The 123785-nt window shown below is 30.0% G+C and overlaps 9 protein-coding genes, 1 long non-coding RNA gene and 1 pseudogene across 16 annotated transcripts in view; 3 read left to right on the top strand and 8 right to left on the bottom strand.

Moving 5' to 3' along the window:
• Positions 1-828: 828 nt before the first annotated feature.
• On the bottom strand, positions 829-4263 carry LOC114176945 (annotated as a pseudogene).
• A 3373-nt stretch (positions 4264-7636) lies between these two features.
• Positions 7637-9014, top strand: LOC114174970 (40S ribosomal protein S9-2-like). The gene is made up of 3 exons (XM_028059705.1): positions 7637-7756; positions 7923-8304; positions 8628-9014. The coding sequence occupies exons 1-3, from the start codon at positions 7729-7731 to the stop codon at positions 8809-8811; spliced, it is 594 nt and encodes a 197-aa protein (XP_027915506.1). The 5' UTR covers positions 7637-7728; the 3' UTR covers positions 8812-9014.
• Positions 9015-23027: 14013 nt separating this feature from the next.
• Positions 23028-26010, bottom strand: LOC114179775 (F-box/kelch-repeat protein SKIP11-like). Its single transcript, XM_028066231.1, has 2 exons — positions 25896-26010; positions 23028-24464 (listed from the first exon to the last, which is right to left on the bottom strand). Exon 2 carries the CDS (start codon positions 24387-24389, stop codon positions 23220-23222), a length of 1170 nt encoding a protein of 389 aa, XP_027922032.1. The 5' UTR covers positions 24390-24464; positions 25896-26010; the 3' UTR covers positions 23028-23219.
• Positions 26011-40054: 14044 nt separating this feature from the next.
• Positions 40055-43171, top strand: LOC114177066 (probable serine/threonine-protein kinase PBL3). The gene is made up of 6 exons (XM_028062297.1): positions 40055-40275; positions 41213-41547; positions 41630-41765; positions 41922-42058; positions 42324-42447; positions 42533-43171. Exons 1-6 carry the CDS (start codon positions 40215-40217, stop codon positions 42868-42870), a joined length of 1131 nt encoding a protein of 376 aa, XP_027918098.1. The 5' UTR covers positions 40055-40214; the 3' UTR covers positions 42871-43171.
• Positions 43172-43288: 117 nt separating this feature from the next.
• Positions 43289-45253, bottom strand: LOC114177067 (aldose 1-epimerase-like). Its single transcript, XM_028062298.1, has 5 exons — positions 45002-45253; positions 44851-44900; positions 44315-44438; positions 44128-44226; positions 43289-44013 (listed from the first exon to the last, which is right to left on the bottom strand). Exons 1-5 carry the CDS (start codon positions 45171-45173, stop codon positions 43394-43396), a joined length of 1065 nt encoding a protein of 354 aa, XP_027918099.1. The 5' UTR covers positions 45174-45253; the 3' UTR covers positions 43289-43393.
• Positions 45254-50870: 5617 nt separating this feature from the next.
• On the bottom strand, positions 50871-68055 carry LOC114176099 (ABC transporter A family member 7-like). 2 transcript variants are annotated; one of them, XM_028061026.1, is made up of 18 exons: positions 67875-68055; positions 67374-67767; positions 67203-67288; positions 66549-66690; positions 65806-65925; positions 65606-65733; positions 64713-64871; positions 61835-61997; positions 61634-61759; positions 61436-61519; positions 54551-54906; positions 53539-53739; positions 53214-53323; positions 53039-53123; positions 51875-52003; positions 51679-51784; positions 51444-51532; positions 50871-51197 (listed from the first exon to the last, which is right to left on the bottom strand). In XM_028061026.1, exons 1-18 carry the CDS (start codon positions 67944-67946, stop codon positions 50898-50900), a joined length of 2850 nt encoding a protein of 949 aa, XP_027916827.1. In that variant the 5' UTR covers positions 67947-68055; the 3' UTR covers positions 50871-50897. The 2 variants fall into 2 exon arrangements, with proteins under 2 accessions (XP_027916827.1, XP_027916828.1); XM_028061027.1 differs by lacking the exon at positions 67875-68055 and having other exon boundaries at positions 50898-51197; positions 67367-67456.
• Positions 68056-78223: 10168 nt separating this feature from the next.
• LOC114177104 (protein IQ-DOMAIN 31-like) lies at positions 78224-86543 on the bottom strand. 5 transcript variants are annotated; one of them, XM_028062350.1, is made up of 9 exons: positions 86357-86543; positions 86182-86265; positions 85994-86033; positions 84552-84643; positions 83660-83917; positions 82747-82941; positions 82057-82131; positions 78798-79899; positions 78224-78512 (listed from the first exon to the last, which is right to left on the bottom strand). In XM_028062350.1, exons 4-9 carry the CDS (start codon positions 84633-84635, stop codon positions 78481-78483), a joined length of 1746 nt encoding a protein of 581 aa, XP_027918151.1. In that variant the 5' UTR covers positions 84636-84643; positions 85994-86033; positions 86182-86265; positions 86357-86543; the 3' UTR covers positions 78224-78480. The 5 variants fall into 5 exon arrangements, with proteins under 5 accessions (XP_027918151.1, XP_027918150.1, XP_027918153.1 ...); XM_028062349.1 differs by having other exon boundaries at positions 86182-86364; XM_028062352.1 differs by having other exon boundaries at positions 83660-83914; positions 86182-86364.
• A 20543-nt stretch (positions 86544-107086) lies between these two features.
• On the top strand, positions 107087-109819 carry LOC114176752. Its single transcript, XM_028061893.1, has 6 exons — positions 107087-107262; positions 107416-107524; positions 108337-108712; positions 108902-109379; positions 109469-109524; positions 109597-109819. The coding sequence occupies exons 1-6, from the start codon at positions 107220-107222 to the stop codon at positions 109642-109644; spliced, it is 1110 nt and encodes a 369-aa protein (XP_027917694.1). The 5' UTR covers positions 107087-107219; the 3' UTR covers positions 109645-109819.
• Positions 109820-110492: 673 nt separating this feature from the next.
• Positions 110493-114115, bottom strand: LOC114178828 (ubiquitin-conjugating enzyme E2 2-like). Its single transcript, XM_028064942.1, has 6 exons — positions 113940-114115; positions 113344-113486; positions 113177-113202; positions 112610-112699; positions 112438-112526; positions 110493-110904 (listed from the first exon to the last, which is right to left on the bottom strand). The coding sequence occupies exons 2-6, from the start codon at positions 113466-113468 to the stop codon at positions 110776-110778; spliced, it is 459 nt and encodes a 152-aa protein (XP_027920743.1). The 5' UTR covers positions 113469-113486; positions 113940-114115; the 3' UTR covers positions 110493-110775.
• Positions 114116-118966: 4851 nt separating this feature from the next.
• LOC114178819 lies at positions 118967-121748 on the bottom strand. Of its 2 annotated transcripts, XR_003603387.1 has the most exons (3): positions 121555-121748; positions 120134-120223; positions 118967-119421 (listed from the first exon to the last, which is right to left on the bottom strand). It is a non-coding gene; the product is annotated as an uncharacterized LOC114178819 (long non-coding RNA). The 2 variants fall into 2 exon arrangements; XR_003603386.1 differs by lacking the exon at positions 120134-120223 and having other exon boundaries at positions 121555-121745.
• A 976-nt stretch (positions 121749-122724) lies between these two features.
• The window catches only part of LOC114175851 (probable WRKY transcription factor 61), a 4208-nt gene continuing 3147 nt past the window's right edge, over positions 122725-123785 (bottom strand). Inside the window, exon 6 of the mRNA XM_028060682.1 lies at positions 122725-123785. This exon is cut by the window's right edge and continues 96 nt beyond it. Within this exon, the coding sequence (XP_027916483.1) occupies positions 122907-123785 (879 nt within the window). The 3' untranslated portion in view covers positions 122725-122906.

Here is a 123785-nt window from a genome sequence, read left to right as displayed (position 1 = left end):
TCAAGTTAGTTTCTACAATCATAGATAACTCTCTACTAAAGCAATAGAACAAAAAATACTTTAAATACTTATAGCTTAAAAACACTATCTTTAACCAAAACACATTTTATTCACAAATATATGTATGTGGTACACATTTTATTGTCTGGACGTAGTGTATGTTAGGGGTGAATCTAATTAAGATTTTTTTTTTCCGCAATTTTACATTTTTAATTCATTATATATATAAATTTTTTAATATATTTTAAAATATCAAAATTAGTGTAAATTTCTGTATTTTTGAAGGTATAATAGATGAATAATACTGAAAATTGAAGAAAAAAAAATTCTAAATTTAAGAGTGTTTTAATTATTACAATAAAGTCTTATTTTATATATTTTGTGTGTTTTATCTTAGGAAATGAACAACTATTATTATTACATTATAAATATTAATAAGCGGAACTATTAGAAATCATTTTAACTACATATATGAATTTAATTATCACCAATATTGAATGTGAAAAGAGAAATATTTATTAGACATATAGATAAAAGTTCATTTAATCTAATGCTTTATTTTTTTATTAGGTGTATTTTGGTCTGAATATTCTCAAAACCCATTATTGTCCAATAATGCAAAGTATAATATCATTTCTATGTAAAAAACATGATCTTATGATGATTGACAGTAAACAACTTCTGTTTTATTAGTGGTGTGTCTCTCCAATAATTTTTTTCAAAAAATTTAACCCAATCAATATCAAATACCTGCAAAAAAGTGGCTATTATTGCATTACCACTTCCATTTTCCAAAGAATGTTACTAGATAGATATAATATAAATGAAAAGGAATTATTAGATTTAACTCTTATTTGATGGAAAGATAAGTCATTGTTGTACCATTTGATTATCCATCCAGCCACTAACAAAAAAATTGAGGCACCACACACCGCTCTCAGTAATGATAAACATCATCGAGTTTGATTCAAGAAGTGCTGACAAATATCATGTATATACCAGCCTGGAACTGGTTTCGGGTGTGATCATGCTTCAATTTCAGCTTCAGCCGCAGCTTCCACGGCATTGAAAGTTTGATAAAGGTAATCTAGAGCTTCTTCTAATGCTGATTCCTTTGGATCATCAGCACACAAAAGCTTCTTGTTACAAACATCTGGATTAAAAGTAGTTGATGACATGTATTGCACAAAGCGCAGTATACATTAATGACAAACTTTTTGGTTGGATCTTGAAGATTGATCTTGCAAAGGTAAATAACTTTCACATATTTGACATTCTTCAAGAAGTTCATTTAGACAAGTTGATCCAACTGCTTCAACTTTCTTCACAATGCTGAGTTCTTTATGGGAAGAACTTGAATCTTTAATACCAACATTGCCAACAAATGTAATTCTTCATATTCTTGCAATCTGATAAAAAATATGAAACATATAAAGATAATGTTACATGCTTCTTGAAAGGGCTTAATAGTTTCAATCTTGTTAAGGGCCAAATTCCTCTTCTTGATTCTCTTCCCCTCATAAACAAGGCTTCTGCTATGATATCACAACAAGAACGCAAGAATTCTGATGCCAAACCTTCCAAAACTCTTACATGATTCACAAGAATGATGGACAACCGCTGGATGATCAGGCTGCTTATAAACATCTCACAGGTAGACTTTTTTTTTATCTTACTAATCAAAAACCAGATCCCAATTATTTTGTCCAACCACTTCTCATTATCAAACTGTTGTTCGGATACCTGGCTAAATTAAAGCTACTGCAACTCATTCTTCTTTTATTCCTCATATTTTAAACTGCAACTCAACTTTTTCAAATTCTGATTGAACAGGTTGTGTGGATACTAAGAGATCCACCACAAGATATTTTCATTGGGGAATCTTTAATATCTTGGCATTCAAAGAAGCGAATCACTATCTCGATATTCTCCTCTAATGTTGAATACTGCACCCTAGTTCTACCACCTAAGAAATTCAGTAGCTCGCTTACATTCTTCAAGAACTGCAAGTCTGCAACTTCCTTTTATTGAAATAACTCTATTGTGACAATCAATATGCTCAACACATAACCATCAATTTTACCTTTTATGAGCAAGCTAAATATATTGCAATTGACAACCACATTCTTTGCAAGAAACTTCAACATACGCTTTTACTTCTTCTACCTTGATCTACCAATCAACTCGCGAACATCATAACCAAGCCCCTTGACTTCAGTAATCTTCACAATCTTTTATCCAAGCTGAACATGTCAAGTATCCGTTCTTTAGCTTCTGGGGGCATTGGAGCAGTCACAGCAGTAAGACAAAATGATAAATTAATTTTCTGTTTATCCATATATGTCTCTATATGTTGGAAGTCTACATCAACTAAAAATAAGGTCATTTCATATTATATAAGTGAAGTGCAAACCTCACCTTACAAGTCGATTTTGTGGGGTTGAATTAAGCTTAAAACTCACTTCCACTATATACAGAGATCTGCCTTGTATCCATAGATCGATAACCATTTCTTCAATAAAATTGTGTTTTTACCTTCGTTTAAGCTATGATAAGATCAAAAAAAATCAGTTGACTCAGATTGTGAAACACAGATGAAATAAATACCAGCAGGGGAGTTTCAGAAGAATCAATAATGTGAGTTACAAAAACGCATTGGAGCTCCCCCGCTGTTGGCCTGCTCCACTTGACCTGAAATTTTAGGCCCTTACACTCAAAAGAACGAAATAAGTTTGTTTAATAAACTGAAAATAGTTTATATACAAGGTAATTTGTAAAAATTCTCTAACATTACAGTAGCTTCTCCGAAATTTGATTGTTAAGTTATGCATGAACTAATTTTAGTTTATAGGAAAAACTATCCTCTTTTATAAATGTTTAAGGTGAAGTATAACCAAACAGGACCGTACATTGATATTTTGAAGTGTTTAAATGATGGCAAAACTACTCAGAGCAAGCAGCATACTCATTCATAATGACACCATTGATGGAATCACAGTAACGTTTCAGCCATTGCAGGAACTCCAAGTTGTCCAAGGGTCAGCCTTTAACAAGTCTGCTAACTTCAACATGCTGCCACAGAATCATTAAAGCAACCATTGAATATAAACTGGTGATTCCAACCAGAGTACCTTTTTCTACAACTCTACATACACTCACATGCAAATTTATTATCTAAAACACATTTACCATTAAATCGCGAGGAAAAGTCACACTTTGCTAAAAATAACTTACCCAACCAATCAAACTGAGTTGAGAATGAACACCAGATAAAGCACCATAGTTTTCCTTAACCAAATTTCTAATGCAGCCTAAGTCCAGCCCACATTTGCAGTCTGCCAGTGATTCATGCTTGAGGATACATATTGAGGCCATGCTAAAGGATACATTAATAAAAAAATAGGTGATATGAAATCCACCATCAAATTTATTTATACTTTTCATTTGATTTCTAGGCCTTGATAAAGATAAACACAGTTTTTTCAGTTAAAAAATGTTGATCAATATACTAAAACATTTCCTAAGTATAAGCTATCCCCCTGAATATTTCATTCTCAAATATTTACTAAAAAAAACCATCTTTCAACTCCCAGTATCCCACTTAACATAATCGTCCTGCAGAATTTTGTAATTCTGGATCTTATCATATTCAGACTTTGCATCAAAGTTCACCTACAAATAAACCCACATTAAGAAAATAGTCCGAATTCAAAAGAGCTCAGAAAAGAAAGTTAAATCAAAGTAACGTCGCTACCTTGTGCATTGGAACAACACCGGGAAACGTCATATTCATCATCTGGCATTGTACAGCCCCAGGTGCAGCCTAGCCAAAAGCAAAACAAAATTATAATCTCAAAAAGTAGATTTTGCCCCACAACACAATTCTTCTTAGATTATAAAGAAGAGAGAAATTGAAAAATATATACATGGATGTGACACTAGAATGGTGGAGTTTAGCTATTTAAATTCTTCTTGCTATTCATAACTGTTCCAAAATTCGTTTGAAATGAATACCAAATGTTCACTTGCAGCAGTATACAGAAGTACAATGTAAGGTGCGAGTTTAGCAAGAACATGCAAAGGGGTGCACAGAGTTACCTCCTCGATGCGGTAGGGATTGAGGTGGAGCTGCTGTTGGTCCAAGTTAGAATCTGATTCCTGCCGACAAAGTAGGCACTATCCATTATGCCCATACTCGACGCCATTTCTACAAACACTGTAAGTAGGAGAAGAAGGAAAATCTTAATTGGGTTTCAACGAAGATTCAATAAACTTATTATCTTTTACAGTAATTATCTTGAGTTTGTATTGATACTATTTTTATGAGTAAAAATTATAGATATAGATTTACTTTACACAATTAATGTTTCATTATTAGATAAACATATCACAAATTATTTAACAACAAAAAATAAATATTAGCATGATTGACAAATTTGTTTATTTAGCTATTCAATAATAATAAAATATTGAAAGAGTCAGTGTGTTACATTTTATTTGGTAAATCTGTTTTACATTTAATAAATATAAAATAAAACATCTATCTTTAGAATGATTGATTTGAGATAATTTAAAAAGTTATATAGATTTGATTTAGGTGATTTAAGATGATATAGAGGAAATTTTTTGAAAGAGAGAATATGTGATAAAAGAAGAGTGATAAAATTGTGTGGATTATTGTGTCAGTTAACATTTTATCCTCACTGGAGTATTTTCCATGTGAATATTTGGCCAAATGGACACAACGTTGGTGTGAAAAGGAAAAGAAAAAGAAAAAAACATGTGAAGAAACCTAGTGCAAAAGATCTCCGATTTTTTTTCCCTTCAAATACACTATTTTTTTAAGTTTAAATTATTTTTTGATTATTTTACGACGTGTCAATTTGTAGGTTTTTTTAACTTTTTTTTAATTTTTTTACATATGTCAATTCGCAGTTGTTTCATATTTTAAAATGATTCAATTTAGTCCTAATTTTTGTAAAAATGAAATAAAATTGTCTCTCCTTAACTTAAAACTTGATTTACTTTTTGTATAAAATTTATGTTTATATTTTTACTAAAATTAACATTTTTATTAAAAACAAACCTTTTATTTTTAGTTTTATTATTAAACAAAGTTAAATCCTAGACTTAATTTCAATAATTAATCATTTTTGTCATAATATATAAAGATATCAAATGTATTATATATACTACAAATATATGGAAGATTAAAAATCAAATAATTTGTCACCCATAACTAGGGATGTCAACGGGGTGGGTAGGGTACGTACCCTACCCGCTGGATAAATATTCTCTCCGTACCCGTACCCATATCCGTCGGGTATTCGTTATGCGGGTAGCCGTCTATTTTTTTCATATCCGCGGGTATCCACGGGTACTTACAAAAATATTTTAAAAAATAAATATTTAACCATAATTAGTGCTTGGATCAACAAAGTCATTTTCTCCGATTGATTCTTATAAAAACAAACAAATAAAAAATCACTAACAATTTATATTGTAGTTTATTTTTGAATTAAATATTAAAGAAATTACTAACTTCATCAATGTCCACATCTTGCAACATTGTATAAAGTTTCATATTGTCCAATTTTAATCTAGAAGAGCATGAAAATATAAGAAGTTCATTTTTTTTGAATTAAAGTTTAGCGGGTACGGATATCCACGGGTACGGATACTATGATACTCGTACCCGCCCCGTTAACATGCAGGTATCAAAAATACCCGTATCCGCGGGTAACGGGGATCCATTTTTAATATCTGTTTCTACCTGTTACGGGTTTTATCCGCAGATACCTGCGGGTACGGATTTTTTTGACATCTCTACCCATAACTTTAGGAACTAAATTTCAAGTTCAAAACAAAACCAAAGTTTAAAGTTTCGTATACAATTAATTTAAAATATTTATGTTAATATTTAATAAAATTGTTAATTTTAGTAATAATATAACTATAATATTTATCCAAAAAGTAAATTGAGTCTCAAATTAAAGAGAGACAATATTACTTCATTCTTACAAAAATTGGAACTAAATTGAAACTAAAAACAAATATAGGGACCAAATTGAATTATTTTGATACGTGTCACGGCTGAGAAGTGACATGTGTAAAACAAAAATCACAAATTAACAAGTGGCGTTGACTTTAACATTGTTTGGTCAAACTAAGGATAATGACCAAACTGAATCATTTAAAAAAAACTAAAACCAAAATTGAGACAATAAAAAACTTGAGAACTAATTTGACACTTTTTCACAAATAAAATGATCAAAAGAGTCATTTAATTTTAAAAAAAAAAAAAACAAAACTTCACTTTAGTTCATATACCAAACTTAAAAATTTGATCCCAAGAAAATCAAATTTCCACCGACGAACACGATTATCTTTTTTTCTAAAGAAAATATTTTAAAAAATTAGGTTACAATTTGATTAGTCAAAATTTCACTATATTCACTATTGTGTCTGAAAACTGGTAAGCGGAATTTTAGCTTTATTTTTCAATTTTATTTTAAAAAATAGGGAAAACAAGTGGGAAAATTATTTCATGTTAAAATTTTAAATCTCAACATAAATTTATACTCAATTTTTTTTTGTATATATTTGTTTTTTTTAACATCTTGATTTTAGCAGTTTAAAAATTAATAAAATAGAGTGCTTTTATCATACTATTACAAAAGATAGGACTATAGAAATATATCATTTATATACTTAAACTAAACTAACAAGTTATTACATCAGGTAATTACTGCTAAAACTCTGACTGAAACTTTTCATCAACCTAAAAAATGACTCCTCATCCTTCAGACACCTCTAACAATATTAGCTTTCCTGACTTGTTATCCTGCTTAAACATATCTTTAAAAGAAAAACACATCTAACTCCATATAATGCTTTATCTACATGTAGAAACATCACAAGAACGATAAGAACATATCGTTATGATCACTAATCAATATTGACTCCTACTGATGATTAAAAAGATACATGCAAGCATAAGAGAGGTAAAATGTAACATAAAATAGAAATAGACCAAAAAGAGGGCGAAATTCAACTTATGCGAACGGAGAAACTAATCGGTTCAAATTCAATAAACTAATCGGTTCAAATTCAATAGCTCACCGAGAGGATCAATTCTACGATCTCGGTTCTTCGATCAGACCAACAGAGAGACATAATTCCTAGAGAGACGTCTATAAAAGTGATTTGTACTAAGATTATGTGTCTAAAAGAATGAAACTCTTTTACAACAAAGATTCTATTTATATTAAAATAATTAAGTCTCACTATTTTTAAACCATCACCACTCTTACGATATCATTTTGTAGGGTTTTATCTTTTTCAATTTCAACTTCCAATAAAAGTTTTTTAAATTAAAATTATTATTTTATTAATTTTGCCTTTAAAATAATTATTCTTTTAAATTTAACCATTTTTTTATTTAATTTTTTTTTAATCTTAATCATTTATACATTTTTATCATTATAAACCTAGAAAAAAAAAAGATGAGCATCCTTTATCAATAATATGTTCTTTTTGTCAAAGCAAGAAACAGGACATAATTGTCACGGGCCTTTGCGAACGATGGGTTGTGGAATGGGCCTTGTAGTTCAAGCCCGGCCTTCCTATAACTAGGGTTTTGAGATCACATAAAAGGGAATCTGTTTTTGAACCCTAGCAGCGAAAACCTTGTGCACCGTAAGGTTGAGAAGCAGCAAGAGAGGAGCCATGGTGCACGTTTCCTTCTACAGAAACTGTGAGTATTCTACATTGCACTCAATGCATCTACCTATCTATGTTTTATGCGTTTGTTTATCCGAATTTTCATTCTATTCAATCTCGGTGTGATATATGTGATCTGAGAATGAGGCATCATTTCCAACAGAATTGAATATGTTATTTGCCTGTTTGTAATTGAATAGATGGGAAAACATTCAAGAAGCCTCGTCGTCCATACGAGAAGGAACGTTTGGACGCTGAGTTGAAGCTGGTTGGGGAGTACGGGCTTCGCTGCAAGAGGGAGTTGTGGAGGGTTCAGTACGCCCTCAGCCGTATCCGTAACAATGCCAGGAATCTGTTGACGTTGGATGAGAAGAACCCGCGCCGAATCTTCGAGGGTGAAGCACTTCTCCGAAGAATGTTCCGTTACGGACTTCTTGACGAGACGCAGAACAAGCTCGATTACGTGTTGGCCCTCACCGTCGAGAACTTTCTCGAACGCCGCCTCCAAACCCTCGTCTTCAAGTCTGGCATGGCCAAGTCCATTCACCACGCCAGAGTCCTCATCAGACAGAGGCACATCAGGTCTAATTTCTCACAATGATCAATAAATAGTAGTCATTATTTATTCTGGATCATATGCAATGCTATTGATTTCACTAAGAATTGATTTCGGATAGTGTGTTGTATTGGTATCTTTTGTTGCATAATTACGGCTTGATTATTAAATAGATACTGAACTCGTGTAGTTGCGGACTTGCTCTAGTATTGATATTTTTTGTAATGCTTTCATTGGTTTTACTTTAGTAAATTGTGTAGCTTGATGGAGATCATTTGTCATGTTTACTTTGTTTTTTAATGATAGCTCCTTCTGGGAATGAATGTTGATGTTGTTTGTGATTTGGCAGGGTTGGGAGACAGGTGGTGAACATTCCATCATTCATGGTTAGGGTTGATTCTCAGAAGCACATTGACTTCTCACTCACGAGTCCTCTTGGTGGTGGCCGTCCTGGACGCGTGAAGAGAAAGAACCAAAAGGCTGCTGCTAAAAAGGCCGCTGGTGGAGATGGAGATGAGGAGGATGAAGATTAGGTTATTAATTGATAGCAACCTTTCAAGATCTTGTGCGCAGTTTTTAATTTATGATGTAGACAATTTAGAATTTTGTCATGCCCTGACTCTTATAAATTTTTCCGTACTTGTTTTTTGTTTGAGGTAAAGTTGTGCCTGAGATATGATGATTTTGAACTGTGCTTTCTCAAAGTATTCAAGTTTTGCTGCAATGCTTGTGGTCATCTGGTATTTTCACCCTCGTTATCAAATGCCCTTACATTTGCGATTTAAGGCTAGAAGCAATTTTAAAAAAATGATTTGGTAAGTTGCTCATGGTTTTGGTCTGAATGACAGTACAAAAGTGACCGTAAACATCACTGAAATTAGCAATAATATTTGAGTTGATTTTCTCTTGATTCTTGCTGGGTAGTGCTGCTTATATTAAGGATTTTAAACATTGTTAGTGTGAAGATCTTTTTAGAACAATTGTAATTAGATAATTCAATTGCGCTTTTCTTGGTACAAAACAGGGCAGAGTGTTTGCGAGCAAAAAATAGCAATTTATTTTAAGTGTGGAAAAATGAAGTATCGGCTGCAGGAAATCCATTTATTCAATTCATATTGCGTAAGTAAACACTTAAGATGTTTGTTGTTGTCTCCGACGACTCTTTTGCCTGCCCATAAGTATTATGTGCTAACTCGACCATGCTACTATTATAGATTCTAGATCTCAAAATCGTGCTTAAATGAGTTGCACACCTCGTTTAGTAGCGAATTTTCATTCCCTTATGAAAATCAACTATGTTTAGAACTTTAGTTTGTTTTTTTAGTAGTACTTGACCGACATTGGTGGGAACAACTAATACTGGAATGAAATGATTTAGAATAAAACTAATTTACATTATAGCATCTTTAAAAAAATAGTAATTAGTTATATATGATTTTGTATTATTATGAAGAAAATAAATTAATGTATTTCCTGTAAGCAATTAAAAATGAACGATCATTTAATTGTTATTCATTGGTAAACAGAATGTTCGACGAAATTATAAATTACAATTAGCGATAAATTAGAATTATAACTAATATTATATTGGTTTAAAATTTTTCAATTCTCCATTAGTAATAATATATATGAAATGATATTTTAATTGTTTATTAAAAGCCGATGTTTAATTATATACTATAACATATTTAGTCATACTCTGTTTAGATTGAACTGAACACCGTAACCACATTAAAAACGAGGAGATTAATTACGAAAAATAGATATATCAAATTAATGATCGAATTAAAGTAAAATTGATATGATTTGCTAATTTATAATTTAGTCAAATTAATATACGAATATTTAAGATTGAGAAACTCTTGAAACTAAAATTCACAAACTCTTAAAACTAGAATATAGAGGTGTATATTTGACTTATAGTTCATGGACCAACTCTAGTCCACTTTGAATATAGGAGTGTAAACCTTCAACTCATGATGACTTTACTCTACCCTTCGAGCTAAGTTGATGACTTTACTGTACCCTTCGAACTAAGTTGATCCTTCGATAGAGGTTGAGTTGGGTTGATCATCTGTTTGAGCTGATATGGTTCACCTTTGGTCTGGACTGACTTAGGTTGCCGTTGGGCAAAGTCAACTTGGATTGACCTTTAACCTGGATCGTTAGACTTGGGCTGATTCGCTTCGACTATCACCTGGATTGCTCGACCCGAGACAACTCCTCTAACCTTTGGTTTGGACCAGCTCGATTTGACTTTTGGATTTGGCTGACTTGAGTTAACATTCGGCTTGAGTCGACACAACTCTACCTTATATATGGACTGACTTGACTTGATTCTTTGGCCTACTGGTTGACCCTTGTTGACCCAGACCGACTCAAGTTGATTAGGGTCAACCTTCGATCTAGATAAACTCGCGTAGACCTTCAGTTTGGACTGATTCAAGTTGGGCCGACCTGAGTCAACATTTTGTCTCAAGCCGACTTGGACTGACCTGCAATCTTGACAGGCTTAGATCGACCTGTAGTCCTGACTAACTTGAATCAACCTTCAATTTGGACTAACTTTGATCATTCTTCGTCCTAGGTCAACTTGGGTCACCTTCGACCTAGGCTAACTTGTTTCGGAATTCAACCCTTATCAACTTGGCTTGATTATTAGTCTAGTTCACCCACACACAAATGCATATGTGCTATATATTTTTCATTTTTCATTTTAGATTTTTTTTTCTCATACACATTGTGTGCACACGTGTATATGTGTTATATACTTTTCATTTTAGAATTTTTTTTCTCATTATATCACTATTTATGATCTCACATCCCTAGTGTTTTTCTTTTCTTTCAAACACAACACAACAACTTAACGAATAATACTTACGATTGACTCGTAAATTTGTTGATGTTGTACCATCTCTTAATTTTGTGTTGTGAATTGTAAAACTAGTTACATTTGATTCATTTGTGTTGTAAAATTTTATATTAGAATTCCCTTTGTGAAAAAATAGAAACACATCGCAAAACTAATAAATGTCTATATTTGAGGTGGATTAAGCGATATCATCAAATATTTACTTCTTTTATGGTAAATCTTAAGAATTAGTGTACTGATGAAGAAATCATTTTCCAAAAATGCGTGTTACCAAAGGAGACTCATTTATGAAAAAATAAAAATAAATATACTTCTTAAAGTTAGTCTAGTATTTGACATTGATTAGATGTTTCACACTTAATAAATAAAATAATTTGAAGGCTTCCTAAATAGCATGGTGATATAATGTCTAAAATACTAGGTATTAATCAAAATTTCCATGATACTCTATATTAACCAACTTTTTTATTAGAGATGTCAAAAAAAATATGTACTCGTGAGTATTTGAAGATAAAACTCGCAATCTAAATATTGTAAATAGATACTTGCAGATAACGAGTACAAATATTTTTTGTACTACGGATACCCTATCCGATATACTCTAATATAAATTAAAAAAACAAAAGTTAAAAAAATGGTTAAAATATTAACACATTAATTTTGAATGGGTTATTTTTTATCAATTTGTTTTAAAAAATCTTCATTTCTTTGTTAACTGCCATCCAACACTATTTAAATGAGTTGTTTGTACTTTGTTTGAAATTTATAAATGTTATGCATTGTATTTTTATTTGAATTTATGGTTAAAATATATTATTAAATATTAAATTTTTCTTTTATAAATATCCACAGGTACCCGTAAATATCCGTGGATATTATAAAAATATGTGAGTATCCGCGTAATGAATATCCGCACATATAGGTACAGATACGGGACGATGAATATTTATCCAGCAGATAAGATACAGAGGAGCTACTACCCGTATCTTATCATCATCCCTAACTTTTACCCTAATATAGTGTCCATTTTGTTCGACATCCAAAAGATCAAGGTGTTATAAGATAGGAACCAACATCTAAACATATGTTTTATGATCAATTGTGTGTTCCTCTACTTCTTCAAATTTCTTTCTGCACCCCATCTAACCAGATTTTACACACTAGATTATTTCTGGAAAAAAAAATCATAAGACATTCATCCCATTCCTATTCCGGATAAAAATTTCCGAAAGCGTATGGTAGGGTGTAGGAAGAATTTTGATGAATTACAGGATCAATCATGTTTTATTCCGGTTAAAAAAAATTACTTTTATCGACTTTTGTGAGTTTTTCTGTTCTTTTCCCTTTCTATCCTATTTTTCTATTTTGGTATTTCATATATATATATATATATATATATATATATATATATATATAAATTTTGAATTTATGAATTACACATTGAAATATGAAGTCAAGTAATGAGATTAAAAATTCTCATAATATTTGAAGTTGCAAGAGTTGTTTATTCATGTTTTTCGTATAAAATCTTACTGTTGTTATGCGTTTCTTATAGAACCACGAAAAATGATATCTACAAAAGAACGTTATGTTTTTTTCTCTCCTAATGTCCAGTTGACATCCCAATTGTTTGAAAACGAAAAATCACTGTGTTTGTTTCAGGATAAATACTGTGCACAAAGACGGATTTGAGAATGTTTGTCGTGTTTGGATCAGCTTATATGTGAAGAAATGCAGGCGTTGAATTGCGAAGTGAACACCGTTTGGTCCTTCGCAATATTGAAGAGAAAAGCAGGGAAAGTGAGTTAAATAATATGAATTCACGAAAATGTCCTTCTATTTCAATCAGAGATGTAAACAAAATTCGTTTCGTATCGGTAGATAAAATTCGTTTCGTATCGTTTCAAATTTTATATATTTAATTATTGTTATAAATATAATAAAATTATATATAATTTAATATTGAAATTTTTTTATATATTTTTCTTAAAATAAAGATAGTTTTGAAGTTATATTTTATATGAAACTCATTTTCAATAAATTTTTTTCTAATTTTATTTTTTCACCAAATATTCTCATATTTGATAACGTCTTCTTAAAATAATTTTCAAATAATTAATATGAAACTTCTCTCCTATAATTCAAAATAATTAATATGAAACTTCCACCTATTATTTTTTGAATTTTAAGAAAAAGAAAGATTTTTCTAATTCAAGAATTGAATCCTTCGTATCATGCTTGAAAATAGTTTAAAATAGGTGAAGAAGTAAATTTGCATTGTTTTCATCTTCACGTATGTTTCTTGTTATGACTTAAAAGAAAATGAATCTATTAATTTATTCTTCATCGATATATCTATTTAAAAAAAAGATTAAAAAATAATTTATCAAAATCTAATAAAAAATTATGAGACCTAATTACTATAAAAAAGTCTGTGATAATCATTTCACATATAAAAAATGGGTATGAAAAAACATATAGAACATAACTTTTTCTTTCCATATTCATAAAAAAAAATATACAAAAAAACTCATAACATGAAAAGAAAAAACCAAATATCAAACTAATATTTCTCTATCAAGAGACAAAAGAGAGAGTTACTTTTTTTTTTTTTATCTTAGAGGAAAAATGAGAGCGAAGAGAATGAATTTGTGTCTAACTTTCTAACTTTCTATTCTTTTTTAAAATAAAAAAACAAAAGAAGATATACAAGACTAGTAAATGAATATAATGTGTGAGGGACTTAAAAGGAGACAGAATAAGACAAATATTTCAATAAATTTATTATTTTTTATTATATTTAATTTTTTATTATATTAATTATTAATATTAAATATTATATTTTTTAAAAGAAATAAAAATCAATCCAAAAAATTATAAGAAAATATATTAAAAATATTTAAAAAAAAATTAAAATTTGGGGTATTATGGCGCCCTACAAGCCTTCTCAGCTACGCCACGGGATAAAACTCACAAAGTGTAGGAGATGAATATTGTAAATGGATATTCGCGGATAGCGGGTACACGTATTTTTTATACCCGCATGTTAACAGGGTGGGTATGAGTATCATAGTATCTATGCCCATGGATACCTGTACCGCTATACTTTAATTTAAATTAAAATAAATAAATAAACATGATTAAAACATTAACATATTGATTTTTATTATGTTATTTTTTATCAACTGGTTTTAAAAAAATCTGCATTTTTGCCTAAACTGTTATTCAATACTATTTAAATGAGTTATTTGCACTTTGTTTAAAATTTATGAATGTTATACGCTGTATTTTTATTTAAATCTATGGTTAAAACATGTTATTAAATATTAATTCTTTTTTGTAAATACTCTCCAGTACTTATAATTATCCGTAAATATTAAAAAAATATGTAAATATCCACATAGTAAATATTCACACATATGAGTATTGATATAAAACGAATACTTATCCAACAATAGAGTACGAGGGGTTATTACCGGTACCTACTCACTTCATTTACATCCTTAATCCTAACCCAATGTTCTTACTCCCTCCCAGCCTAAAAACTATGTCCAGATTTTTTACTACTTCCATTGCAACTCTCACGCAACCACCGTAGTGAAGCCACCAGTCAATTCCCGTATACAATCAGTTCTCTATTAAGTTTTAAATAATAACAGTAATATAAACATTTTAAATAATAACAATAATAATAATTTTTATCTTTAACTTTTTTAAATAGCAATTTCATTTTTATTTTAGCATAAATTTCACTACTGACATTTAAATTTATATCACATTTATTTATAAAGATAAAATGATAATTATCTAATTTTGTCTAATAAACAAATTTGTAATCTCTCATGTTCATCACATCTTAAAAAATTGATATATTTTCATCTCAAATCCACTCAAATCACACAATCTTTTTCTTAATTCAATCAATTACATATCCACCTCCAAATCTATTCGAATCCACTCCTTCAAATCCATCCATCAATTCAATAACAACCTTAATGAACCTATTAAGCATAAAAAAAATCTCAATCCAATGATCAATAAATCATTCTAATTCAAAATTTGTAACAATTTTAATTAGTTAGAACTAATAAGGAGATATGAGCTTTTATTCTCCTTAAAACATCTTTATGCTTTCACTTGTGAAAATTAATTTGAAGGAGAGTAAGAAGATGAATTTAAGTGAATTAGAAAATGAAAAGTGTGATACTTTTTTTAAAAAATTTAGGAGTGAAAATAAGTGAATTTAGAGATAAAAAGGATATACGAGTAAAAATGAGTAAATTTAGAGATAAAGTTTCTGAAAGTTTATGAGTGTTTTGAATTATGTAATAGATAAAAATTAAAGTTTTAATAAATTAAAATATAAGATTACAATTTTATATATTATTATTATTATTTATTTTTATTATTAATATTATTATTTATTATTATTAATATACTAATAATAATAATAATTATTATTAAAATTATTTATTATTGTATTTTTTATATTTTATTAATATTATTATTTATTATATATTAATATTATTATTAATGATAAAAAAGTCAAGGATAATAATGTAAAAAACTACTTCCTACCTTCAAATTTTCTCATCTTAAGCGAGATGTTCTGATAGGGAAATTTCATAAATCCATTCCAGATCTTTAAATACGAACACAGTATGTACTTACTCGCAAATTCATCTCCTTAAACTCCTTTTAACAATAGATCATTTATGACAAACGCATCTTAAAGTGTTGCAATTTATTATTATTATTTATATTTAAGAAATATTGAATTTATATCTCATGAGGTTATTTTAAATTGTATTCGTATCTTCTGTAAATTATATCCCATTAGAAAATACCCATACGAACACATAGACAAATTTCAATAACATCTGAAAGTATATTTAATACCCATATCATACAGTCAAAATGATGAATTTGACTTACTTTTGATAAATTTGACTTGTCTAACATGTTTAAATATTATCCTTTAAATTTACATGAAATTTAAGAAATTAATAATTATATTTTTCATATTCAAACATAAATTTTTTATTTCGCAAAGTTTCTAAAGTTAAATGCCAATGATAAAATCAAGAAATTATAATCATCGTGATTTGTAAGACCCTAGAAAATGGCGTTTTAAAAGTGATAGTGGTTTAAAAATAGTGAGATTCGATTATTTTAATATTAAAAGGTTTTAGTATAAATAGAATTGTTATAAACGAGTTTTATTATTTTAAAACACACCATCTCTCTAAAAACCACTTTTCTAGAGTTCTCTGACTTCTCTCTAGAGGTTCTGTCTCTCTGGTCGTCTGATTGAAGAACCGAGACCGTAGGATTGATCCTCTCGGTGAGCTCTTCAAATTGGACCGATCAGTTTCTCCGTTCGCGCAAGTTGAGTTTTCGCTCTTTTTTTTAGTCTTTTTTCTGTTTTCTATTGCATGCAAGTCCTCTTTCGCTTGCATGCGACGTTTTAATCATCAGTATGAGTCTCTGCTGATCAGCGATCATAACGGTATGTCCTGATCGTTCTTGTGATGTTTCTATGTGTAGATAGAGCATCTTGTGGAGTTAGAGGTGTTGACGTTTTTAAGGCGTTAACGTTTATAAAGTTGTCTAAACATGATAACAGGTAAAGGAAGCTAACTGTTTTACTTGAATTTCATCTAGAAATCATTCTGATGACTTTGAATTGGATGATTGATTGTTGTATGAGTGCTTGAATTGCGTAATTGAGTGTATGCTTGGATTGTGCTAGATTTCTTTGCTGTTGCATGTGAGAACAGATTGAGAATCTGGTATTTTCGCCTAAGCGAGCAGCTCTCGCCTGAGCGAAAACACTAGAAACTCATCCCCTGTTTCTGCGCGAGATCTCGCCTAGGCGAGCCAGTCTCGCTTGAGCGAGAGTCACTCTCATCTAAGCGAGACAACTTAGCCTGAGCGAGAATTCGCCCAGAGTTTGGGTTGTTCTCTGTTTTGAGCCTCGCTCAGGCGAGAATGACTCGCCTAAGCGAGAGAGCCTTTTTGCCTAGGCGAGACCTTCTAGCTTGGGCGAGAACCCCTGCAGTTGAGTGTTATTTCTTTGTTTCTAATGGATGAAGCTATGTTTGAATGTTAAAATATGAACTTAGTTATGATATGCATGAATTGTTATGACTGGTAATATGTGTGGTGAAATTGCATGAAGTTGGAATATGAGAAGAAGTGGTTGAACTAGGATTTCAAGGGAAATTCTAAGAGGAATGTTTTAGTGTATGTAAGGACATAAGGACTCAATTTTGGTTGGTATCCTGACGCTTCTAGTAACCATTAAGACTCATGTAGAGTATGATGGATTACGTCGGGGGGAGTAGCAGGAGGTCCTGGTCTATGGACCCGATCCGCCATAGAGGTGATGGGACTTACCTTGGGAGTGGTTGGGTGATAACCCCTTGTGTCCAAACTCTGCAGAGTTTGGGAACCGTCGCAGGTGCAAGCCACCAAGAGATCCGATGTCGCTTACATAATCCAGATATTGAGTCTAGAGTCATGTAAATGTGTTGTGGTGGTCTATATGATTATGGTGATAATGAGAAAGATTGCATGGTTTCTGTTTATAATTGAACTGCATGATTCCTTAATCAGATTAGCTTACCCTTGCTTTTTGTGTTCCTGTCTTGTGTTGTATGTTTCCTTTTGCGATGATCACCTATTCGGTGGGAGCAGATATGGTTGCAGTGTCAAAGGCACTTCCGGAGGATGAAGAGCCATCGTGTTAGTGTTGAAGAGGAGGTTTCCAGTGGAAGCTTTAGCAGTGATCGGTAGTACAAAGTTTATTAGTTTAGTTTAAGTGTATAAGTGATATATTTTTATAGTCATACCTTTTGTAAGACTGTATTAATATATTGGGTACACTGGATTATCTGTTTTGGAACTATGATGAAACTCCCTATTTTTATTAGTTTTAAGCTGCTGAAATTGGGATGTTACATTTATGGTATCAGAGCAGTTCGTCCTTAGGATGACCTGAGGGTTGTGGGTTTGTCATATCTTTTCTGTGTTGGAGTTCGAGTTTAGTAGAGTTTGTCTTTGAAACCGAAAGTATTAAGAACAAAAAACATCTTGATAAAGTAATGAGGGTGCACACTCATGACTAGATCAAAGATTATTTTCCTTTCTTAATTTTACTGGTTTGAGAAAATAAGAGAGATAGATAAAAGTTTTGGCTATCAATAGATGTTAGAGTTTTGCTGTTTGTGTCCATGTTTGTTTTGTTGCACCTCTGTGGTTTGCGTTTAGTGTTTATAGTGATAGAGGAATGCAGATTCAACGTCAACTTGACCTGCTTTTGAGATAACTTTTTGTCTCAAGAATATAGGTTTGTTGTATGAAGTAGATCGATGAGCGAGGAAAGTTAAGCTTTGGATTAGTAGACTATATAAAGAGGTTAAATTTTAGCATCAATGTTTAGACTAAGGAAGCTTCAAGGGCAGGCTCACGAGATCAAATATCACAAGTTTAGACTTTTACTTGTTTTGTTTTCTTTTGTTTATGAAGAAAAAAAGAAAGTTGAACAAAAATTTATTATTTTGTGCTCTCATTTTTGTATGCTTTCTTCTATTATTGAAGAGAAAAGTAATTCTTTTTTTCTTAATTGATAGTGAAATATTAGTTTAATAATTAATATTATTTTTTATCTCACGAGCATTTGGTATATTCATTTTTATAAATATCGAAGAAAAAACAATGCACTAAGTGTTTTTTAATAACTGGTTTTTAATTGTGACTTGATTATCATATATTTTTCTTTTATTAATTACATATCACAATTTTTATTTAGATTATGATAAATTATCTTTTAGTATTTTTTTTTTAAAACATAAGTATATTGATGAAGAAATAAAAGAATAAATTAATTATTTAAAAGTGATAAAATGGAAACTACTGTGAGAAAGAAAATAGAAAAAATCAATCTTTGACAAAAATAGGAAGTCAATTACATCTACTTGATTGATTTTTTAATCTGTCTCGTCTTATTTTAACTCTTCTTGTTTCTACAATCAGAAAGATGAAAATTATCAAAATAAGACTGTAAAATAAAACGGAAGATGAATTTTTTTGCTGACGATATAATTATTTACATTAAAAATAAAATATAACTAAAAAGTTTAGTATTGATTCAATTATTATGAAGTTAAATAATCTTACGGATCCATAATTAAATATATAAATTAAATATATAAATTTTAAATATATTTTGATACCCCTTAAATATCGAGCAAATTTCGCCACTGCCATCATGACATCTTGTTATATACTTTGTGAAAATTTCGAGTTCCAATGTTTCTTTTTCTTTCTCTATAACTAATATTTTCATTTATCTTTAATTTTGTCCCATATGTGACCCCATGAAGTGGACCTATTTCTTTTTAACAGTGTTTTGTCTGGTAGCTAATCTAAATCACTTACATAGCTCTTTTTCTGAAGAGGAAAATGATTTCTTCACAACTATTATATTTTTTATATATTTAAAGGTTAAATATATATATATATATATATATATATATATATATATATATGTCTCTGGATTTTTAACACAAAATTAAAGTTCATTTTTATATAAAATTTTAATATATATTTTTATCTTAAATTTTAAAAATAAATAAATAAAACTCTTTTAATTTAATTACATTAAAATTTTTGACGTGTAATTTTTCTATACTAACATAATATAAATTATTTATATTATTTAACATATTTTTATTTGATATTAAAACAATAACATATCAAATCGTTTAAACAGCTAAATGTTAACATAAAAAATATTTGTCATATAAAAAATATTTAATATAATTATATTATAATAACTATACTCATTTATTTGTTAAATTTAAAGATCTAAATGAATTAAAATTTCGTTTTGAAATAATTTTTTTTTCCAAAAATCTGATAATAATTAATAATCTTGTGATAACATTAAAGATAGTACATCAACAAAGTAAAATAATTAATTAGATAATTAAATATTTTATTATAATAATAAACCAGTAAAATTAAACTAATATAATTATATCAGTCTAAACAAATATTATCAAGTCAATAAAATTTTAGTAATATATATCTGTGCCCGATGTGGACCTTATACCCAAGACTTATTATACCTTGACCAGCCAAGATGGCTATTTCTGTGTGCCATGTGGGCCTTACAGTGGTGTAACTGTAGTACTAATACCAATGTGTTTTTCAAATTCTATGCTTATTCCTATAACACATTCTCCAAGAGTAACGACCTAAAATCATAAATTGAATATATAATACACCCATTTACATTTATTATTTTATTTAATAGTTATATTATCATAAAAAATGGATTGACAAATTGTGTTTTTGGTATAAAAAAAACATATTTTTTAAAAATAACTGCTAAGCCAACTCAGTCTATTAAACACTATCAGATAAGCAAGAACTACACCTGCAGGACAGGTGTCCTGTACAAACCATGAAAATACCGGGATCTTTATAGAGAGAGTACCAAACTTTTTTATATTTATATAATTTTGAATGTATTTATTTTAAATTTAATATATTTAATATATTTAGTATTTTTAAATTTTTTTATATATTTATATTTTAAAAAAATATTTTGTTTATATTCATTTTTTATTTTACTTTTTAAATATTTTTTTAAAATTAAAAAGATTGTTTTATTAATTTTTTAAGTGAATATTTATTTAGTTTAATTATTTTTTTCAAATTGACTGATTTTTTTAAATATAATTATAATAAATGAAAAATAATTACAGTACAATTATAAAAATTATTTATATTTAATTTTATAATTATAAAAATGACAATAACAATTTTATTATTTTTTATTATTATGAAAAAATTAAGTACAATGTTTTTATTTGTTTATATAAAATTTATTTTGGTTTAATTATCATTTTAGTTAAAAATATTAAATTGGTCTTGTAAATTTTTTTAGTTTTAGTTTGACATTAATTTTTAAAATTGATATAATTTAGTTTTTTTTGTTAAATTTTTTAAAAATATTAATGTTTCTTTTTTCAAAATTAAAATTGTGAATAAGAATAATTTACTTTATTGATGTAATTAATTTTAATATTAAATTTAATAAAAAGATTTTGATCTTCTTAAAAAATATCTAATAAAAAAATTAAATTATATCAATTCTTAAAATATTAGAACCAAATTAAAATTAAAAAAATATCAAGAATTCCAAATGATGTTGGTTGAAGATGTGTCCTTGCATGAAAATCAATAGACCCACGACATCTGATCATGTCAGAGGATAATTCATAACCACCATGGTGAGAGGAAAAATTAAACTAGAAACTAAAGTTTCTGAAAAAAACTGCTTTATTTCAAATGGTCATATAAAAAATATTGTTTTTCTCTCATACATGCACATATTTATTTGTCAGCACAAACCTTCCAAACAAGTTATAAAGATGGCAATTGGTATGAATCAGCACCAGCCACTGAAAAAAATAAAAGAAGATTGAAAAAGTTTTGTAATTTCTAATGTTAATACAAATTGATTAGCAGTGTAATTCCATGCATTGTCATGTGTTTGGTTTATTGACTACAGATACATAGCATGTTATTTAATCTTTTTAAGAAAGCTTGCAAAAAAATCTTTCAAACTGACTACTAATATAAGTTCTAAAAACATATAGTCGCTTGTATAGAAGTTATAACTACACATGCAATTTTTTAAATTACATAAACAATCTCAATCTGATTTCCTTAAAAACAGCTTCCTTAATCTGCCACTAAATTTTACAACTTTGGAATCCCTGGATTACACCCTATACATTGACAGATTATGGAAAAGAAATAAAATGTTTTTGAAATTACTTAACACCTTCAAACAACACCCCATTCACATAAATGTAAATCGTGCATTAAATTCCAATAAAAAGTACCAACAAGTACAGAGAAAGAAAGTAAAGTTTCACAAGATTTTTAAAAGGAAGATTCAAAGTTAATAAACTAAAATAATATTCTCTAAAATTATTGTCTTCAAGTGGATGTGTTTGTGAATTTAATTCAAGTGGATACTGTATAAAAAATCCATGTATGTTAATGGCACACCCTAATATGGAATATATTAGATTTGACATTTAGTAAATTAGATCAATATATATCCCCAAATGAAGGTAATTAATAACAAGACCTTCAAAAGCTTACGGTGAGACATAAGAGAAAACTAAGAACTAGCCCAATTACTTTTTCCACTGTGAAGATCCTCGTACGATAATTCAATAATTCAATCATTCAAGCAAGAACGAAGTTCAAATCCTGAAATTCATTCAGCAGAAGCTAAAAAGTCTGACCTATTAGTCTGTAACCTTTAATTTCCTGGTATTTTATCGTTAATCGGATTGAACCTTGAAATTCCTCAGTTGAATAGACTATTTAGCTGAAGTAGAACAAAATTGATTATTGACAAACAGAATGATACAGCGGTTTGAGTGAGCAACTAACACTGTTATCTAACACACAAGGACGTGAAATTACTTTTACAAAGAGTGTTTTTTGTTGAACAGTGAGCAAACAGTGAAATAATGACAGAGTGTAAGGTTTGGAAAGATAAAAAAAAATGTAATTAGAGATAAAATAAATCAATTCATGAGTCCTCATTCCTCACTAGGATTTTAAGTTTGATCATTTATATGGTACCAAAGTTTCTATGATCAAGTAGTTAGTAAAAGGTTAAAATTTTGTGCAAAGTTGTGCATTGTCCTTGCTTCAGGCTCAAAGAACCCTTAAGTGAGAGTCTAGGGCATGATTTCACCGAAAAGATTAACCATTGGGAGAGTGCGTTCATAGATAGATAGATTAGAAGAGAAAATGATTAAGAAAACAACATGAAATGGAGACCAATTACAATTACATTTACCAGGATCAGCATCTGAGCTGCATGATATAACATTTCAAAGTGCTGTAATGGTCATTTAAAAGGAAAAGACTGACACCAACTATAAAATACCAACTTTAGAAGAACATAAATAAACATCTACTAAAAAGTCTATGATTTTAAATAAGCAAGAACATGAAAAGAAAAGACCCTCAGCATCCCATGACTGCGCAGTTGCTGACAAAACTCCCTATGTGTCTTCTGCCAAGGATGTTCCACTGCAGTGGATATTCACCTGGGATCCAAGAATTGATTTCAGTCACACCTGCACTCTCAGCCGTAAGTCCACCAATAACCATTAGTCGATTCCCACATGCCCGAAATCCTATTCCCCATCCATGCACAGAGGATGTTCTCTCAGGAAGATCTCCAATGGTTACCCATTTGTTACTCCCTTTCTCATATCTCCTTACTATATGCTGGTTACAATCTGCAGAAAACAACACATTGTTTACAACTGCAACCAAAGGAGGAGCTCCTATATTGACTTCTCCACCTCGCGGAGGAAACATGTCCGGTATTTCACGCCATGTTTTCCTCTCCAGATCATACTCCTCACCGCTGGTTAACTCAGTTTTGTTGTCTTCTGCAATCCCACCAATCACATAAAATTTCCCATCCATGAATACACCAGAAGTCATCCTCCTTTTTCTATGCATGTTTGGGAGAGTCTCCCACTTTCTGGTGTCTGAGTTATAAAGCTCAGCTACGTTCAACACATTACCCACTGGGTCAACACCACCAGCCACTATGGCTATTCCTCCAATGCTTGCAGATGCAAACAAGCATCTGGGAATGTTCATTTCTACAGCAATTGACCAGGTGTTGGTCAAAAGGCTATATCCATAAACCACTGGAGCCGATACATCCCTTCCGAAAACAAGAAGATCAGTACCAACACCCAAAGACTCCTTGTCCGAACACATAAAGCAATCGTTACGAGGCATTTTTGGCAACTTCATCCACCGCTCACGGTTTGGATCATATGCCTCCCATTGGTGGAGATTGCAAGAGAAGTAAATCCAATGCTCTACCACACCCATTTCCCGCCTCAGCCGATACAGTTCTCCACTCCGAATCAGAGTTCGAAAACTACTGTTCAATGCAGCAACTAAACCATAATCAGACCTTGACAGTTTTAGGAGAACATTGATAGAGAGATCCTTGTACAGTTCTCCAATACGTGGGGTCTTGTCAGGAATCTCAGTTTCATGGTTTTGTTCATTCTCTTGGCCACCCTCCTCTTTGGGATCATTTGAAGGTTTGAACAACTTTCTTGGCGCATCTCCTTCCTGGGAACCCTTTTTGTTTGAGACATCCATGGAGGTTAAAGTATCACAAGCCCCTTTGTTCTCCTCTTCACTTGAGTTTGTCTTGTCCTTTGAAGCAGATGAACCCTTCAAAACACACAAAATTTAAAGTGAAATAGTCCTTGGTCAGTTCAATAACATCCATTTTGGAACAAAATTCTTACTACCACCACATGCCACAGTACCATAAAATATAGAAGTGCTCTTAACAAACATGCAAACAAACGCCTTATATCAAAGGTAAAACCACAGGCAACACATTAATCATTCTTAATAGTCATTGTTACGCTTGAATAATGTTTTTGCAATTCCGAATCACATTTCTGAATTCTGACACACAAAACAATTGTCCGTGAATAAAAATACTTTCTAACTCTCGAACCGACCAACCTAAATTAGAGTTTATTTTACGCAGATCAATACAGCATCGAGAGTAAAGTCAGACCCAAACGCTTCCAGAATTTAGTGCGGATATTAAATACACAGCCATGAACACCGCCACTAACCATAATCACATCCCTAACAAAAAAAAATCAACACAAACATCCAAAAAATTAAAATTGAGATGTTTTCGTGATTGGATCATGACGTATCAAGAGGGGAAAAAATGGACAATTCTGAGAATTGAGAATTGATCAGAAAAACAAAATTCAACAACAAAAAAACTGTATATACATCCATGTTAGAAGACTCCGCCAATCCATTTCATAAAAACCCTTTTCTAAAACCAATCCCTCGTTTAAACACAATTTTCTACAATCGCTCCTAATTTACATGAGAACAAATGATATTTTATCAGTCAAGATTGTTCACTCGTTTAACGTTCTTTTCCCGAATGAAAAACATGTTACCCAATTTTTGTATGATAATATAAATAATAATAAAATTATTATTATTATTATATAAATAAATTTTATAATTTTATTGTAAAGGATTTTATTTATTTTATAGGTACTTTTATAATTAAACAATAATTAAATTTTAAAAAATGGTTAAATTAAAAAAAAGTTAAAGAAATAATTTCTTAAACAGTACAATTGGAAAAAAAATTATTTAAATCTAAAAGATAAAATTGAAAAATAAATTTGAACTCAAAAATAAAAATCCTTTGTCTATATAAATATAAATAAAATTTACTTTGATATTAATTTTTTTTACTCTTACTTTACATTACCTTTCATTATTTTTTTTTATTAAAAAAGTTTATTTTTATTAAAACTATTTTACCGTAAAAGATTGTATTTCCTTGTTTCAAATAACTTTTTCTTTCCTTCTATAATCATTTCATTTCATCCATTTGTCAAATTATTGTTTTTTTTTTTTGTCAAAAAAATATTTTCTCTTTATATTGGTAGCAACCCCATTCATCCCTTTACCACGCTTTCTCTACAATTGACATAAAAGATAAGAAAAATTATATTTTTACAAAATTAACAAGCATGCATGCAAGAAAAACTCCAAAAGAAAAAAAAAAAAAAAACAAACAGAAACCAAGAAAGAGTTGAAAGAAAAACTTACAAGTTTAGCACAAGAAGCTATAAAACTAAACTCCCTATAACTTGTGGGGTTTACCACTGTCACTCTCTAAATACCTATGAAGTTATTGCTTCTTCACCATTCACACTGAGAGAATAAGAGTCTGTGTTGTACAGAGATGTCCCTGATACTTTATTTATAGTCAAAAAATATGAATAAAGTAATAAAAATATTATAGATAATAACATAGAAAAATTGTGGGGCCTACTGTGACGGACTCAGAGTAGTGTGCAATTCCCATTCACTTTCAGTGGAGAACCCAAACAACTAACACTCATTGCTGCACGTGTTCGATGCACAGTGGCTGTGCTATTTCTTTCATACCTGTGTTTTAGTTTTAGTATTTTTCTTTTTTTTTTCACTCCCTCGTAATACTTTTTTTTTCCAACTCAGCAACTTCTTTATGATTAAACAGTTCCTTGTCTTTGCCTTCACTCGTTTATTAAAGAACATATTTATTCCTATTTATTATCTAGTTTCAAAACATTAATAAATATTTGAGAGTAACCGGGATGCTTGAATGTGGAAGTTACTTCATTATTATAATAATGGATAACGTTTATAAGTAATAAATGCAAGTTATTCTTTTAATACATATAATTCAATTTCTTTGACAGTATGTATTTATTGACCCGTATAACTTTAACTTTTGAAGAAATCAAGGAAGGTCCCTTGAACTATCACCCTAAAATTTAGTAGAGATTTATTTTTAGATTTCAAAAGAAATTTTTGATTAAGATTAGTTGAGATTTAATAAGTATATATATTCTCAAAATTATACTCTAAAAAAGGTAAAAAGAGATATTTATCTCATAAAAAATTATGATGAAGTTTTATGTGTATGAGTTCTTTAACTTGTGAAAGCAATTTAAGTTGACTTATATTTATTTTTTCTCTCATGAATATGAGTTGAAAAATTTATTTAACTAACATTATAAAATTTTATGTTTTTTTTTTGTTTCATTTGTTTTAATAAATTGTCGTTTTTTTAATGTCTATGACTTTTTTATAGATATTAATTTTAGTAATAACTAAATCAGTAATTTATAACTGTTAAAAATATCATATTTGACTAGAAAAAAAATATGAGATTGGAACAAAAACAAAATATAAAACAAAAGAAAATTGAAACAGTGTTAAAGTACCTAAGGGTATAATATAATATATGAGAGACTATTGTTTAAATTTCATCTAAGAGATGTCCTAAATTAAAAAAAAAATTGAAAATGGAATTAATTAAAAAATAATAATTTAAGACTTTACATATGAAAATTATATATCAGGTACTATTTATATTTTGATGATTAAAGATATTTCACACAGTCATTTATATTTTTGAAAAAAATTATTTCCTATCTATCAGTTACCGGTTTAGAACAAAATATTAATTTTAAGATTAAAATATTTCGTTAGTCATCGTTTTTACCAAAATCTCAATTTGGTCCTCATATTTTTATTAGTCTCAATTAAGTCCATATTTTTGTAAATTAGTAACAATTAGGTCTTTTCCGTTTAATATGAAACAAACACAGTTAATTGTTACTTATTTACAAAGATGTGAACCTAATTGAGACTGATAAAAATATGAGAACTAAATTGAGATTTTGGTAAAGAATGAGGACAACCTAATTTTAATTATATATCAATTAATATCTTGGTAAATACAAAAATAGATAATATTATTTTCTACATAATTAGGAGTGATGGTTATTAGATTAAAAATTTGAGTGATAAATAAGTAATTAATTTAATTTTGATGTTATAAATATATAATTAATAGTTTTTATTCACTTATTTAATATTTAGTATTAAAAAAATTAAAAGATTAATATATATATATATATATATATATATATATATATATATATATATATATATATATATATATATATATATATATATATATATAGAAAATCAAACTTCTCCGTAAATATTTTTACCAGAGAATAATAAAAATACAAAAGATGAGCTTCTCCAAAAAAATTAAAGTAGATTATGTTTCATAATTTTTTTTTTTAATTTATACGTAAATAAATTTTAACATAAAAAATTTCTTTTCTTTTTCTCCTAAAAATTCTTACAGAAAAAATTGTTTAAACATATTCTAACTTCTTTTAATAAATTTTTAAGTTTTAGTTTGCTACATAACTTAAAAAACGGTTTATTATTATTTGGTAAAATATTTCTTCTTCATTTTATAGCATTTCAGGGACTCATTTACTAATTTTTTGAAATAATATTTTTCTTTTTGCATATAATACTAAACATTTCCTAGCTAATATCCAAATTTAATAATTTTAAAAAAATATTGAATTAAAATAAAGGTAGACTTAATTATCTTTTAAGTTTATAATAAAATTAAAAACTTTCAATCATGGTCAATTTTTCTAGTATATTGAGTATTCAACAAATTTAATTATTTTAAATGAGTTTTTACGGTTAAAAAATTAAATCTATTAAATACTCAATATACAATATACTTCAAAAATTTATCAGAGATTTAGTTGATATGAAACTTTTCAAATTTATTAAGAACTTAAAACATAGTTAAGATAAAAAGATATAATTTAATTATCTAAAAATATAAAATATATATTTCTTATATTTTCATTAGAGGTGAGATGATTAACTTCAAATAAATTATATTATAAATATATGATTAATAGTATTTAATGTTTGTATGTAAGGAAAACAAAATATATGTTTTACATAAGAATGGCAATAAATATGTGACTTTTTTAAAAAAAATTATTAAAATGACATGTTTTTCTTCAATATATAAATTATTTTAAATAATAATAATAATAATAATAATAATAATAATAATAACTTTAAGGATAGATTAACAACTAATAATGATATTTGTTTGAAAGATGATATTTTGAAAATATAAAAAGGACATATGTGTATTTGTATTTTTTTCAGTAAGAGTGTAACGTAGGTATACTAGTTTATATATAAATAATTACTTATGTACATCGAACTATTATTAATGTTTAATTAATATAGAAACCACCAAATTATTAAAAACATTAAAACATTTATCCAAGTTTTAGGTTAATAATTATATACATTAAATTGAATTAATTATTTTAAAATATTTGTATAAAATAACGTACATTATGTGTGGATACATGTACCTACAAATATATATATATATATATATATATATATATATATATATATATATATATATATATATATATATATATATATATATATAATTATTAAACACGTTTCACTAAAGACTAATACATCACACGCTGAAAACTCCATTAATGGAAGTTAACATCATTATACATGACGCGTTGAAAACTCTATTAATAAAAGCTTTGACATCAGTTTTTGTTCTTTTATATGCTACCATAGTTTCTTTTATTTATCATAAACAATTTTGATACAAAAAAAATTCTTCAACTTTTTATTACTTGAAAATATTATTAATCTGATTATAATATTAGGGAAACAAAACATATTTTAATTTATTATTATGTAATGTACTTTTATACTTAATATTGAGAGATTCAAGACTATAATTAGAAACATACGACCCATAAACAAGGTTACGGTATCTTGATCATAATTAGGCCTCACAAAAGAGAAAAAAACAACCATTAAAAACGCTCTATCTAAATATAGGTAAGGTAGTTGGTAATTTTTACGATCTGCATTTAGTAAATTAATTGAAACTGAAAATTTATTTAAATGTTAAAGTATCTTTACAGAAACCTAATTGACCGATCTATTAAAGATAGATGGTTGAAACCAGAACAATTACAATAACATTTTTAGATCACTACTTTCAAAAGCATAATACTTAATAATTAAGGATTTTTTTTTTATAATCTATCAAATATCTTCTTACTTAATACTATGAGAATTTGATATTCATGTCGTAAAATAATAAGAATAAAAAAAAGTCAAGTTGTCACTACAAGAAAATTTTTAAATAGTGATCGATTTTAATAATAAATAATGATTAGTAACTATAGTATCCAATTTAGATATTAATTTACAAAATCAAAAGTTATTAGTTACTAAAATAGTCATTATTATGAATAAAAAATTATAATTAGTCACAAAATTGGTCTTTAAAATTAATTACCTTAGTTTTGACTATCAAAGGATATTGGTCACTAAAAGTTAGTTATTTAGGTTTTAACTACTAAAATAACTTAATTTTTAAATTGGTCTCTAATTAATTAGTGACTAATTTAGTAACCAATTATAATTTTTTATTTATAGTAGTAATTATTTTAGTAACCAATAATTTTTAATTTTGTGAATGAATATCTAAATTGGTTACTACAATTACTAACTATTTTTTTTTTAAATTAGTTTCTAATTAAGGATTTTATTGTAATATACTTAAGATGAACCAATGACTTATGTACGTGGATCTGTCTGTTTCAGTTTTTTATTTTTTATTTTTTTAATGAATTTAAGATAAAGATAACATTGTATTCGTTTATCCTTTAGAACCCAAACAATATGGCTATGTTTAAATTTGTTTGTTGGGAGCATGTGAGTGGAGGTGGTAATTGGTGTGATTACTTGTCATACTATTATTGTAATGGGGCAATTGACCAAAAAATTGTTTCATATAGAATCAAAATAAAAATATCGAGTGATAAAATACAAAGATTTATAAATATCAAATTTTAAGATTTTAAATTAAAAATGATATTAATTTTTTAAATAAAACATAATTAATTCTTTTAATTTATTTTAATAAAAAAGTTCAAAATGTACCTCTAAAAAGTGCAATTTAAAATTAATTATGTTTATATATTAGAAGTTTCACATAATTAGAGATAAAATATACATGTAGATGCAAACCTTATTTTATATATCAGTTTTGTAAGATTGGGTTAGACTTAAAATTTACATAATATTAAAACTATATGAATTAGAATTTGTCCTAACAAAATTTTATATTTGTTAGATTTATTGTTCCACTCGTTATAAAACTATAAAAGAAGTATTGAAAATTCTGCATCAATTAAATATAAAACCATTTTAATATATATATATATATATATAAAAGGTCTATTTTTAATTCAGGATTTTGGGCCCAACCTTAGTTAAAAGGGGTTCAACTTAGTCACATGTTCCTTATTCATAAAACTTTTCAGTTTCTTCATTCTAGCTTTTTCTCTCTCAGTTTCCTTTTTTTCTCTCAAACTCACCCCTTTCCAGCCACTATTCCACATATTTTTTTTTCAATTCTAACTCAGTTTCTACCACTTCTTGAAGCAGAGACTGAAACTGGAACTTTTGCGGAGTTCTGATCGAAACGAACTGAACATTCCCTTTCTCCTGATAAGTCAACCCCAACTTCGCACTCTTTCATTTTTCGCCTCTGAAGTTTCATCTCTATCTGAGCTCGATCAAGGTCTCATGTTTTCTTCCCCTATGTTCTTGCATGTCAGCTTCTTAGATTCTATTTGGGTTTTCCAGTGCTTTCCACTTGGGGCTTTCTTCCCCTCGTGTTAGCGCCATTCAAGGTAAGGGAAGCTAAGACTTTACTATTTTTTTAAGTGTCTTGCATGTTTTTGGTCTTGAATCATGTTTAAAATGTTGGTTTGATGTTCGTGGTTGTGTTTTTTTAGTTTTGTTGGTTGGGATTTTTGGTTTTTGCATGTTGAAACCAGTGAAAACATGCTATTCTAGCTTAAGCAATAATTTTTAACTTAAGCGAGATCAGTTTAGCTTATGCAATATGCAATATTTTCTAGCTTAAGCGAGATCAGTCTAGCTTAAACGAGAATTCTCAGCTTAAGCGAGAATAGTAGAACTTCACTTTGCTCTCTATTCGAATTTTAGTTTAAACGAGAATTTTTAGCTTAAGCGAGTCAGTCTAGATTAAGCGAGCAGTCTAACTTAAGTGAGAATTGCCGCAAAATGTTAATTCCTTTTCTAACTTGTGATTGACTGAGTTAATGTTATAAATATGATGTATGAACCTATGCATGAATGATGTGGCATTTTTTTGACATGTACTTGATGTGTGTAGCATGGGATGATAATTATTTTAAGATAACATGTGGAATGTTGATGATGAAAGAGTTTCAAGGAAAATTCTTGGTGATGAGGTGGTTAGTGTATGCCTTAATACATGAGATGTCTAGACAAAGGAAGATATTTTGAATTCTGATAATCGTTCGCACCCATATAAAGTAGAATAAATTATATGGTGAGAGTGATAAGAGATTCTAGTCTTGGGACATGTTTGGGCCCAAACAACAACAAATCTTAACCAACATTGTTGGGGGAGCCAAAATAATACGTTCAAAATTTATATATTTAATTATTGTCACTAATATAATAAAAATGAATACATAATTTAATATAATCATAACTAAAAAAGAAATAAGACTACAAATGAATATACGGAAGAGTTGAATTTGTATACCTATTTAAAAAAAAAGACTAAAAAATAATTTTTCATAATGTATTAAAAAACTGAAAGACGTAAATACCAAGAGAAAATTCAATGATAATCAAACCACACTTAAGATCCAGTTATAAAAAACACACACTACAATATTTTTTTCTTTTATGTTCATAAAACAAAAAATTAATATACAAGCTCATTAAATAAATTAATATACAATTATTAAACTAATATTTCACTATCATGTGATACAAGGGAGAATTACCTTCTCCTTTATTTTTTCGAGAATGGAAGACAACAACTTATGTACGAGAGCAAAAATAGTAGATCTTTTTCTCTTCAGAAACAAAAGAAAATAGCTGAGAATGGGAGATGATAACAATTCATGAGAAACTCAAGTCATATAATGAACCACGGTTAAAACCCGGTTATAAAAAAACACACAGTAACATATTTTTACTTCTATATTCATAAAATAAAAATTAATATAAAAGAGACTTATTAAATAAATTATTAAAGTAAGATGAAAGAATTACCTCATTTTTTTCCTTCTCGTGAATGAAAGAGAACGAAGAGAAATAAGAGCAAAAAAATAGATATTTTTCTCTTAAAAAACAAAAGGAAAAATTTGAGAATAAGAAATGAAAACGATTTATAAGAAGCTCAAACCATAATGAACAATAATAATAAAAACATCTTGATAAATCTTTTTATTCTTTATTCTTTATTATGTTTGATTTTATATTTTATTATTTATTAACATTAATTATTATATTTATAAAAGAAATAAAATATTTAATTTAGTCATCATTAATTTATAATATATTATCTAATATCTATAATATATCATCTAATATCTACAATATAAAAAAATTTAAAATACCTAAAATTTAAAAAAAAAATTCAAATTTTTGGGGGGGCCATGGCCCCTCCTGCCACCACAAACATCTGCCACTGGGCCCAAGGCATAATGGGATTAACCTTGTGTGTGGTTAGGTGATAACCTCTTGTATCTAGACTCTGTAGAGTTTAGAAACCAACATAGGTGCATACTTCTTTTAGAATTCTATATCAAGTGCATAATTCGGATAATCGAGTGGAGAGTCAATTAATTGTTTAGATGAAGATAAGCATGTGAATTATTTTTTGGTTGTATGTTGCTTGTGTATCATACTTGTTTATTTAACTGTTAAAAATTATTTTCACTAGCTTACCTTTCTATATGTGTTTTGTATCTTGTTTGGCTTTTCTTTTTGCGATAATCACCATTATTGGTGGGAGCAGATGATGAGGCACCTGTTGATCTGGACTCGGGACTCGGTGTAGGGAGATATTGCTGTTTATCTTAGTCATTATAGCTAGTTTCCTTCTTTGAGCACCCTTTTATAAGAATTTCTTGTGTTTTGTTTTAGTATTCTATTTTGAGTAGTCTTTGAAAATCCCTAATGTAAAGTTCGGATGATTGTAATGGTGATTCTTTTGTACTCTCTATCTAGTGTTACTCAAAATATCAAATCGTTTTTTTTCAATAACTTTCGTCTATTAAATAGAATATTACAAATATATATATATATATATATATATATATATATATATATATATATATATATATATATATATATATATATATAAATGGAAACTAGAGATTTCAAACACACTTTTCCAAACCCACATCTTTAGTTTTGTGAAACCAATTATTTTATTTCACCAGGAATACAAAAGTCATAATATATACTTTTATTTAAATAAATATAATAAAATAAAAAATTTATGATGTCCCATCTTAAAAATGGCTCCACATAGAATTGTTGCATTGTGCTCTCCAAAAGGAACCGTCATCATAAAAACCTTTAATATTCTCAAATACCTTATGATTTCACATAAAATATTATGATGAAAAAACTGATATCTACGTGGAATCTTTTGTTGACTAACACTTACAAATACATTAATAACTGAATAAATATATTGAGAGTGCACAAAGTGTTTTTTTTTTTCAAATTCGAAATCAGCCGTTAGTTAAATATATTAACAGGCAATAATATTATAATTTGATTATGAACAAAATTAGTATACATTGTGTACAGACTCATAATTTTCATCTTTCAAATACAATTCATTTGATACATAAATAAATAAAAAAAGACATGGAAAAAAATGAGCACGCATAACTATATAAAATAATAAATTTATTTATAAAAAAATAAAAAAATTATAGAGCTACAAAATTAAGACAATATAAAATAGGAATTTATGGATTTGTATTTAATATGGAAAGTAACATCATCTCTGTATATGCATGTATTTTGAACTGCCATGTGGTTTTAATTTTCATAATCTTTTATTTAATAAGGTATTAACAATATAAGAAAAATAAATATTTGATTGAAAGTTAATAAAAATGTAAATTTCATTAATGTGAACTTTAGAACTAAAAAAATGAATACAATTTAATATGACTTTAGAGGAGAAAAATGTATTTAACTGATAAGATTATATATTTTTAATTTGAAATTATAGTAAATTATAACTATTTTAAGACTTACATATACTTTTAGGCTTTATTATGTTTAATAAAGTCTCTTTAAAAGTTTTATAGCTTGTTTGTCCCTCAATTTTTCGAAAGTAAACATTTTTAATCTATTGATAAAATATTTTTCAAATTTACATAAAATATTAAATTCTTCATAATAATAACAATGTTAGTTATATATTTACGTAAAACATTAACAATCTTATAAATTATAATTTTTAATATTATTATCAAGTAATTTTTTTTAATATTTTGTGTTAACATTTAAATAATATATTATGCTAAACAAAAATTATTTAATTTTGAAAATTTTAAAAATTAAATACTTTATTAAAATTTTATAACACCCAAAAGATAAAATTTGGTCGTCAATTTAAATAATAGCATAATGTAAAAAATGCATACGATTTCTCATATAAATATATATATATATATATATATATATATATATATATATAATTTTATAAAAATAATATTTAAAAAAATTGTTTAAAAAATAAGTCACTTAGTTATTTTGGAATGAAAGTAAAGTGTTCAATTAATTATTTTATTAAATAAATAAATATATTATTTATTATTTATTCTAAGTATAACATTATCATAAATTACAAAATGATATACACTCTTCATAAATTTTGATAAAAATATGAATCTTACAAAGCACATCACTCTTAAATCGAAATTAAAAATAAAAAATAAAAATGGTGTAAAATGATGAAACTATTTAAAATAGAATAGAATAAGATATCATTTAAAAAATATTTAAAAAACAGTACTTAAATTAAAAGTATTATGAAAAATTCAACAAACTGTAATTTTTTAAATAAAAATGTGAGTTATGGCAGTATTATGAAAAAAATCTAAATAATTTTAAGTACAAATTTTAATTTGAAATTTAAAGTACAATAAACTATAATTTTTCACTCTTTTTTAAGTTTTTTTTGTTCGTAACCACCTTCTGCATTGTGACTATTCATCTTATAGTAATTCCTTCACAATAAAGCAATAAAGTTTCACACAATATTTGATTTAGCGTCAATAGGACATTTAATTGATTTCACAATTAACTGAAAATTTTACGTTAATAAGAAGCAAATAATATTTGTTTTTTGGTCGAAGAATTGATTCCAACTTTTTCATAGGGTGGAAATTAGGGTCTGGCCCGTCAGACCGATTCGCAGGTCTGCAAAAAAAAATGCAGGACAGGTCAGGTAGTGAGCTCGCAGTGGCCCGATTCCATAAGCCTGTAGCCTGCGTGGACCGGCCCGCAAGCCCGCATAAAAGAAATTATACTTGCGTATATTAATTACTTTTTTATGGACTCTTGCATTAACGTTTCAATTATTGTATAACTGAACAAAACAAGTATTATGTATATTTTAATGTGCTAAAATTTAAAGAATACACTGTGTATGTCATAGTATGAATATGATGAAAATGTTGAATTATCAATTTATCATCCAATTCTCCAAAGTCTTCACTTAATTTTGTGAACTTCTTAAAGTTTTCCAATTTTTAAACATTGAAAGTTTTATCATAAAAATTAAAAAAATTAAAAAAAAAACGGGCCAGCCCATAGGTCCGCGGGCCAAGTGTGGAACGAAACGAACCAGTAATTGTAGCCCGCAAAAATTGTGCGGGACAAAACGGGTCAGCCGGCAATATACAGACCTTATGCGGGCCGAATCTAAATGGACCGGGCCGGCCACATTGCCACCGCTATTTCTCAACATGTTACCAAAGACACACTTAACCTGTCATTCATGTTCTTGAACTCACTCGAGATCACTCTCAAGTTTTTAATTTCTTCCTCTCTTTTAATGAATTGAATGTCACAAGACAATTTTATTTATGGGATTGAAGTTTGGTACAGACATTGTGTGATTGGTTTGGGTTTTAGAATTTTGAATATTTATTTCATGATAAAGTTAATGTTTGGTGCATGAGTTAGAGGGAGCGGTGACATCGAGTATATTATACCAATATATTTATAAAGTGTCACATTTGGACATTATCTGACCTGCATTTCACCATCATTTAGTGTGGAGATATATGGTTTTCAAATTTTTCCTAAACTAATGTATTTGAATTATAGTTTTCACTTTCTGTCACTCTCTATCTATGAATATATTTCTCATATTTTCAACTTATGTGAACAATAAAATTTAAAATAGAAAGAAGAAGCAAAAAATATCTAAAAAAAATAAATGCAATGAAAAAAGTAAGAATTACATATAAATGAGGGTTAAACCCAATAAATAAAATGAAGAAATATAAGTCAGTTGAATTAAGGGATAAAAAAGAGAGTTAAATTGAAACTCGGGATAGTTTATAAAAAGCACTAAATTCTTTCGATAGGAGAAGTAAATGTAGACGTCAAATAAACATTACATCTAATTAGAAACAATTTCAGAGACGATTTTTTCTATACACAAAACTAATTCATAATAAAAATTATTTTAGTTACCATTAAATATTTATTATAATAATTTTTATTAATAATAAAAATTATTTTAATTATTAATAAATTTTAATTTATAAATTGATATTTAAATTAGTTATTATATAATAATTAATTACTTTTTATCATTAAAATTACTCATTATTTAAAAAAAAAAAATTGCAATGGAACATTATAAATTAGTACCATTAATGTTTGAAGTAAGCTACATATCATCGGTGTCATTTCTCAAATCTAAATTTATTAGACATTTTACTCTTTTAAATTTTAAAAAGAGTTATAAGATTACTAAATTTTATGGAATGAGCAAAATACTGAGTGAGGAATAATACACTAATTTGCAGATCTTGCCAAGTTGGAGTTCCACCATAGCCACCACGAATCCAAGGCCGAGAAGTCATGGAAGATGATCGCAAGATCCTTGCAATTCATACTGGGTTGCAATGTGGAGTTGAGGATCACCGATACAATTTGTATTCTTTAGTTTATGTAGAATTCTTAAGTTGTAGAATTCTTTTGTTTACATACAATTTCATAGAGTAAGTCTTTTGGGATAATATTTGTTGTACAAATTAAGTTAATAAAATTGTTTTTCCTATAAATTGTATATTGGTATGTGTAGGTAAATAAATTAAGAACGGAGAAAAACTGAAAAATAAAAATAAATTAAAGAAAATGTTCACTTGATATCATCGCAACATTAAATTCTTTGCTTTTTTAATTCAGAAATCTACTAAGATTTAAATTTTCTGATCCACAACAATTTGTTGGTCCACAAGAGGACTTAAAATTTAAGTATGTTGGTCAACAATTAACATCACTCAAAACACAGTGACAACAACTTTTTACCATTTTGAATGTTCCCGAAATCAAGGATTCCATTATCGGTAAGTATAACATTCCTTAGATGATTGACAACGAAACCTCACATCATATGACAAAAAAATTATTTTGTTTGATAAATGTGAAAAAGATTACAATGACACCAGTGTGATTGTCGAATCGGAAGGATGTCATTCCTATGAAGGAGGGTGGTGTGATTTGGAGAGTGGTTTAAAGCTCGAGAATGTTCTATTTGTGTCTCAATTAACTTATAACTTAATTTCTATATCAAAATTAATTGATGCTTTCAATTGTATAGTTCAATTTACTAATGCATTATGTGTAATACAAGATTGTCAAGATATGGAGTTGATTTTTTTTTATTTATCAGCCAGAACACATATATTAATAGGAGGTAATTAAGTTACCTCAACACATAAACAATAAAAATTAAAAAAAAAAAAACTATGACTTTTTTTCATCATTTTTCACATAGCATAGTATCTCACAATCATCACAAAAGAAAAGACACAAAAATTACAAATAAAAGGCATATCCTTCGTGACTTTGCCTTGAATACAAAGCTTAAAAAATTTTGAGGTAGTATCTGCACAGAGTAAAAAGACATGGAGTTGATTTAAGCTTCTGAACGGATGTTGAGGTAGTATCTTCACATGGAGTTGTTATGGTGATGCAAGAAAAGAGTATATGGAGACAAATATGGGAAAGAAATGAGAAACAAAATTTCATTGACAAAATATAAAGTTTATCAACTTAACAACATGCATGAGGTACTTTTTTCCAACAGACATCGAAATTTTGTTCCGGTAGAAAAAGAACCTAAAACATTTTACAAAGGTACACAACTAGTAGATAATATTGTTATCATTATGGTTATTTATTTTATTATGAAATATATTATTAGTCTATTTATGGACATTATTTGATGGACATAATTATGAACATTATTTTATTATTAATTAGAAAATATATTTTTAACCTATATCTATGGATATAATGATCGATATTATTTGAGTTTTTAAGAATGATATTTTTGTCTTTATTTAGTTCATTGTATATGTATATATATTGGTGGCCTATGAATATAAAGTAGATGAATTTTCTTGTTCTAAAATTTATGATGGTATGAAAATTATGATCAGAGCTTATTTTCACGAAATTTGTTATTTGTTGAATTTATTGTTTAATTTGTTTTCGAATTCGTTATTGAACCACTTATTAATGTCTAGTACAATACATAAAATGTTATTCTTTGGTGCAAAGAGTATTTTAAAAGTTTCACATCAACTATGCAATATATATTACTTAAATTTTTATTTATTTTCAGCTTAAATACAATAAGCACCAATTAATAAATCAAATTATCCATGTATGCTACATAAAGAAGGGTAGGAGTTGAATCCTGAACTCGTTGAAATGGAGAAGACCATTTGAGACAAATTTATTCGTGGCTTTTAGCGTCCCAGAAGAGATTAGACCTTGAGAGAGAGAGAGAGTTATTTAAGGATTGAAAAAAGTAATTTAAAAAAAGTAACGATATAAACATTTAATTACTATTTACTATACTTTTTTTCTTCCTTCTTTGTCTTTGCTTGTGTTAAATAGACTTATTAATATTTTCCGAGATAAGGGTGCCTAAACAGACAAATAACTGTCCCTCTATTTATGCTGAGATTCCACCATTTGACCTTTGCAATGACTTCAAATTACCAAAAAAGTCATAGAGACACTGTTAGTTACCAAAAACTAGCGAGGGCATTTATAGAATAAACTAGTTCGATTGTGGAGGATGTTTGTCCTGGTGGCAACCTATGAAAATAACATGTTTGTCCTTAGTTATCTGTCTCCAAACGTTTATATATACGTAAAACTAAGACAACTCAACACTATAATCTGGTTCTCTTGTTTTTCGTGTTCTTCTCTGGAAACACGTACGGGAGAAGAACAAGATGCAAAAGAGAACCACGTGAAACAAAGCATTTGGAGATTGGCGTAGATATCACGTTGCATGTTGAATCGTCCTTTATTCTTTCTTGGGTTTTTAGAAAGGGCTAATTGTTTCCTCTGATGGGAAATTTCTGTGCTCGCTGCAAGAATGATGGCAATTTGAATCCCCACACATGTTCTGGTAGCATTTTCCATAATTAATTTCTATTAATTGTCACTGTTTCGGGAGCGTATGTAGGGGTGTGTTTTCTTTTGGTTTTCTCGTATAACTCCTTAATGGATATTTGAAGAAAAAGAAAATGGTTGTGGATTTGATAATTTGTTTTGTTATTATTCATCGTGATCATGCACGAATATATATATTTTTTTAAACATGACGCTTCCCGTGAAATAGAACATAAATGTAATTAGATTGCACAGCCATCGGAATTGTTTTATTCTACTTGACCAGCTCCTCTTTATTTGGTTTCTCATGCTTAAGAGATTTGGCTCAATTTATAGAGTCATAATGGATTCTCATGAATTGAATCCTCATCTTCTTTGTTTTTCTAGACAATAACGAATGTTAAAGGAAACCATCGAAGAACTAAGAATATTTCGTGACCAATCTGGGGTCCTTTATTAATCATACCACATAGCTCTATGAAAATGGTCATCCAAAGCATATATAGTTGCATGAAATAATCCCAGTTGATAGTAAATGTTCTTTATTATAGAAAGTATATAGGTTGGGCTAACTAACGAAACAATCTCCTTCTCCCCGTTTGTTTTATGCTTGCAAACTTTCTTTGGAGACTCTTGGGAACATGTGAAGAGATTTTTTTATTTTTTATTTATAAATACTCTTAAAAAGAAATAAAATTAACCTAAGTATTCTATAAACTAAGCCAAATTTTGAAGAAGCTAATAGAAAAATAACTTTCATAAACTAACCTACACATAAATTAAGTCTAGTTTATAAACCATATGTGATTTTATTTTATTTTTCTTCTAGAAAGCAACCCTAATTAATTATGCATCTCATGTCATAAATTTTGTGCAGATGTTTCTTTTTTTCTGTTACAAAAGAAAAATGTTGTCTTTTCACTGAGATGAAAATAATTTTTTAAATGTTACAGAAGTTCCCAGTAGAGGCACCCAGTTGTTCGTTCATTCAAATCCAAACGGGTATGGACACGTTGAGGGAGGGAAACCTGAGATTCTTCCTACTCCAAGATCTGTAGGGGACATACTTTCATCCCCACATTTAAAACCCTTCACATTATGTGATCTTAAGAAGGCCACAAGAAATTTTGAGCCTTATAATCTTATTGGAGAAGGAGGATTTGGAAATGTTTACAAGGGGAGGATTAATGAAACTAAATCCTTCGGGGGTACAATTTCTGGATCTGGAACAGATGTAGCTGTTAAGAGGCTTAAGCCTGATGGCTTTCAAGGGCACAAGGAGTGGCTGGTAGGTTTCTTCCACAGGCCTTTAACCCTACTCCTTTTGTTTTATATGGATCAAAGTTCATAATAGTTCTCTTTCTTTGCAGTCTGAAGTCAATCATCTTGGCCAACTTCACCACCAGAATCTCGTCAAACTTATTGGATACTGCGTGGAAGGAGAGAACCGACTTCTAGTGTATGAGTACATGCCCAACGGAAGCTTGGAAGATCATATATTTCGCAGTATGTTTATGCCCTTGTTAGATTAGGTTTCAGAAACTAAAACACTTCCAACTTGTTTGTGCTATGATTTAACATTAATCAAGAAATCCAAACGTTTCTTTGAACTGTGCCACTGCTGTGTTGCAATTTGATCAACCATGGAACTGTAAATTGCAGAGGGCAGAAAACCACTTCCCTGGGCTACAAGAATCAAGATTGCTACGGGTGCTGCTCGAGGTCTTTCCTTCCTACATGACTCTAAGCAACAAATTATCTACCGTGATTTCAAGGCTTCTAACATTTTGATAGATTCAGTACGTTGGTTAAACTTGCATTGCACATTTTGGGAAAAATGCTTGCAAATACTGTATGGTGGTGCCTTCATTTAGCCATCTTTATTTCCTATCAGTTCTATTGTTTTCCCTCTTACTTTTTTTTTTTTCTGAGATTTTTAAATAGAATGTGTTCCTAAATTTAACACACTCGTCCAATTTGAAATACTGATTCGAAGTACATTTATAACTTCAGTGTTCTCGTAGTCAATCATTTTAACTTTAAAACGTTTTCATACAAATTCAGGAATTTAATGCAAAACTGTCAGACTTTGGATTGGCCAAAGCAGGGCCCACTGGTGATCATTCTTATGTCTCCACTCAAGTTCTGGGCACTCACGGCTATGCTGCTCCTGAATACATTGCTACAGGTTTGTGTTTTTTCTTAAATGCTTTTTTAATTTTAGATTTTGTGATTGAGATATCTTAGGAACAATGCGTTTTTTGTTTGATCAGGTCGGTTGACATCAAGGTGTGATGTGTATAGCTTTGGGGTTGTGCTATTGGAAATATTATCAGGACGGCATGCTATTGATAACACAAAATCTGGAGTGGAGCGTAATCTGGTAGAATGGGCAAGACCCTATTTGGGTGATAGGAGGAAGTTGTTCCGGATTATGGATACCAGATTAGAAGGGCAATACCCGCAGAAGGCAGCTTATACAGTTGCAATAATTGCGTTACAGTGTATTTCTGATGCCAAGAGTAGGCCACAAATGTCCGAGGTTTTGTCTGCTTTAGAACACCTTCCATCCACTAGACGTTCAGCTAGCCCCACACAAACCCATACATAGTTCTCTTTCAGACACCAAATAGAGAGTTTTCAAATCCCAAAGAGAGAAAATAAGTTGGTATGTTATCTCTTCCTCCCCTTTCATGGGTACTGTTTGTTAATTAGGTCCCGTGAGTGGGTTAGTGACGGATAGCTACATAACCCTTATTCTCGATCAGGGGAATCACTTTGCTCTTTCCATCATATATGACACCATTCTTCTTGCAACACATGTAAATGTTTTTTGGTTTATTTTCTAAGATATTTCTCATATTTCAACATAAAATGACATAGGAAAAAATTCCGTATCACATTCCACCCTCAAAGACCATCATATCCTAACATAAAAATATAAAGGGAAGCGAATGAAACTTAAACCTTAGGCAACAATTCTTGAAATCTATTCAAATTTAAATAAATAGGAAGCAAACTCAAGAGAATAACTAAAGAAGATATAAATTCATTATTCGCTCAAGGTAAGTACATGTACTGCATTCCACCCTAGCTAGTTTGTAAAGCTATTTGTAATTCTGAAATCCACTTAGCTAGCTAGCTGTGAATCTGTAAAGCATGATGTGCTCGTAAGTCTCCCCAGGCTTCACAATCTGTGTTGGAAAATAAGGGTGATTCACAGAATCCGGGAAACCCTGTGTCTCCAAGGCAATGGCAGCAAACTTGTGGTATATGGCCCCATGCTTGCCTTTGGTACCATTCAACTGGCCACTAGTATAGAACTGCATACCGAGTTGGTTTGACCACAGCTCCATGTTCCTCCCAGAGACAGGGTCTCTCACTACCGCAGCCTTGCTTAACTGCTTTTGGAAGCTTTTGTCCAGCACATAGTTCATATCATATAGATCCGGAAGCTCACGAATGTGGGTTACAACTTTTTTTGGTTCAAGGAAATCATACGGGGTGCCCTTTACAGATCTGGTTTCGCCGGTGGGAATGAGAACCTTGTCCACGGGTGTGATGTATGAACCAAAGATCTGAACATTGTGAGAAAGAATGTCACCACTGTTGTGTCCCCCAAGGTTCCAGTAAGTATGCTGCGCAAGATTCACTGGTGTGGCTTTATCCACTGACTTCGCAATCATTTTCACAGCCAGTTGGTGTGCTCCTATTAGCTTGTAAGTCACTTGGACTTTAAGTTTTCCAGGAAACCCTAGCAAATTTAACCCAAAATATCTTTACAATGTGCCTAATTTTCTTAAGAATTTGTAAGTTTCAAAAACGTTATCCTATGAAGCCAAGCCAAATGACATAGTCTAGTTAGTACCTTGTTCGTTTTCGTGACTGTGATAGCTAAATGTTACATGACTGTGTTTCTTGTGGGATTCCACTGACCATATAACGTCACTGAAGCCTCTTGTGCCACCTGATTCATAAGAATAAATGGTTCGGTAGACAATTAAGTGAAAAATGATCAGAAAGTTGAAATCGAAAGTATTAACATTGATATATACCGTGAAGTGTGTTCCCGTGATCATTTGCGGGTAAGTGGTAGGTTTTGCCATCCAAAGTGAATTTAGCTCCTCCAATCCTATTGGCCACTCGTCCAATCAGAGCCCCGAAATAAGTTGTGTCATTCTACAACAAATTTTAAGATCATAAGTTTGAGAAATCTCACTGCAATATACAATATTTTCTAATGATAGTCCTAATAAACAAACAACAAAATCATTATACATTGAGTGTACTTTATGAAGAGTTAATATCAATATTTCAATAGGAGATAAAATACAATAACGCGAAATGTAGATACCGCCCAACTTAATTTTTGTAATCAGATCTTAAATCGGAAAAAGTATTGGATTGATCAGACACTAGAGAACAAATCAATAAATAAACCAAAAGCTTCAACCAAAAACAAAGAGCAAGGAAAAGGGACAAAATCATTATAGTTTCTTAACTTGAGTATCTCTTAACTGAGAATCAGACATTTCTTGTTTTTTGTTTTTCTTCTTTTTCAATTAGCCAACTGAACCAGAATTAATCCTACCTTGTAAGAATCAATGGAATCATAGCCAAGAACAATATCAGCTAGTTTCCCTACAAAGAAAGTCACAAGTTACATGCTTGTCTGATTGGGTAACATAGAAAGAAATCAATAATCAATAAGTAAAGAATGTTGGGGAGAAGACAATACAAACCGTGTTTATCAGGTGTTACGACAGACAGAATTGTAGCACCATAATTTGTGAAATTCAGCTTGAAATTTCCTCTCTTCAATTCATAGAACCCAATTTTCTTATGATTGCCATGAGCCTGAACAAGGAACAGAAGCCCCAAGAGAAAACATAACACCAACAACACCTTAGTCATGGTTCAGTGGATCTAATGCTTTTCTGTAAATTATGATCCTACCTCAGGATTTATATATGGAGGGAGCCAAACAAATAAAAAGTTTCAATTAAAAGAAAACATAAAAGAGAAGATAAGTATAAATTTCCATCTAAGGTATTAATTAAATAACTTTAAATTTGCATTAATTAGGATACATTATAAATGAGTAGTTCCGTTTCTCGAAAACATTGTCTTAGTGCTCACGGAATTTCCGATCACTTGATTTTAGAAAAAGTCAATCAAACTCATGATTAGAATAACTAGTTATTAAATTAATTTAGTTAACAATATTAAAATTATTCTAATTTTGTGTTTTTAAAATGCCTTTAATATAAATTTGATGAGACATATAATTTTTTTCCAAATATTAATACTTTTAATATGTTTATTTAGTAACATGCATATTTATTGATGGTAATAAACAAATATTTAAGATGTTTTCTTTAATCTTTATAAGGTTAGAATTTGAAAGAGTTAAATACATTAACATATTTTAAAAAAGGACCTTGTACAGTATTAAAAGGTATCTTAGAAACTAAAAAATGTTAAAAAAGATGGAAAAGAACATTCCTTTTATGCTTATTTAAAAAATTATAAGACAGAAGAGAATAAATAAAATAGTTACAGCATTAAATTATACAAATGGGAAAGTAAAAAGTGTAAGGAAAAAGAATTATACATAAATGAATATATGTAATTGATTATTATAATTTAGAATTAATTAAGTTTGAAATTGAGTACTTGTTGGTTGTTGGTTTCTTAAGTACTTCAAATTTATATATTTTATGATTATTTTTTTTATCGACTAATTTTTTTATTAATTAGATGATGCGGTTGTTATTATATATATATATATATATATATATATATATATATATATATATATATATATATATATATATATATATATATATATATATATATTGTCACCTTCTTACTTATCTCCAATTCTTAAAAAAATGAGAAGTTTTGTAATTAATATAAATAATTATTAGTATATTTAGAATATAATTATTAGAAGAAATAGTTTAATAATTATATTCTAATAATATTTTAAATAATTATATTTTATTTAATACTTGAATCCTTGAATAATGATTAATTTTAGTGACAATAAATAGTTAATTACTACTAATTTAGATATCAATTTATAAATTAAAAATTATTGATAAATAAAATAGTTTTGAAAAATTATAATTGGTAACTAAATAGTTTTATTATGAATTGATTACTAAAAAAATCCTTGAATAATGACCGATTTAGTGATAAAAATAATTAATTACTATGGTGGCTAATTTAGATATCAATTTATATTATAAACTAAAATAGTTTATATATATATATATATATAAATTGGTCTCTAAATTAGTAATTAAAATAGCTTCTATTATGAATTAGTCTTTAATTTGGTCACTAACATTAGTTATCAAGATTTTATCTAGAGAATGAATTGGTCTCTAATTAAGAAATTAATCTCTAAATTGGTCTATCCACACCTTTTGTCATTAAAATTGGTATTATGTAAGAGTTTTCTTGTAATGCATCATTAGTTGAGATAAATATAGTTAATTATTACCCATTAAGATTAAATGTATAAATTGTATATTAAATATTTTTAATGCAAAACTTAAAACATAATTATTATTTAAGTGAATCATATTAGTTTATTATTATTGTTAATTTATTATTCGTAGTAACCATCCTTAATTTCTAAAACTTAACATTTTAGAAATTGAAATTTATGCTTTAAATATGAAAGTAATCATCTTTATGTATAATTGAAATCTATTTTATTTTAAGAATATTTTTTTAACGTAAAATCTTTTTAACTAGTCTTGAGCGAAACTTTATTAGTATTATTGTGTAAGTGTAACATTACATAACATTCTTTTTTTTTCCTACTTTTCTTTCTTTTTCTTAAAATAAAGAAATACAAAAATGTAAAATGCTTATAATATAATTAATGTACGTTTGTTATTTATTATTAATAATACATTATTTTGTAAATATATGTGATTATTGTAACACTCCGGATTAGTAAACTACTCTTCTAATTTGAAGTATTTTAAATTTCACATTAAGTCCAATAACTAAATAACTAAATAGTAGATGGCTATGTATTAAAATATGCCACATAAGTTCCGTAATAACTTTTCTTAAACATAAATATATTCTAGATTTGGAGGAAATCGGTAATACATAAAAGAAACTATACATAAGCAACTCATATATATCTATATTATTCCTGAACTATTTTACTATTGAGGATTTTTACTTGCACTTTTTTCTCTTTATGTATAATATACGATCATTGCAGATGGATAATCTCTTTATGTATAACATATAATCATTGCAGATGGATAAACTGCAAAAAAAAAAAACAAGGATAAGCAAGAGTTATTAAAATTATAATAATAGTTCATCATTATGACAATAACAAAAGATCATACATATAATTGTTTTCACATATCAAATTTATAACACAAATCAAGAAAATGCTACAACTATAAAGATTCTCACGGTGTTCCCTCGATATGTACACGTAGACTCACAATTCTACGTGAAAAAGGGTTTCCCTTGACTCTAATGAGTATTTTTATCCTCTGTCCAAATAAAAAACAATACCAATTTAGTCAAAATGATTCATTAGATGTTAGAGATATATTTGGTTTTTATATTATAATTTTTTGTTATAATTTTCTATTATGTTATTATTTTCTGTTGCTTGTATTTTGTCTTTATATACAAGCATAATTCACTTATGTAATTAACTCATTCTCATATTTTCAATAAAGTATCTCTCTTCCAACCCTCCCTTAACTGATGATATTAGATGAAATATACCTTCCACATCTTTCGCCCTTTGCCACTTTACCTCTGATGAGTTTTGTTTCTCCTCACCCTATATTTCTGCATCTTGAAAAAAAAAGAAATGATGTATTTATTCTTTTATATCTCTTTCTTGTTAATAACAATTATCAACCATATGAAAATCTGATTGTACAATTTTTCAGCAATGGAAATTTGTTTGTACAATTTTCTAATCTGATTATATTGCATGTCTGTACAAGGTTCTCCAATTTCTCAAGGTTTTCTCCAATTTCTTAAGGTTCTCCATTCTCAATCTCTTAGGGATCTCTATCTCTCAATGATCTCCATCTGACTATGTTCCAAACTTGTTACTTTTAAGTTTGACTTTCATAATTTTCATGCCCACCTGGAGAGGGGTGTTAGAGATACTTTTGATATCTTTCCGTTATTATCTTCTGTTGCTTGTATTTTCTCTTTATATACAAGCATAATTCACTCATGTAACTAACACATTCTCATATTTTTAATAAAGTATTTCGGATGTCACTGTCTAGATCCAACCCAAAATTCACAACTAAGAGAATTCAACAACTTAAAACACAGATCGATGGATTCAAAACATGCAATACACCAACATTCAATTCACATATTGATAAACAATTAATTCATACCTAAACAATAAATAATTGCAAGAAAATTTTATTGTTACTAATATTTTTGTGCAATATTAATTTGAGAGTTAAATGTTATCTTTGGATAAACAATTTATTGTACATTTATTTTATTGATTACAAATTATTTTATTTCTAAAATCAAATTTATTACAATTGACTCTTAAGTATCTCTCTTCTACCTATACATACCCCTTTTTGCATGGGAAATACACACAACAAAAAAGTATAGTTCATATAAAATTGTTCTCTCTTCTTCTCTATATTATCTTTTAAAACAATGGTTGTTGTATCTTGGACGATCTGACTGGTTGTTGTATCTTGAGAGAGAAATGCACAAAAAATTGTTTTGCCCTATGCACCCAAGGGCTTTTATATCTAAGAACAACGCTCCGCCCTTAACCCAAACTATTTCTATTACTTTCTTCAATTATAATTGTATGATATTTTTCTTTTATTTGTTTGACTGAATCTTTTATATATATATATATATATATATATATATATATATTAATAATTTTATTTTTTATTTTTTATTGCTTAATTTTATATTTTATTATTTATTAACATTATAATTTATAATATATATATATATATATATAATTTAATTTTCATAAATAAAATATATTGCATATAATTTAAAAAAAAAAAATGGGGGAGGGGGGCATGCCCTCCTACGGATCAACTAAGATCCGCCTTGATGCCACAAATATGATGTGCAACCAATGGGCAATGGATTATTAGATAAACTTCATCATTTATAACATCTTTCTCACACTTTATAAGAAAAAAGAATGATCAAATATGCAAACTCATTGGAAATAACCTTCCTTTTTAGTAGTTGATCACGCATTTGAATGTTGTTATACAAGACTTTTTAGACAAATACAATTATTCTTTTACGATGTTTTAACTTCCAACAAGAGAAACTTTACGATTACTTTTCAATTATAAATCATCTAACCAAGACTCCTCCTACGACAAACATACTCTTTTCTTAGGAATCAACCACCATCCATTAAAACACGATCCGTGATAAGCTAATTTTAGAGATAATTAAAGTTTTATAACATAAATGGTGTAATCATAATATTAATGTGTAAATAATGATTATTCATTAGCTTGCAATATTATTAAAGCAAATAAACACCCTTACGTGGATTCAGGAGATCATTTTAGAAAATGGAAAAAAACAAGAAATAGAATAATGAAACGTGAAGTTGTTTATATTAAAACAATATGAGAGTAGAAATGAATACAAAGGGAAGATAAATTTCTTCGTTATTTAATTATTTTTATTATTAAAAATTATAATAATTAAATATTTCTTCTAATTCATATTTTTTGTTTTTTTTTCTCTTTTAAAAATGATGATTATCTTCACATTTTTTTTTCAAATAAATTTCTTATATAATAAATATTTTGTATTTTTTGAGTCAAATCAATTCCAATTTTTTCATGTTTCATCAATTTCATAGTGTAAATACAAGCAAAGCATTAATAAGACAGACAGTTGACAGAAATTTAAGAATGTTTTATAGATGGATTTAGATATTTCACACAGTCGTTAAAATAAAAAAGCAATTCATGATTTAGGATTTTTTTTTTAAACAATAAATAATTTAAATGAATTCTTGTATAAATGATTAAGCGAGCTTTATATTTACTTCGCATCAGAAGGAAACTATTATCTTATCAACATCGGTATCAAGATGAAGCATAGATATGAATATTTTATACGTTCGGGTTTTTAGAATTATTATATCTTTATATTATTTAGTATGTTTTCAAAAAATATTTACAAAGTTCTTAATATTTTAATATTAGACGAGTTAAATTTCATAAGAAAATAATTATATTACCTTCACAAACTAACTATACATATACAATCGCGTGTGTGCGCGTGTGTGCATGTGTGTGTTAAGTTAAATTAAAACTTTTGATGACGTAACTATTTGAAATTATAAGCTTAAATAATTAAAATTAAGTTTTTTTTCTAATGATTCATTGAAATTAAAATATGTTGGTCCAAATTTAATTTTTTTCCCTAAGCCTAATTCTTTAAGCAAATTTTCATTTTATTGAACAATTTAGGAAGATAGAAAAAAAAAATGTTCATCCACAGCTATACAGTTTCGAGGCTTGATGCTATAAAACTTACCGATATACAGTAGCAATTTGTTCATTTATTTGGTTCTGAGCAGTTTATTGTGTATGATAATTATGATAAGGTATCAAATGCCTGAGCCTCACGTGCTACCTTAATGAATACATCTTCCAATGTGGTGTCAACTAAACCCCATGCACAAACACTGAACTTTCTCTTTGCAACATCAACAGCTTGGAACACATCTGATATTCTTACATCCTCTTTTGGCAGCTCAAACTTCTGAGTACCCGACAGATGGTATATCTTGTTGGCATTTGGGGTGAGTTTCTGCACCATGTTCTCCACATCTTTTTCATGCTCTGAAGATGTTGTCACTGTCAACACGTAGGTTCCTCCATACCTTGCTTTAAGCTATAAGAAACCAACAGAAATAGCTAGTGTTATAAGAAAAATAAAAGTCTACATAAATCTGCATTTTCTACTTTGCAGTTAGAGAATAAGCAGTTACATTCAAAGCTGCCTCCATGAATCATGTAACGACAAATGAAAGTAAAATGCCTTGTGCAGTCTATGGGTTTTCTATAAATTGCATAGATTTAACAGATTTATTTGAAAAAAAAAAATTGACACAGCTAATCATTTGAGCAACAATGTTACCTCTTTTGCATTTCCTACACACTGCAAGCTGCCATTGACAAAAATGCCCAATCGATCACATAAGGCCTCTGCCTCTTCCATGGAATGTGCTGAGGACATGAAACCAATATTTGTCAATATATATGAAGAGAGATCATTTTATTGTGAGACATAAACAAGTTGAGCATTCTATATCATGTATACACCAAGGAGAGTAATGTGATATAAAATCAAAATCCTAAGAGTGAGAGAATACTGGTGAGAATGATTGCACGGTTCTGTTTTGCATGCTTGACGACATTCCATAAGCTTTTTCTTGAGGCAGGGTCTAATCCGGAACTTGGTTCATCCATGTAAACAACCTTAACAAATTTTGCACATACAGAATTAACGAAACATGACTTGAATCTTCAAAGAAAAATTATCAGAATGAATTGAAATCTAAAACATACTTTGGGATCCCCAATCAATGAAATTGCAACACTAAGCCTCCTCTTCATCCCTCCACTGTACTTTCCAACTTGTTTATCAGCAACTCCTCCGTGAAAAAGGTTTAAACCCTTCAAAGAGTCCTCTACTGCCTGCAGAAATAGATTGGTAGCTAAATTTACTAAAGTCTTTTGTTTAGACAAAGAGAAAGCTATTAGGTTTTTGTTTAAATTTAGAAAGTTAAGATTGAGATATTGTTAGTATTTGATTTTTTGTTATATTTTTGTTTTATATTCAGATTTTTTTCTAGGAATAAAAGATGGTTTAAGCTCCTTTACATAATACATCCTTTACCCTTCTAAAATATATTTTCTAACCATAAAAACAAAACAAATTGGTATAAGAGCTATCTTGCTAGGGATTTGCAAGATTGAGTGAGTCTATCCATAATTCTTAAACCTAAACACAAGCCTGATATTCTTAGAAGAAATCATAAAGGTTCATCAATTCCAATTCCACTTTCATTATTTGACACTAAATACTAACAATGGAAGCCCATCTTGATGCTTGCGATCTATGGGAAGTTGTTGAAGGTGTGTATGAAGCTCCAATCATATGAGATAATTCAACGATTGGTCAAATCAAAATTCAGAAAGAGAGGAAGGGAGAAAAAAAGGTCAAAAGCAAGAACAACCTTGTTTGCTGCAGGATCATCCACTATGTTGATCAGAAAAATGTCGCTCAAAATATCCAATTAGAATTGAGAGTTTTTGAAGCACAAGTACCATAGAAATGAAAAGATGAAAGGATTACAAGTGTTGAACTAGATCCAAGAATTTGAGATGCAAATAATGAAGGAATCATAAACAAATAAGAAATACTCCGACAATAGAAATGTTGGAAAAATTCAACAGGGGAATTATCAAGCATTACTCTAGAATAGTTGTTGAATGCACCACATGCACAAGAGTGGCGCAACTAAATACCCTTAAGTCCTAAATAATAATAATAATAATAAGTTATTGTTATAACAGCATAATTTCTCTCAAACTAAATTACTCGCGCTGAGCAACTAAGACTTTTAAGTCTGCCATAAAAAAGTTGGTGCTCTCTAATAATTGACATGTCCTAAATAATAATAATAATAATCTTATTAATAAGACATGATTTCTCTGAAATTAACTTACTTGCGTCAGGACTGAGCCTCTAAGATTTTTTAGTCTGCCATAAAAAAGTAGGTGCTCTCTACCTGTCAAGCTGTCCCACAGCAAGCTACAGTATAGAGAAAAAAATAAGTTAAATTTTTTTACTTGTTAGAAGTTTGATTTTAGAGAAAAAAAAATAGAGGAATTTTCAACTTACTCATGTTGTGGACATACACCCATGGTAGTATATATTCCACCCATTTGAGTTCTTATGTCCAAGCCTTGAACAAATGCCCTACCAGAGGTTGGTTTTGTGAGACCAATCATCTATAAACACAGAAAAGCTAATTACATTTATGACTTCAAGAGAAAAATAATGAATTTAGCCCATTAGAGGTCTATTCGTAGGGTAGTTTTAAACTTGTTTTGTTTTCTTGTGTACACATCGTAAGGTAGTTTTAAACTTGTTTTCAATTCGCAAAGTAGTTTTGGGAATGCAAGCAAATTCTAATGTACATATCGGTTGGACAATTATAACTCACCATATTGATAAAAGAGGTCTTCCCAGCTCCATTGGGACCGAGCATACCAAAGCATTCCCCATGAGGCACAGAAAGGAACAACCCTCTTACTGCAAATTTATCTGGATTTCCATCCCTCCCTGGATAGACTTTTCTTAGATCGTCACATAAAATTGCATGATTAATAGTTGGTTCAAGTAGCAGCTCCTCCACCTTCTCCTTCTGAAAAGGAAGAAAGCAATTAACACCTTATGCATGCAACTCAGTCTCAACATATTGAGTACATCAGTACAACCAAACTTGTAACACATACATGAGTTCTTTAAGATAAAATACAAGCTTTTATTTTGTGTGCATAATATCATTATTTTGTGTACATCAGTTACTTTTAAGAGACAAATGAAATCTTTATTTTGTGTGCATAATAGTATTATCATGGTTTAAATATAGTGTCACATGCCTTGTTATTAGTCTCAACATTTGTTTCCATATTTAATTTAATTAGGATTACAAGTCTTCCATTAGTGTAAATAGAACTAGAAATTTTTTCTTTTATATAACATCAATCTCATTGAAACACGCATGGTGGGTCATATCATATTAAGTTATTAATTTTACCATATTCAGTCTCTATTCTGGAGTTATGAAATATTTTGTGGAGTTATGGAAAGATATTATTGAGTGATGAGATATTATCAACATTGTAGTTTTAATTATGACAATAAAGATATTGGAGATATTGAATTATTATTCTAGGGAGATAGAGCTCTATATATATATATATATAGACTCTCTTGTAATGGTTTACTATCAATTGAATTGAATCAATTTTCTTCTCTTAAGTGTTCAAGTATTTTCAACCTTGTGCAACATGATACTACTTGTTGCTGAGGTGGCACAATTACATCAATTTCTAAAAAACTAACATATGAAAGACAGCTCTTGATAGACCTTAGTTTACTCATTTTAATAATCCAGATGAACTCATAATATAAGTACATTACAAATTTATTTAATAGGAAATAATATTCACCTCTTGGATGACATCAGGTTTCTCCATTTGAGAGAATTCTTTTGACACCTCCATTTGGGTGTCAAGCTTTTGGAAAGGAGACTTTTTCTGAAATCCTTTCAATAAGAAAAGAGGACATTTTCTACTTCCTGATGACAAAACTTGATCAATGTAGAAGGCAGCAAAAAGTATCACAATCCACTCAGCAAACATGATAATTAAGACCTCTTTCATGCCATTAGTGCTTTCACTCAGACTATGCCACTTCATACCATCAGTCCCCCTTCTATTCCCTTGAATGGAAAATTGTGCTAACTCATATAACCCTCGGTATAAAGCAAACCCAGGATACAACTCCATAAGAATTATCCACCCTCCTGAAGAAACAACATAGAAAATTGTTAGGCTAGAATATTAGAAACTTACAGCAAAGGATATCAAAATTCTAAAATGATATCAAAGGATATTCATATAATTGTTGTTGAGTTGAGTCTATCAAACCAATTGTTATCAATCCATCACCAAACCACCCCGAAAAGTCTAGTCTTCTAAACTTGATAGTCTGTATGTCTAGTCCTGAGTGTGTTGGAGATTCAAAATTTACTACTGATATAGTAAAAATATTAAAGGACAACCCATGTTTCAATAGCCAGCTTGAGGATTGAGTTAGATTAAAACCCAAACTCTAAATAAATGTTGTAAATAACATTTTATTAGGATAAAAGTATCTTCAAGATCTTCGTTTTAACATAAAGGATTTTAACATTTTCCTATTTATTTTACCATATTTTGTTTCTTAATTTTAGAAAGATTGATTATTACAGTAGAGAAGCTAAAAATGTAATTTAAATGATTGTTACAGTAAAATCATTTTCTTGTTTTCCTATGTAGTTTGAGTTGGTAGTAGAGCTTCTGCGTGCAAACAAAGAAACAACCATATGACTTTGTTGTCAAATAAAGATGATCACAACACTAGATCATCTTGATAAAGGAGCCACCACCAGTAACTGGAACATGTAACCCACAAACTAATTTTGAGGACACCCACTCACCAACTCTGCCACTAATAGAGTTGTCAGATATCCCTGAGTTTGTTTCTGAGGGACTGTGACTACCATTTGCCTTCATTTTGAGTAGATATAAGTTTTTCGGTTATCTTGCCAAAGAAGTTGCCTTTTTTAATCAGGTCTATAACATTGTTTCTTTTTATAATGTCTAAAGTAAAATTCATCCTTTGGGGTCTTAAAGTTGTTCCAAAAGTAGTGGATCCTAAATGGTTTGTTGGCTTTCACTGAGGACATATTACATTAAGAGGATTTTCAAGGGGTGGTTAAGGTTAGACCACATCAATGGTGGAGAACCGAGGTCAAATGAATCTAATTTTTTTGGAAGTTAGGATAATGAAGACTCATTGATTATGACTTGAATGTGGCATCCGATGATTTTTTAGATAAGTTGAAATTGTATGTTGTCTTCCTCTGGTAAAGAGATATATGAGACTTTCTCATTGAAGAAGGATTTTGTTGTCTGCTATGACATTGAGAATAGTCTTTAATACGAAATAAAGTTCTCTCTCCACATGGAAACATCACAAAATTGTGAAGATGTGTAAAGGAGATGTCATTATAGATGCTAAAGTTGTGGAATCATGATGAATCTTCAAATTCCTACATGGTCCTTAACTACCTGTTGGGTTTAGAATAAAATTAAATGAATTAGTCGTTGGAGTCTTAATAACAATTAATGAGTTAGCTATTGTGGGTAGTAAATGTACTAGCCGTTGTGGGAAGTTAGCGTATTAGCCGTTGTGAGTACAACAAACATAAAAATGAGTCTATAAATTGTATTGTTCATTGTATGAAAAACAACAATAACAAGAGGTGAATAAAGTTTTTTCACAAGTGAGGTTTATTGTCTACAAAGTGGTATCAAGAGCCAGTTAGCTTGAATGTCTGAGTGAAAAAAAGAGAGAGCTAAGTGTTTGAGAAAAAGAAGAGAGTGAGATGACCAGTCTTACAAATAGTGTATCCCTGCCAAAGTTGACAAAGGTTGTCAACTATGACAATTGGAATCTCAAAATAAAGGCTCTTAGCTCCCAAGAAAATTGAGAGGTGGTTGAAGATGGTTTCGACAAACCAGCCAACACTACAAATTGGTCAAATGCGTAGTTGAAGGTGCTGAAAGAAGCATGTGTGAAGGACAGGGCAACTTTGTACATTTTGTACCATGTTGTGGACGAGTCCAGCTTTGAGAAGATTGCAAGTGCTAAATCTTCAAAGAAGCGTGGGATATATTCATGAAGGCGCATAAGGGGATGACCGAGTGCGACTCCAAACACTTAGGGACGAATTAGAGAGCATGAAGATGAAAGAGACAGAAGGAGTAGCCGAGTACATAACTCGAGTTGAAACCGTGACGAACCAACTTGCTAGAAACGGAGAGACGTTGTCCGCTAGTCGAGTTGTGGAGAAGATTATGAGGTCATTGATAGAAGATTTTGACGGTGTGCACGACTGAAGAGTCCAAGAACCTATCAACGCTTACGGTTGAAGAGGTTGTTGGATCCCTTGAGGCACATGAGCAACAGAAAAAGAAGGCAGAGCCACTTGATCAACTACTCCAAATGAAGGAGAGGCTTAGAACACTCAAGGTATAGGAAGATAACGAGGAGGTAGAGGAAGTGATCCTGGTGGTAGAAGCGGAAGACAAGAAGAAGAGAAAGAACAAAATTGGCGTAGAAGAGGACGAGGACCATAGGGAGGTCGATCAAGCAACTCAATTGTTTAGTGCTACAAGTGTGGCAAGTATGACCATTATGCAAAGGATTATTACTCAGACAAGTGTTTCACGTGTGAAAAGGTCGGACATTTTTCCAAAGATTGTCAGTATGAGAGTGGAAAATAAGAGACAATAAACCTCACAGAAGAAGTTAAAGAAGAAGCGACATTGTTGATGATGGCGTATAGCTCGGGGGTCGACCACAAGCAAAGTGGACAACTCGGCAAGAAGACCGATTAGCATAGAGAATTTAGCAAGAAGGCTGAGTATAGTTGATCACTCGACCAAACAGTCACGTAACATGGATAGGTCGACAAGACAACTGAGTAGGTTGCATAGGCTAGTGAGACATGCAGATAACCCGGAGAGGCTGGTGGAGCGTGTAGATACCCCTGATAACATGGTGGAGCATGAGGCCAGCTCAATGTGGCGCCTACATAGCTCGGTTAAGTCGATGGAGCAAGTGGAGTACTCAGATAGCTTGGTGGATCATGTGAAAAACTCAAGTAGCTCGAAATTTGAAGAAGAGCTTGTAATCCAAAGGTTAGAGATTACAAAAGGTGAGTTGCAACAAAGAGTTGAAGAGGAGGTTAGAGGTAATGCAATTTTACAAACAAGCTTAGAGAGAAGGAAGCAGACTTTGCAAAAGTGGCGCTTGGAACTTGAACAAGATGTTACAAGTTTGAAAAAACAGTTGCAAGTAGAGATGGATCTGAGAGCTGCACTAAAGGTGTAAGATGAGAAGCGACGACTTGCAATGGATGAGGAAATATATGTGATTGAGCGCAACAATATGTGAAAATCTTCTGATCCCTCAAAAGGAGGTCAGCCTATTGACAAAAATCTGGTTAAGAACGAATTGGCTCCTAGGATAGTAAGGAACCCAATGAGTAACAAGTTGGCCAAAGAAAAGAACAAGTTGGCCAAAGAGAGGAACAAGTCGAGCAAAGAGAAGATCAAGTCGAGTACGAAGAGAGTAGAGAACAAGCAGATTACAGTAAAGAGGAGTCGTCCATGAAGAGAGCAAAGAACTTAGCTATTCATGAAAGGGTCAAGCACAATGTGAGAAGGATTATTGCACGTGGAAAGTTGGGATGGAGAACAGAGGAACCGAGATGAAAGATAAGAGAAGCATTTAAGTTTACAGGAGAGTTTTGTTGGATTTAGAATAAACATAAATGAAGTAGTTGTTGGGGTCTTAATAGCAGTTAATGAGTTAGCCATTATAAGTAGTTAATGTACTAACCGTTGTGGGAAGTTAGTGTACTAGCCGTTTACAGTCGTTGTGAGTACAATAGACAGAAAAATGAGTCTATAAATTGTATTGTTCATTGTATGAAAAACAATAACAAGAGGTGAATGAAGTTTTTTCACAAGTGAGGTTTATTGTCTACATAACCCAATTAGGGTACAAATCTTTCAAAGAGAGAAGTTGTCACAACCATCAAAAGTCCTTTTATTGTAAGGGGAGAAGAAACCCAAGGGGCTATTATGCTTGATGGAGGAATCTCCAGCATAGGTTTTGCCATGACAACAAGGATAGGGATCCTCAAGAAATCAAACGTTGGAGAGGATTTCTTAGAAAAAGGCAGTCGTGGAGAGAATATAGTCCGTACTATAAAAGATTTGAGCACACTGAGAAAACATGCTTCAAACTCCACAGGAGAGCTTTTGCACGCATGAGAGACAACATAGGAACCTCATAGAAATGGGCAAGCCATACTACCTAAAAACATAAAGAAACAAATAAACCCATTGCTCCACCTTAACTAAATCTTGATATGAAAGCCTACAAGGAGGAACTTGATTGTCTTAGAACAATTATTGAAATAATGAATAAGCCTTCTCTATCATGTACCTAATTCACGAAGAAACATGAGTTCATTCAATATTGTTAGCCCTCTTGATTCAAGAGCTACAAACTACAAACCACATGACTCCATTTCCAATGCTCTTCAACTCATACATGCCAAAACGACTAGAGAATAACTTATTACAATTGTGAATGGCAATAGAATACCCATATGTAGATAAGAGAATATAATTTCAGAACCATCTATTGTAGTAAATGAGGTTTTATATGTTCCACAAGTAGCCAATAATCTTATCTCATTTAAAAACTTACAAAAGATTTTAACCACTCAGTAATATTTTTCTCCACTCATCATAAAAGACTTGGACATACCTTCTCAATTTTTTGTTCCCTTAATTGTTTACCAAAGAATCCGTTGAATCTTTCGAATGTGATATTTGTTAATTGTCAAATTGGCATTAGTAATAATAAAAGTAATCCCCCATTTAACTTAATTTTACTCTTGTGTTTGGGGACCTCTCTTGGAATTTATCTATAAAAAGAAACTGATTTATTACATTTATTGAGATTGTGCCCATGTCACATGAACCTATATTGTGATAAGGTTTGGGTGTGAGCATCTTGCTAATGGTCAAGGGGTTAATTTTTGGCTGGATAAATGGTTGGCTATTCCTGTAGTTGACTGGTTGGGACTCACAGTTATTCATTTAATCAAGTAGTTGGAGGCTAAGGTAGCAAACTTTATTTCAAATAGATCATGATCTATACCTAATGCTACTAGTTCCAAAATTTTCGCTCTAACTACTACAATCTATGATTTAGTGTTACCTAAGTTTGATATTGAGGTTTCATTTCGATGGAATAATTTTTCTGGAGCACAAGTTTGAAGAAAATTATTCCTCCATCAATCACATGATTAGCCACAATATGATTATGTTTCTTGTCATCTTTGCGGTGTTGATGTTCAAACAACAAAAAAACTGTTTTTGAATGCACCTTTGCAAAAAAGTCTCTTGGCTTGGCTTAGCACATCTTTCTAGAGCCACATTCTAGCTAATTCTATACCTCTTCTATTCTTTGTTTCTTGCAAAGATTCTAGAGAAATCAAGCCAAGACTGTTATATAGGCTTCTTTATTTGGTGTTATGAAAGTTATATGGACAACTAGGAACAAGATCTGTTTTGATAATCTTAACTATCCTATATCAGAATTAAACACAAGATTTATGTTGAGGTCAATCAGACTGGAAATTGGTATATTGGTTTATGAAATCTAAGGTGCAAGAGCATTATTCATAAAAGTTTTGGAGCATACACACATCCTAGGAAGGTTGCATCCTGTGTTCCTTTTTTTTTTCCTTCCTCCTCATTCTCATTGATTTACATGTAATAATGGGGCAGCTAAAAGTTCTACTAGTGTATCTAGGGTAGGGGGTACTATTAGAAATCATCATGCTTTAGTTGTCGGTTGTTTCTCTTAATGGTGTTCATAATGTTCTATATGTAGAGGCGGTGGCTGTGATTCTGGCTTTGGAATTGCAATTTTCAAAGGACGAACAAAACTTTGGATTGAGAGTGACTCTCTACTTGTTATTCAAACTTAGTCCAATACTTCTATTATTCTTCATGATCTTTATTTACAAAATTGACTAGGGAGATTAGGTTTGCACCCACTTACATATTATAATTTGGTCACATTTTTAGTCCAAGCGGGATCTTCTTCAACACACCATCTCAAGTTGAGGACTATCTTGAGCATGAGACTAGAAATTTGGGGTGGTCTAGTAGTAACCCGATAGTGAGTGCACAATGGACCCAACACACCTTACTAGGTTAAGCTCAAATACCTACCCCATAAAATTGGCTTATATTTGTGTCCACTTTTATGCTATTATTTAACCAAATCTCTAGTTGATATGGAATCTCCAACATATGTAATGGATGATTGAATTGTTTTGTAAATAGAATAATGTGTGTTTATTTTTCACTTATTTTTAGAGAGGGTAATCAATGTACTGATAAACTTGCAAAGTTTGACACTAGATCTCAAGGTTAGAATCGGTGGGATAGTGTCCCCAACTTTATTTGTCTTGAGTTTTTCAAGGATGGATTTGATTTACATTTCTATAGGGTTAGGGGTGTTGCATATGAATGGTGTTGTTTATGGTGCCAACATAGTTGGGATGACAAATAACTAAGCGATGCCTTAGAATCCTCATTTCTAATAAGAAAAAAATTGCCAATAAGAACATAAAATTATGTATGAAAACCAATAGAATAACCCAAAATGGATATGATCACCGACCATTAACTTACTTGGAAATGATGTATTTTGAACAAAGAATCGGAAAAGAAAGCCACCTAATAACCCGGTTCCAAAGACACCTATATATGCAGTTACTGCAATTATCAAGAACACAAATTACTCATTAATAATTAGATCTAAGAAAAGAAAATAGTAATACACCCATTTTTATGAATTACATAAACTGATAAAAGTAGTTATCATGAAACCTGTTGCAGTCTTGACATTTGAAAACATGGTAGCCACCAAAAATGCTAGCGCAATTTGTAAGTTTATATAGATAAAATAAAATACAAATTGGATGCTGTAGTCATTGACTGTGAAGATTTTTAATCCTGAGAATAAAGTCAAAAGCATTAAAGAAAATGGGAAAATCTGAAGAGGAATAAAGTCAATAGTTATATTCTTACCTAAGAGTGAGCCAAATATCACAAAGCACAACATGTAAATTACTGATATGACAAGAAAATAACCATATGAAATCATCCAGTATGGCCTATCACCAAGACCATGCATTTTCATCATGATTCGTAATTTTTGTTGCTTCTCATATACTAATGATGTCAAAATAACCTGCACAAACATAAAGAGCTTATTAAATTTAACATTTAAATGTATTATAGAAGGAAAGATCTAGGGCTACAGATAAGAAACTTTCAACATAAAGCATGTATCTTTTACCAGGTTTGATGTAAAGGTATTAAAGCAAAGAAAAGGAATTACATATGTTTTATATTGATATGGGAAAGGCATATGATTAATTACTACGAGAAATACTGCAGAAAGGCTCTAAGGTGATTGCATTATTTATATTCAAACCATACAAGACATATACAATGGGGGTAACTATTGGTGTAAGAACACTAGAAAGCAAAACTAAGGGATTTTCCTATAAGGATAAAGATCACATCAAGCATTAGCCTTGAATCCAGTTTAATTTAGTTTCGGACGTAATTATTGGGGTCATACATAAAATTATCCGTAATTATATGCATTTTGTGGATAACATAATTTCGATTGAGGTTTTAATTAAAAAGATTAACTTCGAACTTGCTCAGAAGGTAAGCTTTGGAATCAAAGAGTTCTTGATTGAGTCTCAGTAAGACGAACCATATGTATTTCAATTTAAGAAAAAACCATAATTATAAAACTTGAGTTTTAACTCATAAAAGTGTACGTGTTTACGATCTCACACACCTTATCCAAGTTAACCCAATCACATAATCATTTTGAGCGGACTCAATGGACTTGATGTAACCTCACGCGAGCATGGCCAAACTTGTGAGCTCATGACTAAGTTAGCAAATTCAGCTGGTTTTTCTGGTTTAATTGAAAATGACATCACTTTGTGTCACTTTGCTTGCGAAAATAAGAGAAAGGAGAAGACCCATAATTAAGATTCTCTGCAATGCCCTTTTTTCGTTGTATCTCTTTGTTGCTACTCAAAGAAGTTGGTGATGAAGATATTGTTTATTCATGATGCCCATCTATCCGTTCACTTCTATGTTTATCGTGAATGTTCTAACATGTGTTTTGTGTAGCTGAAAAATAAGTTAGGTTACATAGCATTTATAGTTGGTACAACAATAGACGGTCTAGTAAACCTATGAACGAGTTAGCAATTTGTATGATTTGGTGATTTGAATTGAATTTAAATAAGTTGTAAATAATAAAATGTTTTCCAGATAAACAAATATAATGATATGTTGTCATAATGATTAGAATATATATTTTTCCTTGAACACAATTAAAGGTGTGGAAGGAACAACCTCTAAGAATACATGAGCAACTGGAACAAAAAACTTTACAAACCCTCATGAACAATGGAAGCACACCCATGATTTCTTGGACTATGATTTTGCGAAGAGGTTTGGATGGAAGGATAATGAGACTGAATTGTCAACAATTGAGGTAGCTTGGGGAAGAAGCTTAAAGGTGCATGGTATGTGGAAGCATTTTAAATAGGGAATGCAGGCTGAACATTTTACCTACGATTTGAAGATATTGAGTTCCGCACGAATAATATGGTGTTTGGATTTAACTTGCTTAAAAGCATCAAGAATGCATTTTTGAACTATGATGCACTTGCCATGTAGGAAGATGCTTAAACTCCGACCCAAGACACCAAATAAATGTCAATTGATGGAATCTAAAAAGTTACAATCTGAAGATTTTGTGGGAGGGCAACTGCTGATGTTGGAACTAGTAAACTGTAGGGACAAACCAATTCAGTGCTTTTTGTTCACAAAAAGGTATTGATTGTATGAGCAATGAGCATCAATGGAGATAATCAGATGTAGGAATCCTCTTTTGTTGAGTAGTTTTTCGAAGGAATTTTAAAACTCTCGGATTTTACAGAAATTATCTTCCTCTTACCATCCTTCATGAGCCCTTGTATAAGAAAAAACCACCACTGCATATTCCCAATCTCCCAATGAATTTTGTTGTAGATTCACTTCACATAATATTAGTAGCAAGGAAAGTGGTGAGAGTTCATAAACGTCATTTACATCATATTTTTCAAGGTCCAATAGGGAATTTCATATGGGCGAGTGGGCCTGTTTCAAGTTTCCAGCAAGAAGCTTGCATAAACTTGCTCCGAGTACCGATAGAATTTCAGAAAACATAGGTACAACTGCCTACTTGCAGCATCCTAAAAAGTCTCTAACCCACTCAACATTTAATATTACAAGCATCCTCCCACTGATTGCCAACCAACCTAGTACTATATTTCCTGAAAAGATCTCAACAAAACATGCAAAGGAAGAAGGGTCATTTCATCACAATAATTTTGGTTCAGTGGCACAGTGTACCTAATGAGGAGGCGACATGGGTTCTTCTATTCAATTTTCAACAGTCATCCCCACTGTTTGAAATGCAAGACCCTTGAGGGCAAGGTCTTCTTTTCGGGAGAGGTATTGATATGTAAATATAAATGAGATGTTAGTTAGTCAGCTAGTTAGATAGGATTTTAAAGCTATTGGGTACCAGCCTATAAATAAGGTAGTATTGTTATATTTTATACAGACTAAATATAAAATGAGATTGAGTGATAATAACATAAGTGTAGTGCACGATTCTTGGTCTTTGTTCCTCTCATCTTTCCTCCCTCAATTTGGTTCTCTTTCCGCACCTAAATTCTATATCATATTTCAAAAGTCAAAGTTAACCAACAGCAACTATTTATGCAATAAATGATGGTATCATCCTCTCATTGCTCTTAACTTTTCTTAGTTGTTATAGACAACTCAATTCATAGCTCATGTGTATAGATATATATTCACTTACAGGAAAAAGTTGCAAGATGACCCATGTAAAGAACAGAGAGCCCACGATAGAAGATATGTCAAGCCTAAAAATGGTCTCAGGTTTTGGCATTTCCTTTACAAACTCAAAAATTATTTTGGTTCCGGGTCCAAGCAGAAACTGCAGGTAGGAATTGGAAATCTGCATGCATATATTGTCAGATTCCTATTATAACCTGTCAAAGACCAAATACTACTAAAATAAGAAATGAAAAAATGTGTATTTCTGGAAATTACCATCATAACATAAGATCAATAATATTTACTGACAAAATTAACCTTGAAATTTTCAATACAAATACAGCCAGCGCATCATGAACATAGTTCCACTTCTTCTATTCAAATCATGCATTTTAAAAAAAAATGTAACGGTTAACCAAGTTTTTCTTCTTTAGGAGTATGTAGTTCCTTGGTGCAAATGTATTCCATCAATAATGAATTATGAATCAATGTGTTTTTTATGTTAAAACTAATACTATTGTTCAAAAGCCAACATAGTTGCAGTCACTGTAGGTGATACTGTCTTGAAAAGTACTACCTATAAAGGAGTTGACGCGAAATGTTGAGTGAAGCCACAATGAAACTGTCTCCTAGCAGGCAGAGGTGCAACACTGACTAGAGACGTGGCCTAAGTAATGCCGTATAATGTATTATGGGAAAACCTCACTTAAACTAATGTTGCAGTGTTGAGTTAAACTTTAAGTTCAAATTCTAAGACCTATGATAAAGAAAAATTTAAGATCATTACAAGCTAGCAAGTAGCACGTTCTTTTTATTTTATAAGCTCAGATTGATCTATCTGTTCATTCATTATATTGAATCAATGGTTAGGATAACTGCAAAGAGGATGAAACAATTAAAACGAGTTATATATACCAGATTTACAGAGCGAGGAATCCGCAACAATGCATTGGCACTAATTCCTGTGTCTTCTTGATAGTAGGTTGAGTTGTACCATATACCAACATTATATCTATTACCATTTGAATTTAGAAAATCAAAAGCTGCCAAAATAATAAAAATAAGTATTGTCTTCCACAAATTGCATGAATTGAAACATAGTGATAGTTAAGTACCTGAAACTATCTCATTGATTTGTCCCTCTGAGTTACCTCTTTGATAACCTTTGTATAGCTCACTGTTGATCTCAGTAGAACTATTACGCCATAAATTTTTAGCCAGAGCACATTTAATCTCTAGATTCAGGGAAAACAAATTCAATTAGTAAATATACTCTACATGTCAGATGCAGGCCCTAGTCAAGTCTAGAGAGAAATAAGATTGTGTATATAAAGTACCAGTTTACTCCATGAAAAAATATTCAAATAATTTCTGGGTGCATTTATTTGGCAAAACTGATCATAAGATTATTACCATTGAGCAACTGTTTCAAATGCATCATGAAGGTTGCACTTATTGTTTTATACTGAACTTTACACATTTTTATTACATTCATTTGATGGTTCCCCAAGCTTTTCCAAAAACATGGAAGAACATTTAGGTTCAAGCAAATAGCTACATGAATAAAATAGCAATCAAAACACTACCCCTCACCCCTCCAAAAAAAGAGGTACAAAAGTTTTGAAATATTCTCTAACAATCTGTCATTTACAACGATTCATCATCAAGCATACACCAACTAGCAAAACCATATGAACATATGATACCTACATCTACACAGTCCTTGGGAACCACCAAGAGTGACACAATGGATTACAAATTGACATTACAAAATAGCCATGAGGCGTGAACAGCGATGCCTAATGGTTCAATTTCCTGTTAACACAAGGTACATTGATAATACAAGGACGTTCCATACCATTGTTTGCTCCTGTCAGCGAGGGAAAGGAGAATCCAGAGTTCTCTGTTCCTGTGCAGTTTGTTTGTAAATAATAAATGGGGAGTTTCGAAGAGAAAGCAGGTTCAATAAAATTGTTCCTTCCAGGTTTTGATTCAGATCCCTATATCAACATCATTTTGACAACAGCAAACATCACACAAAAAAAAAAAAAAACACTTGCAAAAGCAGGAAAACTGAAATGTCACACTAAAATTAAGAATATATAATACGCAATACATACCCGAACAGTTTACTCTGCCATTCAATCACAAAATAAATTTGTTTGTAGATTTCTAATCACTTAACGATGTAAAAGCTCTTATAGGTATTCAGTGTAAAACCTTCCACACTAACCGTAGATGTCTGTAAATCTCTAAAACTAAAAAAAAAAAAAAAAAAAAAACATAAAAAAGTAATGTGTAAACAGTACACACTTCACCAATTGTGATATCATCGATCAATCACAAACGCCACACGTGGAAACTTTGCTGATTTTTCAACAATTATCTTAAACGTCACTTCTTCTAGCATCTTTTCTTATTAATAGACAGTGTAAAAGTCTTTGTATTCTTCGACGCATTGGAATTATTAAACTAAACTGAACAAAAAGACAATAACATACAACAAACTCACCAGTACATTCACGGCCAAACCAGCAAGGAAATTACTACCAAAATCACTTATACTCAGGGCACTCCGAAACATGTTCTCAGATACGCCTGTAAAAAAATGAACAAACACGTCACGAAAGAAAATCAGCAACAGAGCGAGAAACACAATGTGAACGGATCCATTACACCATACTCAGCGCAAAGGAGTGATTCTCTCCGGTGAAGAGCAGAGAAAGAGGACACGAGTCGGTTCTCCTGCACGATGCATCGGGCAAATCGAAAAAGGGAAGAAAACCGGTTCGCACAGCCCGGTTCGGGGGAGCAGGAAGTTGCAAGAGCGGTGGCCATTCGACGGGGTTGGGAATGGCGCACATGGCGGCTTGAAAGAAATCGGAATACTGGACCCCGCACCGCTTCTCTGACTCAGGGCACTGAGAGATTTTGGTTCTGTTGTCGGCACACACGCAGCCGCATTTGAATTTGCTTTTATTCAATTGCGTGTCGAATAAGAGTTGGAGCAGGAAAAGCAACAAGCATAGCACCACCGGGACCAGAATCAGCCGAAGGTTGGTTTTCACATTCCGTTTCTTGGAAATATGAGAAAATCAAACATCAACATAATTTCATGCGATAGAGTAATCATAGAAAGAAAGAAAGAAAGAGAGAGAGAAAAAGGGAAAGCGAGTAGTGGAACCTGAAAGGTAATGTTCTTGAGAAGAAGCGCGTTTGCTTGAGTGGAGAAGCTAGCAGAAGCAGAATTTGCCATAAGTTTGGTGTGTGAAGAGCGTAGACTGAATAATGGAAGCGTGTTTGTTGGTGGTGCTGTTTGATTTCACGACAGTGTCTGTCTTTGTGGGAGGGAAATACGAGAATGATATTATGACGTTACATATATACAGTGAATTCTTGGTAATATCTCGCTCGCTCAATCGTCGAGGTTCACCTTTTTAATTTTTTATTTAATTAAATACGGTTTTTCTTCTAACAGTAAATTTTAACTAAATTTATATTATAGATTTTGATTTTTTACTAAAAGATATTAATTAAATGAGATTTTATATTCAAGATATTAAGGGAATAACTGAAAGTGGTTTAAAGTATATTATTGTTAATTAAATCTTCACAATAGAGAAAAATTATTGTAATTAAATAAATTGATACTATCAATTAATTATAATCTGATAAATGAAGTACCGAAAGGTTTATTTATTTTATAACAACTATCTTAACGTTAGAAAATTAATTAATCAACACCTAACAACATTAAGATTAAAAGTGCATCTATGTTAAACTTGATTAAATAGGATAGTAAGGGGACGGTGGAGATGATTTTTGCTATTTCATACATATCTTCATAGAAAAAATACATATCATCCTCATATCAAAATCTAACGGATATATTCTCATATTCATACTTATACTTGTTTTTTTATTGTTTTAATGTTAATTAATTAAATTTTATAAAAAAATAAAAAATTACGATAAAGACAACATAATATATCATATATTTAATATTAAGAAAAGGAGTTGTTTTTTATATAAAATACTTAGAAAAAATTATAATTGCATAAATTTCAAATTAGAATACCAAATAAAATCTCATGAAAATCAAAGCATTTATTAAATTTGCAAATATTAATAAATCCTAGTTGATAAATTTTAAAAATATTTTTGAAAAAATATAAAAGGAAAATAAATATTCAAATTAAAATATATTTTAAATGTCTGTTTACTTCAATTTTTTAAATTCTAATGAATCTCTTTTTTATACTCTCATAAAAAATTATAATACAACACTTGATCAAAATCACGCGAAGAACAAATATTAAACTAATAATAATAAAAATTTAACATAAATCTTGTATATTTTGAAATTCAATATATGTTGGATGGTGATACAAAAAACATTCATGATAATTACATTAAATTTTTATATTATAATAAATAAAATTTATTTATTCAATTATAGTGACAAAATTATAGCATAATTATAATGAGTTAGGAAATAAAAAAATTATATAAAATAAATTTAAATAGTATTCTACATGATAAAAATAAACAAATAAAAATATTAAAAAAATTATCAAATGTGTGTCTTAAAAACAATTTGAGAGATTATTGAATTAAATTGTACGAAGGTAAACAAATATATAATTAAGGGTATTATAAGATGAAAAATACCTTAGAGATCTAAGAAAACTTTTCAAATATCAATACAGTCAATGGTTGAGAAATAACACAAAATTGTTTTAACGAAACAAAAAAACAAAAAGGGTTCTTAAAATGAAACAAAAATAAATAATAATATATGTTATCTAGTAAAGGAAATGTTTATGTTATTAAACACTTAAATTGAGAGTTTTAAATATATATATTATGAATATTTTAATAATTTAAGCCGGGACGGGGATATGGCGGAGACAAATATTATGGCGGGTATAGGGACACAAATGAGATAGATATGTACATCCTTATACCCATCCCCAAACCCAATCGAAAATTCGGAAATTCTTCGTACCTATACTCATACCTAGTTAATGTTGAGATTTCCCGTCAAAACATTAACGGATTCAGACAATACCCACGAAAACAAGTTTATTTATCATCTCTACCGTAACTACCATGTTGTTCATATTTTACATAAATCATGTTTACCTTTTTAGAACTTAGAAGAAAACAAAAAAAAAAAAATATATATATATATATATATATATATATATTGTTTTTGGATTATTTTGTAATAGAGTGAATTTATATTTTATTGCTGAAAATATTTTGTTTACGTCTCTATTATACTAAAGTAATAGATGATATAATTTTAAAAAATATAAAAAATAGGTAGTTTTGTAAGAATGATTAAACATATCAAAAGTAAACAATGAATAGCCTTGTATGTCAAATATAATGCAATCAATTTTACTTAATTATTTTCTTATGTTTATCTATATGTATTTATATATATATATATATATATATATATATATATATATATATATATATATATATATATATATATATGTGTGTGTGTGTGTGTGATCTTTAAATATAGCTCATTTTATAGTAAGCATTAATTACAAAATGTTATTTATTACTTTAAATTGCTTTAAATAAAATAATAATATTTGATAGTATTATGTTATTAAATATATTTTATAAATTATTAACCCTCACCCAAAATGAATTTTATCACACTCTATTGTCGCTGTAAAAGAGAAGACCAAACCAAGAAATGAAAAAGAAAAAGTATTAAAAAAATAATTAAAATATCTAATAGTTAAGAGTTAAGTCTCAACACGGCATTGCTGACATTTATAAGTCAGTGTATTCATCTTTGAAGCACCAAATATTTACTTATCATTTTTTATTATTATCTAATAAAAGATAAATATAATTAAAATTATTATATAAATTACATTACATCGTATTAAAAATAAGGATGATAGTGAAGTGTACAAATGTATATGTTTTAATATCTCATCTTGTTCAAAGTAAAAATTTTTTTTTATTTTTTATATTTTATGAGTATTAAAGTTTCATCTCATTTTCATCCCGTTGAATTATATATATATAATTTTTTACAAAAATAAATAAATATTAAAAATATGATATTATTGAATATTTAATGTTAAAATAATACATACTTTTCTTTCTCTGGTATCAAATACTAAATAATAAGTTTACTTAATTTAAAATATCAAATATTACTCATTCTTATATATTAATGTAATAATTTTTCATCAAAAGTCTGAAATAAATTATATTAATTTCCAATTAAAATAAAAAAAATCTGCAGCTGTCAAATTGTTTTCTTACTGGCCAAGAAACTTTCCTCTAAACCCAAAAAAGAAAGTTCCCTCAATAGGGAAACAACTAATCTGCAATTAAATGCAAAGATGTAAATCACAAATAAAACAGAAGAATTAATTATAGTTGCAACTTTTGCCATATGAAGTGATTTTATTCCCACTCAAAATATATCCAAACAAAGGAAAAATTTATAAAATGCCCCATTGAGATCAAAGGATTTTCTTACAAAATGAATTAAAAAAATAATAATAGTACTGATAGAATATATTCTAACCTAAATTTGTATTCAATTACTTCATTCGGCTTCAAAAATAGAATATTGCATCTTTTGACAACAGAATAGCACATTACGTAATACACTTTTTTAAATAACTTGTTGGAAGCTATAACAATATTTATTAAGGAGAAATAAAAAAAAAATGCTGATTATGTTAGTAGTACTACAATCTTGGTTCTGTGCGGTTTTAATTTAAGTTCGAAATAATTAAGTTTCTATTTAGCAAATCTAAAATCTTACGTTACCATGTTTTCACATAAATTCAATTAATAAATTTATCTTCTACTTTAAATTTAGCAGGCATCAAATTTTACTCATAAAATTAAATTTTCTTCTTCTTCAAACGTGGTCGGACAGACTTTTAAATCTTTAAATAAGATTTACCTTTTAATGTTAGTACGTCAATTAAAAGAATTAATTAAAGATAAGGTAACACTTAATTCACCAGCAAAAATCACTTTTTTATAACGATTTTTATATCGGTTATAATTTACTCAGTATATTAAATAACGCGGTAGCAGAGTTATAATTATATTAAAACTTTACCTGTATAGAAAGCGATAACCAGTATAGACACAATTGTCTTTCTATTTGAAACTCTTGCTTATGGATTTAGATATACAAGTAATTCTTTAATCCATCTATAATCAACAAATTATATGGAAGACCATGTTGAATAATAGTTACTAAAATACAGTTATTTACAAATTTTTGGTCAATTTCCTTATACTTTAATTTCCCGACATGATCAATAAGGTGGAGAGGGAATGAAGTGTCACGCGCATGGGCCTCTTTACCCCAATTTTTTTTAAAAAAAAGTTTGCTTGCATTTTGGACTGGATTGTTAAGTTAAGAGTGAGATTTTTTTTTTTTTATGTTCGGGCTTGTGAACCAACCTGGCTCACCATGGGTTTGACCCAGGTGAGCCGAGTTCTTAGTGGGTTAGGTCCATTTTTGGTCGTACTGAAATTTGTAAATCTTTTTAGTCTAACTCAACTCAAACCTGCGGTGGACCGAGTTGGTTCACGGGTTTTAATCTATTTTGACAACTCTAATTACAACCTATACAATTACATATGCCTCCTGAAGTCACAAACAGGACCACAAACATCCTCTTATTTTATATGTTAAGGGAATATTTTTGAAGTTCTCTTTGGCAATGGTATGATATGTGTATCAGTAATACAACTTTTGTTGATTTAAGTAAAATTTTATTTGTTTTATCAAGTTTGAATATATTCAATACGTTATTCTAACATTATTTATTTTCAATGCTTAATGTATATACATCGTAGATACACTTAGAGGAAGAATGATCACATATATGGATTTATTGACTCTATTACTATTCAAAGTTGTCAAGGTCGCTCAAAATGTTGTCAAGGTCGCTCAAAACCAAAGCATGCTCGCCTAAGCTAAAGCCACTGCCGCCATTTTCGCCTAAGCGACGCAGGACCTCGCTTAAGCAAGCGATCGTGCAGTGGAGACCCTCTCTTGCCGCCATTCTCGCCCAAGCGAGATCAGATGCTGCCAATCTCGCCTAAGCGAGATCCTTTCTTCAGCTCGAAGTACTCTTGCTCGCCTAAGCGAGATGTTGGCTTCAACACGTCTCGCCGAAGCGGGTAGTTATAAGTGTGGATATTATGTGATAAGGCACATGCATAGAATCATATTCGCAAACATTATTGACTCATGAGATCTGGTAACATATACAATTGATAACTCATCTTAAGTATTGTACACTAAAAGTTTGTTGACTCAAATTATTAATTGTGTAGATTTTCAATGACACATCTCCAATGAAGCAGGGATTCTCAGAGGAAGTTCGTGAGCAGTGAGTTTCATTTCTTTTGAGTACTTATAGAAAAAGATGATAGGTATTTTATGAGTTTGCATGTAAATATTAGATGTATAGCTATATTAGGTTTGGATTGTATGATATTATTAGGACTTTGAATAAAAAATCTATGTTGGAATATTTTGGCTACTTTGATTATATATATGCATATTTTCTATGTGAATAGTGTGGAAACAAACAGATCTGTAATAAAAGAAACTTCACATTTTATGTCAGTGAAGGCACAACTAATAAAGAAAGTATCACTTTTTATACTAGTTGTATCCTTACCTAATATAAAAAGGGACACTTTTTATACTAGTTATATCCTTAACTGATATAAAAAATCACTTTTATTATAGACTTTTCTCTTTTTAAGTGGACTTTTAATACCAATTTAAAATCGACATAGAATGTGAACTTTTTATATTAATCTCTAGAATCAACATAGAAAGTGAAAACTTTTTAAGTGAAAATTTTTTTAGTGGCGATTTTCATACACCAGTGCAAATTAATTCTGATACAAATGACTAATGTTAAATACAAATATTATTCTAAATATTAATTTTTAGTTTCGTAGTTGTTAAGAAGAGACTAAAAGACTAAATATACTTTCAAGGACTTAAAATACTATTTAATTTACTCATATTTTTTCCCTTTTTTGTCATTGGACTAATATTTCAAGGAAGCTTAGAAGGAAGTCTAATAATTTGAAAAAAAAAATACCACAAAAGTTGCAACATGGACATACATTTATTATGTTTGTTTGTCCCTTCCTCGTGAAGAATTATTTATGTCTACGGTAAATTTATGCAACACCTCCCTCAAACTCATGAAGAGTTTATTTCTATGGCTCACTTTATGCAACACGTCCTTCAAACTCATTAAACTCCTCCTTTATCTTATTTCATTTCTTTGTCTTTTTCCCTCACATCTTATTTATGTTTATGCTCTCTTTAATTCAATTCAAATTTTTCTTTACAATTCTCACTATTTTGATTTGTTTGAGCCTTGTATATAAAATGTATGGTCTTAATATTTTATCCTATCACATATTTTGAAAGAAAACTATTATTAAATTAGGTTCTTAAATTTATTTTAATTGATTTTTGTTCACTCAATAAAGGTTAAAGATGAAAACATGTAACTTAAATCAATATATATAATATATATGGACCATACAACATCACTCAAGCCTCCTCTAGCCACATGATATTTATAATAAAGTTAAATAATTTCAGAGGTCCCTATTTTTGTAGCGAAATCATAAGTAGGTCCCTCCATTTTTATTTGACTCAATTGAGTCCCTATTGTTGAAAATTCGTTGCAATCAGTTCCTTTTCGTTAGTTGTACAGTAACGGTGTTAATTATGTGCCATGTGTCAGCACATGTTTATTTTTATTTTTATTTTTTAAAAAAAAATTTAATAAATTTTTATAAAAATAAAATAAAAATTGCCACGTGTCAATCTGACATTGTGTCACATGGCAGAGACAATGTGATGTGGCAATGGCAGTGTCACGTGTCACTATTGGATGTGAAAACTCTCAATGTAGTTCTTGTATTTATCATTTTGTCTCAATTTGGTCCCAATTTTTTTAAAACTAAATCAATTTCATCCCTATATCAAATTTAATTTTTATATAAATTTTACAATGATATTTTTATTATAGTTGATATTTTTAACAAAATTGAGTTTATTTAAATGTATATTTTGCACTAATATTTAAATAAACTCAATTTTGTTAAAAATATCAATTATAATAAAAATATCATTGTAAAATTTATATAAAAATTAAATTTGATATAGGGATGAAATTGATTTAGTTTTTAAAAAATTGGGACCAAATTGAGACAAAATAACAAATATAGGGACTACATTGAGACTTTTCACATCCAATAGTGACACTGCTACTGCTACGTCACATTGTCTCTGCCACGTGGCACAATGTCAGATTGACACGTGGCAATTTTTTTTTTTAATTAAAAATTATAAAAAAATTAAAAATTATAAAAAAAACGCGTGCTGACACGTGGCACATAATTAACACCGTTACTATACAACTAACCAAGAGGAACTGATTGCAACGAATTTTAAAGAATAGGGACTCAATTGAGTCAAATGAAAATGGGGGGACCTACTTGAGATTTCACTACAAAAATGGAAACATCTAGAATGATTTAATGATGGTGGTCTTGTAGTTAATATCAAAGTCAATCTTGGACAAATGGGATGATGTGATTTCAACCTGAGAACAATTATATGAGAAGGTTGAATTTGAAAGTATTAATATATATATATATATATATATATATATATATATATATATATATATATATATATATATATATATATATATATATATATATATATATATATATATATATATATATATATATATATATATATCATGTCTTTTGTAATAAATCTTATGTGATAACATTTATAAGAAATGGCACGTATCAATTGAAAAGTTTTAAATTTATGAGAAGAGACCACAAAAATTTATTAGGAACTCAATTGAGAATTCTCAAATTTATCATGGACTTAAAATATAATTAAGCCATTATTTAAATGTATAAAAAATATTAGTCAACTTAAAATATTTAAATAATTTATACAATTCAAGGTCGAGAGAGTTTAGAGTGTAAAATAAGGTTGAGTGAGAAAATTTTCAAATTTCACCTATTTTGAATGTATTTGAATTTTTATTAATTTAACTAATTGAAATACTATAAAAAAAATATTGTATTTTAAATGTTTTTATAATTTCTCTATACAAACAGAATATTTTATTAAAAAATTAAATTCTTCAAAAAAAAATAATATTTTTATTAAAATACTCTATTAGTCTATATGAGACATGTTATATTAGCAAAATAAATATGATAATTAATATTATTCATAGAACTAGAGTAAAAGATAAGTCTTACTAATATTAATTTTTAATTTTAAGATATTTAGGAAGTGATTAAGAAGTGACATACACTTAAAAAAAACTATTCAACTTTAAACAATTATTATTATGCATCTCAAAATCTTTCAAATCTTAGGCTTCTACAAAATTCTTATTTTTAAATTGTCAAACTTATTTTAGCTCACAGCTTTTATATAAAATAATGATTTAAGAAGAAAATAGATAATAATGTACATTTTTCTAATAAAAGATTGAAAAAACTCCGTTCTCAAAAATGTTTGAAAATAAAAGTTGGACACAATTTAAACTAAAAATATCAAAAGTGGGATAATAAGAATATTAATTTTAAAATGTTCAATTTTAAAGTTATTATCATTAGAAATTATCTATATAATTAATAAACTTTTAATTTTAAAATAAGTTGTCAATAAAGTTAACAAATACTAATAGATCCTCAATTTTAATTTATCTATAAAATAACAATAAAACGATTTATGTTTATACACTTAATAAATGTGGATTTGAAATAAATTATTATCTGTAATATGAAAGTTATAGTAAATCATTATCATATGTGGTTTACCGTACACTACATTGATAACTTTAAACTAATTCACGGTATATTTTTATCATACACCTTGACGATAATTAAAAAAATAAAAACTTTCAAATGAAATAAAACCTGGAGAAGAACTATCTAGCATACAAGCCAAATCATATAAAGATGTTAAATAATCAGGAGAAAGTTTCTAATATAATAAATATAATTTGAAAAGAGAGAAGATAGTAATTTTTAGAATAAATTATTCACGATGTAATATAATAAGGAGGTTATCATCATTGAGTAAGAACTCAATTTTCATATTTATAAATAAGGTTTTAATGTTGATGGCTAAGACTTTATAAAAAAGAACTCCCGAATTAATTGGACAAATCAATTTGGAAGCTTGAAAGCTTATTTTGCTTAGTTATTGTAAAAATGTTGTTTACTTAGTTGAATTTTGTAAATGATGATAATTATTGTTTCATCTTATCCTTATATTATTTACATTTTTCATATTTACCATTATCAATTTTATTCCATTAATATCTGTTCTATCACTCAAAGTTACCATTCATATTATATATCACTTGTCTTGTCTATATATACATATTCTTTAAACATGTGTAATATTATATTATTAGATGATAATATAATATTATTAAGTTAATATATAAAATAAAATTATATTTATTAAAAATAAAGTAAAATATGTAAAAAAAGATGAAAAAATAATTATCAATAAATAAAAAAAAAATAATGGTCAATTTTCAAAAGTTTAATAAATAATTATATTTTAAAAAATAAAATTAGTATTTTAAATGTGGACACAAAAAAATCTCTTTATCTCTTTATATATTGTTATATATTCATATTTATCATCATCCTTATTTTTAAGCTTCAATATCTTGTCTTTCTATCACTCAAAGTGTGTCAAGTAGCGTCGGAACCTACATAGTATAATTTATCCAAACTCATCTTCCACCTCAACACAGCCAATATAGTCCCTTCTACAGCAATGAAAACCTCCTCTAATAACGCAACCAACATAAGAAAAAAATAGATTTGAAGAAATGCAAACAGATCTATAACCCCAATTCAGAAAGAAATGTTATTTGAAGTGCAAAAGATTGTTTCTGATTTGCTAACACAAATTAAAAGCGAAAGAAAAATGTCAGTGTAGTAAATATAACTAAGCTATATACCTATATTAATCTATTGACGGGTAATTATGGTACATTTTACATCCATCCTAATCTTCGCTTTGTCCATATAGTTAATAGATCCTTAATTTTGAAGTAAATTATACTGAAACATGTGAAAATCTTGTGAATATAGCATTATAAAATGAATGCAAAGGATGCAATTCAATGCCCAATCCTCGGCTTAACAAGGGAAACTTCCATTTCCCCCCACTCATCTATCGTTTCTATTTCGAACATCAAGCGCTTGACAAGAAAGCGAGTACAAAAACCTTTTCAATATTTTGTCATCCTAGGTTGGTGAGAAATCAACATAACAGAAGAATATGCTTTTATGATAGACGATGGGATGTTCAAATCCTAAAGAAACACATTGGAAAAAATACCTCGCAGGAGCATACTCTGGTTACCAGACCACACTTCAGGCCGGAACAGAAAAGTTCTGGTAACACCAAACACGTGTGCTAAATGAGAATTGGACATTCCAGAAATCATGCCGAAAACATAATTAACATTAGGTATAGTTGCATCATGCAAAACTAGAAACCTATAATGTACAAATCACCTTCAAAGCCCAAAATGCAGCAAGTGAAGAAATAATCTGAATTCAAGCACACCTATAGTCCTATGATTCAACAATTTTCATCAAAGATACACATAAACCACACGAGTTTCGGCATCCTCATGTTCCACTCCAGAACATCGGTTTTCCAAAAATTACCTCCTCCACTCTGCTTGAATTACCTTTCCTGCAAGGCGAACAGACACATTGATTATTACGATCCGTTCATAGTAAAAAGACATACCAGAATTTGACTCTGACTCAGATTGAAATTAGACTTCACATTTGCTAGGTTGTTTAATTGTTACCGTTTCGGAATTTGCAATCTAGACATGTTTGACATTAAGCTAATCTGGCAACTTAGCTAATAGAGTAATTTGAAATAGGTGAAATTATTTATCAATGAATGTAAAGCATTATAAATTTTTCGGGTGAATTTTGCAAACCACTATATGAAAAAACTATCACATACCATTCCCATCTCTAGAAGATGATGATACAGTTCTGTCACTTCTGTTGCCCCCTTTGCCACCTGAGTGAACTGGTCTATGTGTCCTAGGTGAATGCGAACTAATTTTGCTGTTAGTTGATGATGGCAAAGAATGGCGCCGGGTCTGGTTGTTTCTTTCACTTCCATCTTGTCCAAATCTCGGGGATCCTTGTGCCCTTAACTTTGCCTTTGCAGATTCAGTTGCTGCCATGTAACTTGGCAAAGTTGGACTATTCTGTATTCCATTATCTGCACGTTCCTGCTTTGCTACATTAGACCCTTTTCTGTTCGGTTTCTGGTTTTCACTGCCTATTGGATCTTCCTTGTGACTCAAATCTCCATTTGTCAAGTGAGAATTTTCATCTTTATATATAAGCTCTGGCAAATCTATGGGCTCATTTTTTAATTCATCGGAAATATTTTTATCTTTAGTTGTAATTTCAGTCAACGGCTTCGATTCCACAGTCACTTGATTACTGGTTGGTGTGTCAAGCATTTCATTACTAGCTGAAAGTCTTGGAGTAGTTTCTATATCTAGCACACTGGAAACAGTTAATGCTGCTTCCTTCTTGACCTTCTCATTAAAACTAACGACCTCTTGTTCTGAAACAGAAAGGGATGAGGTAACTGTGGCCTTTTCCAAATGTTCCTTTGGCATCTCAGTTTCAACTTCTGAAGGAACAGCATTCTCAACAACAGGACTATGAACCTTTCTCAAGTTACGTTTAACCTTTTCAAGCTCATTTTGTGGATTTTCCTGCACGGGATCTGAGGTTTGACTTGGAATTTTCCTTGTGTTTCTTTTAGGTTTTTCAAATTCAGGATTTGCTAGCACTGGTACTGAATCAAAATTCGAAGTAGGAAGCTTCCTGTTCGTACGTTTTGACTTACTCGTTTGAGTATCTCCAACTGAAATACTGCCATGCTTTCTTTGAGCCTTACTATCCTGAATTTTCTTGGGTTGGGGAACTGGTTTCCAAAATTGAGATGCTGACCAGCGCTCCAACCAACTTAGGACTGAATTTGGATCACCCGGAACATATTGCAAACGCAATGCCATTATTGTAGTTGACGAAGTAAAAAGCTGGAACAACAAACATTATCACATGCCCAAGTTAACTGATCATAAAAGACAAATAATAACAGAACTATAGAATTATATGCCCTAGATTATTGACATAGAAATAAAAATTAAAAAAAAAAAAAAACTATATACACCCACAAATTTTAGTGTTAAGATAGGCAAGATAAGCATACAAGATATATTAAGGTACCCTTTGTCACTTTAAAGACAAGTTCACCGTATAGAAAATTTAACCAAACAAAAGTATAGACACAACGAACATCCCGCTCAAACCCAGACAGAAGAAATACAGTCTCAACATTTTAAGATGGTTAATCATAGATTCTTGGTATGAATTCCTCCACCTACACATACATCCCAGGTGAATCAAAGCCTATTATTCCTGTGAACAACTAATTGATTAAAAAAGTAGCAGTAAATAAACTGCTGACCCTACTATTAAGATGAAAATTGAGCATGCACACACTTTAGCAACAACTAATTGATTTTACAATCTCATCATTGATTTAATTTATTTAAATTGGAGTCTCTAAAATTTTCAGCCTAACTTTACATATGTTAGCAATTCCAATCTATAAGTATAAGAAAACGTCTTTGTCGTTTGTTATTTCTAAAAGATGGACTTTAAACTTAACCCAATCTCACAACACACGCTCTTATGCTGAAAATATCAAATGTGGGAATAGAGAAGGGCCTGATAAACCAAACAAAACTCACTAAAATAAACTTTGATAGCATATAAACAAGTGAATCTTAAGCCTAATTTAACCTCAAAACTGACTTGTAAGGTGAGGTGTGCACTCACTTCTACACTATAATTTGATCATATCACTAATCAATGTAGAATATCCAAGAGATGTAACAAACTAACATTTCTTGGTATACCTAACGACAACAAATTTCATAAAGATAGTAACTTTGAAAGTATGAGCTCCAGCCTCTACATTCACGCAAAAAGTTCCACTTACTTTAAACAATGGTAAGTCAACAACAAAAACAAAATTTTGTGAACAGCCGGAGAGTATTAGAAGGATTACTTGTAATTTGTGTGGTGTAGACACTAGTATACATATGTGTATAATAAAGAGCATATGTTAATAAGGAACAAAATCAATGATTAATAATGAGAAATATTTTTAGACATTTCCCCATTTGATGTAATCACATCTTATCATATTTTTCTATTTAATGTAACCAAATTATCTATAACAAGGGGAATGGGGAACAGCAGACCATACATAACCAATTTTACGCCCAATTTCATGTTGAAGGTGATGATGCTCAAACGGATAGGGTACACAATCGTTTATAGTTGTAATCACTTCAGTATCTATCGTAACTAACTGCATTCAGTTATACTGAGTTGTCAGTTACTTAGATTAGTTGTAGTCTCTAGTCAGTATAGATTTCTGAGAACCTGAGAAACCACGAACGAAAATATACATCTTTGGTCCATACTATAAATCCTGTTGTTCATTCAGGACTCAGTTGCAGATGTTACATAATCATCTTACATAAAAAACTAGTTATGTATTAATTGAACAATGTATATTATTACCTGACGAAACCAATAGCATTAGTGTGGCAAAAAATCAATCTTTTGGAATTGGTAACTATTTAGAGAAATTAATGGAGTGTTTTACTGTCTCTCTCACAATGTTGTTTTCTCACTACAGAGATTCAACTTTTTACAATTAAAAAAAATAAATACACCGTAATTAACCAATTTACAAGGAAATACTAATTAACTTAGTTAATAGCATTAAATTTGTCCTACATCTATAAGTTCTTTCTAAACCTACCCTTAATATTAATGAGACATGCTTTCATTTTTTTTTAAATATTTGTATACTCTCATCATATATATTTATTGCTCTTGTTGCATGTGAAGAGACAAAATAAAGTTGTCAAAGTACATAAAAGGCAAATTAGACTCCCAAAAAACCTTATTGAACTTGGACATAATTAAGGGTATTTTGAAAGAAAAATTATGTATGATGCATTTTAGATTGGTTCTCATAAAAAGGACTGAGCAAAATCTCTATTTTAATTCTTATTAGAAGGACCAGACGGAGCATACTATAGTACATTCTGGAATGAAACTTACACAGAATAAGTAGCCAAAGAAGGAACTTAACATGAACATAGAGTAATTACCTTAAGAATGAATGCATTTGCTGACAGCTTTGCAATTTTCGTGGATATAGCAATTGGCTTGACAAATTTGCCATCCTAAAGGTACAAGACATCGAGAAGGAAAACTATTAGCAGTAGTTAGAAATATAACACAGGTAATCTTCCCCCACCTTCTCTCATCCCTGACTTGTGAACACTCAAAAACGCGAAGTTATCAAATAACAGCTAGCCAATAACCAAATTCACTACTGAATAACCAAAAGAAACTCGTTACCAAATTCACAAATTGTTCAATACAGATTGTTGACGCATAGCAATATTTCATGATGTAAAAACTAGTCAATAAAAGTTGAAGACAATCTTAACAGCCTGTATAATGCACCAACTTCTTCTGATTATGACAAAAAAGTAGTGGATGAAAATGACCATATTTTTTTGTAGGAATGAATAATTCAGAATAAACCTATTGCTTCGTCAAGTAAGTGTTCGTATTTAATAGAACCATTTAGCTCTAATATGACCAAGATATCCGGTAAAGTATAAATTCAGATGCATATCGGCACCCCACCCCCAATAAACCAAAAGAATACTCTGACCAAGACAACACACACATTCGTCACTTGCATACTTTTCCCCACAAAGAAAGTTTAATCAGAAGAACAATATGAGTAACTAACAACTATTTACTGAATTCAATTTTCGAAAAATTACCAGAGGGTTGCATTTCTCATGGATTTCAGATCCAACATTAGACTGCCTAACTCTTCCTCCACGAGCAAGTGCTTGGAACTTGACAATACCATACATAGAGCATAATGTAACAACAGCTTGTCTCCTAACCAAGTGCCCACGAATGAGTGCTTGCAGCCTTATTATGCCTTTCAGGGCCCTAAATGCTCTCCGAGCCTTCATGAAAGAACTCCCATTAGTTAAGTAACAATAACAAATATCACAACTTATAACAGTCACACTATCGAAACTTGACAAAGATAGTTCTGATAGGTCAAGAAATTGTCTGTATGCCATCCTCTCATAGACCTATTTATCAAATTATAAGTGAAGCATTGAATAACTCAAGAAAGCAAAAGATTTTACTGATGAAGTACGCTTTCTATAAAGAGTGTCATAGCAGGAGGAACCGCCAAATCAGGCAGAGTTTATCTTCACTAAGAAAACAATTTCCCAAGTAACGATAAAATCAAAGATATTACGAGCTTTATTTTAGAGAGAGTTATTGGAATTGCAACATGGACTAGACAGCTTCTCTTGACAACTAAACTGACAGTCTTAGATAATATCTATAAAAGGTCTCAAATTGGAAAAGAAATATCTGAAGGGGGGAAGATAAATTACAAACCCCCATAGACTATAACTCTAAATATCACACTAAGCGTCAAGGATGAGTTCTAATAATAATAAACAACTAAACCTCTTAATTTCTTGGTCCACCAAAGACTCCAAGTCAGATGTAAAGATAATTTACAATAATAGCAGAAAATCAATTCCACTCAATTACTATTCTTTTGCAGTATAGATTAAAACATAGTTTTCATATTCACAGTTCAGTTTTGCTTTCAGATAACTTTAATCAGTAACGCATTCTATAGAACAGTTAATTGCATACCAAATAACCCCTGAAAGCAGCTTGTGCCTTTGTTGCTGCTTCCTCCAGCCTCGTTTTCTCTGGATCCAGTGCATCCTCTTCATTAGTAGATCCTACTAAGTCTATTTCTTGATTGTCAGGTAAAATATTATCTGCTTCTTTGTTTTCCATCTCCTGGACTTCATCGTGATTGGGAATAGTATCGGAGGTTGGTTCTAAGGACAAACCCGTTTCCGGCACCTTGGAGGTAACTATTACTCCTTTTTTATTAACAAGCTTCTAAATGGAATTATAGTAAACCAAGTCAGGCATTTCATTGCAGAAGAAAGTCCATATTACATACTATCACTGTTGTTGAGAAAAATAAGTTTAAGATATACTTTCAACAATATAACAGAATCTATAATCCTAGCAATATATGACTAATCGTAGGTTGTTTGCAAATTCTGCTAAGTGTTAAAGGTCAGCACAGTGCAAAAGTAGCAGAAAAAGTTAAGTCCTGCAACAACAACACCAAACTAGAATGTATTATTTAAGGAGAACAAAATTTGGGTTCTCTACTTCCTGTTTTCATTCTCTCTGTCCATGACAACGTTTGATTAACAGTACCGATCACTTGCATCAAAATTTATTGGAAAAAGAGCGCTAGCAACGAGCTCTCTAGGACATCTAACTTCTTATTTAATGGCCTCGCACATGATTTTGTAGTTTTCAATGAATTTTATCGAATAAAAAGTGTAAAAGAGAGTGTTAGAGTGTCTTGCATTTTTCTTGAAGGAAAATATATTTGGCTATTTATGTCATGAGAAAAATTATGTAATTTGACAGAATATTTCTGAATGTATTAGTGAAATATGAATGTGGATAAACAATGAACAGAGTGATGAGGTTGCCTTAACTATCACAATATTACCTCTCTGCTTTTTGAAATATTTGATTTGGATGACTTTTTCCCAAACAGTACGGTTTTGATCCATTTTCCTGGTGACTTACCCATCCTGGGACCTGTAAAAGAAGGTTAAATGATCTCTCAATTGATCTCCATGATTGTTGCTTCATATTAGTAAATTTGAAAGTATGTAATTATCCTGAAATCATGCAGGATGCCTGATTGGCTGCTTAACTAGATCACCAAATTCAATTAACTTAGTGCAACTTAAATAAACTACAGTGAACTCATCAGTTCCTTTGTTTAGCCAAGCATATAGGTCGATAAATCTTAAAACTGTTATGCCCTCCATTTGGTACGCGAAAGTATTCAGAAAAAAAAGAAGTAAGATAAAATGTTATGATTTTCAGAAATAACTTTTTTAAAGAAGTCACGAAAGGAAATTACATTAAATTTATAGTGATATTCAAATAATACCTAAAGAAACATGTCAATGATAATATAGAAGTTAATAGACCTTTGAACAATAATAACAGACCTTCTACGTATAAAAGCATATCTGGCGACGGGTTCTCAATAAATTTAATTATGCAAAGAAAATAACTTATATAATAATAACTTTTTTCCCTTTCCGCATTATTTTTAGCTGAAACATACAGCAGCCTTTTCTTCCATTCGGATGTTAGTCTCTGAATAACTACCTTTCCTTATCAATAAAGAAAAATCATCAATGAATATGTAATCAACAACAGAAAAACAAAACTTCCCAAATAAAAATCAAGTATTATCAACAACTTGGGATGACATAATTACTGACCAATCAACTATCCACAGTAAATAGTCATAGATATCATGCACAATTAGTACCATCTTTTAAACTGATGCAATAATACACCACTAAAAAATGGTATCATGTCCATATCCCTTTTAATATGATGCACCGTCACTCTTTGACTTTTTCCCAACCCCCACCGCTAAACCTCGACTAAAGAACAAAAAGCGCTATAAGCCACCGACAATCATAACGCACGGGAAGGAAATGATGAAAAAAAAATACAATGCAAACAACGTTTGATCTCTCGAGCTCGAAGCTCCTGCCTGCTGAGATTCGATTGAGCACTACAAATCTAAAAAATTACAAATCAACAGTAATCAATCAATCAATCAATAACATAAAAGCACAGAACAGAATAAGATATTAACACAGAAAAAAAAGGTAACTTCAAATGAAAAATTGAATTCACCAAAACCAAGAATTGAACATATTTCACTTGAAATGCCGCAAAACTGAAAATGTATTAACGGACAGGAAAAAAGGTAATTGGAAATGCACTAATACAGAAACCCTAGAATACCCAAGATCTGCTATGGGTAAGAACTAGGAGGCACGGAACAGTGCTCGGTCCTTGAATCAGTGTCTGAAATTGGTGCCAACAAGCTAGAATGAGGCTAGATCTGAAGATTACCTGACCAATGTGGAACCTTTTCACTTCAAATCTACCATTCCTGTTACCCACACAACCAAACAATGAGAATGCAAAATTAAAACAATAATTTATTTCCCCATTTGTTTAGTTTACTATTCTAGAGCAAGAGGATAAATATATACAGAGCAGTGCACAAGAGAAGAGAAAGACACAAGAAGTTTGTGTACCATGGAAAAGATAGAGAGAGAAGATTGATCTAAAGCTGCGTAAATTTTGTGGTTGCTTTGTTTGATGCCGCTGCTCTCTGAGAACTGTGCTAGCTGGATGAGTGAAATTTGAAATAACAAAAAATGTCTGAAAGAAACTGAAATGAAATGCCTGGATAAATCGTAGGGAAATCACCACGTGTCATTCATGCACAGTCTAGAGCCATCGTCGTAACCGTCGGATTCAAATACTTGGTTAGTTTTGAATCGTTGACCACAGAGAATGGTTTAATCCAAGGGTGCAAATGAGAGGTTGCGCTGCACTCGAGGACACGCTAAGAAAAAAGAAGTTGCTGTGATTTAATAGAAGGTTGTTTCTTCTGGGAGTGCCAGTGCAGTTACTTCAAAACGAAGTGTTCCAGTTTCTTTAATCTTTATTCCGAAGCATTAGAAAATTACTATTAGGCCCCTGTGTCTCTAACTGTGCTTCACGCGTTGAGACGCGTCTGGTAGAGATGAACCGTTGGTGGAAATAGATGGAGGGTAGAGATGAAAGCGCGTGGCTTGTGATGAGGGTAGTTCGCGTGGTGCAAGGTTTGGAAGCCACGGTGGCAAGAACAGTGTGGGAGATTGCGTGGAGCATGCGACAAAGAGAGAGTGAGGGTAGTGTAGTGAAGTTAACAGCCCCACCTTATCACTCCCCGTAATAAACGCACCATATTCATGCCGTTTTTGTATTTATGGGGCATAGGTGATTTTCTTACGTAAAATTTATATTTTGTCTGTGTACAATGAAAACAACAACTTAAAACTTATCATTACAATTTCAACAACTATAATTATTTAGCATTAGTTTATATATATTTAAATATTTCGCTATTATCATATCATGACTAAAAGAAGTTGATAATGACTAAATTTTTGGCCAAACTAATTTCATGACTTTTAGTTAGTTTATTTTTGTTTCTCTAAACTTTCTTGTAATTCATGTAATTTTTTTCTATAATTATAATTCTTTTCTGTTGTATTTTACTCATTTTAGATTTATGACATAAATTTAATTTGGATGTGATGAATATTTGATTTTCTTTTTATATGGGAGAGTTGCTCTCAATATAGAACAATCACCCCACTTAGTTTTCTAATAAATTTTAAACATTCATAATGCCGTGTTCTTTTATTCTTCTGTTTTTATGTAACCATTTTTTACTTTATTTTTTATTCTATGGTTTTCTTTTCCGTTTTAAGTTTAATGGTAATTCATGATAAAAAAATATATCTTGTTCAGATTCTCTTAAGAATTATATATATATATATATATATATATATATATATATATATATATTAAAAAAATATAAAATAGTTTTAAAAAAAATAATAAATATATAATTGTTATTATGTAAATCCAAATTAAAACTATATTATTAAAGTTGTCAACATAAAAAATATAATTTATTATCATCATAAAAGTACTACTATAAGAAAATTCTTAAATAATGACTATTTTTATTAACAAAAAATATGTTAATTTTCTAATTAGAGACAAAGTATTTCGGTAGCTAAAATCTTGGTAACTAATGTTAGTAACCAATTTAAAAATCAATTGTTTTGATAATCAAAACCTTGATAGTTCATGTTAGTGAACAATTTAGAGACAATTCATAATAAATACTATTTTACTTAGAGACCAATTATAATTTTTGGAACTATTTTAGTTGTCAATAATTTTTAGTTTTTAAATTGATCACTATATAGTGACTAAATATTTGTTGTCACAAAAATCGGTTATTATTCAAATATTTTCTTGTAGTTTACTACGATTTTATAAAGTAGAAACTTCATTGATAAATATTGATATAGTATCTTAAAGTATCGGATACGGATACATGTCAAACACGAATACGTGACCTAAGTTGAAGTATCGATACATCATCTATGATTACATAGATTTAGAAGCATAAAATAATTTTGACCTAATGGACTAACTTAAATAATACTTACTTAAATAAACTCTCAGTTAAATAATACTTATCCAATGAAGTTACACTCTCAGTTAGCCTGTTCCGAGTTGAATTAAATGAGTTAATTCAAATTTACTTAAATAAAAAGTCAATACGATTGTTTTTTGGATTTACCTTTTTTATAGAAAATAAAAACTACCCCAAATTGACTTAAATAAAAAACCAATAGGATTTTTTTTGGGATTGACTATTTTTATAAATAATAATTATAATTATAATTTAAATCAAATAAATATAATAATAAAAACAGTTTTATCAATTATAAGGTATATAATAAAAACTATATATTCAAAAGTCATTTTAATGTTATTTTATAATAAAAATTATAGCTGTCAAAACGGGTAACCCGGCCCGACCCGGCTTGACCCACCATGGGTTGATGATTTAGTGAACCAATCTAACCCGACTCACTTTTTAGCGAGTCAAAAAAATTCATGTTCGGCCGGCCCATCACGGGTTGACGGGTTAAACGGGTTGGCTCACGGGTTCACTTAATTAAAAAAAATACAATTATTTTTATTTTTTTTCAATCAAAACTAAATGGTAATTCTAATTAAAATCTAAATAAACTTTAATACAATTCAAATATAAACCAAAACAAAAAAAAATACAAATTATTTATGTGTTGGATAAAAAAAACAACCTAACATGACCCAAATGTAAAACTCAACTTAATAAAAAAAATAAAAAACACTTGTGTGACCCATTTATCTGCGGGTTGGCTCACCAACCCGGCTCACCACGGGTTCAACTCGAGTGAGCCGGGTTCTACATGAGCCGGGTCAAAAATCAACCCGTATTAAAATTTGTAAAAAAATTTCAATCCGACCTAAATCCGTGATGAGCCGGATTGGCTCGCGCGCAGATTCCAACCCATTTTTACAGCTCTAATAAAAGTAGATTTACTTGGACATTTCATCAATAAAAGAATATTAGTTTGGTAATTTTAAGCTAACATTTTTTCAATCGTTTTATCACAATATCTTTTCAATTTATTTTACATTTGTCTGGTTAGTTAAATATTTAAATGACATGTCATAGGAAAATTTAAAATCAAGCCATCTTTTTCATCATAATTATTTGTGTAAAACTGCAGGTTTAATTTATAGGTTAAATATAATTTTATTTTTTAAAATTTTTATGTTTATATTTAGAATTTTAAATTATTGAGAAGTGAATTTTATATCTAATTTAAAATAAAGTTTGTAAAATAAAGTTTACACTATATTTATATATTATAAAATTATTTTATCTTAATAATAACGTAAGACTTTCGACATAAATTACTCTTCGAACATAAATTACTTTTACTTCTAAAATTTACTAATGAATGGAAGAAGTTTATCGAATAATAACATGAAGTATGACTAATGTAAACATTGTACAATACAAGTAACTGTAGTTGTGTGTGTTGATGATTTGGTGAGGGAATTATGGGACCGCAGGAGAGGGGGAGTGGATAACAGAAAACGAAAACACATGTATTTGCACACAAAATTTTACGCCGTTTTTTTTTTTTTTGTTTTTTTAGAGAATTTAGAAGATAAAGTGAGTGGATTTAAAGTTAAATTTTGTGAAAATTAGTGAATGATTTGAATGATGTAATAGATTAAATAAAAATTATAATAAATAAAAATTAAAAATTATTAAAATATCCTCTATAATAAAATTATATAAAATAATTCTTAAATTAATTAAAAATATTATATTTTAAAAACTATTATTTAATAAATTTTAATAAAAATAAATTATATTAAATTATTATTATTATTTTTTAATAATTACTATCACTTAAAATTGTTATTAATATTATTACTATTAATTGTTATATATATTATTTAATATATCAATATTATATATAAATATTATTATTAATAATTAATTATTATTAGTATTATTATCATATATATATATATATATATATATATATATATATATATATATATATATATATATATATATATATATATGGGTAAGAAGTATATTGTTGGCTTTGAATATAATGAAGTAATATGGGTAAAATTTTGATTGATTCTCTCAAATCTTCTTTGTACTGGAGGAATGAATATTTTACCTTATCTCATAATTTCATTTGTGTTAATTTTTCAATACGAACACAAATTTTTTTAATAATTTATCCTTGTAATTTGGTGCATCGAAAGGATTTCCTGATGCGAACATACCTTTAATATTGTTAGGTGACCGATACTTCATTTATTCATTAATAAAATTTAGAAATAAAAGCAAATTAAGATTTGAGATAAAAATAAAATTAAAATTTTACATGAAAATTTATGATTAGAAACATTAAGTCTTAATTTATTATTTTTTTCTTTTAACCTTTTTTGTTTTAGACGACAACAAAGTGCATGTTTACCAAATCAATAGATATTGCAAAAGTTAAAAAGAAGGTATAATTCTAAAATCTGAAAAATAAAAATTGTTGAGTCGTAAAAGATGTAACCACTCTTTAAAATTTATATATTAAATTCTTATTCAACAATGCAATGGTAAAATAATTTATAATTAATAAATAATAACATTTTAATGATTTATCAAGAGAGGTGAAAATAATTACCTGGAAATAAACTGCTGAAATAAAAAAAAAATACATAAAACAAATTACAATGTACCCTTCATATTTACTCATTGTATCCGATACCTCTTTCTTTTTAACATTATTTTTGCCTTCATTCTAATGTCGGTGTTAAGTAGTACGAAAGATCACTAAAGCACTATGCAACACATAAAAAAAAGAAAAAAACTAGAATGTTTTATGAAAATGTTAATTTAACTTTGTAATAAACCAGCACGATTTTGCATATTTTGAGCAAATCCAGAGAATATCATATTTTAGGCTAGGAATTTTCGATTCATGCAACAGGTTTTAACAACTAAGGAAGAAGCAAATCCAAAATGTGTGAATATAATTTGTTCATAAATACACTGTCTCGTTCTCAAGTCAAATTTATTATTTGTGTCGCTTCGCTCCTCGTAAACACAACACATGGTGATTCAACACATAACTACCAAGCTATGTATTAATTAAAATTAATATACTTATTATTATTATTATTATTATATATTATTTGTCATTAAATCAAATGCATCTTCGTACAAACACATAAAAATATTAAATTTAATAAATTCACCGCAATAATTATAACTATTTACGTTCTCATTACTTGGTTAATTAATCATTAACTAACATATTTCCATTCTCAATTGTATAAAAGGTATTACAAAAAATATATATGGTTTTGGTGGTGCTCTCCTGATATTGACAATTTATTTTTTTACTGTGAGACCCACTTTTATTTCATGAGTTAAGTGATAAAGTTCGAGTCAGCCTACCAATTTTATATTCTTTTTCAAAAAATCTTCTCAGTTTTTTCCACTCAACTATTCTCTCTTTTTTTCTCACTGGCTCAAAAATTAGTTTTCACTCTTACTCTTCTTGGAATAGAAGCTCAATTAGGACACTTCAAGATTTCCCTTCGAGCTAGCCAAATGCTCCCTTCATCTCCTTAAGTTGTTTTAGGTCTTAGTGCTTTCCCACTAAGGACTTTCTCCTCCTCAAGTTTAGCTTTCAGTCATGGTAAGGGAAGCTAGGGATTTTCACGTTTTCAAACTATATTTCTTGTTTTTAGTTATGTTTTGTGTTTGTAATGCTTGGATGATGGTGTGATAATATAATGTATGTAGTTTTTGGCTAGATTTCTAATGTTGCATGCAGGAGCAGGAGAGGAACTGCTATTCTCGCTCAGATTAGAATCCTCTAGCCTAAGCGAGAATAGCAGAGAACTCTCAATTGTTACATGAGTTGTCGCTCAAGCGATAACAGTCTCGCTTATGTACACCGAATTTGATTATAAGTTACAAAAATCAATTCTTATTACAATAGGTACATCCACTGGATGAGAAAAAAAAGATTGATCAATAAATTTTAAAAAATTGCACCAAAAGTAATACGCAACTCCCCACTTATTTGTTCTTTGTGCCCCACTTATTTGCCTATCTTGTTTGGCCTATTTTTTTCTTCAAGTCAGCCACCTAGTGCAAGAATGAATGGTTGATTTTTGTAACATATAATCTAATTAGTGGTACATAAGAAGTACATCCCTTTGGATGATAAAAAAACAAGAATGATTAGTAAATTTTAAAAAATGGTACGAAAAGTAACAAGCAACTCCCCACATATTTGTTATTTGTTCATTGTGTCCCACTTAAATTAAGATCTTATTTGACTTATTTTATTTTTTACGCAGCCACCTTGAGAAAAAATAAGGATTGTTTTTGTTACTTGTAACCACTTTCTAGATACATAAGAGGTACATTTATTGGATGACAAAAAAAGATTGATCAGTAAATTTTAAAAAAAAATGTACGAAAAGTAATACGCAAATCCCCATTTATTTTCTCTTTGTACCCCACTTATTTGCTTATATGGTTTGACCCATTTTTTTCTTAAAGACAGCACCTACTGTAAGCAAAAAGAGTTGATTTTTGTAATTAATAATCAAATTCGTTGTACATAAGAAGTATATCCCTTTGGATGATAAAAAGAAGATTGATCAGTAAATTTTAAAAAATTTTACGAAAAGTAACAAGCAACTCCCCACCTATTTATTGATTGTGCCCCACTTAGATTGAGATCTTATTTGACTTATTTTATTTTTTAGCCAGCCACCTTGAGCAAAAAATAAGGGTTGTTTTTGTTACTTGTAACAAAATTCGTGATACGTAAGAGATACATCAATTGGACGACAAATAAAGATTGATCAGTAAATTTTTAAAATTTTTAGGAAAAGTAACAAACAACTCCCCACATATTTGTTCATTGTGCCCCACTTAGATTCAGATCTTATATGACTTGTTTTATTTTCTATGTAGCCACCTTGAACAAAAATTAAGAGTTGTTTTTGTTACTTGTAAACAAATTAGTGATACATAAGAGGTACATGTACATGCATTGGATGACAAAAAAAGATTGATCAGTAAATTTTAAAAAATTATACAAAAAGTAATAAGCAACTCTCCACATATTTGTTCATTATACCCCACTTAGATTGAGATCTTATTTGACTTATTTTATTTTCTAGGCAACCACCTTGTGCAAAAAATAAGGCTTGTTTTTGTTACTTGTAACCAAATGTGATACATAAGAGGTACATCCATTCATGACAAAAACATATTGATCAATAAATTTAAAAAAATTGTACAAAAAGCAATAAGCAACTCCCCACATATTTGTTAATTGTGCCCTACTTAGATTGAGATCTTATATGACTTATTTTATTTTCTAGCCAACCACCTTGAAGAAAAAAATAAGGGTATTTTTTGTTACTTGTAAACAAATTCGTGATACATAAGAGGTACATCCATTGGATGGCAATAAAAGATTCATCAGTAAATTTTAAAACAATTTACCAAAAGTTACAAGCAACTCCCCACATATTTGTTCATTGTGCCCCATTTAGATTGAGATCTTATTTGACTTATTTTATTTTCTAGGATGCCACCTTGAGCAAAAAATAAGGGTTGTTTTTGTTACATGTAACCAAATTCGTGATCCATTCATGAGAAAAAACATATTGATCAATAAATTTAAAAAAATTGTACAAAAAGCAATAAGCAACTCCCCACATATTTGTTAATTATGCCCTACTTAGATTGAGATCTTATATGACTTATTTTATTTTCTAGGCAACCACCTTGAAGAAAAAAATAAGGGTTTTTGTTTTTTTACTTGTAAACAAATTCGTGATACATAAGAGGTACATCCATTGGATGACAATAAAAGATTCATCGGTAAATTTTAAAAAAATTTACGAAAAGTTACAAGCAACTCCCCACATATTTGTTCATTGTGCCCCATTTAGATTGAGATCTTATTTGACTCATTTTATTTTCTAGGATGCTACCTTGAGCAAAAAATAAGGGTTGTTTTTGTTACATGTAACCAAATTTGTGATACATAAGAAATATAACCATTGGATGATAAAAAAAGATTGATCAGTAAATTTAAAAAAAAATGGTACGAAAAGTAAGAAGCAACTCCCCACATATTTGTTCATTGTGCCCCACTTAGATTGAGATCTTATTTGACATATTTTATTTTCTAGGCGGCCAGCTTGAGAAATAAAATAAGGATTGTTTTTGGTACTTGTAACCAAATTCGTGATACATAAGAGGTACATCCATTGGATGAGAAAAAAAGATTGATTAGTAAATCTAAAAAAAAATTACAAAAAGTAACAAGCAACTCCCCACATATTAGTTCATTGTGCCTCACTTAGATTCAAATTTTATATGACTTATTTTATTTTCTAGGCAGCCACCTTGAGCAAAAAATAAGTGTTGTTTTTGTTACTTGTAACGAAATTCGTGATACATAAGAGGTAAATCTGTTGGATGACAAAAAAGATTGATCAGTAAATTTTATAAAATTGTACAAAAAGTAACAAGCAACTCCCCATATATTTGTTCATTGTGCTCTACTTAGATTCAGATCTTATTTGACTTATTTTATTTTCTAGGCAGCCACCTTGTGTAAAAAATAAGGTATGTTTTTGTTACTTGTAACCAAATTCGTGATACATAAGTTGGATGACAAAAAAATATTGATCAGTAAATTTTATAAAATTGTACAAAAAGTAACAAGCAACTCCCCATATATTTGTTCACTGTGCCCCACTTAGATTGAGATCTTATTTGACTTATTTTATTTTTTAGGCAGCCACCTTGACAAAAAAATAAGGGTTGTTTTTGTTACTTGTAACCAAATTCGTGATACATAAGAGGAACATCCATTGAATGAATAAAAAAGATTGATCACTGAATTTAAAAGAATTGTTCGAAGAGTAACAAGAAATTCCCCACATATTATTTCATTGTGCCCCATTTACATTGAGATCTTATTTGACTTATTTTATTTTCTAGGATCCCTCCCACCTTGAGCAAAAAATAAGGGTTGTTTTTGTTATTTGTAATCAAATCCGTGATACATTAGATGTAGATTTGGATGACAAAAAATGATTGATCGGTAAATTGTAAAAAATTGTACAAAAAGAAAGAAACAACTCACCACATATTTTGTTCATTGTGTCCCACTTAGATTGAGATCTTATTTGACTTATTTCATTTTCTAGGCAGCCACCTTGAGAAAAAAATAAGGGTTATTTTTGTTACTTGTAACCAAATTCATTTGGATGATAAAAAAGATTGATCAGTAAATTTTAAAAAATTGTACGAGAAGTAATAAGCAATTCCCACATATTTGTTCATTGTGCCCCATTTAGATTGAGATCTTATTTGACTTATTTTATTTTCTAGGATGCCACCTTGAGAAAAAAATAAGGGTTGTTTTTGTTACTTGTAATCAAATTCGGGATATAGATCCATTAGATGACAAAAAATGATTGATCGGTAAATTTTAAAAAATGGTACAAAAAGAAAGAAGCAAACCAACACATATTTGTTCATTGTGCCCCACTTAGATTGAGATCTTATTTTACTTATTTTATTTTCTAGGCAGTCACCTTGAGAAAAAAATAGGGGTTATTTTTGTTACTTGTCGCCAAATTTGTGATACATAAGAGGTACAACCATTGCATGACAAAAAAAAGATTGATCAGTAAATTTTAAAAAATTCTACGAAAAGTAACAAGCAACTCTCCACAAATTTGTTCATTGTGTCCCACGAAGATTGAGATCTTATTTGACTTATTTTATTTTCTAGGCAGCCACCTTGAGCAAAAAATAAGGATAGTTTTTGTTACTTGTAACCAAATTCGTGATACATAAGATGTACATCCATTGAATGACAAAAAAAGATTAAATCAATACATGTTAAAAAATTATCCGAAAAGTAACAAGCAACTCCGCACATATTTGTTCATTGTGCCCCACTTAGATTCAGATCTGATATGACTTAATTTATTTTCTAGGCAGCCACCTTGAAAAAAAACAAGGGTTGTTTTTGTTACTTGTAACCAAATTCGTGATACATAAGAGGTACATTCATTGGATGACAAAAAAAAGATTGATCACTAAATTTAGAAGAATTGTATGAAGAGTAACAAGAAATTCCATACATATTTGTGCATTGTGCCCCACTTAGATTGAAATCTTATATGACTTATTTTATTTTCTAGGCAGCCACGTTGAGGAAAAAATAAGGATTGTTTTTGTTACTTTAACCAAATTTGTGATACATAAGAGGTAGATCCATTGGATAACAAAAAAATATTGATTAGTAAATTTTAAAAAATTGTACAAAAAGAAAGAAGCAACTCACCATATATTTGTTCATTGTGTCCCACTTAGATTATGATCTTATTTGACTTATTTTTTTTCTAGGCAGCCACATTGAGAAACAAATAAGGGTTTTTTTGTTACTCGTAACCAAATTCGTGATACATAAGAGGTACATGTACATGCATTGGATGACAAAAAAAGATTGATCAGTAGATTTTATTGTACGAAAAGTAACCATCAACTCCCCACATATTTGTTCATCATGCCCCACTTAGATTGAGATCTTATTTTACTTATTTTATTTTCTAGGCAGCAACGTTGAGCAAAAAATAAGGATTGTTTTTGTTACTTTTAACCAAATTCGTGATTCATAAGAGGTACATCCATTGAATGACAAAAGAAGATTGATCATTAAATTTTTAAAAATTGTACGAAAAGTAACAAGTAATTCCCCACATATTTGTTCATTGTGTCCCACTTAGATTGAGATCTTATTTGACTTATTTTATTTTCTAGGCAGCTTGAGCAAAACAATAAGGATTATTTTTGTTACTAACCAAATTCGTGATACTTAAGAGGTACATCCATTGGATGACAAAAAAAGATTGATCACTAAATTTTAAAAAATTGTACGAAAATTAATAAGAAATTCCCCACATATTTCTTTAGTTTGCCCCACGTAGATTGAGATCTTATTTGACTTATTTTATTTTCTAGGATGCCACCTTGAGCAAAATAATAAGGATTATTTTTGTTACTTGTAACCAAATTCATGATACATGTACATCCATTGGATGACAAAAAAGATTGATCAGTGAATTTTTAAAAATTCTACGAAAAGTAACAAGCAACTCTCCCCAAATTTGTTCATTGTGTCCCACATAGATTGACATCTTATTTGACTTATTTTATTTTCTAGGCAGACACCTTGAGCAAAAAATAAGGATAGTTTTTGTTACTTGTAACCAAATTCGTGATACATAAGTGGTACATCCATTGGATGACAAAAAAAGATTAAATCAATATATGTTAAAAAATTATACGAAAAGTAACAAGCAATTCCCCACATATTTGTTGATTGTGCTCCACTTAGATTGAAATCTTGTTTAACTTATTTTATTTTCTAAGCAGCAACCTTGAGCAAAAAAACAAGGATTATTTTTGTTACTTGTAACCAAATTCGTGATACATAAGAGATACATCCCTTGGATGACAAAAAAAAGATTGATCACTAAGTTTAGAAGAATTGTGTGAAGTGTAACAAGAAATTCCATACATATTTGTGCATTGTGCCCCACTTAGATTGAAATCTTATATAACTTATTTTATTTTCTAGGCAGCCATGTTGAGGAAAAAATAAGGATTGTTTTTGTTACTTTAACCAAATTCGTGATACATAAGAGGTAGATCCATTGGATGACAAAAAATATTGATTAGTAAATTTTAAAAAATTGTACAAAAAGAAAGAAGCAACTCACCACATATTTGTTCATTGTGTCCCACTTATATTGTGATCTTATTTGACTTTTTTTTTTTTAGGCAGCCACATTGAGAAAAAAATAAGGGTTTTTTGTTACTCGTAACCAAATTCGTGATACATAAGAGGTACATGTACATGCACTAGATGACAAAAAAAGATTGATCAGTAAATTTTATTGTACGAAAAGTAACCATCAACTTCCCACATATTTGTTCATTGTGCCCCACTTAGATTGAGATCTTATTTTACTTATTTTATTTTCTAGGCAGCCACGTTGAGCAAAAAATAAGGATTGTTTTTGTTACTTTTAACCAAATTCGTGATACATAAGAGGTACATCCATTGTAATTCCCCACATATTTGTTCATTGTGTCCCATTTAGATTGAGATCTTATTTTATTTATTTTATTTTCTAGGCAGCCACCTTGAGAAAAAAAATAAGGGATGTTTCCAAATCCGTGATATATGAGAGGTGCATCCATTGGATGACAAAAAATGATTGATTAGTAAATTTTAAAAAATTGTACGAAAAGTAACAAGCAACTCCGCACATTTTTTTCATTGTGCCTCACTTAGAATGAAATTTTATATGACTTATTTTACTTTTAGGCAGCCACCTTGAGCAAAAAATAAGGGTTTTTTTGTTACTTGTAACCAAATTCGTAATACATAAGAGGTAGATCCATTGGATGACAAAAAAAGATTGATCAGTAAATTTTAAAGAATTGTACAAAAAAAAGAAGCAACTCACCACATATTTGTTCATTGTGTGTCCCACTGTTGGGTATTGGGCTCCCTTCCTATGTGGAGAAAAGGCCCAAAATTTGAGAAGCCCATGTCTCACTTAAACCTAGTGGAGAGGAGGCTATAAAATAAAGAGAGAGGCAGAACAATAGAGTCAGAACACACTGAAAGCCCTAACACATAGAGGGAGAGGTAGAGGGAAAATTTTGTTCACGTTTTTCACAGAGCTGTCACAGTAGAATCGACGGTGCGGATTCGTTCACCGTTGGATCGGGCTGAAATTTTTACAACAGGTTCGGGACTCATTGATCTTCATTCTGACCGGTCGGATCTTTGATACGAGGTCTGAGTTGGGAGATATTAATTTCACACTGCAGCAGTGATTTTTAGAGGTTTTCCTCTCTTGTTCTTCTCTATTTGAAAGCTTTGTTGCTTTGTTATTTGGTTGGGTGTTGGCACTAATTTGTGCTATTGATTGAGACTCTTTTGTACTCTTGTTGATCATAGTGAAGCTATTTCTTTGGTCTGGACGACTCGTGGTTTTTACCCTTGATTTGAGGGGTTTTCCACGTTAAAAATCTTGGTGCCTTTATTTGCGCTTTTGGTGATTTATTATTGCTGCTCTTTGATTATTGCTCCTCATATATTCTTGCAAGTTAAGGGAAATTATATCCGCTGCATTCTCTGGTATATTGTTTGTTGTTGTTTTCCCCATCAGAGTGTGAGTCTAAGTCCCACATTGACCAGAAATGAGAAAGTAGAGCACTATATAAGAATAAAGACCCATAAACCCATTGCCTTAAGGTTTTGGGTTGAGAGTGGTGTCAGTGTCTTATGTGGTTAGGCTCAGATCTCATTGGTGTTGTTCTCCCCAGTGAAACCCCCTCCTTGTAAAACCTGACAAGTGGTATCAGAGTCGATGGTTAAAATCGGTTCAGACGAGTGCAGTAAGGTCCCTGTATCGAAAGTCTTCCTGGGTCTTCCTGGCAAAGAGTTCCAGGTAAGCGTGTCCCGTTAAGATGAACGGCGGTACGAGAAGGGGTACTCGTGGTTGGGAATGCTTCCGCTGGAGGGGGAGTGTACCAATGTGGTTGAAGGGACTCACCCTTGAGGGGGAGAATGTTAGGAATCCAAGTGTGAGTCTAAGTCCCACATTGACCAGAATTGAGAAAGTAGAGCACCATATAAGGATCAAGGCCCATAAACCCATTGCCTTAAGGTTTTGGGTCGAGAGTGGTGTCAGTGTCTTATGTGGTTAGGCTCAGATCTCATTGGTGTTGTTCTCCCCAGTGAAACCCCCTCCTTTATAAACCTAACACCCACTTAGATTGCGATCGTATTTGACTTATTTTTTTTCTAGGCAATCACATTGAGAAACAAATAAGGGTTTTTTTTTTTTACTTGTAACCAAATTCGTGATAAGAGGTACATGTACATGCATTGGATGACAAAAAAAGATTGATCAATAAATTTTATTGTACGAAAAGTAACCATCAACTCTCCAAATATTTGTTCATTGAGTCCCACTTAGATTGAGATCTTATGCTACTTATTTTATTTTCTAGGCAGCCACGTTGAGCAAAAATAAGGATTGTTTTTGTTACTTTTAACCAGATTTGTGATACATAAGAGGTACATCCATTGGATAACGAAAAAAGATTGATCAGTAAATTTTAAAAAATTATACGAAAAGTAACAAGTAATTCCCCACATATTTGTTCATTGTGCCCCACTTAGATTCAGATCTTATTTCACTTATTTTATTTTCTAGACAGCCACCTTGAGCAAAAAAATAAGGATTATTTTTGTTACTTTTAATCAAATTCGTGATACATAAGTGGTACATCCATTGGATGACAAAAAAAGATAGATCAGTAATTTTAAAAAAATTGTACGAAAAGTAACAAGCAACTCCCCACATATTTGTTCATTGTGCCCCATTTAAATTGAGATCTTAAATGACTTATTTTATCTTGCTAGGCAGCCACCTTGAGCAAAAAATAATGATTATTTTTGTTACTTGTAACCAAATTCGAGATATAGAAGAGGTACATCCATTGGATGACAAAAAAAGATTGATCAGTAAATTTTAAAAAATTCTATGAAAAGTAACAAGCAACTATTCGCAAATTTGTTCATTGTGTCCCACTTAGATGAGATCTTATTTGACTTATTTTATTTTCTAGGCAGCCACCTTGAGCAAAAAATAAGGGTTTCACGAACCAGATAGGCAAATAAGTAGGACATAATAAACAAATAAGTGGAAAGGTGCGTATTAGTTTTCGTACAATTTTTAAAAATTTATTATTCAATCTTTTTTTTATCATCCAGTGGGATGTACCTTCTATGTACGCAAAATTTGATTATAAGTTACAATAATCAACCCTTACTTCTTTGACTTGGTGGCTGACTTGAAAAGAAAAATAGTCCAAATCAGACAGATAAATAAGTGGGGCATAATAAACAAATAAGTGGGGAGCTATGTATTACTTTTCGTACAATTTTATAAAACTTATTAATCAATCTTTTTTCTATGATCCAACAATGGTATGTACCTCTTATGTACCCCGAATTTGATTATAAGTTAATAAATCAACTCTTATTACTTGCTCTAGGGGGTTGGTTTGAAAAAAAAAAAGGTCAAACCAAATAGAAAAATAAGTGGGGAATACTAAATAAATAAGTGAGAGGTGCGTATTACTTGTCATACAATTTTTTAAAATTTATTAATCAATCTTTTTTTTTTATCATCCAATGGGATGTACCTATAATGTACCCCGAATTGGATTATAAGTTACAAAGATAAACCCTTATTGTTTGCACTAGGTGACTGCGTTTAAATAAGAATAGTCCATACGAGATAGGCAAATCAGTGGGAGCATAATAATTAAATAAGTGGAGAGCTGCGTATTACTTTCCATACAATTTTTTAAAATTTATTAATTAATTTTTTTATAATATAATGGGATGTTCCTCTTATGTACATTGTAAGTTATAAAAATTAACCCTTATTACTTGCACTAGGTGGCTGCCTTGAAAAAAAAAAGACCAAAAGCAAACCAGTGGAGAGTTGTGTATTACTTTTCATAAACTTTTTTAAAATTTATTAATCAATCTTTTTTTATCATCCAATGAGATGTGCCTCTTATGTACCCCAAATTTGATTATAAATTACAAAAATGAACCCTTATTGCTTGCACTAGATGGTTGACATGAAGAAAAAAATATGCCAAACTAGATAGGCAAATAAGTGAGGTACAAAGAACAAATAAATGGGTAGCTGCGTATTAATTTTTGTACAAGTTTTTAAAATTTATTAATCAACCTTTCTTTTATCATCCAAAGAGATGCACTTCACATGTATCACAAATTTGATTATAAGTTACAAAAATCATCCCTTATTATCTGCACTAGGTGACTGACTTGAAAAAAAAGAGGTCAAACTAGATAGGCAAATAAGTGGAAAGCAGCGTATCAGTTTTCATACAATTTTTTTAAATTTACTAATCAATTTTTTTTTATCATCCAATGGGATGTACCCTTATGTACCCCAAATTTTATTATAAGTTACAAAAATAAATCCTTATTATTTGCACTAGGTGGATGGCTTCAGGAAAAAAATAGGCTAAACCAGGTACACAAATAAGTGGGGCACAAAGAACAATTAAGTGTTGAGTTTCGTATTACTTTACGTACATTTTTTTATAATTTTAAAATTTACTAATCAATTTTTTTATCATCCAACGGGATGTACCGTTATGTAACACAAATTTTATTATAAGTTACAAAAATCAACCCTTATTGCTTGCACTAAGAGACTGAATATAATAAAAAATAGGCCAAACCAGATAGGCAAATAAAGTGGTGCACAAAGAATAAATAAGTGTGGAGCTGCATATTACGTTACGTATAATTTTTAAAAATCTACTAATCAATTTGTTTTTATCATCCAATGAGATGTATGTACACTGAATTTGATTATAAGTTACAAAAATCAACTCTTATTGAATTCACTAGGCTGACTAGAAAAAAATAGGCCAAACCAGATAAACAAATAAGTAGGACATAATAAACAAATAAATAAGTGGAGAGATACGTATTACTTCTTGTACAATTTTTAAAAATTTATTATTCAATCTTATTTTATCATCCAATGGGATGTACCTTCTATATACCTATATACGCCAAATTTGATTATAAGTTACAAAAATCAACCTTTATTGCTTTTGGCTGGCTTGTAAAGAAAAATATTCCAAACCAAATAGGCAAATAAGTGGGACATAATAAATAAATAAGTGAGGAGCTGCGTACTACTTTTCGTAAAATTTTTTAAACTTTATTAATCAATCTTTTTTTTTATTATCGAATGGGATGTACCCGAATTTGATTATAAGTTAATAAAATCAACCCTTGTTAGTTGCACTAGGTGGTTGGCTTGAAAAACAAAATAGGCCAAAAAAAGATAAGTAATTAAGTGGGGCATGATACACTAGAGTTGCCTGTTACTTTTCGTACAATTTTTAAAAACTTATTAATCAATCTTTATTTCAATGAGATGTACCCCTTATGTACTCCGAATTTTATTATAAGTTACAAATATCAATGCTTATTGCTTTCAGTAAATGGATGGCTTGAAAAAAAGAATATAGTCCAACCCATATAGGCAAATAAGTGGGGCATAATAAACAAATAAGTGGGGAGTAATGTTATACTCTCATTAAAAGATTTTGTAATCGTTTTTTTATCATCTAATGGGATGTACTCGAATTTGATTATAAGTTAATAAAATCAACTTTTATTACTTGCAGAAGGTGACTGGCTTGAACAAAAAAAGGCCAAACCAGATAGACAAATTAGTGGAGAATGATAAATAAATAAATAAGTGGAGAGCTGCGTATTACTTTTTGTACAATTTTTAAAAATTTATTAATCAATCTTTTTGTTTATCATCCGATGGGATGTAACTCTTATGTACCCTAAATTTTCTTATAAGTTACAAAAATCAACTCTGGTTGTTTTTACTAGGTGGCTAGCTTGAAGAAAGAAATAGGCCAAACCAAATAGACAAATAAGTGGGACACAAAGAACAAAAAGTGGGTATCTGCTTAATAAATTTTCGTACAATTTTTTAAAATTTATTGATCAATATTTTTTTGTTATCATCCAAAGGGATGCACTTCTTATGTACAAAAAAATTGATTATAAGTTACAAAAATCATCCCTTATTACTTGCACTAGGTGACTGGCTTGAAGAAAAAAACTAGGACAAACCAGATGAGCAAATAAGTGGGGCATAATATACAAATAAGTGGGAAGTAACATATCACTTTTCGTATTATTTTTGAATATTTACTAATAAATCTTATTTTATCATGCAATTACATGTACCCCGAATTTTATTATAAGTTACAAAAATCAACATTTATTGCTTGAACTAGGTGGTTGACTTGAAGAAAAAAATAGGCCAGACTAGATAGGCAAATAAGTGGGACACAAAGAACAAATAAGTGGGGAGCTGCATATTATTTTACTTACAATTTTTCAAAATTTACTGATCAATCTTTTTTTATCATTCAATTAATGTACCTCTTATGTAGCCTGAATTTATTATATGTTACAAAAATCAACCCTTATTAGGTGACTGGCTTAAAAAAAATATTCCAAACAAGATAGGCCAAATTAGTGGGACATAATAAACAATTAAGTGAGGAGTTGCGTATTCCTTTTCGTACAATTTTTAAAAATTTATTAATCAATTTTTTTTAACATCCAATAGCTCTTATGTACCCCGACCTTGATTATAAGTTAAAAAAAGTCAACCCTTATTGGTTGTTGGTTTCAAGAAAAAAATAGGTCAAACTAGATAGACAAATAAATGGGGCAAAAAGAACAAAAAGTGGGGATCTGCTTAATACTTTTTGTACAATTTTTAAAAATTTATTGATCAATCTTTTTGTTATCATCAAATGGATGCACTTCTTATATACCACAAATTTGATTATTAGTTACAAAAATTATCCCTTATTACTTGTAGTATTTGTCTGGCTTGAAGAAAAAAATAGGCCAAACCAGATAGGAAAATTAGTGGGTATAATAAACAAATAAGTGGGGAGCTAGGTAATACTTTTCGTACAATTTTTTAAACTTTATTAATCAATCTTTTTTTATCATCCAATGGGATGTACCTCTTATGTACCCCGAATTTGATTATAAGTTACAAAAATTAACCACCAGGTGGCTGGCTTGAAAAAAAAAAGGCCAAACCAGATAGGCAAATAAGTGAGACACAAAGAAATAATAATTGTGGAGTTGCGTATTACTTTTCGTACAATTTTTTAAAATTTACTAATCAATCTTTATTTTATCATCCAATGGGATGTCCATCTTATGTACCCTGAATTTTATTATGTTACAAAAATCAACCCTTATTGCTTAAACTAGGTGGCTGACTTGAAAAAAAAGATAAGTCAAACCAGATAAGCAATTAAGTAGGCACACAAAACAAATAAGTAGGGAGCTGCATATTATGTTACTTGCACTAAGTAGTTGACTTGAAGAAAACAATAGGCCAAACTACATAGGCAAATAAATGGGGCACAAAGAATAAATAAGTGGGGAGCTTTGTATTATTTTTCGTACAATTCTTTTAAATTTACTAATCAATCTTGTTTGATCATTCGATTGGTTTGTCCTACTTATGTATCCCGAATTTGTTTATAAGTTACAAAAATTCATCCTTATTGTTTGTTTGCAGTAGGTGCCTGACTTGAAAAAAAAAATATGCCAAACCGAGTAGGCAAATAAGTGGGACACAAAGAAGAAATAATTGTGGAGCTGCGTATTACTTTTTGTTCAATTTTTTAAAATTTACTAATCAATCTTTGTTTTATATCATCCAATCAAATGTACCTCTTATATACCCCGAATTTTATTATAAGTTACAAAGATCAACCCTTATTACTTGCACTGGTGGTTGGCTTGAAAAAAATAATAGGCCAAACTAGATAGGCAAATAAGTGTGGCATAATAAAAAATAAATGGGGAGCTATGTATTACTTTGTATAATTTTTTAAAATTTATTAATTAATCTTTTTTCTATCATATGTACCTCTTATATATCCCGAATTTGATTATAAGTTAATAAAATTAACTCTTATTACTTGCACTAAGTGGTTGGTTTGAAAAACAAATAAGTGGGGAATAAAAAATAAATAAGTGGAGAACTGCGTATTACTTTTTTTACAATTTTTAAAAATTTATTAATCAATCTTTTTTTTATTATGATCTATGTACCTCAAACTTTATTATAAGCTACAAAAATTAACTTTTATTGTTTGTATTAGGTGGTTGGTTTGAAAAAAAAAAAATAGGCCACACCAGAAAGACAAATAAGTGGGACACAAAATATAAAAAGTGCTGCATATTACTTTAGATACAATTTTTAAAATTTTTTAGAATTAATGGAAATATAAAATTGTACTCATTATTAATATATATTAATATAAAATAACATAATAAAGTTTGCAAACACAACTTATTTTCTCTACTTATATATAATTACGTTGTTCAATATTTTCTAAAAATGTGATTTAAAAAATATTACAAGAAAGTATTTATATTTATATTATATAGTATAGAGTAATTTTTTCAATCAAACCATTAAAGTATAACTTTATATTATCATGATTATTTATTTTAATTTTGGTTAAAAAAATGAACAATAATAATAAAATATCAAATATATACATACATAATATACATCAAATAATTTAAAATTAATATAAAATATTTTACATATTATCTAGGTAATATGATTTTAATCCGACCACAAAATTTTAAAATAAATCTGATATACATGATGTACACAAAACATTAACGGCTTTAAAATATTTAAAATGTAACGAGAATAAATGCTTGGTAGTTACATTTGCCTCCACTTACGATCTATAATAATATATAAAAGATTTCTCTTTTTGTGTATACTTTTCAAAATACCGATTTTACCTTTTAAATATAATAATTTATTAAATTTTTAAAAATTGACCGTTACTTTTACAAACATTTTATAAAATCAGATGTCTCTACTTCTTCTTTTTTTTTTATTTATCAATAATTATTCTTTTATTTATTTTTATATATTTCACTTTATTTTTAATAAATATAATTTTAATATATATTAACTTAATAATATTACAAATATAATTTTATTTTAATATAATTTTAATAAATATAAATATAATTTCACCTACTAATATAATATCATCCCGACATCTGCGTTTAGGGTGCCTGTGTTACGCTGGTCGGAAAAGGGGACCTGTTGAGCAGTTTCTTTAACATCCCAAACGGAATAAAGAATAAAGAGAGCGGTCTTTTTTTAAAATTTGAAATTCAAAACAAAACATTACGAACTGACATGGGAGTTGTTCCACCCAACCAGAAGCATTGTATCTTTTCCCGCTCATTGTCACTTTTATAAACCAATTTTCTACTTTTTTATATTTAAAACATCAGAAACCACCACCACTCAGTGTTGTTTCTCAATTCTGAAGCAGAAGATGGAAATGGAAGAACCCCTGAAGGAACAGCCCCTCTCTGTTGGTACTCTCTCTCTCTCCTTCTCACCCAATTCCGTGAATTTACTTTTTTATTTTTTTTATTTCTGCATGTTTTTGTGTGGAGTGACAGTGATAATAGCAATAGTTACGTGAAATTTAGTTATGACAATTGAATTGTATGGTGGTTCTGTTTCAGGGAATTCTGCGAGATCTAAACTACAGAGGTATCCACTACGATCGTCCTCTAAATTCAAAGAAAGCAAACCGGACCCACCTGATGCCACCAGTTCTTCTGCGTCTAAAAGGTGTTTTTCTCATGTCTTGCTGTTATCATGTTAGATTACGTCATTAGGTATTTTCTTGATTGAGAGACAATTTCATTTACTTATTCTTGTCTTAAAATAATTTTCAATTTCGATCTTGCTAATGTTGCTTCTCATATGGATGACATTCTCTGCACCAATAACGAATATGGAACATGTGATTCGGTGTTTTTTCTGGGCTTTACCTGGTTGTTTGGTCTATATTGTACTTATTTTGGCATTACTCATGTTTTAGGATAAAAGAACTTCAGTAGTCTCTATTTTTATTATTTGCACATGTTGGTTTTTCTGATTTTTAAAGTTTGTCGCTTTAAAACATGAGTTTAGTCTTTGCAGCTTTTACAGGGACTAACACTGAAGTTCTCTTCACTCATAAGGCCAAATTATTAGTTCTTTTTGTGTGTGTGTGTGTGGAAAAGTTGCTAATTATATACTTTGCAAGTTTAGGCCTTAACTTTCTGTAATGGAGAGCTTTATGTTCCGCTTTGTTTTTAATCTATCTAGGTTGTGTTTGGGAATTGGGACAATGGTAGGAAATCACGTGGCAGTTGGAAATCCCACGTTCACACAAAAAAAAAAAATGTAAAGAAAGTAATAAATTAATTTTCTTAATATTTTGTATCGTAGTTGGTATGCAATTTAAATTCCCAGAATTTCTTTCTTCCAACTTCTGATATTATTACAGTTCTTACTCGCTTCGCTGTTTGACCTCTCTTCTCAAGGCAACATGATAACTGGCTTTTGTATGAACTGTGAAATTTGAATTTATTGTAAAAAAAAACTTTCATTTTCAGAGGGTTAAGTACTCCAAGTGTTAGCAGAAGTGTGGTTGGTCTTAGTTTCTCCGGAAAGGACAAGTCTACTGGTGCTAAACCACCAAGGAGATTCTCTGTTCCTGTCAAAGCCTCTCCCTCTCCAAACCCAAAGTTGATTGGCAACATTACCCCAATCTCAGAGACCAGAAAAATTAGGTATGGTAATGATGACCAAGGGCCTCAAAGCAGAAGTCAAACACCCGCATCTGACATTTCCAAAACACATGGTCGAATGAAGTTCAATCTCATTTCTTCCTCTTCATATTGGTTAAACCAGATCAAGCTCTCTGAATCTGCTGCTAAGCACTCAGTTTCACTTGGATTCTTCAAACTTGCTTGGGAAGCAAGATGTGAGGTAACAATGTATATCAGTAGATATTGGCAGTTGTTTTTCTTAATCTTCTTCACTTGTTTTTGTCTGCCATATTATCTTTACGGATTGCAATTTGCAACAGAAAACAGTATCTTTTCCTTGTTCTTTTATCAATTATAATTGAACCCTTTTCCGTTTCATGATTCCTTGGTTCAACGGCAACAACCGTAGCCGTTCCCAAAGATGCAAGACGAGCTAAAATCTTATGTGCAAAGACATCGGCTTGCTGAACTCGAAGAAGTGAAAGAACTGCTTCAAAGTTATCACATTGCAGAAAATACAGAGCAGAGCCAAGTTTCTGAAAGCATATCGCAGGTGCTAGAGGAGGGAACTCGATCCTCTGATGAAGAAGTACACTGCTGTTCATCATCCATCATGGATACTGTAAAAGTGAAACCCGAACCATTGGAAACCGAATCCACTCCACTTACTCCTGTTAAAACAGAGTCACCAAAAAAGGAAACTGGCCAAAAGAATAACCTCGGATCCACGTTGCGAGAAGATCTCAAAAAGAACTCTGCAAATTCAAGACCTGCTTCTGACAAGGGAAGTTCTGGTTTGGTTAAAAAATCAAAGAATCCAACTAAGCAACAGACTAAGAAGGGAAGGAGTGAGGTCAAGAACCAACGAAAAAAATCTGTTATTAAAGGCAAGAATGCAACAATGTTTATCTTTCAACACTGATGATATTTTTTTCGTTCAGTTAGTCTGACATTTCATCATCATTTTCTTTCGCAGTTCCAATCAGCCCTACAGGTTCTGAAGACAATGCACAGGGAAACAAAGAAAATATGGTAACTTAATAAATATAATTTTGACAAAGTTGTGGGTTATATGACTAAACATTTTACTTATTTCACGTGTAGGACGTTCGGTCACCTGATGAGGTCAGTTTGTTGACAGAAGTCTCGTAAACAAGACTGCAGATCTTAATTTAATTCTCAAACTTTGCTTATAGTGCTTTATGTTTGCTCAGTTTGTCTCTATAGGAAAACAGGTGAAAATTGTTTTGTCACCGTTTTGTGCTTCGTTTCTTGATGTGTTATCAAACCAAACTGTATTGAATATTCTGGCTTGTCTTGTCTAGAAGTGCTGTTATATATATAATTATAATATATATTTCTGACGTAATTAGCATGTTTAAAATCATTATTTCTTAAATGATTGTACGGATTTCAAAAATGTTTTAATAATGTCTTGTGAATATATGTTAAATGATACATAATGTTTAAATTGGAATATAATGTTTAAATTTGGAATATGATACCAAAATATATGGTACAATAATATCGTCCAAAATGAGAAATCTTTTACCTAGATTCATTTTAACCAAATTTGGAAGAAAATTCGTGTTTTCCGACATGTTCTTGAGACTGAGGCTTGCTGACATTTTCTGTTTTCTCAAATAATTAAAGTGTGGGTTTGAACATAAATTATGTTAACGTGATTTTTATTACAAAATAATTTAGATTACTATAGATTGTCAAACATGTAGTACAATTATTATTATTATTATTATTATTATAATTATAATTATAATTATTATAATATATACAATTAAGCGCAAATTTAATTTATCATAAATGTATTACAAGACAGTGTAATTGCTAAATAGTTATTTTTAGATTGTCTATTTTTATTTTAAGGTTATATTCAGATCTAATAAAGTCTAACAAAGTTATTTTCACACCTAGAACTGTGATTTACCTACGTCGACTTCGCTGTCACAACAGAAGGCTGAAACCAAGATCAACATGCAATGTGAAAAGGAATTGAACCTAGTTTAAATAAAGCCTTGGTCAGAAAAGCTACAACTTATACATTGAGCCGTGTTAGACAATAATCAAATTCAAATTGACAGGATTTTATAATACATGAACTGACATTAACAATGCATAGACTAGGACTGATTAAACATAAAATAATCCTAACATTCAAAAACAGTAAGGAATACGACATGAAAGTTGGCACAGTGATTCTTGTAGGTAGCAGTGCAACCTGATTCATGTCTTCAAAAGCCCACAAACATATCACAGGTGGTCAGCTTAGTCAGCTGTCCAACTTTGCTCCACAATTTCTCTAACTCGTCTATTGTACTCGCGCTTGTTCGCACTGAACGTTCGAGCTGCTTCTGAATTTGCAGGAGAATTTGGGTTGGGGTCACAAAGTAGTGACTGCCACAGAGTAATAAATACTTTTCAGAAAGTAATTGTAACATGTTAACAACTATATAGCAAACATGTCAAAGACTAGTACCTTGAAGTTAGCAATTTAGACATGCACAATTACTTCTAAAAGACCCTGGACTCTCAGATATCACAGCAACGTTATATCAGAATGGCAAACAATAATGTGAAACAATATCTTATCCATAACAAATGGTGTGCACTCTTACAACAAGAGAAGAAAATACTGATACCGTCGTCTGTTAAAACCCATAAAAAGAAAAAAAAATGAAATAAATGTTATAAGAAAATGAAATCTGAACAGAAAAGGTAAAGTAATCTCCTCACAAAGGTTTCCCCATCACAGAGTTGTCCCTTTCCCAACTGAGCTAAAACGCCGTTTTCAGACAATAATCAGTTAATTAGTGATCCATATTCTACTCCCCTACCCACACACTGTTCAACTAACTGCCCAACTGATCAAGTTACTAACTCTAGCAACTTTGCTTTACTTTTAACTCTAATTAGTTGGCATTGCTGACCTATTATTTGTTTCCTATTATTGCAGAGGTAGCACACGATTTACCGGGAAGCACACTTACCAGGTTCAATTCCCATTGTCCAATGAGTTCCAATACTCACATGTAGCACATCCTTAACTCATGCCTAGGACCTCCATGTTAAAAGAAATGAACCCCCCTCACCAAAAAAAAAATACATGCTTCTATCTTAGATGTGTTCTTCCGTGGTTTATATTAGCAAAAGATTCCATTATGACAAGTCCACAAAGAGAAATCCTTCTAAATACAATAACCATCAAGAGAGGGAAGTATGGGGGAAGAGGAATTGAAAATACATTATATCTGAACCACAATGCAGCCCCTTAACAGATCGACCTAAAAAGAATTCTTACAAGCCCCTTGCTCCCACAAGGAAACTAGGAAAACGAACCTGTTCTATTAAAATATTTCACAAATTTAAAGGCTTACAATTCTGGAACTACACTACAATTTACAGTAACGAGGTCAAACATTTAGCAGGGATACGAAAGGCTGACAGACAATATAAGAATCATTAAAATTGAGAGCTAGTAGATAAAAAAAAAAGTGCCTTGAAATCTTTAAAGAGAATAATAAAATGAATAGTCTTTTAAAAAAATCATGTTCCTGAATTGCATATTCCAATTTACGTTGTTGCAAATGTAAAATTAATGATGTAAAAGGGAAAGCCAAGTTAACATTGTTGCAAGTGAATCAAGGAATGAATCAGCAAACAGAAAAGGACATTTAAAACGAAAGGTAATGCCTTGAAGCAGAAATCACTTCTTAGACAGAAAGACACAAGTAATTTAAAAGGCCACATGATCTTGCATTAATTTGTGCAAAATGTTGGTGTGGTCATGCATAGGTCAAGGCAAACAAAACCAGACCTCAAGTTTGGAACTAATTGTGCAAATATAAGTGTTTGCCATCTTCTTATTGTAATATACTAACAATGAAAAAAAAAATGTAGAATTGTTGACTATATTATACAAGATAATACCTGGATAGAAGTGAGTATTGCAGCTACATCGTATATAGGACTCCATTGATTTTGTAATATATCCAAACAAATACTTCCATCAGCATAAACTTATCACAGAAGAAAAACGACATTATTAGCAAGATAGGTAATTTATGTATAAGAAGATTAATCATTTCCACCTTAAACTTACTGTTTGGATGAAACATTCGGGAGACAAATCGTACAGTTGGTGGCTTGTTAGGATAATCCTCAGTAAACTGGAGAGTCAACTTAAACGTGCCTAAATAATTCAAAACGTGAAGACATTGCTGTGATAGGGCTAAGAGAAAAAAAATGTGATTTCCATGTATGTGAATAAAATTTACTTACTATGAGCATCCAATTTCATTTAATATTCTAACAAAATATCCCTCTCTAGTAAATGTAAATGCAATCTCTAACATTAACGTAACAAGAACAAAAGTCTTATTCCTCTGAGTCATCACCTGACAGAAACATAAACCAATATAAAAAGAAACAATATAAAACTAACGTATAACAATATAATAAACAGAAATTAAAATTAGTACCGCCAATCAGAAACCAAAAAGAAACAATGGTAGCAACGAAATTGTTCCAAGATAGAAGCCATGGTATAAGCAAGCTCATCTAAGATAACCTAACCAGTAGCGTTGCATGCAATGTAAAAGATGGCTAAATAACAGAGATGACACATGCATAAAATTTTTTCTAAGATATACTAAGAAGACAGACTCACCTCCATCCCACGGAGTATCATCAGGACTGCAATCCAAAGCAGACAAGAAAGCAGAAATTGCTTATCCATCCATACTTTAACAAAGTGGGGAGGAAAATAAAACCAAACGAAGTGACTATAATATATAAGTAAACAGCACAGTGCATCTTCTATCCAATTCAACTCACCCAAATATGACAGCATTCCACAGCATTATATTGTTATCCTGAGGGGCACCACTGATTCCTGCAGGTGGGTCCTGTTGCAGCCTCTTGAAATCTCTCATGAGCCTCTTCCTAGCCGGAGTCGACATTGCTACCACCAAGAAAAACTAACAGCCACAAGAGAGAAAACATGAAAGACTTCAATTCTCTTTTCAACAACAACAAAAATAAAGACAAAACCCAGTTCACCACTATATGCATAAAAACACAATTAAATATATATAATTCGAGAGTACAACTCGCAAAAATTTTGACAACCACATATGGCAACGACTCGCGCCAAATACATAAACATCAAATAAATTTTAACTAGTCTCTTACTAAAGCTTCATCATCCAAAACATAACAACAAACCCCAAAATTAGAAAAAGAAAAGAAAAAAAGAGTAGGAATTTCCAAGGAACATTGAAGGGGGCTTTGATGCAGATCCACCCTGTGTACCAGTCATCTACCGTTTAGGCCATAACAAACGCAAATTCAAACTAACAAAATGAATAAAAAGAATGATAAAAAAGCGAAGTAATTGAAAGTGAAGGTAAAATGAGAAGAAATTGAGTCACCGAAGTGTGTGAGTCTGAATGATGGCGAGTAAGAAAAGCAAGAGCAATGAAAGATGGAGGGTTGTGGGATCCAAAGTGGTGGCGGCAGAGAAAAAGCTATTGCTTCAATCTCACGACATTGATTGCAAGAGCTTAGAAGCGTGCCTTAACTGTGTCTGTCTCTGATCAACCTTCTCTCCATCCCGTTTATAATACGAAAATTATATTTTCATTTTCATTTTTTTACTCACATTTTTTTTTTCTAAAATGATTTAGTACGTGAAATTAATTAGTTTTAATAAAAAAATAATGATATATTAATTGATAATTTATATTAAATTATATAAAAATAAAAATAAAAAGTAAGAGTCATAATATTATTATTTTTATGATATTAATATTTTAATCAAAAATTTCGTCTACAAGAATTTTAAATTGAAAAAAAAAAACATTTAAACACATTCAGATTTTACTTTTTACAAATAATAAACAACAACTCTTATTTCACCTTAATTATTACTTAATCTCGATAGGTATTATCATTAACTTGATATTGATAATTAACGAAATAAACTACATTGTTGATATTGAATGTTATGCCTCATTAACGCGTGTTTAAAATACTAAAACCATGAGAAATAAAAGCTTCAAAAATAAAAAATAAATAAATAAAAAGCAGACAACCCTTACATGTAAAATGTTAGCTAAGCATATGTAAAGAAGAGAAATAAAAGGTTACCCAACATCCATTTCTAGGAATCATCTTTGAATCAAATCATATCATTTATGTATTGATACCTACCTTTATGTATAAATAGAAAAACATTCAAATTAAATTAGAATATTAATTAAGATATTATATAATTTTCAAAATATATTAAAATATAAATTATTTAATTATCTTCTATGTTAGCGAAAATTGATATGAATAATTATTACAGTATAAAAGTTTAATTTGTTTGATGAAAATACTCATTGCGTAATAACAATAGCAACAGTATGATGTTTAATAAAAATTCCACTAAAGATATTTTTTTAATTATCAACTATCATGATAAGTATAGGATTAACTCTCTAAGTTATCCTCATAAATTCCAGTCTTTTAAATAAATAAACACTACTATTTGATTCAAAACTCAATCATATATTTCTTAAAACATATAAATTATTTATTGTTAAAAAAATTATACATAAAATATACACTGTAAGAAAATTTATAATTAATCATCAATTTTAATGATACAAAATATTTTTAAAGATAAATTTCCTAATTAAAAAATAATCTTTTTTTAATAGTTAATTTTAATAATTAATTTAATTATCAATTTATAATAAAAATTATTTAGTCACCAATTTAAAAATTAATTATAATTTTTATTAATAATAAAAAATATAATAATTATTAATAAATTTTCATTTATAAATTAGTTAATATATTAATTATATATATATATATATATATATATATATATATATATATATATATATATATATATATATATATATATATATATATATATATATATATATATATATATATATATATATATATATTGTACCATAAAAACGTCCCTGTTGCGTTCCTTAATTTGGCTCTGTGTGGACGACAAAACATAAATCTTAATCAACATATTATCAGTTTCTCAATTATTTATCCAAATAAACAATGATTGATTGAGAGAGAAACCTAGATGTGTGGCACTGCTACAATACTATATCTATATATAAACAATACTCTTCAAATATCACCCTACATGTAAAATAATTAATTTATTATATCATACAACTTTTTCGGTTTAAGTAATATTTTTAAATTTTATATTGTTGTTTATTTCAAAATTTCATGTCGAAAATAGTTCAGTAAATTAATCCTAGTCACCTAAATTTAATTCACAAAATCTTTTGCTAGAACCCACCTCTTATATAAATCAGTGTTAAATAGTAATCTATATTATGGGGTTTAAAGAGCTTACTTTTTTATTTAATTTAATTTTATGGTATAAACACAGGAAAAGAGTTTACAAGAAAGAATAAATTATAATTTTAACTTATCTAAACAAACTCCATAGAATAACTTTAAAATAGCTTAAGACTTCGACATAAAAAAAATATTATTTGTTTTTTTATTCATAAGAACTTATTTGATAAGCACTTATCAAACAGTTAAAAATCATCTTTAAAAGTCGTTTAAAGTTTTCCAGATATTCTATACAAAAATTAAAACAATCAGTTGTAGTTAAAATAAATTTAAAACATGCTTAAAATAAATTATTTTACTTTTTCAAAAACTCAACTATTTTACTTACGGGGATTGTTTTTATCATTGTAAACAAAAATAAATAATTTCTTATTTAAATGTTATATTGGTTGTTTTGATAAATTTACTTTACCGTTTTCGTCTTTAAAAGTTGTTTTTTTATCATTTTTGAATTCTCTACAATAACATTGTAATATTTTCATTCTTACAATGAAGATCTTAATTATTACTAGTAAAAGATAGGATAGCTACAATGTCATATTATCGCTTAATTATATAATTACAAAGACGGGTGCTAACACACTAAAATTACCTAAAAAATATATTTACATTTAATATTTTGATTTCATAAAATAAATAATTACAATTTAGAAATTGTCCTTGATTATAATTAAAGAAAAATTGCACGAATTTAAATATAAATATATTTTTCAAATAATAACATTAAATAAGATTTTGATAAAAAAGAGTTATTTACAAATATTAATTTTTTATTGAATTCAAAGACATGAAATTTGTATATTGTATAAAAAGAATTTTATAGAGCTTTCAATAATTGCATATCCAATATAAAACCAAGTTATAGAACTTTCAAAATTGAAGGTATTATACAAACTCAAGTACTAGAGTTTCAAATTTATATGCACAATGGCTACCTATGATCAATACCAAAAGTTAGATGAAATATTTCAAAGGGACAACTTGGATAACCACCTAACCGAAGTTCATTGAACTTTCTTACTAATACAAAATATCAAAAGTTGAAGCACAAGCTCAACTCAATTGAACTAAACAAAGAAACATTAAAAACAGTAAATTAAATACAAGGCTCAAAACAAACATTTTTATCATTCATTGGATAAAAATATAATATTACCAGATTACAAGGGACAACTTCGTGTAGTCATCCAAAACTTTGAAAGATAGACAAAAACTGTCAAATACATTTAAAATGCACGCCAAACTAATACTTACAAAATGAATAAGTATGAAATAAGATTATATTTTAGAATCATTCCACTTTGATCCGCATCAAAAGATAACTGAAAAATTCATCAACAGTTTGGACAACAAAAGCCAACTCAAAATTATCTTATGTGAACAAAGAAAGTCAAAGTGCACTTTGACAATAATTTTTATAACGGGACAGCTAAAAATATACCCATATGGAATTTGGGCAGTGCACTAAAAAAATCAAAGTACAATTTAATAATTCCAGATGGGACAACTCAAAATATACCCTTATGAAACGTCCACTGTGAACCAAATAATAAAATTGTTATGCGCCAATTTCATTCGGTGTGTATGTCCAACTCAAGTTATAGGGTCCTAAAATTGAAGCCTCAGCTCAAATTCTATGGACGACTAAAACAATAGATGTGTATGAACACATATTTCAAATTGTGCTCCCTCAGTCTCAGTATAGTCTCAGTATAGTTGCACACCCAATATTCCAATTGTAATCTCCTAATATCATTCTGTCTTAGGGAATTGTCACAAATAGAATAAAACATTCATCTCACAATTCAAATACAAACACATGAAATTTGTATTCTAAATAAGAAGAATTTTATAGAAATTTTAAAAAACTTGGAGGTCCAATATCAAACCAAGTTATAGAACTTTCAAAATTGGAAGCACTATGCCAAATCAAGTACTAGAGTTTCAAAATTATATGCAACACTTACCCGTGATCAATACCAAAAGTTGGATAACACATTTTAAAGGGGCAACTTGGATAACCACCAAACCGAGATTCATTAGACTTTCTGACCAATACAAGATATCAAAAGTTCAAACACAAGCTCAACTCAATTGAACTAAACAAAGAAACATTAAAATCAGTAAATTCAATACAAAACTCAAAACCAACCTTTTATCCTTCATCGAATAAAAATATCATATTACCATATTATAAGGGACAACTTCATGTAGTCATCCAAAACTTTGAAAGATAGACAAAAACTGTCAAATACATTTAAAATGCACACCAAACTAATACTTACAAAATAAATAAATATGAAGTAAAATTATATTTTAGAATCATTCCACTTTATCTAACAACGCATCAAAAGATAACTGAAAAATTCATCAACAATCTGGAAAACAAAAGCCAACTCAAAATTATCTCATGTGAATGATGGGATTACTCCCTTAAAATCTATGAAAGGAGTAGGATGTTGTATCTCTACTTATCATTATTTCTTTTCTTTCTTTTCTCTCAATATTTTCCTCTTTTCTTTTAAACTTTGCATCTCTTCTTACTCTCTTTTTCTTTATATTCTTTTTTCTCTTTTTCTCCTTCTCTTTCTCGAGCTTCTCCTCTTTCTCTCTTTCTCTCTTTATTTGAGCTTTTTCTTTCTTTAAGCTCTCTCTTCTTTTTCTCTTTCATCCTCTTGTTCCTCTCTCATTTCATTCTCAAAATATTCTCTTTCCTAGTACTTTGTTCACTAAATTCTTAATCTTTCCTTCTCTTCTAACTCCCTCAACTCTCTTAGTTTTTCTTCCTTCCTTCTGGCTATCTCAATTTTCTTTTTCTTTATCTCACGATCATAATCAAAGGTAGGTGGTATGAATATTCTTCCCATGCATCCTCTCAACTCACTCCAATTTTTAGTCGAAGATTTTCTTTCTTTTTCCACTTTTACTGCCTATAATCCCACCACTCTCTTGCACATTACTTTCCTCACCAGATTCCATAGTATACTTTCAAAAAATGTTTAAGTGTGTGAAAAACCTGACCAAAGAAAGGGCATCTAAGTGTTTAAAGATTTGCATCTAGATATCACAATTATAAAACATAAACCCAACATGCATATCACAAGCACAAAACTTGTACATAGAAAACATAAAGAACAAGAAAACATAAAAACAGGAAAACATAAACTAGACAAGAATGACCTCACCCTACACGTTAAGAAGCTATTACATACCAAGCTAAGGTTAGGATTGCTCTAAAGCATTTTTCCACCTAAGCCAAATGAAACAAAAACTGAAATAAGAAAATTGCACCACAAAATTCCGTGATATCAAAACAAAAATGAAAAAAATAAATAAAAATAAAACTGGATGTTGGTTGCTTTTCATATATATCTCTCTTGGTCCAACCCACATCTAGATCTCTTCCTCTAGTGTTTCTTGCAATTGTAGTCCCAGCTCACTCCTACAAGTCCTCTCGGAAAGTCACTCAAATGTCTTTCCTCACAGTTCCTCCTTCAACTATACCTTCAAGAGTTAGATAATCACCTACAAAGTTGCTAAATCAGTGAGTTTCAAGCCAAATGAACCAAGAGCACTCAAGTTCTTCCACATAAGAATAGCAAAGCAGAAAAAATCAAGAAAAGCTCAAATGGAAGAATTGCACAACATCAAGTGAAAGATTGAATGACAAACTCAAGGAATTATCAAGGAAGACAAGCAAGAAAGAAAAAGGTAAAACATCAAAGGATGACACACAAAAGAGAACCTAAGGAATGTGTCTAGAACAAGATTAACAAAACTAAAATCAAAAAGACACAAAACAAGTTGAATCAAGAGCATATGCAATTGAATTTGAAGATGATAGTAGTATATGTGCTACACTCTTAGCACACTAAGGAAGAAAACAAATTCCAGAGTCCTACAATACTTTTCATTATTATTTTTTTTTCAGATTCGTTTTTTTTTCCAGCATAATCTTTTCATTGATTTTCTTTGTTTTCTTGCAACTCTCAAAGACTTTAAGAACAACTCACAACAGTGTCAATGTACTACTTCCAATTTAGTGATCAAATGCATATGGCAAAGGAAAAATGATCCAACTTAAAAACAATTCAGAAGGCAAACAAAGTAACAGATCTTGGCAGTGCAGTAATCAAACAACAAAACAGTTTCACACAATCAAAACTGAATTGGTGACAGATGACACAGCTGCACTAAAAAAAAAATCAACAGTGTAATAACACAGAAAGATGCATACGATTTTTGGAGCATTGATGCTGGTCAAATTAGTCATAAACTACGACATTCAACTCACAACAGAGTGGCTACTGCAGAAAAGAAAATCAAGCTGCAAAACTCACAAGTAAGCCCACGGTCAGTGCACACAGATATCAACCAAACCAAGAAATTTGCCAACATAATCAAGACAAGAATGAAGCTGCAGATATATGGCAGGATGCACAGTCTAGGCTAATCACACAACAACAAAATGTGATTAAGCAAACACACAAATAAAGCAAATGCAGTTTCCATTCAGATTAAAATAGCCAGAGACCAATCAATATTTTCAACATCTGGATATGATTCAATCATATAAAAGTAATCAGACTATGAAAACAACCAGATCACTTTCAACCAGAGCATCAAACTCAATCAAAAAGACTAGTCCAGCAGCAACAATTTACCACAGAAACAAAATTCAATCATCTGTGAAGGAATAGAAGATTGCACTAAACAAGGTACTGATAATGCCTATGCTTTCAGCTAAACCAGAACTTCATGAATACTCCGAACACATCCACATTTCAACAACTCAGATATGGTTTGGTCAGCAACAATCATTGGCGAGCACTTGGTTCACAATCATACGAACATCAAATAGAATCAAAAACAGCAGTAGAAACAAACAAATTGGCAGAAGAAAATAAACAGAAACATGATTTTCAGATTATTTGTTCATGATCTAAGAACAAATTCAGAACTCAACACAATAGAAAACTAGACAACCGAAATCAAAAAAACAACTGAGCAAATGCGAAACAAAACACAAATTAAGCACACTTCTATGGAATCAACGAACATGTAAAACAGCTACACAAAAACCTAAGACAAAACATGATTCAAAAAAATTAAAGCTAAGTAAGAAAACGAAATTAAACCTAAGACATGCATTTGAACGGCATATTAGACAGCTTAAGACATGATATCATCAGTATTGATTCAAAAATATTAGGAACAAACAAATTTGATGCAAGCAATGATGTCAATAAACACACACTGTAACAACATTGTAACTCGAGAGGATTTTAGGAAACGGGGAAACTTAGTTCATTTATATAAAAGAGGTTCATTGCAACTACATTAAGAGCGTTAATTAACGTACATCCAAAGATTGAGATCCGACATGAGAGGCAGAAGAAACCCCTTCCCTAAACCTAGATAACAAAAAACCTCACTCCCAAACGAACAATCAAGAACTCACAAAAAATAAAATAAACTTGTCCCTACACTTCGCAATAACACTATTACCCACTCGACCTCACGCGTTCGAGAAAAACAACTCCAACAACAGAATATAAGAACTGAAGAATCAATCAACACACACAAAAAAACATAAAGAAAAAAGGGTAATCATCTGAAGGGAAAAAAGAAAAAATCAATGCATGGTTGGCACGATACCCCGTCGAATAACAGAATTGGAGAGGCTACAGAAAGAAGAAGGGAGCTTCTGGAACATTCCGATGACGCCCCTACGAAACCCTAACCATCAACGGCAAAAGAAGAAGAACCCATAGCCTTTGAAAAGGGCGGTTTCGGTGAGAGCAAAAGACAAATAAAAAATTAAAAGCTTTGTGAAATGAAAGGAAAAGAAGGAGGTTCCCACTATGTAATACAAAGGATTTCGTAATTTAGATTTCATTTTTTATTTTATTATAACAATATTTTTTAATGGAGGTGTATATTTACTTTTGCACTCCTGGTTTTATCGTGAATCCAAAAATAATAAAAAGAATAATCGTTGAGGAATAAAAAAAATAAAAAGATAGTGTAAACGGTATAATTGATATTATGAGATGTGAAAAAAAAAATCATAATTTACAAATATTAATTTTTTATTGAATTGAAGCGTATATATATATATATATATATATATATATATATATATATATATTCTATTAAATTTAATCATCCAGTTATAACATATAGGAAGAAAGAAATCAAATAAATATTAGAGTTTGAAGAGATTCATTTCTATTTTTATCAATTTACTTGTTTTGTAAGTAATTTATTTGTTTTAAATATATTGTCCTTAAAAGAATGGATAATAATTTTTTATTATTAAATTTTGATAACTCTCTTAGAATTCTAAGTATTATTTTTTAAGTGATTTTTTCATTTTTCTCTTTCTTATTCTTAATATTTTAAACTTACTTAAAAGATAACATTTTATATTATAAAAAAAATTATCAAAATTTAGTAACCAAAATATTATTATTAAAAAAATATACAAGATAAAAATGGAGAATCCTCGTTCCAGGGTGCACATGTTTGGCAAGCAAAGAAGTCACACTACTAACTTCTAAATTTATGCATACCCATCAAAACAACTTAAATAATAAGATTCTAAATAGAACGTTTATGAATAGTATTTCCCAATTGAAAAGCAAAAGCATGCATCCATTCGGGAAGCTTATACATACAAGTCAATATCAACCAACCTGCAAAGGAAAAACACTAAAATAAATTTTCTTTGTTAATAATTCCTAAATAATAAAATTATTCATTACCTACAAATGCAGTATTTACTAGCACTACACTCTCGAGTATTTACTCAAATGCAGTAGCTTCTGGTTCAGTCTTTCATAGAGTATATTAATTTCATCCCAAAAAGGAAAAAAGGGTAAACATTTATGTTCATAATTTATTTACGTGTTGGTGCTGAATGTTACTTTGCATATCTTAATTAATTACATCAATAATCCAAGAAAAAAAAAACTACAGTAGCTGGTTATAGAAAAATCATCAATTGTTTAATTGGTGGTGTCGCTATTATCAGCAGGAGATGCAGATGCACTTTTGGGGGTAGAAAACGGCAAAGACGAAGGTGGTGGAAACATCAAACTTTTCGTCTGTGTATTATTCGCCGGCGTTTTGTTCAAGAAGCTCGATGCACAACCGTTGACTTTCGAAGTTGAACAAGACAAGGTAGAAGATGAATTATTAGACGCTGCGAACACCTCACCCCACTTCAAGTTCTGACCCAAACTCGGACTTTCACCGACACTGTTACCACCTTGATTTCCTCGAACACCGCCACCGATAAACGAAGTGAGCGCTGCTGCCAAAGCTGATTGAAAATTGGGGTCTGCTGTGATCACTTTCGTTGCTGCAGATATAGTATCAGCTGGTACACCACCTTGAGGAACGCTTGGAATATTGCTGTTGTTCTTTTGCATGTAGGATTGGTATATATTTTCCACTTGTTGTCTCCCAAAGTTTACGTTCCCAAGTATGTTCCTGCTATTGTATGTAGGTTGAATAGTATTATTATTATTGGTAAGGAAGCCGTTGCTCCAAGACAATGCGTTGATTTCTGAGGAACTACTGAAGCTTAGGCTTGAGGAAGAGGGGTATCTGGGTTGGTTGTAGTTTGAAGTGAATCTAACGAAGGGTGACGAGGAGGAAGAAGCTGGGTGTGAAGTGAGGTCGAGAGTGATGGTTGGATGTGAAGGTGAAGATGAGAGTGCAGGGTTGGAGAGGTATAATTGCCTTGGTTTTGCACCATCTGAGAGATAGAAATTGAGGCCGTGGAGATTGGTAGCAGAAGTGGTTGCTGTTGATGAAGGTGCTGAGGCGGAAAGAGAGGTTGATGAACCAGAAAGAAGCATGGAGGCTGCTGCAGAAGTTGT

Source organism: Vigna unguiculata, chromosome 3, assembly GCF_004118075.2.
Source record: "Vigna unguiculata cultivar IT97K-499-35 chromosome 3, ASM411807v1, whole genome shotgun sequence".
In the NCBI taxonomy this organism is placed as follows: Eukaryota; Viridiplantae; Streptophyta; class Magnoliopsida; order Fabales; family Fabaceae; genus Vigna; species Vigna unguiculata.
This window is presented reverse-complemented; position numbering and strand designations above follow the sequence as displayed.

Bases quoted from the DNA above. Each gene is read 5' to 3' on its own strand.
- LOC114179775 (XM_028066231.1), bottom strand. From the start codon at position 24,389: ATGGATGTCTCAAACAAAAAGGGTTCCCAGGAAGGAGATGCGCCAAGA.
- LOC114176752 (XM_028061893.1), top strand. From the start codon at position 107,220: ATGGAAATGGAAGAACCCCTGAAGGAACAGCCCCTCTCTGTTG. The intron at 108,713-108,901 runs GTAACAATGTAT...CAACAACCGTAG, and splicing joins CTTGGGAAGCAAGATGTGAG to CCGTTCCCAAAGATGCAAGA. The intron at 109,380-109,468 runs GCAAGAATGCAA...TTTCTTTCGCAG, and splicing joins AAAAAAATCTGTTATTAAAG to TTCCAATCAGCCCTACAGGT.
- LOC114177067 (XM_028062298.1), bottom strand. From the start codon at position 45,173: ATGACTAAGGTGTTGTTGGTGTTATGTTTTCTCTTGGGGCTTCTGTTC. The intron at 44,901-45,001 runs GTTTGTATTGTC...CTTTCTTTGTAG, and splicing joins CGTAACACCTGATAAACACG to GGAAACTAGCTGATATTGTT. The intron at 44,227-44,314 runs GTATATATCAAT...CTTATGAATCAG, and splicing joins TCACGGGAACACACTTCACG to GTGGCACAAGAGGCTTCAGT.
- LOC114176099 (XM_028061026.1), bottom strand. From the start codon at position 67,946: ATGGCAAATTCTGCTTCTGCTAGCTTCTCCACTCAAGCAAACGCGCTT. The intron at 54,907-61,435 runs GTAAGTTAATGG...TTGTTTCTTCAG, and splicing joins TCAAAATACATCATTTCCAA to GAGGGTGGATAATTCTTATG. The intron at 53,740-54,550 runs GTGAATATTATT...CTTCCTTTTCAG, and splicing joins AACCTGATGTCATCCAAGAG to AAGGAGAAGGTGGAGGAGCT.
- LOC114177104 (XM_028062350.1), bottom strand. From the start codon at position 84,635: ATGGGTAAGTCACCAGGAAAATGGATCAAAACCGTACTGTTTGGGAAA. The intron at 83,918-84,551 runs GTAATATTGTGA...AATTCCATTTAG, and splicing joins ATATTTCAAAAAGCAGAGAG to AAGCTTGTTAATAAAAAAGG. The intron at 78,513-78,797 runs GTATGTGATAGT...TTCGCCTTGCAG, and splicing joins ATCTTCTAGAGATGGGAATG to GAAAGGTAATTCAAGCAGAG.
- LOC114174970 (XM_028059705.1), top strand. From the start codon at position 7,729: ATGGTGCACGTTTCCTTCTACAGAAACT. The intron at 7,757-7,922 runs GTGAGTATTCTA...GTAATTGAATAG, and splicing joins CGTTTCCTTCTACAGAAACT to ATGGGAAAACATTCAAGAAG. The intron at 8,305-8,627 runs GTCTAATTTCTC...GTGATTTGGCAG, and splicing joins ATCAGACAGAGGCACATCAG to GGTTGGGAGACAGGTGGTGA.
- LOC114177066 (XM_028062297.1), top strand. From the start codon at position 40,215: ATGGGAAATTTCTGTGCTCGCTGCAAGAATGATGGCAATTTGAATCCC. The intron at 41,548-41,629 runs GTAGGTTTCTTC...CTTTCTTTGCAG, and splicing joins AAGGGCACAAGGAGTGGCTG to TCTGAAGTCAATCATCTTGG. The intron at 42,059-42,323 runs GTACGTTGGTTA...ATACAAATTCAG, and splicing joins CTAACATTTTGATAGATTCA to GAATTTAATGCAAAACTGTC.
- LOC114178828 (XM_028064942.1), bottom strand. From the start codon at position 113,468: ATGTCGACTCCGGCTAGGAAGAGGCTCATGAGAGATTTCAAGAGGCTG. The intron at 112,527-112,609 runs GTAAGTTTAAGG...TTCTGTGATAAG, and splicing joins CCGAATGTTTCATCCAAACA to TTTATGCTGATGGAAGTATT. The intron at 110,905-112,437 runs GTATTATCTTGT...ACTCTGTGGCAG, and splicing joins CAATACTCACTTCTATCCAG to TCACTACTTTGTGACCCCAA.